Source organism: Ahaetulla prasina, chromosome 4 (genome assembly GCF_028640845.1).
Source record: "Ahaetulla prasina isolate Xishuangbanna chromosome 4, ASM2864084v1, whole genome shotgun sequence".
Lineage (NCBI taxonomy): Eukaryota > Metazoa > Chordata > Lepidosauria > Squamata > Colubridae > Ahaetulla > Ahaetulla prasina.
The window spans coordinates 8,591,966-8,733,974 of record NC_080542.1 but is presented as its reverse complement, the minus strand read 5'-3'; the positions used below and the strand labels follow the sequence as shown (position 1 = coordinate 8,733,974).

The 142,009-nt window shown below is 40.4% G+C and overlaps 6 protein-coding genes across 6 annotated transcripts; all 6 read left to right on the top strand.

The window, feature by feature from the left end:
• The first annotated feature begins 20,873 nt into the window (after positions 1–20,873).
• On the top strand, positions 20,874–28,019 carry LOC131197069 (vomeronasal type-2 receptor 26-like). Its single transcript, XM_058180692.1, has 4 exons — positions 20,874–21,674; positions 22,526–22,753; positions 23,342–23,468; positions 27,121–28,019. Exons 1-4 carry the CDS (start codon positions 20,874–20,876, stop codon positions 28,017–28,019), a joined length of 2,055 nt encoding a protein of 684 aa, XP_058036675.1.
• Positions 28,020–34,802: 6,783 nt separating this feature from the next.
• Positions 34,803–42,069, top strand: LOC131197067 (vomeronasal type-2 receptor 26-like). Its single transcript, XM_058180684.1, has 5 exons — positions 34,803–34,999; positions 35,320–35,611; positions 36,068–36,931; positions 40,910–41,036; positions 41,171–42,069. Exons 1-5 carry the CDS (start codon positions 34,803–34,805, stop codon positions 42,067–42,069), a joined length of 2,379 nt encoding a protein of 792 aa, XP_058036667.1.
• A 19,905-nt stretch (positions 42,070–61,974) lies between these two features.
• On the top strand, positions 61,975–69,089 carry LOC131197066 (vomeronasal type-2 receptor 26-like). Its single transcript, XM_058180683.1, has 4 exons — positions 61,975–62,775; positions 63,866–64,093; positions 64,687–64,813; positions 68,191–69,089. Exons 1-4 carry the CDS (start codon positions 61,975–61,977, stop codon positions 69,087–69,089), a joined length of 2,055 nt encoding a protein of 684 aa, XP_058036666.1.
• Positions 69,090–76,365: 7,276 nt separating this feature from the next.
• LOC131197065 (vomeronasal type-2 receptor 26-like) lies at positions 76,366–97,708 on the top strand. Its single transcript, XM_058180682.1, has 7 exons — positions 76,366–76,454; positions 76,914–77,205; positions 79,190–79,437; positions 88,783–89,074; positions 92,763–93,626; positions 95,415–95,541; positions 96,810–97,708. The coding sequence occupies exons 1-7, from the start codon at positions 76,366–76,368 to the stop codon at positions 97,706–97,708; spliced, it is 2,811 nt and encodes a 936-aa protein (XP_058036665.1).
• A 12,248-nt stretch (positions 97,709–109,956) lies between these two features.
• LOC131197064 (vomeronasal type-2 receptor 26-like) lies at positions 109,957–114,906 on the top strand. The gene is made up of 6 exons (XM_058180681.1): positions 109,957–110,153; positions 110,480–110,771; positions 111,216–112,079; positions 113,104–113,331; positions 113,772–113,898; positions 114,008–114,906. The coding sequence occupies exons 1-6, from the start codon at positions 109,957–109,959 to the stop codon at positions 114,904–114,906; spliced, it is 2,607 nt and encodes an 868-aa protein (XP_058036664.1).
• Positions 114,907–134,274: 19,368 nt separating this feature from the next.
• On the top strand, positions 134,275–137,983 carry LOC131198327 (vomeronasal type-2 receptor 26-like). Its single transcript, XM_058182829.1, has 4 exons — positions 134,275–135,075; positions 136,147–136,374; positions 136,824–136,950; positions 137,085–137,983. Exons 1-4 carry the CDS (start codon positions 134,275–134,277, stop codon positions 137,981–137,983), a joined length of 2,055 nt encoding a protein of 684 aa, XP_058038812.1.
• Positions 137,984–142,009: the final 4,026 nt, after the last annotated feature.

The following is a 142,009-nucleotide window of genomic DNA, read 5'->3' as shown; positions in this document are numbered from 1 at the left end:
AATTTAGGATGCATAATTAAGTGAGTTTCAATGGTATAGAATTACTACAATGATAAATTCCTTGATTTTTCTTCCAGATATGGATGACTGTTTTGAATGTTCAGAAGATCATTATCCAAATGAAGAAAAGAAGGATGTATCCTGAAACTGGTGATATTTCTAACCTTTGAAGAAACCTTAGGAATTGGTTTTATAAGCTCTTTCTTCTTCTTGACATCTTGGGTACTTGGAACTTTTATTAAGCACAGGATACTCCCATTGTCAAAGCCAACAACGGTCCCTCACCCTCCTTGTCTCTCTTCAGCTCTGTTTCTCTCCTCTTTGCTCTTCCTCAGCCAACCTGGCAAAGTGACCTGCCTTGCCCGACAATCAATGTTTGGCGTCACTTTCTCAGTGGCCATTTCTAGTGTACTGGCCAAAACCATCACTGTGGTTGTGGCTTTCATGGCCACGAAACCAGGATCTCAGATGAGGAGATGGGTGGGGAAAAGATTGGCTTTTTCTATTGTCCTTTCATGCTCCCTCTTTCAAGTATGTATTTGTATTCTTTGGTTGTCAAAATCACCTCCATTCCCTGAGTTGGACATGCAATCAGAGCTCCAAGAAGTTATTTTACAATGCAATGAGGGTTCAGCTTTCTTCTTCTACTGTGTCTTGGGCTACAAGGGTATCTTGGCCATTTTTATGTGGCTTTCTTGCCCGTAAATTACCTGACAGTTTTAATGAGGCCAAATTCATCACCTTCAGCATGTTGGCCTTTTGCAGTGTGTGGATCTCCTTCTTTCCAGCCTATCTGAGCACAAAAGGCAAAGCCATGGTAGCTGTGGAGATCTTCTCCATCTTGGCCTCCAGTGCTGCATTACTGGGATGCATATTTCTGCCCAAATGCTTCATCATTGTTTTCAGCCTGACCTAAACCACAGAGCAACTCAAAGAGAAATTAGTATATTGTGTTCTTTCTGACTCTAATTAAAGATCAAAAGGTGGTTTGTATAAAATTTCAGGAAAAGAACTGATATTTGGTGCTTTTACAATAATTTTTCTTCATTGTTTCTCTATAATTTGTTAAAGGATTTTAGTGGTCTTTGAACTGGTAGAAAGCAAATCATAGTTCAAGTCCTTCCTTGATTGCTTAATACCAACAGTGTTTCGCAGACCAGTCTACCTCACATAGTTGTTGCTGTGTGGAAAAAAAATAGGAGGATGGTATATTGGATATGTTTGCTCCCTTTGGTTGTTTCTAAAAATAATGAAGTGGTATATATTGTAAAAAAAAAAAAAAAGAAAGAAATGAAATGAAATGAAGCACTGAAATAAAATAAAATAAAATATTAAATAAAGTAATAAAATGAAATAAGCCTGCTGTGGCAAGTGAAAGGGATTGAAAGATGTAAAATGTACGATGATATCATTAACTAAATTCCATTTAATAATGAGCTAAGAAGGATTTACATGCCATAGTATCTTTACTTTTTTGTTTATTCTAATTTATTATAAATAGATAGTTTAAAGAAATCTGGGTTCACAACCAAGGTTGTGGACTGTTGAAAAAGTTATAAAATGACTGAGACATTGTATAAATAACAGTCACTTGGACAAACTGGGGTTGATTTCTTTGTTTTAAGGCAAGTCATGGTCAAAACAATTAGGACATCATATAAAAAGGCAGTCACTATGTCTTTTAAAACAAACAAGCAAGGTCTTCTTTCAGTTGCAAACACAGTTCAAAGACACAACAGTCAGATTAGGGGTCAGTAACTAGCCATGATCAAGCTGATCAAAGCTCCATCATTCAGCATGTCTTCACAGAATGCTGAGCTGAAACAAGCCATAATTTAGTATCTTTTATATGGCTCAGAGCTCAAAATCAGGATTGCATGATTAGCACAGTCTTGCAATATCATGCCTTATAAAACATACATGGTTTTTAGATTGGCTGCCAATATTAGCAAATAACATTTTGACAGATAGCTAATAGGTAGCTGTATCCATATATCCATTATACAAAGATAGAGGAAAAAAAAAAAAAAGAAATAAAATAAATGGATGGATAATAAATGTCAGAAGACAAACAGATTAGTGATTCATACACAATACCAAATTTTATAAAAAAGAATCAGATAGAAACTAGTTATTGGTAACATGATGTCCCACATGGTTAACCAGTTTATAAATTGAAAGTTGGAGAAAATCCTTGAATAAACCTAATATACATTGTAGAGTTTATTATTCATTGTTTATTTATCCATTTAAAGAAAATGGAATAAGATGAAGGATTAATGTAGAATGATTGAAGATATGTAATTAAAACATGGAATAATTTGATATGAAACAACTGCTGCTGCCATTTCAGAAGGAATGGAAAAAGATAGAACAAGGAAGAAAGTAGGTGAAAAGAAATAGAAAAAGGAGAGAGAAAGAAAAGAGAGGTTAGAAAAAGAAGAGAGATGGGAAGGAGGATAGAAAGTGAAGGAAAAGGATGGAGAAAGTAGAAGAAGGTAGAGAAGAGAGGAAAGGTTGTGTTAAGGAAGGAAGTAGTAGCTGAGCAGGCCCAAATAATTAACAAATGAAGTTAATGAATAATGTTGAATAAGTCTGTACATTGTTGGAAATAAAATAAAACTTTTAAGAAAAAAAAAAGAGAAAGTACTGTTTTTTGGAGTATAAGGCAACTCCCCACCCCAAAAAGTGGTAATTCAGCTGTCTTATACTCCAAATAGCATTTTCACCAGGTCAGACATTCTCAGTCCTCAGCACAACCCATTTTGCCATTTTTCCAAAAGGCCTTGCTAAGAAAGTGCTTCAGGGCCTGGACAAAGTTGACACTGAGGCTTACAGAAACAGGCCATTTTCAATCTATGCAACTCTGAAGAGTGCTTCTCAAAGGACGATAAATTGAGGCCCTGAGGCCAAAAACTATTTTTGTTTTCCTCCTATAAATTTAGGTGCATCTTATAGTCTGAAAATACTATACTACCCAATCACTTTCAGTGTCTCTGAGATGTTCAAAAGAAAAACATATGCAAGAGTTAAAAACATACCTCTATAACAATTAATCAGTTGAGCCACTAGCTTCAAATGTTTGTGTCAACAGGCCTGTTGACAGAACTGCTCACTTTCAAAAGAAGGTCAGATGGCTTTCAGCAGTTCTGACCAATTATGGAGAACCAGTAGTCAAAATTTTGAGTAGTTTGGAAAAATAGTAGTAAGAATTTGACTGGCCCAAGATTTGTTCTCTGCCTCCCAAATCCCAGCTGATCAGATTTTGTATCCTTCCCTGGAAGGGTGGGAATTGAGTTTTTACAGTATCCTTTGCCAACCCACCAAGCATGCCCACAGGGAGTAGTATAAAAAATTGCCTCATGGGACAATCTAAAACAATATTTCTTACTGGATCATGAATGTGATCAGGAAAACAGTTCTTCAAAACCTGGTCAAGCGATGTTGGGTTTAAAGTTGACAACCTGCAATTGTAAAAATGTCAATACACTCCTAGGAAAGGTGGAAACTGGGTCTGCAGAAAACCATACATGGCTGCATTTGAAACAATTAGCCTATGGATACTTTAAAACAGCTCCATGAGTCATGTAAATTGATGATCTCATAATTGGTGGCCTGGTGTACTTGTTCATCACTTTTATGAATTGAAATTTAAAGAACAGCTTTATGAAACTTTATGGCATCATTGTAAAGGTGTTTCCTCCTTTTTACAATCTTTCAGTTAAAATTCTTATATGAATAAAAAATGTTTCACAAAATATATTCATTTTAATTTATAACTTCTCTCTATTTTGAAATGTTTCTAATTCTAGAAAAATAATATTTTCAGAATATGTTAAAGCATGTCAAACTTAATTTCATTGAGGATCAGGGCTGTGAAGTTGACCTTTGGAGGACATAACAGAGTGGGTGTCAACTCCATAGCACTGTCTGTATTTGGTTAAAGTCCATATCAAATGTGAGCCTCTGGACTTGCCAAATTCCTTTGAGGTTTATCAGGGCAGGCATATTGTGACTTCAGCTAGAGTCATATCAGCATACTAGATGAGACTTTGCTTGACTCAAGGTTGGAATACAAGCATCCTTTATAGGCTGTATCTCCATGACACAGCATTTACAGAACTCCTTCTGCTGGTGTATCTCAGATCAAAGCAATGATCCTCCCACTTGAATTCTCTTCAGCTGGATCTGCTGTCAGTAATTCAAGTGGCTGGCTTCCTGCTCTGGCTCATGAAGTTTATTGGGCTTGTCTGTTCACTCTGACATCCTCTCCCATGGGGCCACTCTGGAGGCATGAAGTTCATCTTCATTATCAGACTTCTGATAACAGGCCCAGTGGACAAGCTAGAAGGACAGGAACAACAGCACCATTTAAACTGCTCATGTTTCCTCCTTCCATTGTTGTCTAGGAAAAGACATGGGCTGGCCCTTACATTTCAGGAGTCCTCACAGGCGGATTCAGCCACATCACTGGATCTGGCCTGTCCTGTCACCCCTGTGTTAAGTGTTTGTCAGAGAATATATAATCTCTATGTGATCACTGCAATTATTTTGTGGTATGACTAAATTTTGGGCATGAGCCATTGCTCTAAAAGAATGAGCTAAAGAATGTTTGAAGAGGTTTGCAACTGCTTCATCATTCATTCACCTTAGGTCCACATGATAGACCTTGAGTCTTAAGTTTTATAACTTACAAAATTATAGAAAATCTTGAATTTGCACATCTCTTCTTTTGGTGTAGTATTGGTGCTTTCAGTTTTATTTGGTGGCATACATTTTGTAGCAGCTTTAAAGTTAGACATAGCCAGTTTTGTTTTGCCAGAGGATTTTGATTGGAGCTTTTTTTGGTAGTTTGTTTCCTATTTTCTGATGATTGTAATACATATAGTTTAATACTCTATTTCAGCAAAAATGTTATAATGTCTTCAGCAGAGCCAGAGAATAGAATTTGCAATCAAAGATGAGAGGTTGGTGTCTGAGATCATAGTTGGCTTTTGAAATTGTAGTTGTATCCCATTATTTTATGATTTTGTATTTGCTTTGTTTTGTTTGATGTTAAAATAATTATTTATTTAAACATCAGACACTTATTCTTTCATAAGATAAAACAAATGTTATCCTAGGAATCACCTTATTTTTCTTCACTAGGCAAAAGATGCACAGAAGGCTATTTCAATTCAACACACAATTAATGTATCTTGAACCCAAATTGGCACAAGGATAATAATGCTGTTTCTCAGAGTCATTGCTACCACTTTCCTCCTCTATTCTCCTCTGAGTGTGTCAAACCTGATGCTAAACTACAATTTGCACTCTCAAGATATCATAATGGTAGGTTTTCTGATTAGGTGCACTCAGATATAAACCTGAATTATCTGTATCAGCTATTGGAATAATACACCTTTATTGGGATAGGATGAAAGACTGAAGAGTGAAGATGTTGCTCCTTCTGGTGTTTCTGGTAAGAAAATAGTGACTCTGAGCTGCCCTGCAAGTGATGCTTTCCTTCCACATGAGTGGTACCAACCTGGGGACTCATCATTGGTGGGATGTACACCTTACAACCTATGAATTTATTTTAAGGAACATCCTTATAAAACATATAATGACACACCAAAGTAAGAATTCTTTTTTCTCCCTTTTTTTAAAATGTTAATCAGTTTCCCAAAAATTGCTTATGAAAGTAAAAGGTTCTCAGGTTTTATCTTCTAAATCAGTCTTTAAATGTCTTTCTATTTGTTATTTTAGTCAATAAACATCTTTATTTACTTTATGGTGAATATCAATTTTAATGCAGTAATACTTTGTGTTCATCAGCTTTATCATTAAAATTTTATCTAATCTAAGATTTTAAATATTTGTTTTTAATAAACATTTACTTTATGGTGAAGTGTTTGACATAATGTGACTTTTTCTCATCTTTTGAAGAATTGTATCTTATAATAATTTTGAGTATAATCTATTTGTCATTACCATACATCATAAAGATGCTATTGTTCATATTCATTTTAAATTAGTAAATAGTATAGCATTATTTTTTAATTTATTGTAGAATATTTATTGCAAATTGTGCAAATAGTGTAGAAAGCAAGAACAATACAAATTATGTTTTAGAAAATCTATTACTTCCTTTCATCAGAAAAGAATTTTTGTTATTTCATATAGAAATGATGCCATCTTATTTGTAACTTCCTTTTCAACTGGGCATTTAAATCATTTGCAGTGTAATAATCAAATCTACCAGCATGCCTTGGCTTTTGCTGTGAAGGAGATCAATGAGGACTCCCAGATCTTTAAATGTCACTCTTGGTTCCACATCTATGACAGTTACTACAATTCAAGGATGACCTATCGCCACTCTGGACCTGCTTTTCAAATCCCAGGAATTTTTCCCTAACTACAAATGTGATAGCCAGAAGAATCTCATGGCTATCATTGGGATTATTTTGTCACATCATCTTATATAGCTGAAATTAGGATTCTTCAAGATTCCACAAGTAAGTTTGAAGAGGTTGAGCAGAAAATTCTTATCTTGTGTTGTTATGGAATAATTAATGGCATCAAACATTAGGCTTGGGTTTTTTAAGATGTTCTGCATGGCTGAAGCTCTACTTATTTTTTTTCTTAAACTACAATGCCAGTTACAGGAAGTTATTATATGAAGGATCAATACCTGAGGAAGATTTGAATCTATAAAACAATTTATCTGGTACATGGAACTAGAACATCTAGAATAACAGAGTTAGAAACATTTCTTCTAGTCCAGAAATTTGTTTATATTCAAGAATGCTAGGAAAATGTTCATTTATGAACAGAAAAGGAAAATTAAATTAATCTAGACTCACAGAATACTACTGGATTTTCTTTTAGCTGACATGGCTCATTAGCCCAAGAGAATTTCAGACCAGTAAGCTCTCTTCACTTTATTTCATGGTCCCCAAAGAGGACCATCAGTACATTGGGATTATCCAACTGCTTCATCATTTCAGGTGGACGTGGATTGGGATATTTTCAGTTGATAACAACAATGGAGAAAATTTCTTACAGAAAATGCAGCCCTTACTTTCAGAATGAATCTGTTCATTTATAGAAAGGCTTCCTCAACAACTCCACTTGAAAAATTCCCAAATTTATCAAAGTCTCCATTATTTCCATTATATGATGAATAGAAAGCCAATGTTTTCTTGTCTATGGAGAATCCTGGACAATATATGGCTAAGTTTATTTGTGGTAGATCTGAAAGAAACAGCATTAGAAAGGTGTGGATCATGACTGCACAGATTGATTTTGTATTATAGGCATTCAAATCCATGTTGGATCTCAGATGTTCCATGGGGCTATTTCCTTCACTGTTCATTCAACAGCAGTTGTAGGTTTCAAGGAATTTCTTCAGACCATAAATCCTTTCAGGCTACAGAGATGGGTTTGCAGAATGTTTGGGAACAAGCATTTGATTGTTCATTTCAAAACCAGATTACAAGCAATGGAAAATATTCAATGCACTGGAGAGATGAAGCTGGAGGATCTTCCTGCACCTCTGTTTGAAATGGAAATGACTGGCCAAAGCTACAGTATCTACAATTCTGTTTATGCTGTGGCTCATGCTTTGCAGGCTCTACACATGTTGGGTTTCAATAGGAAGAAAACTATGATGGGTAAAAAAACTGATCTTCCAAATCTCCAGGTTTGGCAGGTATTCTCTTTGAATTGGACTCTTTTTTTATTTTAGTGAGCAGTTTGATGTAGAATTAGGTTCTGAACCCATTCTGGAAAGCCTAAATATTTTCTGCATCTAGAATCATCTTAAGTATGAGAAAAAAATAGAAATAGGGAAGAATTTTTTCATAGAACAATGAATTAATGCAAAAACATTCCTTCAGAAATCCTATGTAACTGGAAATTTTTAAGTTATTGGAGAATCATTTGTCTAAATAGTATTAGGGTCTTCTCCTTGAGCACAGGGATTTATTAGAAGACATCCAAGGTCCCTTCAAATGTTGTGTTGTATACAGATACAGAAAAATTGATTTCTGTTCTTATTTTGTTATTTTGTGTTCTTATTTTGTTATTCAGGTATTCTATTCTGATCACACAGAAGCTGCTATAAAACTCATGATTTAGGTATCAATAGTAGTTATTTATTAAATCATCATTGCACAATAAGAGTTAGTTAAAATGATAATTTACATTACCTTTCATTGTCTCTTCCCAAAAAAAAAAATCAATTCTCCAAGAACTTTTGTGTAGCTCATGAACTTTTCATGAGTGACAAGCTGAGCTTTCTGTCTGTATCAGAGATTTAGGAAATGGTGGTCTTTCTTAGATGTGGCATCATAGTTTGAAAAACTCTATGTCTGCAGTATTTGCTTCTATTTATTTATTTATTTATTTTGTCTGACATCATACAAAAGATTATATAGTATATACACATATAAACATATATAGGAAGAAAAGAAAACAATAGGACAGGAACAGTAGGCACGTTTGTGCGCTTATCTTATGGTCCTCTTAGGAATGGGGTGAGGTCAATAGTAGAAAGTTTTGGTTAAAGCTTTAAGGATTATGGGAAGAGACCACAGAGTCAGGTAAAGTATACCAAGCACTGATGATTCTGTTGCAGAAGTCATATTTTCTGCAATCTAGATTAAAGCGGTTTACATTAAGTTTAAATCTATTGGTTGCCCTTGTATTATTGCAATTAAAGCTGAAGTAGTCTTTGACAGGAAGGACATTACAATAGATGATTCTGTGAGTTAAACTTAGGTCTTGTCAAGGCGACGGAGTTCCAAGTTTTCTAAGCCTAGGATTTCAAATCTGGTGGGATAAGGTATTTTGTTGTTTTCAGAGGAATGGAGAACTCTTCTTGTAAAATATTTCTGGACACGTTCAATTGTATTGATGTCAGAGATGTGGTGAGGGTTCCAAACAGGTGAGCTGTATTCTAGAATTGGTCTAGCAAATGTTTTATATGCTCTGGTTAGTAGTGTGGTGTTTTGGAAAAGAAGCTACAAAATTAGGTTTACAACTCTTAGAGCTTTTGCTATGTAGTTGCAGTGGGCTTTGGCACTTAGATCATTTGACATGAAAACTCCAAGGTCTTTAACGGGATGGGGTCGTCTGTAAGGTAATGTCCATCTAGTATGTACTTAGTTTTAGGGTTCTTTTTCCTATATGTAAGACTGAGCATTTGCTGGTTGAAATTTGGAGCTGCCAATTTTAGACCAAGCGGTTAGATGGTCAAGGTCGTTTTGAATGATAGAAGTGTTGTCTGTGGTGTTAAATAGTTTGACATCATCAGCAAAGAGAACACAATTACTTGAGATATGGTCACAAAGATCATTAATGTATAGAATAAGAGTGTTGGTCCAAGACGCTGCCTTGAGGAACACTCTTGACAGGAACAGGATTTGATAAAGCATTGCCAATTTTGACCACTTGTTGTCTGTTAGACAGAAAAGCAGATATCCATTTGTGGAGGGTCCTGAGATGCCATAGGATGTTAGTTTAAGGAGAAGTTTATCGTACTACTGAGTCAAAAGCTTTGCAGAAGTCTATGTAGATTGCATCTATTGATTTGCCTTGATCTAGATTTGAAGTCCATATGTTTTTGCAGTGGAGTTGTAAGTTACATGATAACTTTTCCTGAAACCAAATTGTTTGTTGGAGAGTAGGTTGTTAGTTTCTAAGTGTGAGGTAATGGATTGATTGATGATAGATTCCATGACTTTGCAGGTGGCCAGCAAAGGGAGATCGGTCTGTAGTTTTCGACTAAGCTGGGGTCTCCTTTTTGAAGATGGGGATGACTGTGGCTAGTGACCAAAGTTTGGGAAGAGAACTGGTAGTGAAAGCTTTATCAAAGATAATACTTAGGGGTTCAGCTATATTAATGGAAAGTTTTTAAGAAATATGCACATAGACCATCAGGTCCAATAAAGCGATGGTTTTAAGTTGTGAAGAGCTTTACCAACGTTGTCTTCTGTGAAATCTATATGAGTTAAATCATCATAGTCATTGCTGGTTCGTTTGTGGAATGTTGGATATGTGTTATCGGAGTTAACAAAAACTGAGCCAAAGAAAATGTTGAAGAGGTTTGCTTTGACTGTTTCGTCATTGCATTCTTTGTTGTTAGAATCTTTTAGTGGTGGGATGGATCTTGAATCTTTAAGTTTATTGTTGACAAAATTATAAAAGGCACGATTGGAATTTGTGCGCAGAAGGTTCTCTTCTTGCTTGGTGTGGAAATTTGTGCATTCAGTTTTTTTTGGTTGCATATGTTTCTGTAGCGGTTTCTGAAGTTTGTAACATAGCCTTTTTGTTTCTTTTCAGAGGATTTTTTTGATTGAAGCTTTTTTATTGATATGGGTAGTTTGTTTTTCTTGGACATGGTCATTCGTGGTACATATAATTTAATGACTCTATTGATTTCAAGTAGGAAGACTCTATAGAGGTCATCAGCGGTTATGCAGGTTGCAAACAGATTTTGCCAGTTCAGAAATGAAAGATCGTTGTTTATAAGGTCGTAATTGGCTTTCTTGAAGTTGTAGTTGGGAGTTCTGTTGTTATGACTATTTAAGTATGGACGTATATTGAGACGAAAATCAATCATGCAGTGGTCACTGTTTGAAAAAGGTTCTTTAATTTGTAGTCCGTAAACTGAGTTTGGATTGTTGCAGAAGATGAGGTCAAGGCAGTTGTTGAGTCTTGTATTGTTAGTTACAAGTTGTTCAAGACCTAGGTTTGTAACAGCGTTGTATAGTGTAGTATGGATTGGGTCAGTTGAACATTCATTAGTTGTCCAGTTAATGAGAGGTAGATTTAAGTCACCCAGGAAGATGAGAGGGTATGGGCAAGAGGTAGCCCATGTTAGCATTGAGGTTAGCATATTTGCGTGGGTAATGTCATAGTCGGGGGCTCTGTAGCATAGTAAGAATCGAAGAGTAGTGTCAAGGGATAGGTCGCATACTATAGTTTCAGGAAGAGAGAGTTTATGTGCTACTTGGATATTTTTTAGATTCAGTGTCTTTTTGTAAAAGATAGCCACTCCACCACCTCTTCGGTTTTCCCGATCTGATCGATAGACTTGATATTCTTTGTTTGAGATAATGGAGTCAGGAAGGGATGAATTCAGCCATGTTTCACAAACAAAAATGATATCAAATGTGCCACTGTTTAATAAGAGGATAAATTCAGGTAATTTGTTGACTATGCTTCTTGCATTTATCAATTTGCATTTGAGATCTGATATGATTGGTGTTGAAGAGGTAAGGGGCGTGCATACCTAGTTTTGGGTGTTAGTAGGTTGGGGGTTGTGTACAATAGATGGTTGTATAGATGGTTGGATGGTAGTTTGGATGTTTGGATGGATGGTTGTTTGGATGGCTGGTTGGGTGGATTGTTGGGTGGCTGTTTGGATGGCTGTTTGGATGGCTGATTGGATGGCTGCTTGGATGGCTGTTTGGATGGCTGTTTGGATGGTTGTTTGGATGGCTGGTTGGATTGTTGGTTGGATGGCTGTTGGTTGGATGGCTGGTAAGATGGTTGGTTGAATGGGAGGTAGGGGGATGGGTACTTGATTGAATGCTGGGATGGCTGGTTGATTGTTATGGGTGATGGGGGGTTTGGAGGTGATTTTTTGATTGCAGGTTTTATTTTTTGTGCAATCAGCACCGTAGTCGATGTATAGGTTGGATTCACCATTGTCTTGTCTTCTTTAACTTGGAGTTCACGAGAACGATCCGTTGTAGAAAGGATAGATCAGGACGTGATCTAAGTTTACTGTAGGTAGGGTTGGATTTAGCAATTGAGTTTATAGTATTTGAATATGCTTACTGTCCTCATTAGTTCATGTGACTTACAAAATCTTGGTGCTGTTGTCCCATCGCTGTTTTATATTCTGATCCATCTCTGAGACAGCAATTATTTCATTTGGGGAGATGGTTGATGAATTATAATTTCCAATGATGTTGTGAATCTTATTGATATCTGCTGGTTTTCAAGTCCAAATAATATTGCATTATTTATTTTTTGTCCTCTCTCCATTGCATCTCTGATTAGTTGATTAGTAGTTATTTGTTGTTTGGGTTGTGTTGTATTAATTTGTTGTCTAGGTTGTGTTGTAAGTTGTATATTTTGTGATGATAGATCTATCATTATTATCTATCAAAGAATGTTTAAGTCTCCAATTCTAAAATCTGGCTAAAAGAAATTAATCTAACTCTCAATAGCTTTGTACCAATGTGGAAAGATTAGATATGATTTATCTTGAAATAGTTGTTTAAGTAGTGGACATAAAACATAAAGGAAGGACGTGACGTAATTCCAAAAGCCTGTTTTCATTGTTCTTCAGTTTATTCCTACCTTTCCTTAAAATAATGTCAAATAAATAATGGATTGGACATTTAGATTCCCATGCAATATTGATGATCAAATTTCTAAGTATACATATTTAATAATAGTTATTGGAATATGAAAAATAAGTGAATGAAACTTGAATATGTTGTTCTCTTCTCTACTATATTGCTTTCAATTGCTCTTCTTCGTAGCTCCATCCATTTCTTCAAGGCATTTCTTTCAACAATTCAGCTGGGGAGAGAGTGTTCCTGAATGAGAAAGGGGAAGCAACAGGTGGATTCGACATTACCAACTTGATCACTTTTCCAAATAGATCCTTTCAGAGAGTTAGAGTTGGAAAGCTGGATCTAGAGGCTCCGAAAGGGAAGGAATTATTCATTGATGAAGCTGTGATTTTCTGGAACCCAAATTTTAACCAGGTTTCGATTATTTTAAAAATTATTTATTTAAGAATTATTGTTTCAAAAATGCTTTAATCTATTATGTTCTGATATTGAATATAATCCCTTTAGAAATCTGATTTCTGGCTTTTTAAAATAAAGAGTGGCACATTCTTTTCAAATATTGCTGATGATCCAGCGCTCATCAAATTGACAAAATGATATCACAATGCAAAAGCCATCTTTGCATATTTGCTTTCATTTCCATTTGAAATCACAGGAGTGCCCATGTTTCCATGAGATTGTCGCCCTGTGCAATTATTTGCTCTCCTTCTTCTTCAAACAAGACCTGTTCATTGTCTTTCAATGTCTTCAAACAATACGTTTTCATTGTGGTTTCTACATCTTTTTAAGTTGTGGATGAAATGAATAAATTCCGTATTCTTTTCCATGAGATTGTTACCAAGTCTTATTATTTTCTCAGCCTGTCCTTCAAAAAGGAAATTTTGTACATCACTGTAATTTCTACTTTTTTAAATTCCTACATCTTTTTTATCTATCCTTTGGCAAATAAAAAATAATTTCCCTCTGTAAAGGAGAAACATTACGAACTGTGTTAAATATCACCGATTTCAAAACCTTTTATTTTATCACCAGGTTCCTCCACTTTCTCGATGCAATGACCCTTGTTTCCCTGGGTCCTGGAAAAAAGGGATCAAGGGGGATCAGTTCTGCTGCTATGACTGTGTTCCATGCCCTGAAGGGAAGATTTCAGATAAAAATGGTAGGGTAGAAATTCTACCAAAATTCATTAGACTTAAGTAAACTTTAATAACTTACTTGGATGCATAAAATTAATAAGATGATTTTTCAATAATATGGAATACCAAGAAAGGAGAATATTGCAGCTCTTGAAATGAGTTCTGTATTAGCTGCCTGTTTTATTGCAGATGTTTCATTCCTAACAAACATCATCTCTGTAGAAAGAAATACTGTTTTTCAGTCTGTCCAGTATAAGGACTTTATTTAAACTAGCCCAAACATGCTTCCACAACCCAGAAAAAAAAGAAAAAGGAAATAGAGCATCTGTGCAACACATTCCAACAAAATGTATAAACACACAACTTTATCAAAAAGTCCCTGACCAGCCAACCCAATATAGCACATCCAACACAAACCCTAAAAAGAATTACACTGCATTACATCAAGAAGATCTCCAAAGCAACAAACAGCCTATACAACCACATGGAATCAGTGTAGCACACAAGGCAACTAAAGCCCTTGAAAACATTCTAAGCAAACCAAAAGACAGAGCAACCCCAGAAGACAAAAAACAGGAGTCATCTAAAAATACAATGTAAGAACTGCAACAACCGCTATGTAGGACAAACAGGCAGACGACTGGCAAAATGTATCCACGAACTGGTGGTCAGAAGACATGAAAAAAATTCTGTAATTTCACAACATATCGAAAAATTTAACTATAGTTTCAGTTGGGAAAATGGGACAATGTGACCAGGCCAAATCCCAAAATGCCAGGGAATTTCTAGACGCCTAGCTCTCTGACAAATCAGCCATCAATAGACACATAGACATTAACAACATCTACAGACTATGCAAAAGAGACAATCAATCAGACCAAAAGAGAACAAAAAGACTCCAGCACCTCTCCACCAGTAATCAGCATCCAGATCAGCATAGATTAACTCCAAGGTTACTTCACACCAACAATCAAGTAAAAAAATATCTGAATCAAGAAACTGCCAAAGAGCCATCAGTAAGAAGCCCAACCAAACACTCTCTAAGAAGGTCTCCATCCACATAGACAGCAAAACACCAGAATATAAACTGAAAGCAAGCAGCATTTCTTATTAACACTGTGATGGTATCTAGTTTGGGGTAATGAAATATCTGCAAGAGAACAAGGAAGTTTAAAGACCATCTAATACCCCCTCAATAATATGGAATGCCTAGATGAAAAAAATATCCTTGATTTTCCTTCCAGATCTGGAAGATTGCTTTGAATGTCCAGAAGATCATTATCCAAATAAAGAAAAGAAAGGATGTATCCTGAAACTGCTGGTTTTTCTAACTTTTGAAGAAACCTTAGGAATCAGTTCAGCCTCAGCAGCTCTTTGTTTTTTCTTCTTAACATCTTGGGTACTTCAAACTTTTATTAAGTACAAGGATACTCCCATTGTCAAAGCCAACAACTGGTCCCTCACCTACACCCTGCTTGTCTCTCTTCTGCTCTGTTTTCTCTCCTCTTTGCTCTTCCTCAGCCAGCCTGGCAAAGTGACCTGCCTTCTCCGACAACCAATGTTTGGTATCACTTTCTCAGTGGCCATTTCTAGTGTTTTGGCCAAAACGATCACTGTTGTTGTGGCTTTCATGGCCACTAAACCTGGTTCACAGATGAGGAGATGGGTGGGGAAAAGATTGGCTTTTTCTATTGTCCTTTCATGCTCCATCATCCAAGTATTTATTTGTATTATTTGGTTGTTGACATCTCCCCCATTTCCTGAGTTGGACATACACTCAATGCCTCAAGAAATGATTTTACAATGCAACGAGGGTTCAACTTTCTTCTTCTACTGTGTCTTGGGCTACATGGGTATCTTGGCCATTGCCAGCTTTATGGTGGCTTTCTTTGTCCGTAAATTACCCGACAGCTTTAATGAAGCCAAGTTCATCACCTTCAGCATGTTGGCCTTTTGCAGTGTGTGGATCTCTTTCTTTCCAGCCTATCTGAGCACAAAAGGCAAAGCCATGGTAGCTGTGGAGGTCTTCTCCATCTTGGCCTCCAGTGCTGCATTACTGGGATGCATATTCCTCCCAAAATGCTACATCATTGTTTTCCAGCCTGACCTCAACCACAGGGACCAACTCACAAAGAGAAATTAGTACATCCTGCGATTTTTCTTTCCCAGAGAAATTGTTGAAAAATGACTAGAAAGACTATTATCTATACAAAACATAGAAGAGATAGGAACATAGAAGTTTTTATTTCTGTGAAAGAAAGATTTGTTTAGGATGTTTATGCTTATTAAGGTTTATTATGATTGCCCATTCCAAAATCTGTGCTCATGTTGCTTTATGTTCTCCGTTTTCCAAGATTCTTTAACCTAATCCCTTCTCCTTTCAACATATCCATTGAACTTGATTTTAGTCATCTAATTTTCTTATTCTCTGTTAAAATATTTCAGATATTCGCTCAACTGAAATCTAATATTTGCAGAGAGATTTTATGGTTATTATAAGCATTACATACGTACAGTAAAAAGCTGGTTTCCATTTTTAAAACATATAATTAACACAGTATCATAGTATATGAACTTTGGATATGTTAGTGTTCTTTTAAATTTAAAATGTATTGCGTTTGTGATTCTTGTAAGCTTAACTGTGTTTTAGAAAAGGATGAGCATTATTTCTGTATATCCCTATGCAGAGACTTTAAACAATAAATTCGATTATTTGAACCTTCATGTGTGGAGCTGTTTTTTTTCCTGTCTGATTTTAATTTCCACTCCTACTATTGTTTACTGGGGGAGCAACAGGAAATACTAGAGTGCCAGCTGATCTAGAAGCAGAAGCGGAACCTGAACATGCCACAGTAGATGCTGTACTGCATAATTTATGCAGTCTGTTCCCTTTGGTAATGCTCCAAATAATACAAAAGGTGCAAAATTTAGTGCATCCAATATCTGTCAACTTCAAACCAAACATGGCAGGAGTCATTTCTCATTTCTCAGTTTCCACAGACTATGGAGATGGAGGGGGGAGAGACAGAGATTGGAATGCATTGCCAGACAAAGCACCGACTTTCTCTTGGGAACCAAGGTCAGATCCACAGGTGTCAGATGCAGATGGATGGTAATGCCTAAGGAGCCTCCACCATTTCATTTAATTGGACAATGTAACCAGTATCACTTGAGGAGGGAATTATTTGCTATTTTAATTATACTGAAACACTGGAAAATATTTAGAGTTGTTTTTTCATTTAAGTGTGCCGATATGATGTACCCAATAAAGAATCTCTTTGAGGAAGATTGCAGCCTTGGAGTTCTGATTTGTTTGGGCTCATTAGTCAGAACATGGACAGTATTCCTGGCACAGCCGGAAGCTCGGGTACTACAGTTTCTGTGGCAGAGGAATCACGGTAGTCTTAAAGATGCTTTTTCAAAGGGAAATAGGACTGGTTTTTTTTCTTGAGGAAGAAAGAATTTCACTTCTTATCCAAGAAGCTTCATTGGTTCTGGCAGGATGGTTGAAGAAATCAGTTCTAAGGATTAATTGCAGGACCAATTTTTCTTTGCAGTCATCTGGTCTTAGCCCTCTCCCTGAGATCTCTTGAGGCCACCTATATCAGAGTGCAAATATTAGAATCTCTTATAATGAAGATCCTTTCAAATTCCAATTTTTCACCATGTGTTGCTGCTCAAAGAAGAGCCTCTAAGGACTGTGTGTTCTCACCACCTCTCACAATGATTTTGGAGGGGAATTAGTGTATGAATAGAAATAAATTTTGGATTCTAGGTTCAAGAGGCTTGTTATGCAACTTCAGAGAAAGAATCTGATATTTTCTGCCTTTGGAATCCTGACTGCTTCTTTCATTGAGATTTCTCTGTAATATCTATCTTTAAATGAATTTTAATTTGGTCTAGTGGTTATGGCACTTGACTAGGATGCAAGAGACTATGAGTTCAAGTCCTGCCATGAAAGTCAATTGGGTGACATGGGGTTAGTCACTCTGTATCTCTGCCCAACCAATCTCACAGGGTTGTTTCTGTCAGGAAAATAGGAGAATGATGGTGTGTTCTGGATACATTTGCCACATTGTTTTATTTATAGAAATTGTAAAGGTTCAGTATACAGTAAAAAAAAATAATAATACAATAAAAATAAAATAAAATGAAAATAAAGTAAAATGAAATGAAATGAAATAAACCTGATGTGGCAAATGAAAAAGGATTAGAAGATGAAATGTGTACCATTAAATTTTGATCCAAATTCCACCCAATTTATCCCTGTATTGTCAGGTACACAGAAAGATGTCATTTATATGCCATCAAGCATTTTTGTACTGTTATATTTATTAAAATTACAGTGAATCCTAAAACCTTTGGAGAGGATTCAGCCAAGTGGATCAATCGGGCAGGAGGATTTTGTGTTTCAACCTTCCTTTGAACTTCATTTCCACTACTTGGCTGGGTCCAGTCTTCGTGAATTTCTTCTGGGAGATACATTCTACCATTCACAGGATTACATTGTCCAAAATGTTGATCTGCTGGATGGAACAGAAATTCCCTGTCAGAATCAGCTTCCGGTTTTTGCTCAGAAGAGCAGGCAAAATTAGGTAGTTTGGTTGTCCAACACAATAATACACGGCAGTGTCAGCAGCTGACAAGGAGTTCAACTAAAGACAAAAGTCATTCTTAGAGTGGTCTGAAGCAATGGTGGTGCAGCTTTGAAGAGAAGATGAAAACCATTGGCATCCATCTTAGAGGTAGGTTCTGGCTATCTATTCTTTCCCTGGAGGCTGATGGACCAAATCCCAAGCAAAGTTACTATCAATGAAGGAGAAACGAGTAACTTTATACAGGAAATTGAGATTTTTCCCTGGTCTTACAATTCCTGCCCCTGATGAAAAAAGTTGTACATCAGAAAGAAGTAAGAGAAATAAAAATTAGAAATCACATACAGCAGAGGAAAAAAAATCACATTGTTGCTTTCTCTACAATTATGTACTCATGTTTTGACATGGATATCAGGGAAAAGAACAACAGCAAGAATTTCATTGTTTATTATTAAATGAATTTCGGTATTGCAAATTCCCCTCTATACATTGTATTAGCAATTGTGCATTTTAAAAAACATTTAAACTTCAGCCACTTACTATTCCATCAGAAACAAATTAATTGTCTCCTTTGGGAATCACCGTATTTTCTTCACTAGGCAAAAGCATCAAAGACTGCACAGAAGGCTATTTCAATTCAAGAGTAATCAACATATCTTGAATCCCAGGGATTTTCACAAGGATAAAAATGGCTGTTTGTCAGACTTCTTGCTACAGGTATCCTCCCTCTGTTCTCCTCTGCCAGAATATCTCTTTGAACACTGATACTATTCAAACACCTATTTCTACTCTCATAGATCTTCAAATAGAGAATGGTGGATTTTCTGATTAGGTGCACCCTCAGATATAAATCTTGAATTAATCCCTGGGTTAACCATTGAAATCATACAAACGTCTGTCCGAGGCAGGAGAGGAGAGGATGCAAGAGAGACATTTCTAAGAATGAAGATGTTAGATGTAAACCTTGAATGAATTGTGATGAAAGAAACAGACATTATTAAGAGGGAAGATGTTGCTCCTTCTAGTGTTTCTGGTGAATAAAGTGGTAACTCTGAGCTGCCCTGCAAGTGATGCTTTCCTTGTTCCACATGAGTGGTACCAACCTGGGGACCTCATCATTGGTGGGATGGTGTCTTACATCACTTACAACCTTTTTGAAAGTAGTTTTAAGGAACCTCCTTGTATAACAACTTATGACATACCAGAGTAAGGATTCTTTTCTTCTTTTTCTGATGTTACTCAGTTTCCCAAAAATTCCTTATTTATTTATTTATTTATTTATTTAATCATATTTATATCTAAGGATTTTAACAGGCATTAAAAAAACATATAAATACATAAATACAACATAAAAGCAATTAAAAACTTATTCTAAGATAGTTAAAATTATGATTAAAATAAAATAAAAACCCAATTTAAATCATAAATTTAAATCTAACTCAGTTTAAATAAATAAGTGTGTTTTTAAGTCACGGAATCTATAAGCTGAGAAGTCCATTCAATAGCTCAAATCTTTTTATCGCCAGAACATTGTCGCTACGGCATGAGGAGTCCTCTTATGCATTCAGTGAGATATTCTAGTCTAATAACACATGAGCGCTTTTAAATGGTCACAAAATGAAGCGCAAAGTTCAGGTAATATCAATATGTGACACATTTATCAGAGATTCTGACTAACTGATCGGATGTTCAAGAGATGTAGAAATTCAGTAATCCAAGACAGAAAATGTGAGTGATGCATAATTATAAATTCTCTTAGTTTATCTAATCAAAGTCTTTCAAATGCTATTACATATGGAATTACCATTTTCTTTATTTTATGGTGAAGTGTTTGTCATATAATGTATGAAAGTTTGGGGGAAAACTATTTTGAATAACATTTAGTAAGCTTAAGATAATGTTTGCTATTTCATATAGAAATGATGCCACCTTATGAGAATTTGCTAACTTCCGTTTTCAACTGGGGTATTTAAATCATTTGCAGTGTAATAATCAAATTCTACCAGCACATCCTTTCCTTGGCTTTTGCTGTGAAGGAGATCAATGAGGACTCCCAGATCTTACCTAATGTTACTCTTGGGTTCCACATCTATGACAGTTACTACAATTCAAGGATGACTTATCGCACCACCCTGGACCTGCTTTTCAAATCGCAGGAATTTATCCCTAACTACAAATGTGATAGCCAGAAGAATCTCATGGCTATCATTGGGGGACTGGATTTTGTCACATCATCTTATATAGCTGAAATTGTAGGATTCTTCAAGATTCCACAAGTAAGTTCTGAAGGGGTTGAGCAGAAAATTCTTAGTCTTATGATAGTTGTGGAATAATTAATGGACATCAAACATTAGGCTTGGGTTTCTGTTAAGATGTTCCGCATAGCTTAAGGTCTACTACCTGGCATTCTTTTCTGAAACTACAATGCCAGTTACAGGAAGTGAGTAAAAAGGATCAGTACCTGAGGGGAGATTTGAATGGCTTCTATTAAAACAATAGTCCTAGTACGTGTGCTTTAAATATTTTCACACAATGAAAACATCCTAAGAATAAAAGAGTTGGAAGGGACATTGGAGGTCTTCTAGTCCAAGAAATTTGTTACTATATTCTAAAAAGAATGCTAGCGGAAAAAATATTCTTTGGATATATTTTATATGAACAGAAGATAGGAAAGTTAAATGTAATCTAAAGACTCTAAAGAATACTACTCAATTTTCTTTTAGCTGACATATGGCTCATTAGCCCAAGAGGAATTTCAGACCAGTAAGCTCTCTTCACTTTATTTCATGGTCCCCAAAGAGGACCATCAGTACATTGGGATCATCCAATTGCTTCATCATTTCAAGTGGACGTGGATTGGGATATTTTCTTTTGATAATAACAATGGAGAAAATTTCTTACGGAAAATACAGCCCTTACTTTCAGAGAATGAAATCTGTTCAGCCTTTATAGAAAGGCTTCCTCAACAATTCCACTATGAAAGATTCTCAGAACTTTCTCAAATGATCTCCATTATTTCTCTTAATATGATGAATAGCAAAGCCAATGTGTTTCTTGTCTATGGAGAAGCCTGGATAATTACATGGCTAAGGTCTTTCACATTTATGGTCGACCCTGAAAGCAAGGAAACTGCATTATTAAGAAAGGTGTGGATCATGACTGCACAAATTGATTTTGTATTATCCGGCGTACAAATCAAATGGGATCTGGAGATATTCCATGGGGCTATTTCCTTCACTGTTCATTCAACAGCAGTTGTAGCTTTCAAGGAGTTTCTTCAGACCATAAATCCTCTTTCAGTCTGCAGAGATGGGTTTCGACAGGATTTTTGGGAACAAGCATTTGATTGTTCATTTCCAAAAACAGAGTTACAAGAAATGCAGAATAGAAAATGCACTAAGGAGATGAAGCTGGAGGATCTTCCTGCACCTATATTTGAAATGGAAATGAGTGGCCAAAGCTACAGTATCTACAATGCTGTTTATGCTGTGGCTCATGCTTTGCAGGCTCTACACATGTTGGGTTTCAATAGGGAGAAAACTATGATGGGTAAAAAGACTGATCTTCCAAATCTGCAGGCTTGGCAGGTATTCTCTTTGAATTGGACTCTTCTTTTATTTCAGTGAGCAGTTTGATGTAGAATTAGGTTTTGAACTCATTCTGGAAAGCCTTAATATTTTCTGCAAGTAGAATCAACTTAAGTATGAGAAAAACATAGAAATAGGGAAGAATGAATTGATGGAAGAATGAATTAATGCAAAAACGTGCCTTCAGAAATCCTGGGGGATACATAACTTGACATTTTAATAAAGTTATTGGAGAATCATTTGTCTAAATTGTTGTAGGATCTTCTCTTTGAGCAGGGTGGTGTACTAGAAAACCTCCAAAGTCCCTTCCAACTCTCTTGTGTTGTATAAAACAGATACAGAAAAACTGGTTTGTGTTCTTACGTTGTTATTCAGGTATTCTTCTATTCTGATCACCCAGAAGTGGCTATAAAAATCATGATTTAGGTATCAGTAGGAATTATTTAATAAATCACCAAGATTGCACAATAAGAGTTAGTTAAAATCATAATTTACATTATGTTTCATTGTCTCTTCCAAAAAGTAATCAATTCTCCAAGAACTTTGGTGTTGAACTCTCAGATTCCAAAATTTGGCTAAAAGAAATTAATCTGACTCTCTGATAAACTTGTAATTCCCAAAGCCTATTTTCATGGTTCTTCAGTTTATTGCTATACCTTTCCTCAAAATAATATCAAATAAATAATGGAGTGGACATGTACATTTCCATGCAATATTGATTATCAAATTTCTAAGCATACATATTTAATAATAATTATTGGAACATGAAGAATGAGTGAATGAAACTTGAAGATGTTGTTCTCTTCTTTACTATATTGCTTTCAACTGTCTATCTCATCTCTTTCAAGTAGCTCCATCCATTTTTTCAAGGCATTTCTTTCAACAATTCAGCTGGGGAGAGAGTGTTCCTGAATGAGAAAGGAGAAGCAACAGGGGGATTTGACATCACCAACTTGATCACATTTCCAAACAGATCCTTTCAGAGAGTTAGAGTTGGAAAGCTGGATCTAGAGGCTCCGACAAGGAAGGAATTATTCATTGATGAAGATGTAATTTATTGGAACCCAAATTTTAACCAGGTTTCGATTATTTTAAAAATTATTTATTTAAGAATTATTGTATCAAAAATGCTTAATCCATTATGTTCTGATATTGAACATAATCCCTTTAGAAATCTGATTTCTGGCTTTTTAAAATAAAGAGTGGCACATTCTTTTCAAATATTGCTGATGATCCAGCGCTCATCAAGTTGACAAAATGATATCACAATGCAAAAGCCATCTTTGCATATTTGCTTTGCATTTCCATTTGAAATCACAGGAGTGCCCATGTTTCCATGAGATTGTCGCCCTGTGCAATTATTTGCTCTCCTTCTTCTTCAAACAAGACCTTTTCTATATCATTGCGGTTTGTACATCTTTTTAAGTTTTATGAAATGAATAAATTCTGTATTTTTTTCTATGAGATTGTCACCAAGTGTTATTATTTGCTCAACCTGTCCTTCCAAAAGGAAATTTTGTACATCATTGTAATTTCTACTTTTTAAAATTCCTACATCTTTTTTATCTATCCTTTGGTAAATAAAAAATAATTTCCCTCCATAAAAGAGAAAAATTATGAACTCTGTTAAATATCACTGATTTCAGAATCTTTTATCTTATCACCAGGTTCCTCCACTTTCTCGATGCAATGACCCTTGTTTCCCTGGATCCTGGAAGAAAGGGATCGAGGGGGATCAGTTCTGCTGCTATGACTGTGTTCCATGCCCTGAAGGGAAGATTTCAAATCAAAATGGTAGGGTAGGAATTCTACCAAAATTCATTAGATTTAAGCAAACTTTAATCACTTACTTGGATGCATAAAATTAATAAGATGATTTTTCAATAATATGGAATACCAAGAAAGGAGAATATTTGCAGCTCAGGGTTGAAATGGGGAGTCCTTGGTACTCTCTGAGCTTGCCTGTTTTCTTGCAGATGTTTCATTAGCCTAACTAGGTAACATCATCTGTGTTAGAAAGGAGTGCTGTTTGCTGTCATTTGTCTGGTTATCTAGTATAAGGACTTTATTTAACCTAGTCCAAACATGCTTCCACAACCCAGAAAAAAAGAAAAAGGAAATGGGGCAACATATTCCAACAAAATGTATAAACACACAACTTTATCAAAAAGTCGCTGACCACTCAACCCAATATAGCACATCCAACACAAACTCTAAAAAGAATTACACTGCATTACATCAAGAAGATCTCCAAAGCAACAAACAGACTATACAACCACATGGAATCAGTGTAGTACACAAACCAATTAAAGCCCTTGAAAACAATCTAAGCAAACCAAAAGACAGAGCAACTCCAGAAGACAAAAACAGGAGTCGTGTAAAAATACAATGTAAGAACTGCAACAACTGCTAGGTAAGACAAACAGGCAGAAGACTGGCAGAATGCACCCATGAACACCAACTGGCAGTCAGAAGACATGAAGGGAAAATGGGACAATCCTAGACCAGGCCAAGTCCCAAAATGCCAGGGAATTTCTAGACACCTGGCACTCTGACAAATCAGCCATCAACAGACACATAGACATTAGCAACATCTACAGACTATGCAAAAGAGGCAGTCAATCAGACCAAAAGAGAACAAAAAGACTCCAGCACCTCTCCACCAGTAATCAGCACCCAGATCAGCACAGATTAACTCCAAGGTTAACTTCAGACCAACAATCAAGTAAAAAAATACCTCAATTAAGAAACTGCCAAAGAGCCATCAGTAAACAGCCCAACCAAAGACCCTTCTTAGATTGTCTCCATCCATATAGACAGACAAAGTCAAACTAGAGTCTTGGACTTTAAGAGAGCTAATTTCAATAAACTTAGAGAGAGCTTGAGAAGGATTCAATGGATGAGAATCCTCAGGGGGAAAACGACTCAAGAAGCTTCGGAAATTTTGAAAAGTGAGATTATAAAAGCACAGTCTAACACAATACCAATGAAGAAGAAAAATAATAGATCTCAAAAGAAACCAGCATGGATGCATAAAGAACTAACTGACAAATTGAAAGACAAAAAGGACAAATATAAAAAGTGGAAAGAGGGCAAATAACTAAGGCAGAATATCAGCAACAGCTGAGCCTGTAAAGATGAAGTGAGGAAAGCTAAGGCTCACAATGAACAAAGAATTAGCTGCTAACAAAAATTTCTTAACATGTTAAAAACAAGAAAAAGTCAAAACAATTGGCCCATTGCTGGGAGAAAGTGGCAAGAAGATGACAAGCAACAGGGAGAAAGCAGATCTACTTAACTCATATTTTGCATCTGTCTTTACACAAAAGGAAAACAATCAACCCATCAAAAACAGCACTACAAAAACAGATTAGAAACACAAGTTAAAATAGGAAGAAAATGGTAAGTGAACACCTGTCTACCCTAGACGAGTTCAAATCACCAGGACCGGATGGATTACACAAGGTTCTGAAGGAACTGAGATTTCAGAACCACTGAACTATATCTTTCAAAGATCCTGGAGCACAGGGAGCTGCCAGAGGACTGGAAAAGAGCTGATGTAGTTCCCATCTTCAAAAAGGAAAAAACAGATCCAGGAAACTACAGACCTATCAGCCTGACCTCAATACCGGGAAGATTCTGGAAAAGATAATCAAACGAATCAGAACACCTAGAAGCAAACAAAGTAATAACCAAAAGCCAACATGGGTTTGTCAAAAACAGATTAGAAACACAAGTTAAAATAGGAAGAAAATGGTAAGTGAACACCTGTCTACCCTAGACGAGTTCAAATCACCAGGACCGGATGGATTACACCCCAAGGTTCTGAAGGAACAGACGGATTTCAGAACCACTGAACTATATCTTTCAAAGATCCTGGAGCACAGGGGAGCTGCCAGAGGACTGGAAAAGAGCTGATGTAGTTCCCATCTTCAAAAAGGAAAAAACAGATCCAGGAAACTACAGACCTATCAGCCTGACCTCAATACCGGGGAAGATTCTGGAAAAGATAATCAAGCAACGAATCACCGAACACCTAGAAGCAAACAAAGTAATAACCAAAAGCCAACATGGGTTTGTCAAAAACAGATCATGCCAGACTAATCTTATCGCATTCTTTGACAAAATGACAAAATTAGTAGACCAGAGGAATGCTGTCGATATAATTTACTTGGACTTCAGTAAAGCATTTGATAAAGTAGACCATAACCTACTACTAGATAAAGTAGAAAATGTGGGTTAGACAGCACCACCACCAGATGGATTTGTAACTGGCTGACCAAGCACTCAACGTGTAGTCCTCAACGGAACTACATCCACATGGAGGAAGTATGCAGTGAGTACCCCAAGGCTCTGTTTTAGGCCCAGTACTCTTTAACATCTTCATCAATGACTTGGACGAGGGATAGATGGGAACTCATCAAATTTGCAGATGACACCAAGCTGGCAGGAATAGCCAACACTCCAGAAGATAGGCTCAAGTTACAGAAAGATCTTGACAGACTTGAACATTGGGTGCTATCTAACAAAATGAAATTCAACAGTGAAAAAGTAAGGTTCTACATTTAGGCCAAAAACAAAATGCAAGTATATGTGATACCTTGCTCAATAGTAGTACCTGTGAGAGGGATCTTGAGTCCTAGTGGATAACCATTTAGATATGAGCCAGCAGTGTGCAGCAGCTGCTAAAAGCCAACACAGTTCTGGGCTGCATAAACAGAGGATAGAATCAAGATCACGTGAAGTGTTAGTATCACTTTATAATGCCTTGGTAAGGCCACACTTGGAATATTGCATCCAGTTTTGGTCACGATGTAAAAAGATGTTGAGACTCTAGAAAGAGTGTAGAGAAGAGCAACAAAGATGATTAGGGACTGGAGGCTAAAACATATGAAGAATGGTTGCAGGAACTGGGTATGTCTAGTTTAATAAAAGAAGGACTAGGGAGAAATGATAGCTGTGTTCCAATATCTCAGGGGTTGCCACAAAGAAGAGGGAGTCGGCTGTTCTCCAAAGCACCTGAGGGTAGAACAAGAAGCAATGGGTGAAACTGATCAAAGAAAGAAGCAACTTAGAACTAAGGAGAAATTTCCTGACAGTTAGAACAATTAATAAGTGGAACGACTTGCCTGCAGAAGTTGTGAATGCTCCAACACTGGAAATTTTTAAGAAATGTTGGATAACCATCTGACTGAGATGGTGTAGGGTTTCCTGCCTGGGCAGGGGGTTGGACTAGAAGGCCTCCAAGGTCCCTTCCAACTCTGTTGTTATGTTATGTTATGTTAAAACACCAGGATATAAACTGACAGCAAGCAGATTTATTAATACTGTGATGGTATCTAGTTTTAATGGAACATCTGCAAGAGAACAAGGAAGTTTAGAGACCATTGGTACTCAATAATATGGAATGCCTAGATGAAAAAAATATCCGTGATTTTCCTTCCAGATATGGAAGATTGCTTTGAATGTCCAGAAGATCATTATCCAAATAAAGAAAAGAAAGGATGTATCCTGAAACTGCTGGTTTTTCTAACTTTTGAAGAAACCTTAGGAATTGGTTCAGCCTCAGCAGCTCTTTGTTTTTTCTTCTTAACATCTTGGGTACTTCAAACTTTTATTAAGTACAAGGATACTCCCATCGTCAAAGCCAACAACCGGTCCCTCACCTACACCCTGCTTGTCTCTCTTCTGCTCTGTTTCCTCTCCTCTTTGCTCTTCCTCAGCCAACCTGGAGAAGTCACCTGCCTTCTCCGACAATCAATGTTTGGCGTCACTTTCTCAGTGGCCATTTCTAGTGTACTGGCCAAAACCATCACTGTGGTTGTAGCTTTCATGGCCACTAAACCTGGTTCGCAGATGAGGAGATGGGTGGGGAAGAGATTGGCTTTTTCTATTGTCCTTTCATGCTCCATCATCCAAGTATTTATTTGTATTATTTGGTTGTCGACATCTCCCCCATACCCTGAATTGGACATGCACTCAATGTCTCAACAAATGGTTTTACAGTGCAATGAGGGTTCAACTTTCTTCTTCTACTGTGTCTTGGGCTACATGGGTATCTTGGCCATTGCCAGCTTTATGGTGGCTTTTCTTGCCCGTAAATTACCCGACAGCTTTAATGAAGCCAAGTTCATCACCTTCAGCATGTTGGCCTTTTGCAGTGTGTGGATCTCCTTCTTTCCAGCCTATCTGAGCACAAAAGGCAAAGCCACGGTAGCTGTGGAGGTCTTCTCCATCTTGGCCTCCAGCTCTGCATTACTGGGATGCATATTCCTCCCAAAATGCTACATCATTGTTTTGCGGCCTGACCTCAACCACAGGGACCAACTCACAAAGAGAAATTAGTACATCCTGCGATTTTTCTTTCTCATAGAAATTGTTGAAAAAAATGACTACAAAGACTATTATCTATACGAAACATAGAAGTGATAGGAACATAGAAATTTTTATTTCTGTGAAAGAAAGATTTGTGTATGATGTTTATGGTTATTAAGGTTTATTATGATTGCCCATTCTAAAACCTGTGCTCATGTTGCTTTATGTGCAACGTTTTCCAAGATTCTTTAACCTAATGCTTTCTCCTTTTCAAGATATCCATTGAATTTGATTTTTGTCACCTAGTTTTCTTATTCTCTGTTAGGATATTTTGGATATTTGCTCAAATGAAATCTAATATTTGTAGTGAGATTTCATGTTTTATATACTATGAATTCATAAAGCATTACATAAGTACAGTGAAAAATTGGTTTCCATTTGAAAAACATATAATTAATACAATATCATAGTATATGAACTTTGGATTTGTTAGTTTTCTTTTAAATTTAAAATGTATTGAGTTTGGGATTCTTGTAAGCTTAATTGCATTTTAGAAGAGGATGACCATTGTTTGAGTATAGTCCTACGAAGAGTCTTTAAGCAATAAATAAGATTATTTGAACCTTCTTGTGTGGAACTGTTTTTTTTCCCTGTCTGATATTAATTTCCACTCCTACGATTGTTTACTGGGGAGCAATGAGAAATACCAGAATGCCATCTGATCTAGAAGCAAGCAACACCATACCACAGTGGATGCTATACTGCACAATTTATGCAATCTGTTGCCTTTGACAATGCTCCAAATAATACAAAAGATGCAGAATTTAGTGTATCCAATATCTGTCCACTTCAAATCAAACCTGGCAGGAGCCATTTCTCATTTCTCAGTTGCCACACACTTGGAGGTGGGACGGAGGAAGGGGAGAGAGAGAGACTGGAATGCATTGCCAGACAAAGCACCGATCTTTCTCTTGGGAACCAAGGTCATCTCCACAGGTGTCAGATGAAGAAGGATGGTAGTGCCATAGGAGCCCGTCAATTCATTTAATTGGACAATGTGACCAGTATCACTTGGGGAGGGAATCATTTGCTATTTTAATTATACTGAAACACTGGAAAAATTTAGAGTTGGTCTTCCATTTAAGTGTGCCGATATGATGTACCCAATAAAGAATCTCTTTGAGGAAGATTGCAGCCTTGGAGTTCTGATTTGTTTAATTATTAACATGGATAGTATTCCTACAGCCAATCTACTACATTTCTGTTGAGGAATGGTATTTTAAAGATGCTTTTTCAAAGGGAAATAGGACTGGTTTTTTTTCTTGAGGAAGAAAGAATTTCACTTCTTATCCAAGAAGCTTCATTGGTTCTGGCAGGATGGTTGAGTTATGAAGGGGTCAGTTCTGACAGGGTGGCGGAAGGGTTGGCGGGATCAATTTTTCTTTGCAGTCATCTGGTCATAGCACTCTCCCTGAGAGCTCTTGAGGCCACCTGTATCAGAGTGCAAATGGCGGTTAGAATCTTCTTGGAACTGCTGAAGGGAAGTTCCATTCAAATTCCAATTTTTCACCATGTGTTGCTGCTCAAAGAAAAGCCTCTAAGCACTGTGTGTTCTCACCACCTCTCACAATGATTTTGGAGGGGAACCAGTGTATGAATAGAAATAAATTTTGGACTCTAGGTGAAGAAGCTTGTCATGCAACTTCAGAGAAAGAATCTGATATTATTTATTTATTTATTTATTTATTTATTTAAAGTATAAATAAGCATAAGCATAAAATAACTATACAATATATAAGCATATATATATATATCAATTGTAAGGGATTGTAAGGGATGTAAATTTAGGAAAGGATATGGAGGTTTTGAAAGACGTCAGGTGTCTACCTGGTGCTACTGCCAGCAGAGACAAGAGACGTATTCTTAAGATAGTCAAGAATGCCAGTAAGGATTCTGATGTTGATATTATACATTTGGCACAAATGATCTGTCCCAAAAGGATGCTTTCTGCAGAATGATTTCCAGAGCAGTATGAACTTAATAGCATAGGTTGTAGGCTTAACTTTTCAGAGGTTTTAAGTACATAAGGAACAGAAAAGCGTGGAGTTTAATGCTAAAGGAGTGTAAAAGGGAAGGCTTTGGTTTTATTAGTCATGATGTCTGCAACTGGTCCAATGAAAATAAAAGAGATGGATTGCATCCATCAAAGAAAGGGACTGAGTTATTAGCAATACATTCACAGATTTTCTGGATAAACATTTACTGACAGTGGGGACAGAGAATTAACTGATAAGAAAATTTCTGTCCCCAGCAATCAAAAAGGATCAGAATGTAACATAGATGTCTGTATGGGTAAGACTATCAACCATGCAAAAAACCAAGCATTTAAGTGAGTGCCATACCATGTGCACTAAACCAACAGGTGGCATGAAAGTAGGGCAGTCAACACAGGTTATGTAGACAGTAAACAGATCAATCCAAATGGACTCAAATGTCTATACACCAATGCACAGAGTATGAGGAATAAACAGGGTGAATTAGAACCAAGTAAATGAGGGTAGATATGATATTGTGCCATACGGAAACTTGTGGATGAAACTGACAAATGGAACATAACTAGAGGGATATAAATTATTTAAAGAAATAGACCAAATAAAAGAGGAGGAGTACCATATATAAGAAATAACTACATCTCTACAGAAATAGAGCACAACAATGATGAAAATCATCTTGAATGTATTTGGTCAATATAAAGGGTGAAAACGATATTGCCATAGGTCTATACTATAGGCCACCCAAACAGAGGAAGTAGATGAACTTTTGCTAGTCAGCTAACCAAGGTATGTAGGAAGCACATCACAGTAGTAATGGGGATTTTAACTTGACATCAACTGGGAAACAAACTCTGCACCAAGTGGAAGATCCAACAGGTTCCTAACAAACCTAGCAGACAACTTTGTTTCAAAAATAGAGAAGGCGATCATCAGCATTGGACTTAATTTTCCAACAGAGATGAAATGATAGAAGGTGTTGAAGCTACAGGAACCTTCAAGTGACCACGCAATATTGGAATTAAACAACAAATACAAGTAGTAGAACAAAGTCAAACTAGAGTCTTGGACTTTAAGAGCTAATTTCAATAAACTTAGAGAGATTGAGAAGGATTCAATGGATGAGAATCTCAGGGGAAAACAACTCAAGAAGCTTAAATTTTGAAAGTGAGATTATAAAAGCAGTCTAACACAATACCAATGAAGAAGAAAATAGTAGATCTAAAAGAAACCAGCATGGATGCATAAAGAACTATCTGACAAATTGAAAGACAAAAGGACAAATATAAAAATGGAAAGAGGGGCAAAACTAAGGCAGAATAGCAACAGCTGAGCCTGTAAAGATGAAGTGAGGAAAGCTATCACAATGAACAAAGGTTAAAAGTAAAAATAATAAAAAGCTTCTTCCAACATGTTAAAACAAGAAAAAAGTCAAACAATTGGCCCATTGCTGGGAGAAAGTGGCAAGAAGATGACAAGCAACAGGAGAAAGCAGATCTATTTAACTCATATTTTGCATCTGTCTTTACACAAAAGGAAAAACAATCCAACCTATCAAAACAGCACTACAAAAACAGATTAGAAACACAAGTTAAAATAGGGAAGAAAATGGTAAGTGAACACCTGTCTACCCTAGACTGTTCAAATCACCAGGACCGGATGGATTACACCCAAGGTTCTGAAGGAACAGACGTGATCTCAGAACCACTGAACTATATCTTCAAAGATCCTGAGCACAGGGAGCTGCCAGAGGACTGGAAAAGAGCTGATGTAGTTCCCATCTTCAAAAAGGAAAAAAACAGATCCAGGAAACTACAGACCTATCAGTCTGACCTCAATACTGAAGATTCTGGAAAAGATAATCAAGCAACGAATCACCGAACACCTAGAAGCAAACAAAGTAATAACGCCAACATGGGTTTGTCAAAACAGATCATGCCAGACTAATCTTATATTCTTTGAAAATGACAAAGTAGACCAGAGGAATGCTGTTGATATAATTTACTTGGACTTCAGTAAAGCATTTGATAAAGTAGACCATAACCTACTACTAGATAAAGTAGAAAAGTTAGACAGCACCACCACCAGATGGATTCGAACTTGACCAATGACTCAACGTGTAGTCCTCAATGGAACTACATCCACATGGAGGGAAGTATGCAGTGGAGTACCCCAAGGCTCTGTTTTAGGCCCAGTACTCTTCAACATCTTCATCAATGACTTGGACGAGGGGATAGATGCGGAACTCATCAAATTTGCAGATGACACCAAGCTGGCAGGAATAGCCAATACTCCAGAAGATAGGCTGGATCTTGACAGACTTGAACATTGGGTGCTATCTAACAAAATGAATTTCAACAGTGAAAAAAGTAAGGTTCTACATTTAGGCAAAAAAACCAAAATGCACAGGTACCATATATGTGGTACCTTGCTCAATAGTAGTAACTGTGAGAGGGAACTTGGAGTCCTAGTGGACAACCATTTAGATATGAGCCAGCAGTGCAGCAGCTGTTAAAAAGCCAACACAATTCTGGGCTGTAAACAGAGGATAGAATCAAGATCACAAGTGCTAGTACCACTTTATAATGCCTTGGTAAGGCCACACTTGGAATATTGCATCCAGTTTTGGTCAATGTAAAAAGATGTTGAGACTCTAGAAAGAGTGCAGAGAAGAGCAACAAAGATGATTAGGGACTGAGGATAAAACATATGAAGAACGTTGCAGGAACTGGGTATGTCTAGTTTAATAAAAGAAGGACTAGGGAGACATGATAGCAGTGTTCCAATATCTCAGGCCACAGAATGGGAGTCTCTGTTCTCCAAAGCACCTGAGGGTAGAACAAGAAGCAATGGGGAAACTGATCAAGGAGAAGCAACTTAGAACTAAGGAGAAATTTCCTGACAGTTAGAACAATTAATAAGTGGAAAACTTGCCTCAGAAGTTGTGAATGCTCCAACACTGGAAATTTTAAGAAAATGTTGATAACCATCTGACTGAGATGTAGTTTCCTGCCTGCAGGTTGGACCAGAAGGCCTAAGGTCCCTTCCAACTCTGATGTTGTTATATGTTATATTGAGTATGTAACAACTATCACAATATTCTGGAACAATTTGGATTGACATCCTGACTTTGACCTGCCATGTTGAAACGCTATTTTTCTCAGGACTGCATAGAATTTTAGATTTAATTATTATATTTTTGGGTTTTAATTTTAACAATATGGTTTTAATGTATCATTTGGCCAATAAGTTTTAATTTATTGTTTTATTGTATTTGTTTATTATTGTTTTATTTACAATTAACCCTGAGTCCTTGGGAGAAGAAGGTATAAATAAATTTTATTAATTATAAAAATAAAATAAATAAATAAATAAATAAATTTTATTAATTATTATTATTATTATTATTATTACAAAAGAAACAATAGAACAGGAACTTAGGCAACTCTTACATGCTTACAGACCTCTTAGAAATAGGTCAGTAGACAATTTTGGTTAATTTTGGGGATTTTGAGAAGAGACCACAGAGTCAGAAGTATTCCTTTTCATTGAGATTTCTCTGTAATTTCTATCTTTAAACAAACTAATTTGGTCTAGTGGTATGGCACTTGACTAGGATGCAAGAGACTATGAGTTCAAGTCCTATGAAAGTCAACTTCACATGATAGTCCTGTTCTACCCAAACAATCACATTGTTTCACAAGAAAATAGGAGGAGGATGGTGTGCACACTTGATGGCATAGTTTGGTTCTCCAACACAATAATACACGGCAGTGTCAGCAGCTGACAAGGAGCTCAACTAACGGGTAAACTCATTCTTAGAGTGGTCTGAAGCAATGGTGGTGTGGCTTTGAAGAGAAAATGAAAACCATTGGCGTCCATCTTACAGGTAGGTTTTGGCTATCTATTCTTTCCCTGGAGGCTGATGGACCAAATCTAACCATAGTTACTATCAGTGAGGGAGACACAGGTAACTTCTTAGAGCAAATATAGAGCAAATTGAGATTTTGCCCTGGTCTTACAATTCCCGCCCCTGATGAAACAAGTTGTACGTCAGAAAGAAGTAAGAGAAATAAAAATTAGAATTCACGTACGCCAGGGGGAAAAAAAATCATATTGTTGCTTCCTCTACAATTATGTACTCACGTTTTGACACGGCTATCAGAGAAAAGAACAACAGCAAGAATTTCATCGTTTATTATTAAATGAATTTCGGTACTGCAAATTCCCCTCTGTACATTGTATTAGCAACTGTGCATTTAAAAAAAGACATTTAAACTTTCGGCACTTACTATTCCATCAGAAACAAAGTATTTATATCCTATGGGAATCACCGTATTTTCTTCACTAGGCAAAAACTTCAAAGACTGCAGAGAAGGCTATTTCGATTCAACAACAATCAACATATCTTGAATCCCAGGGGATTTTCACAAGGATAAAAATGGCTGTTTGTCAGACTTCTTGCTACAGGTATCCTCCCTCTGTTCTCCTCTGCCAGAATATCTCTTCAAACACTGATACTATTCAAGCACTAATTTCTACTCTCAAAGATCTTCAAATAGGGAATGGTGGATTTTGTGATTAGGTCCACTCTCAGATATAAACCTTGAATTAATCCCTGGGTTAACCATTGAAATCATACAAACTTCCCTCCAGGGTAGGAGAGGAGAGGATGCAAGAGAGACATTTCCAAAAATGAAGATGTTAGATATAAACCTGGAATGAATTGCAATGAAAGACACAGACATTTTCAAGAGTGAAGATGTTGTTCCTTGTAGTGTTTCTGGTGAAGAAAGTAGTGACTCTGAGCTGCCCTGCAAGTGATGCTTTCCTTGTCCCACATGAGTGGTACCAACCTGGGGACTTCGTCATTGGTGGGATGATGTCCCATATCGTTTACAACCTTTTTCAAATTAGTTTTAAGGAACCTCCTTGTATAACAACTTATGACATACCGGAGTAAGGATTCTTTCTTTCCTTTTCTAATGTTACTCAATTTCCCCAAAATTCCTTAGTAGAGTGAAAGGATCTCAGTATAAATTGAGGTTTTATATCTAATCCAAGTCTATCTTTCAAATGCTTTTAATTATGGAATAAATCTTTTTCTTTATTTTATGGCGAAGTATTTGTTATATAATGTATGAAGGTTTGGTGAAAATCTATTCTGAAGAACATTTAGTAAGCTTAAGATAATGTTTGCTATTTCATATAGAAATGTTGCCACTTTATGAGAATTTGCCAATTTCCTTTTTCAACTGCGGTATTTAAATCATTTGCAGTGTAATAATCAAATTCTACCAGCACATCCTTGCCTTGGCTTTTGCTGTGAAGGAGATCAATGAGGACTCCCAGATCTTACCTAATGTTACTCTTGGGTTCCACATCTATGACAGTTACTACAATTCAAGGATGACTTATCGCACCACCCTGGACCTGCTTTTCAAATCGCAGGAATTTATCCCTAACTACAAATGTGATAGCCAGAAGAATCTCATGGCTATCATTGGGGGACTGGATTTTGTCACATCATCTTATATAGCTGAAATTACAGGATTCTTCAAGATTCCACAGGTAAGTTCTGAAGAGGTTGAGCAGAAAATTCTTAGTCTTATGGCTGTTATGGAATAATTAATGGACATCAAACATTAGGCTTAGGTTTCTGTTAGGATGTTCTGCATAGTTTATGGTCTACTATTTGGCATTCTTTTCTTAAATGACTATGCCTGTTACAGGAAGTGAGTGACAAGGATCAATACCCGAGGGAAGATTTGAATGGCTTCTATTAAAGCAATAGTCCTGGCGTGTGCTTTAAATATTTTCACACAAGGAGAACATCATAAGAATAAAAGAATTGGAAGGGACATTGGAAGTCTTCTAGTCCAAGAAATTTTTTAAATTTATGTAATGTAAAATCTTAAAAGAATGCTAGTGGAAAAATGTTCCTTGGATATATTTTATATGAACAGAAGATAGGAAAATTAAATGTAATCTAAAGACTCTAAAGAATACTACTCAATTTTCTTTTAGCTGATGTATGGCTCATTAGCCCAAGAGGAATTTCAGACCAGTAAACTCTCTTCACTTTATTTCATGGTCCCCAAAGAGGACCATCAGTACATTGGAATCATCCAACTGCTTCATCATTTCAAGTGGACGTGGATTGGGATATTTTCTTTTGATAATAACAATGGAGAAAATTTCTTACAGAAAATGCAGCCCTTATTTTCAGAGAATGGAATCTGTTCAGCGTTTATAGAAAGGATTCCTCAACAACTCCACTTGGAAAGATTACCGGAATTTTATCAAACAATCTCCATTATTTCCATTAATATGATAAATAGCAAAGCCAATGTGTTTCTTGTCTATGGAGAAGCCTGGATAATTATATGGCTAAGATTAGCAACATTTCTAGTAGATCCTGGAAGCAAGGAAATTGCATTATTAAGAAAGGTGTGGATCATGACTGCACAGATTGATTTTGTATTATTAGGCACTCTAATCATGTTGGATGTGAAGATGTACAATGGGGCCATTTCCTTCACTGTTCACTCAACAGCAGTTGTAGGTTTCAAGGAGTTTCTTCAGACCATAAATCCTCTTTCAGACTACAGAGATGGGTTTCGGCAGAATGTTTGGGAGCAATCATTTGATTGTTCCTTTCCAAAAGCAGAGTTACCAGATATACACAGTAGGAAATGCACTGGGGAGATGAAGCTGGAGGATCTTCCTGCTCCTATATTTGAAATGGAAATGACTGGCCAAAGCTACAATGTCTACAATGCTGTTTATGCTGTGGCTCATGCTTTGCAGGCTCTACACATGTTGGGTTTCAATAGGAAGAAAACTATGATGGGTAAAAAGACTGATCTTCCACATCTGCAGGTTTCGCAGGTATTCTCTCTCTCTCTCTTTTTTTGGAATTTTTTTTTTAAACATACAAACATAAAAGCATCTTCCATTCAGATACAACCTGTCAGTGGGTGAGTTACCCACAGTTACATATCATTAATTTATTGAATCTTACATTTTATCATCCATTCAGATATTTTAATCTATTCATCCTTAGATTATTTTATTCTCTGATTTAATATAAGTTATTCTGGGTCAATATTGTATCTTATTACCCCATTTATTCCATCATCTTAAAACCATTATATCGGTCAATAATTCTTGCCTTGTTAAAAGCTCCAATCTTCTTTATCATATTTTCCCTTCTAACCATTGATAAAATAAATCCCATATCTTATAATATTGCTTATCTTCCTGTTCTCTAATTTCAAACATCAATTTACTCATTTCTGCACATTCCATTATTTTCTTAATAATTTCATCTTGCAAGATATTCTCTTTGAATTGGACTCTTCTTTTATCTCAGTGAGCACTTTGATATAAAATTATTTTTTGAACCCAATGTGGAAAGTCTTAATATTTTCTGCATGTAGAATCAAAAGTATGAGAGAAACATAGAAATAGGGAAGAATTGATAGAACAATGAATTAATGCAAAAACTTGCCTTTGCTACATAACTGGAGATTTTAATGAAGTTATTGGAGAGTCATTTGTCTAAATAGTATTAGAGTCTTCTCCTTGAGCAGGGTGGTGTATTAGAAGACCTCCAAGGTCCCGTTGAATATTGAGTTGTATAAAACAGATACAGAAGAACCGGTTCATGTTCTTATTTTGTTATTCACATATTCTTCTATTCTGATCACTCAGAAGCTGCTATAAAAATCATGATTTAGGTATCAGTAGGAGTTATTTAATAAATCATCATAGATTGTACAATAAGAGTTACTCAAAATGATAATTTACATTATGTTTCATTGTGTCTTCCAAAAAATAATCAATTCTCCAAGAACTTTTGTCTAGCTCATGAACTTTTCATGAGTGACAGGCTGAGCTTTCTGTCTCTATCAGAGATTTAGGGGTTTGAAGTATTCGTCCTTCTTAAATGTGGCATGCATAGTTCGAAACAACTCTTTGTTTGCTATAGTCTCTGCTTCTGATTTATCTATCAAAGAATGCTTAAGTCTCAGCTTCTTAAATCTGGCTAAAAGAAATTAATCGAACTCTCAAATAGCTTTGTACCAGTGAGGAAAGATTCGATATGATTTATCTTGAATTAGTTGTTTAAGTAGTGGACGTAAAACATAATTGAAAGACCTGACGTAATTCAAAAGCCTATTTTCATTGTGCTTCAGTTTATTCCTACCTTACCTTAAAATAATATCAAATAAATAATGGAGTGGACATGTACATTTCCATGCAATATTGATGATCAAATTTCTAAGTATACATATTTAATAATAGTTATTGGAATATGAAGAATGAGAGAAACTTGAATAAATTGTTCTCTTCTTTACTATATTGCTTTCAATTGCCTCTCTCTTCTCTTTCAAGTAGCTCCATTCATTTCTTCAAGGAATTTCTTTCAACAATTCAGCTGGGGAAAAAGTATTCCTGAATGAGAAAGGAGAAGCAACAGGTGGATTTGACATCACCAACTTGATCACTTTTCCAAACAGATCCTTTCAAAGAGTTAAAGTTGGAAAGCTGGATTTAGAGGCTCCGAAAGGGAAGGAATTATTCATTGATGAAGATGTGATTGTATGGAACCCATTTTTTAACCAGGTTTCAAATTATTGCATCAAACACTCTTTAATCCATTATGTTCCACATTTAATATAATCCCACTAGAAAGCTGATGTTTTTTAAAAAAATAAACAGTGGCACATTATTTTCAAATATTAATTTTATTGAAAAATAAATAATAAAAATCTTTTTTTTTAAAGATTACCATCCTTTGCTCCTCCCCTACTATTTTCTGTATGTCTTCTCCCAAAGTTACAGCCCCAATTTCAAATTGTGTTTGTTTTACTTCCTTCTCCCTTTTTTTAACCATTTCCACTTCTCCTCCCACCTTAACTTCTAAATCTGGTAAACTTCCAGCCTTCAATACCTCAACATAAAAAGCTCTTGCTTTGGTAACTACATTAAGACAATACTTCCCTCCCATATAGTTTACTGTTAGTCCGGCTGGTACATTCCATCTATAGCATACCTGGAGGTTTTTAAGCTCCTTTACCAAAAAAGCAGATTCTTTTCTGTCCCTCAATATTTTGGAAGGAATTTCTTTCAACACCAAAACCTCTTGACCTAATATTTGAATTTTACCTTTATAGGAGGCTTGCGAGATTTCACTCCTAATCTTCCTAGATGTAAAATAAATCACTATATCCCTTGGCAGCTGTCTCTGCCTTGCCACCCATGAGTTGACACGGTAAATTTTCTCAGTTTGATTTCAAGATCCACTGATATCAATGCAATCACCTGTGAAAAGGCTTCTGCAAATATCTTTTTTAGATTCTCTTGTTTATTTTCTTTTAGACCTCTCACCCTCAATGAAGATTCCATTGTTTTATATTGTAATAAAATCAGTTCTTCATCTGCTTTCACCACCTTAATCCGAAGCTCCGCTATTTGACTTTTTAAATTCAAATTAATTTGATCAATGTCATGCACTTTTCCATCCAGCTTTTGTATAAAATCAATCATAGTCATAAAGGCTGACTTCACTTCTTCTTGTAAATCTTCATTCTCAGCTGTAGCAGAATTTTTAATTTCCAATAATTTCTCCTCAATTTCCTTAAGTTTTTTGTCTCAAGCAGAAATTTGAGCCTTCAGAAATTCTTTCAACTCCTCTTGTAGTTTGTGTATTTGAACTAGCGAGGCAGTCCCTTAGAATCAGCAGGCTGTATTTGTTTAAAACCCATCTTACTGTAACTTTATAAATTGCAACAAAGTCAAATCTTTTCAAGCCATTTATTTGAAATGGGTAAATCAGTTCTATAGACCTTCGGCTTTTCTTTTTAAGATTTTTTCACTTAGATATAAAATCCATCAAATTTAAGCAAAGTTAATAAGGTGCTAATGATGTTAACAAAGACTTCCTTAAGTTTCGTTTTCATGCCTCATTAACCAAATCTGCCATTTTCCTTCTTCTCAAATACCTTTCAAAGATCGAGATGAGGTCTAAAACAAACATCCACCCTGCCTCTTGCCTCCACTCCATCTGCTTAAAGTAATTAGAATATCTTCATCTGGATAGCAGAGATGGTCGCGAGTGCTTTGTTCTGTCAAAAATGCAGAAGCTTCCCAAATCTGGAGCATTTGTCAGATTTAAACAGGGAGCTCTCACCTTTCGAGCCCCAGGAGTTATTCCTGGAGCTCTTAGGGAGCTCTACCCCCACCCGGTTGCTCACCTTTCCCTCTTCTCCCAAGGGAAGGGTTTTCAAGCTGTCAAATAGCTGATTTACGCTGTCTGAGAGGCTTTAACAGAATCACAGGGGCAGCGGACCAAAAGGGCCATCTCCAACACATGCGGAGCCACCGGAAATCTATTATTTTCAAATGTTGTTGATGATCCAGCACTCATCAATTTGACAAAATGATACCGCAATACAAAAGCCATGTTTACATATTTGGTTTGAATTCCATTTGAAGTCACAGGACTGGCCATGTTTCCATGAGATTATTGCCCTGTGCAATTATTTGCTGTCCTTCTTCTTCAAACAGGACCATCATTGCGGTTTCTACATCTTTTTAAGTTGTTAATGAAATTGATAAATTCAATAATCTTTTGGGAAGTAAAAAATAATTTCCCTATATAAAGGATAATTTTTAATTAGATTTTTAACTTTGTTATGATATTTTAAATGGTTTTGGATTATGGTCGTTTTACTTGCTCTACACCGCCCTGAGTCTTCAGAGAATAGCGGTATAAAAATGCAAATAAATAAATAAATAAATAAATAAATACAAACAGTTTTAAATATCTCCCCTTTCAAAACCTTTTATGATTATCACCAGGTTCCTCCACTTTCTCGATGCAATGACCCTTGTTTACCTGGATCCTGGAAGAAGGGGATTGAGGGGGATCAGTTCTGCTGCTATGACTGTGTTCCATGCCCAGAAGGGAAGATTTCAAATCAAAATGGTAGGCTAGGAATTCTACCATTTTTCCTTAGACTTAAGCAAACTTTAATAAATTACTTAATGCATAAAATTAATAAACTGATTTTCAGTATTATGGAATGCATAGGTGAAAAGACTCCTTGACTTTTCTTATAGATATGGAAGATTGCTTTGAATGTTCAGAAGATCATTATCCAAATCAAGAAAAGAAAGGATGTATCCTGAAACTGCTGATCTTTCTAACTTTTGAAGAAACTTTAGGAATGAGTTTATCCTCAGCAGCTCTTTGTTTCTTCTTCTTGACATCTTGGATACTTGGAACATTTATCAAGTACAGGGACACGCCTATTGTCAAAGCCAACAACCGGTCCCTCACCTATACCCTCCTTGTCTCTCTTCTGCTTTGTTTTCTCTCCTCTTTCTTCTTCCTCAGCCAACCTGGAAAAGTGACCTGCCTTCTCCGACAATCAATATATGGTATCACTTTCTCAGTGGCCATTTCTAGCTTGCTGGCCAAAACCATCACTGTGGTTGTGGCTTTCATGGCCATTAAACCAGGATCACAGATAAGGAAATGGGTGGGGAAAAGATTGGCCTTTTCTATTGTCTTTTCATGCTGCATCATTGAAGTATGGATTTGTATTCTTTGGTTGTCAACATCTCCCCCATTCCCTGAGTTGGACATGCACTCAGAACTCCAAGAAATGATTTTACAATGCAATGAGGGGTCAGCTTTCTTCTTCTACTGTGTCTTGGGCTATATGGGTATCTTGGCCACTGCCAGCTTTATTGTGGCTTTCTTTGCCCGTAAATTACCTGACAGCTTTAATGAAGCCAAGTTCATCACCTTCAGCATGTTGGCCTTTTGCAGTGTGTGGCTCTCCTTCTTTCCAGCCTATCTGAGCACAAAAGGCAAAGCCATGGTAGCTGTGGAGGTCTTCTCCATCTTGGCCTCCGGTGCTGCATTACTGGGATGCATATTCCTCCCAAAATGCTACATCATTGTTTTGAGGCCTGACCTCAACCACAGGGAGCAACTCAGAAAGAGAAATTAGTACATCATGTGATCTTTCTGGTTCAGAGAAATTGTTGAAAACAAAAATAGAAGGAATGCTGTCTATAAGAAAAATATACAAAATTATAGGAACAGCTTTTATTTATTTATTAATTTAGTTTTCAAAGAATGGATTGAGTATGATATTTATGATTATTAAGATTTATTATGATTGTCCATTCCAAAAGACATGTTGATGTTGCTTTCTTATCACCATTTTCCAAGATTCTTTAATCCTTTCTCTTTTCAACACATCCATTGAACTTGATTTTGTTAATGTAGCTTTCTTGTTCCCTATAAGGATATTTCAGATATTGGCTCAAATAATGTTCAGTGTTCGCAGACTGATGTTCAAAAGTTTTATAATATCAATCCCTAAAGTGTTGGATAAGGTAAAGGTTCCCCTCGCACATATGTGCTAGTCGTTCCCGACTCTAGGGGGCGGTGCTTATATCTGTTTCAAAGCCGAAGAGCCAGTGCTGTCTGAAGACGTCTCCATGATCATGTGGCTGGCATGACTAAATGCCAAAAGCACACAGAACGCTGTTACCTTCCCACCAAAGGTGGTCCCTATTTTTCTACTTGCATTTTTACGTGCTTTCGAACTGCAAGGTTGGCAGAAGCTGGGACAAGTAACAGGAGCTAACGTGGCACTAGGGATTCAAACCACTGAACTGCCAACCTTTCAATCGTCAAGCTCAGCATCTTAGCCACTGAGCCACCGTGTCCCTTAAAGTGTTGGATAAATACAGTAAAAAGCTGATTACCCTTTTATGAACATATATTTAACACAGTGTCATAGGATATCAATTTTGCATTACTCAGGTTTTCTCAACATGTAAAATGTATTGAGCTTGTAAATCCCATACATTTTACTGTATTTTTTTAAGGCTTTCTTGCTGGGTCATAACTATTCACTCCCTACCCATAAATCTATTTCCATTGCAACCTGTTATCAGATATTCATAATATGAGAAAGTTAGTGAAATGAAATAAAATGGATTCCTCCTTCTCATTCATTCTTTTCTCACATGCAGAAATTAGTACCCCATGTAATTTTACTTTGTAGGAGAGGTTGCTGACAAAAATGAATAGAAAGATTGCTTGTTGTCTATAATGAATGAAAATATATTTATTGACTTTAAAAAGACCAGAACTATCGCCCAAACTGAACACTTTAACAACAGAATAATCAGAGAAGCCATCGAGATAGAAAAATGCCCACACAGCATGAACAAACGAGAGGATACCTCCTGCCTACCAGCCATTTGGAAACCCACCCTTATTGACAAACGAGTCCCTAACACGAGGAATGACACCAGACCCACACTCACAAGGTCTACACAGTATGTCACCACCACACATCTACCCAGAAAGCAGACCCAAACCCACACTGATCATGAAGCATGACCAAGGACCAGAAGCCAGACCGCAGCTGCAACATTAGCCATTTCAAACCCCTCCAATCCATACATGCAGCAGACTGACACCCACTATGAAGATGTAGCACCACCACAAAGCCAAACAACAGCTATGCAGCTCACCAGCTCAAATCCCCCTGCAACACAGACTAAATTGAGCACAACCAAGCCCCACCAAACAGGATACCCCAGCCAATCAGAGCACAAAAACCTCCATCCAATCAGAGCACAAAAACCCCCCAATCAGAGCACAGCCAAGCTCCCACCCAATCAGTTCAAACCCCACTAGCAGTTAAAAGGAAGAAACAGCTGCGATCACATTGCTCCTGAGCTGAAGCCTGAAGATGACGAATGAGACTTGTCGAGCGTTGCCAAGACATTTCAATTTTACGGAGAAAACCCGAACAACCAAAGACCTACATATATATATATATATATATATATATATATATATATATATATATATATATATATATATATATATATATATATATATATATATATATATATATATATATATATCTTTTGTCTCGGTTAAATTGGAAGTGTCTGAGCTTCGACAAGTCTCATTCGTCATCTTCAGGCTTCAGCTTCATGCTTCTGGGAGCAATGTGTGACTGCAGATGTTTCTTCCTTTTAACTGCTAGTGAGGTTTGAACTGATTGGGTGGGAGCTTGACTGTGCTCTGATTGGATGGGGTTTCTGTGCTCTGATTGGCTGGTGTGTCCTGTGTTGGTGGGGGCTTGGTTGTGCTCAGATTAGTCTGAGCTGCAGGGGGATTTGAGCTGGTGAGCTGCATAGCTGTTGTTTGGCTTCGTGTTCGTGGTGGTGCTACATCTTCATAGTGGGTGTCAGTCTGCTGCATGTATGGATTGGAGGGGTTTGAAATGGCTAATGTTGCAGCTGCGGTCTGGCTTCTGGTCCTTGGTCATGCTTCATGATCAGTGTGGGTTTGGGTCTGCTTTCTGGGTGGATGTGTGGTGATGACATCTTGTGTGGACCTCGTGAGTGTGGGTCTGGTGTCATTCCTCGTGTTAGGGACACGTTTGTCCATAAGGGCGGGTTTCCAAATGGCTGGTAGGCGGGAGGTATCATCTCGTTTGTTCAAGATGTGTGGGCGTTTTTCTATCTCAATGGCTTCTCTGATTATTCTGTTGTTAAAGTGTTCAATTTGGACGATAGTTCTGGTCTTTTTAAAGTCAATATCGTGTCCTGTGGCTTTAAGGTGTTGGACCAGGGAAGAAGTTGGTTCCTCTTTTTTGACTGAGTTCTTGTGTTCTTCAATGCATGCACTTATTCTTCTGTTGGTTTGTCCAATGTATGTGGTGGGGCAGGCGGTGCATGGGATTTCATATACTCCTTGATTTTCTAACTCAATTTTGTCTTTGGGGTTTCTTAGGTTGGTGGATATTTTTCGGTTTGTGCAGAATGTTGTCTTGATGTTGTGTTTGTGGAGGATCTTGCTGATTCTGTCTGTGGTGCCTTTTATATATGGGAGGAGGGCTGTGCCGTTTTCTTGTTCTCTGTCTTGGATTTTAGTGGGGGGTTCTTTTTGGATTAGTTTGGTAATTTTATTTCTCTGGAATCCATTGAATGTTAGTACGTTAGTGAGAGTGTGTAGTTCGGTTTTTAGGTGTTGTTCATCAGCTAAGCGTTTTGTTCTGGAGATGAGTGTTTTGGCTACGGAGTTGATCTGTGCTGGGTGGTGGTGTGAGAGTGCGTGCAGATAGCGGTTTGTGTGTGTTTTCTTCTGGTAGATGGTGTGTCCTAGGGAGCCATTGCGTTTCCTGTAGACTAAGACATCTAGGAAGGGAAGTTGGTTGTTAACTTCTGTTTCCATGGTGAACTGTATTTTGGGGTGTAGGCTATTGAGGTGTGTGTGGAAGTTGTCAAGTTTTTCTTTCCCGTGTGGCCAGATTATGAAGGTGTCGTCTACGTATCTGAGCCAGAGTTTGGGTTTGTGATCAGATTTTTCTAGAGCTTGGGTTTCAAAGTGTTCCATGTAGAGGTTGGCAATGACAGGTGAGAGGGGTGATCCCATGGGTGCTCCTTCTATTTGTTTGTATTTTTGTCCGTTATAGATGAAGTATGTGTTGGATAGGCAGTGGTTGGTCAGATCTAGGATGTGCTTGGGGGGGTTATATTTGTTTTGGATAGCTGTCAAGGCTTCTTTGATTGGCACTTGGGTGAAGAGGGATATGACATCAAAGCTCACGAGTAGGTCGCTGGGCTGTAAGTTTTGTTTCTTTATGATCTCTATGAACTGGAATGAGTTTTGGATGTGTGAGGCGATGGATTCTGCATAGGGCTGTAGTTGTTTGGCGAGAAATTTGGCTAGGTTTTGTAGAGGTGAGCCTATGGAGCTGACTATGGGTCTGAGTGGGGTTCCTTCTTTGTGTATCTTGGGGAGACCATAGAGTTTAGGGCATCTGGATGATTTCTCTCTGGGAATGATTCTTTGTTGGATTTCTTCGCTAATGGGGGAGGCTTTTATTTTGGATCTAGTGGTTTTTTCTAGGTAGGTGGTGGGGTCTGTTTTTAGGGGCTTGTATGCAGGGTCTTGGAGTAGGTTGGTTAATTTGGTTTGGTAGTCAGATGTGTTCATAACCACCGTGGCGTTGCCCTTGTCTGCTGGTAGGATTATTATGCTGGTGTCTTTTTTCAGGTTAAGTAGTGCTGTCTGTTCCTCTTTGGGTAAGTTGCTTTTGGGTGGCTTGCTGGTGCAGAGGATGTTGGTGATTTCGAGTCTGATTTTGTTAGCGTCATCGGGGTTGATTTTGGTCAGGCTGGTTTCTACTCCGCATATAATGGTTTCAGTGGGGATGTATTTGGGAGTGACTGCAAAGTTGAATCCTTTGGAAAGGACATCGGTTTCAGCTTTGGTGAGGATCCTATCTGAGATGTTATGCACTGTTTGTTTCATGTGTGGCGGTGAGGGGAGAAGGGTTTGTTTCTGGCGTTCTTGTAGTCTTCGGAGTTTGTTGGTGTGTGTGTCTGTCTTGAGGGTGGTCTGTGTTTCGGCTCTCCAGATGGAGAGTTGTTTGGATTTGTCCCAAAGTGCAGTGTGGATCTTGTTGCTGAAGTTATATATTATATAATATATTATATAATATATATTCTGAAGTTTTTGCGGGTGTTTGTATGTAGGTCTTTGGTTATTCGGGTTTTCTCCCGCGTAAAATTGGAAGTGTCTTGGCAATGTTTCGACAAAGTCTCATTCGTCATCTTTAGGCTTCAGCTTCGTGCTTCTAGGAGCAATGTGTGAAACAGCTGTGATCACACATTGCTCCTAGAAGCACGAAGCTGAAGCCTGAAGATGATGAATGAGAATTCGTCGAAATGTCACCAAGACGCTTCCAATTTTATGTGGGAGAAAACCCAAACAACCAAAGACCTACACACAAACACACACACACACACACACACACACACACACACACACATATATATGTTGTATTTCTCCAATCATGGCAGTCAATCGCCACAATCCCAAATCCCTAATTTCTACCCACACTGATATCGAGGAGAATGAGAATCACCAATCTATAAAGTGACTCACAATCACTCATGCCCTAGTAACTTTCTGCCTTGACACTTGCAGCATGTTCTACATGGGGCTGCCCTTGAAGAGCATCCGGAATCTCCAATTGGTGCAAAATGCAGCAGCCCGCATAGTTTTGTGCAGACCCAGGTTTGCACATGTATGACCATTCCTGCGGGAGCTGCATTGGCTGCCGATTTGCTTCTGGGTGCAATTCAAGATGCTGGTTGTCACCTTTAAAGCCCTTCATGGCTTGCGACCAGGTTATCTGAGGGACTATCTCTTGCCCGTCACATCTACCCAACCTATCAGAGTGGGGAGGATGGGAATGTTGCGGGTCCCATCCCCTAGGAAGCTACACCTGATGGGACCCAGAAGAAGGGCCTTTTCCATGGTGGCTCCTTCTCTCTGGAACACCATTCCCCCAGAGATTAAAATGGCATCCACTCTATTACTCTTCCGGAAGGCACTGAAGACCTGGTTGTGCCAGTGGGCCTGGGGAACCCAGAGTAGGATGGGGGCCATTAAATGGCTTCTGTGATATGCTGTTACCAGGGAGGGGGGTGGGGGACATATACGTTATGTGTTATGTTATGTTATGTTATGTTATGTTATGTTATGTTGTGTTGTGTTGTGTTGTGTTGTGTTGTGTTGTGTTGTGTTGTGTTGTGCTGTGCTGTGCTGTGCTGTGCTGTGCTATCTTATCTTATCTTATCTTATCTTATTTTATCTTATCTTATCTTATCTTACCTTATCCTTTTTTATTAGTTTTATTGTTTAAATGAGGTTTTTATATTCTGTAAGCCATCTTGAGTTGCCATGTGTGAATAGGTGGCAATATAAATTCAATAAATAAATAAATAAATAAATAAATAAATAAATAAATAAATAAATAAATAAATAAATAAATAAATAAAATTAAATTAAAGTAATGTAATGTAATGCAATGCAATGCAATGCAATACAATACAATACAATACAATACAATAGAATACAATAGAATACAATAGAATACAATAAACTGCGCTGCATGTGAGTTTACTGAAGCCTGGAATTACACAAGCAATTCCATCAACCAACACATTGACCTACAACCAGCCTATGAACCCCTAAGAATTCAAATCCACCGCACAGCCAACCAGCAATGGCGATGACCCTCAACCAACCCATACAACTCCCAGCCCAAACTCTGCACTCTTTCTATAAAAAGTGCAGAGAAGAGCCACAAAGATGATTAGGGGACTGGAGGCTAAAACATATGAAGAACAGTTGCAGGAACTGAGTATGTCTAGTTTAATGAAAAGAAGGACTAGGGGAGACATGATAGCAGTGTTCCAATATCTCAGGGGCTGCCACGAAGAAGAGGGAGTCAAGCTATTCTCCAAAGCACCTGAGGGCAGGACAAGAAGCAACAGATGGAAACTAATCAAGGGGAGAAGCAACTTGGAACTAAGGAGAAATTTCCTGACAGTTAGAACAATTAATCAGTGGAACAACTTGCCTGCAGAAGTTGTGAATGCTCCAACACTGGAAGTTTTAAAAAAGAGATTGGATAACCATCTGTCTGAAGTGATGTAGGGTTTCCTGCCTGAGCAGGGGGTTGGAGTAGAAGACCTCCAAGGTCCCTTCTCTTCCAGTGCCTCTGGCTGCCAAAATAGGGTGCCCAGGGGATAGGGGTGGGTTCATGTGCGGCTATGCCACTCTTTGTTTTTGGCCTGGATGGCCTCCTGCAGCACTTTGCCAACCAAAATAGCATGTGGACTGGCTCTATGTGCCTCTCTGCCCCATGACCCATTTTGGGTGGCAGAGTGCTTCAGGAGGCATCCATCCTGTCTCCCTCCCCCTCATGGCCAGCCCACGGAGCAGATCTACAATGCTGATCTGATCCTTGAACAAATCCAGTTTGACACCCCGATCTAGTGTCTGTATAAAGTGCTTAGAAGATGGCCTCCACAAACATTCCTTGTGAGAAGAGTTAGGGTCTGAGAAGAAAGTTTCTTTCCCCTATTGCAATTGCTCTCTAAATTATATGGGTTCATCAGCACTTATTTTTTTCAGAAAATGTAATTAGTTTGGGAAGGAAGTAGGAAGTTGCTACTACTAACATTTTGCTCTATTGCATATTCCTCAAACATCTCAGAATTCACTCCCTGTCTAAGTAACTGTGGCTTGACTGTAACAATAACAATAATAACAACAGAGTTGGAAGGGACCTTGGAGGCCTTCTAGTCCAACCCCCTGCCCAGGCAGGAAACCCTACACCAGTGGTTCTCAACCTTTATAGTGCTGCGACCCCTTTAATACAATTCCCCACGATGTGGTGACCCCTTTAATACAATTCCCCACGATGTGGCGATCCCCAAGCGTAAAATTATTTTCGTTTTGAATTTATCGTGCCTGAAGCCATATTGGCTAGCGATCTGAACTGCTTGCGATTGCCTTGAGGACGGAGGCATTAAAGCAGAGACTCCTCCCCTATTAAGTTTATCACGCCTGAGCCGGATTAGACTAGCGATTGGGAGTGATTGCAGCTGGCTTGAGAGGGAGACATCAGAGCAAAGATTTCTCTTTTTTTTAATTGATCACGCCTGAAGCTGAATTCGGCTAGCGATTTGAAGAGCCTGCAGCTGGCTTGTGAAGTCAACCATTGGAGCACGATTCTTCGACTCGCAAGTATACTTCCCATATTTCTGATGGTCTTAGGCGACCCCTGGCAAATCGTCATTCGACCCCCAACGGGGTCCCGACCCACAGGTTGAGAACCGCTGCCCTACACCATCTCAGACAGATGGTTATCCAACATTTTCTTAAAACTTTCCAGTGTTGGAGTACTTCTGGTATCCTTCAGGAATTTACAGCAGCACAGCCATTGCCTCCGTTCATCTGCAAAACTAAATTGAGGGACAAAGCTTTCAAAGAAAGGATCTTAAAAGGCCTTAGGAAGAACTATGGATGGTTTCTACCAGGGGTGAAATCCAGCAGATTTTGACAGGTTCTGGCAAACAGGTAGAGGAAATTTTGAGCAGTTCAGAGAACAGGTAGCAGAAAATTTGAGTAGTTCAGAGAACTGGCAAATACCACCTCTGGCTGGCCCAGGAGTGGGGTGGGAATGGAGATTTTGCAGTATCCTTATTTATTTATTTATTTATTTATTTATTTATTATTTAAATTTTTATACCGCCCTTCTCCCGAAGGACTCAGGGCAGTTCACAGCCAGATAAAAATACACAATAATATTACAATATAAATACAATTAAAATACAATTAAAAAACTTATTCAATTGGCCGAGATTAAAAAATTTAGGATAAATAATAAAAAACCCATTAAAAAACCCATAAATTTAAAAACTAATCCAGTCCTGCGCAGATGAATAAGTGAGTTTTAAGCTCGCGACGAAAGGTTCGGAGGTCCGGAAGTTGACGAAGTCCTGGGGGGAGTTCGTTCCAGAGGGCGGGAGCCCCCACAGAGAAGGCCCTTCCCCTGGGCGTCGCCAGACGACACTGTCACGCCGACGGCACCCTGAGGAGTCCCTCTCTGTGAGAGCGCACGGGTCGGTGAGAGATATTCGGTAGCAGTAGGCGGTCCTGTAAATAGCCCGGCCCTATGCCATGGAGCGCTTTAAAGACGTTCACCAAAACCTTGAAGCACACCCGGAAGGCCACAGGTAGCCAGTGCAGTCTGCGCAGGATAGGTGTCACGCGGGAGCCACGAGGGGCTCCCTCTATCACCTGCGCAGCCACATTCTGGACTAACTGAAGCCTCCGGATACCCCTCAAGGGGAGCCCCATGTAGAGAGCATTGCAGTAATCCAGATGAGACGTCACGAGGGCATGAGTGACTGTGCACAAGGCATCCCGGTCTAGAAAGGGGCGCAACTGGCGCACCAGGCGAACCTGGTGGAAAGCTATGCTGGTGGCGGCCGCCAGGTGGTCTTCAAAAGACAGCCGTTCATCCAGGAGAACGCCCAAGTTGCGCACCCTCTCCATCGGGGCCAATGACTCGCTCCCAACAGTCAGCCACGGACTCAGCTGACTGTACCTGTTTCTCCCCATCCAGACCCGTACGGCTTCCAAACACCGGGACAGCACTTCGATAGCTTCATTGGGGTGGCCCGGTGTGGAGAAGTACAGCTGGGTGTCATCAGCGTACAGCTGGTACCTCACACCGAAGCCACTGATGATCTCACCCAGCGGCTTCATATAGATGTTGAACAGAAGGGGCGAGAGAATCGACCCCTGCGGCACCCCACAAGTGAGGCGCCGCGGGGGCGACCTCTGCCCCCCCGTCAACACCGTCTGCGACCAGTCGGAGAGATAGGAGGAGAACCACCGATAAACGGTGCCTCTCACTCCCAATCCCTCCAACCGGCGCAGCAAGATACCATGGTCGATGGTATCAAAAGCCGCTGAGAGGTCTAATAGGACCAGGGCAGAGGAACAACCCCTATCCCTGGCCCTCCAGAGATCATCCACCAACGCGACCAAAGCCGTCTCAGTGCTGTAACCGGGCCGGAAGCCGGACTGGAACGGGTCTAGATAGACAGTTTCCTCCAGGTGCAGGGGAAACTGATATGCCACCATACTCTCTACAACCTTCGCCGCGAAGCGAAGGTTGGAGACCGGACGATAATTACCTAAAACAGCCCGGTCCAGGGAAGGCTTCTTGAGGAGGGGCCTCACCACCGCCTCTTTCAAGGCGGCTGGAAAGACTCCCTCCAGCAAGGAAGCGCTCGTAATCGCCTGGAGCCAGCCTCGTGTCACCTCCTGAGTGGCCAGCACCAGCCAGGAGGGGCACAGGTCCAGTAAACACATGGTGGCATTCAATCTACCCAGCAACCTGTCCATGTCCTCGGGAGCCACAGGGTCAAACTCATCCCAGACAATATCACCAAGACCGCCCTCAGACGCCCTGTCCAAATCGCCACAATTTTGGTCCAGACCATCCCAAAGCTGAACGATTTTATCGTATAGATAACCATTAAACTCCTCAGCACGTCCCTGCAACGGGTCATCCCGCTCCCCCTGGTGAAGGAGGGAGCGGGTCACCCGAAACAGGGCAGCTGGGCGGTTATCTGCCGACGCAATGAGGGAGGAGGCGTAGCAACGCCTCGCTTCCCTCAGTGCCACTAGGTAGGTCCTAGTATAGGATCTAACTAGTGTCCGATCAGCCTCTGAACGGCTGGACCTCCAAGAACTCTCTAGGCATCTTCTCCGGCGTTTCATCCCCCTCAGCTCCTCGGAGAACCAAGGAGCCGGTTGGGATCTGCGCCGGGTCAGAGGCCGCAGAGGCACGACACGCCCAGCCCAGCCGCAGCCCGTTCCCAGCCGGGGGCTAGTTCCTCTGCTGTGCCGTGAGCCAGACCCTCAGGAAATGGCCCAAGCTCCGTCCGGAACCTCTCCGGGTCCATCAGGCGCCTGGGACGGTACCAACGTATGGTTCCGTCTCCCTGCGGTGTTGGGTAGCGGTCAGAAAGTCTAGGCGAAGGAGAGAGTGATCTGACCATGACAAAGGTTCTGTGACTATATCTCTCAAGTCCAGATCCTTCAACCACTGACCAGAGATGAAAATCAGGTCCAGTGTGCCTCCCCCGATGTGAGTGGGGCCATCCACTACTTGAGTCAAGTCCAAGGCCATCATGGAAGCCATGAACTCCCGAGCTACTGTTGATGACGAGCCGGCAGATGGCAAGTTAAAGTCCCCCATGACTAAAAGTCTGGGGGTCTCCACTGCCACCCCAGCAAGCACCTCCAAGAGCTCGGGCAGGGCAGCTGTCATGCAGCAAGGAGCCAGGTACGCGACCAGCAAGCCCATCTGACACCTATGACCCCATCTCACAAAGAGGGATTCACACCCAGCAATCTGAGGTACAGTGGTCTCCCTCGGCTCTAAACTCTCTTTAATAACAACTGCCACCCCACCACCCCTACCCTGGGCCCTCGGCTGATGAAATGCACGGAAGCCCGGCGGGCACATCTCAACCAGGGGCACGCCCCCTTCAGTGCCCAACCAGGTCTCTGTAATGCCTATAAGATCCGCGGCGCCCCCCTGAATAAGATCATGTATTAGGGGGGCATTATTTGCCACGGACTGTGCGTTGCATAACATAAGCCGAAGGCCCAGGCTCTGAGGGTCCTGACCATCCGGGTAACGGGAAAAGTCAGAGGGATCGGGGCACACGATCGCCTGCAAACATCGGGCGCGTGCCCTTCTAAACCGATACGATCCCCCCCCTTCCGCCATACCTGCCCCTCCCACTTACCGTGCAAATGGAACCACCCTCACAGAGAGGAACGCGTTCTCCCCCCTTAACCTCCAAACCCATTAAATAATTGCCGCGAGCACGCGCAGGAACTGGTCTCCCTCCCGACGGGCTACCACCAACCCTCCCCCCCACCCCCAACCCAAACCCGTCGGTTTCCCTCCCCCCCCTTAAAATCCCCTTTAAAACTCCCCTTAAAAAATCTATTAAAACAACTGACTTAAAACCCCCTAAGCCTCCTATTTTTCCCCTGCCATGCCTTCCAAGCCACACCCACCAAGCCATGGCCACAGAAACGGTAGTAAAACAATTTGGATTTCACCACTAGTTTCTACCACTGTTCTTAATTGCTGTAACATCTTCAGCCTTTTAACCGCTAAAGCCCATCAAGTTATTCCACCCGCTGTTAAATGAAGAATGAGAATATACCTCTAGAAAGGAAGATAATAAAGAAAATATTGTGCGGAATGTGATAGATTGATGCTAGAAGTAAAAAAACAAAAGAGAGACAGAATACATAGAGAGATTGGTCTGTAATTTTCAACTAGGCCGGGGTCTCCCATTTTGAAGATAGGGATGACCATGGCTAGTGACCACAGTTTGGGTAAGGAGCTGGTCTTGAAGGAGTTTTCAAAGATTATGCTTAGGGGTTCTGCTATATCAGGGGAAAGCTTTTTTAAGAAGTATGCACATAGTACATTGGGTCCGCGAGATAGAGATGTTTTTAGTCTGCCTAGTGCCTTTTCAATGTTATTGTCTGTGAAAACTATTTGTGTAAGATCGTTGTAGTTATTTGTGGTATGACTAGGGAATTTTGGGCATGAGCCACTGCTGTTTACAAAGAATGAGCCGAAGGATGTGTTGAAGAGGTTTGCTTTAACTGCTTCATCATTGCATTCTTTACTGTTAGGTCCTTTTAGGAGTGGGATAGACCTTGAGTCTTTAGGTTTGTTATTTACAAAATTATAGAAAGCACGGTTGAATTTCGTGCACAGGAGGTTCTCTTCGTCTTTGGTATGGTAGTTGGTGCTTTTAGTTTTTATTTGGTGGCATATATTTTTGAAGCAGCTTTTAAAGTTAGCCACATCTATTACAATGTCCTTCCTGCCAAAGAGTACTTCAGCTTCAATGGCAACAATACACAAGCACACAATAGATTTAAGCTTAACGTTAACCACTCCAATCTCGATTGCAGAAAATATGACCTCAGTAACAGAGTTGTTAATGCTTGGAATACACTACCTGACTCTGTGGTCTCTTCCCAAAATCCCAAAAGCTTCAGCCAAAAACTGTCTACTATTGACTTCACCCCATTCCTAAGAGGTCTGTAAGGGGCATGCATAAGAACACAAGCGTGCCTCCCGTTCCTGTCCTATTGTTTCCTTTCGTTATATCCAACTAAAATGGTTATTACATACTCATACTTATATATATGCTTATATATTGTATAGTTATTTCATGCTTATGCTTATATATATTGTTGTGACAAAATAAATAAATAAAATAAAAATAAATAAATAACATAGCCAGTTTTGGTTTTTTGCCAGAGGGATTTTTTGGGGGATTGGAGCTTTCTTATTGATATGGGTAGTTCGTTTTTCCTGATTTTCCTGGTGATTAGTAGTACATATAGTTTAGTAACTCTATGGATTTTCAGCAAAAAAATATTATAATGGTCTTCGGCAGTTTTAGAGCCAGAGAATAGAATTTGCCAATCAAGGGATGAGAGATCGGTGTCTGAGATCATAGTTGGCTTTTTTGAAGTTGTAGTTTGGTATCCCATTATTTTGGTGATTTTTGTAAGGTAGCAATTGTGCATTTAAAAAAGCATTTAAATATCAGACACTTACTTTTTCATCAAAAACAAAGTAATCATCTTCTACAGGAATCACCTTATTTTCTTCACTAGACAAAAACATGCACAGAAGGCTATTTCAATTCAACAACAATTAATGTATCTTGAACCCAAAGGGATTGGCACAAGGATAATAACGGCTGTGTGTCAGAGTCACTGCTACAACTTTCCTCCCTCTATTCTCTTCTGCCAGTGTATCTCTTCAAACCCTGATGCTATTCAAAACATGAATTTTCATTCTCATGGATATCACAATGGTAGGTTTTCTGATTAGGTGCACTCTCTGATATAAACCTTGAATTAATTATTGTATTAGCTGTTGGAATAATAGAACCTTTATTGTAGGATAGGATGAAACATTGAAGAGTGAAGATGTTGCTCCTTCTTCTCTTCCTGGTGAAGAAAATAGTGACTCTGAGCTGCCCTGCAAGTGATGCTTTCCTTGTTCCACATGAATGGTACCAACCTGGGGACCTCATCATTGGTGGGATGATGTCCCACATTGTTTACAATCTTTTTCAAATTAGTTTTAAGGAACCTCCTTGCATAACAACTTACGACATACCAGAGTAAGGATTCTTTTTTTCTTTTTCTAATGTTACTCAATTTCCCCAAAATTCCTTATGAGAGTAAACGGTTCTCAGTATAAATCTCCGCTTTATATCTAATCCAAGTCTATCTTTCTAATGTTTTTAATTATGGAATAAACCTTTTTCTTTATTTTATGCCAAAGTGTTTGTCGTATAATGTATGAAAGTTTGGTGAAAAAATATTTTGAAGAACATTTAGTAAACTTAAGATAATGTTTGCTATTTCATATAGAAATGATGCCATCTTTTGAAAATTTGCCAACTTCCTTTTTCAACTGCGGTATTTAAATCATTTGCAGTGTAATAATCAAATTCTACCAGCACATCCTTGCCTTGGCCTTTGCTGTGAAGGAGATCAATGAGGACTCCCAGATCTTACCTAACGTCACTCTTGGGTTCCACATCTGTGACAGTTACTGCAATTCAAGGATGACCTATCGCACCACTCTGGATCTGCTTTTCAAATCCCAGGAATTTGTCCCAAGCTACAGATGTGATAGCCAGAAGAATCTTAGGGCTATCATTGGGGGACTGGATTTTGTCACATCATCTTATATAGCTGAAATTATAGGGTTCTTCAAGATTCCACAAGTAAGTTCTGAAAAGGTTGAGCAGAAAATTCTTATTCTTATGGTTGTTAAGGAATAATTAACGGGAATCAAACATTAGGCTTAGGTTTCTGTTAAGATGTTCTGCATAGTTTAAGGTCCACTACTTGGCATTCTTTTCTGAAAGTATAATGCCAGTTACAGGAAGTGAGTAACAAGGATCAATACCTGAGGGGAGATTTGAATGGCTTCTATTAAAATTATTGATCTAGTACAGGGATCCCCAATCTTTTGGACCTCAGGGACCACCAAGTCCATAATTTTAAGTTCTGGGGATCACTATTATGAATCCAGCACGCCACTTGCTGAAGCACCTGGACTCCCAGTGATGGGATGGGGTCCTTCAGGCACTGCTCCTCCTCTCTCTTTCCCTCTTTCTCCACCCCTCCCCATCTCTCTCCCATTCTTTCTCTCTTATGCTCTTGTTCTCTCTCCCCCCTCTTTCTCTCTCTCCCCCCTCTCTTTCTCTTTCATTCTCTTTCTCTCTCTCCCCACTCTTTCTCTCTCATTCTCTCTTTCTCACTCCCTCCTTTCTTTCTGTCTCTCCCTCACTCTTTATCATGGGCCAGTCAGTTTCTTGGGGTTGAGAGGAAGCCATCCTGAGAGACTGAGGTGCAGGAGCACCAAGAAGGGATGGAAGAAACTTGCAGCTTTGCTGCACAGCCCTCGCCAGCTGGGATGAGGTAATGTTGCAAGGGGGGGCAGTGCAGGTGGTCCAAAGCAATGGGTGGCGGGAAACCCAGGCTGTTTCTTCCTCCTGCTGTAGCTTCCTGTCAACTGAATCCACCAGTGGCTGTCCCTGCCCCTCACCCTCCCTTCCTGGTCACTCCTGGCCTGGCAAGGGAAGGGGAGGGGGAAATCGAGATTTGCTTTATATTCCAGAATGGGAGTAAAGCTTCATCTCTTGCTGGATCTTTCTCTCTCTCTCCCACTCTTTCTCATGGGCCAGCCAGTGTCTTGGGGCTGAGAGGATGTCAAGCATCTCCCCGTGAGACCAAGGTGCAGGAATATCAACCAGGGCCAAAAGCCACGAGATCCAGCTCCCACTCTGGAATATGGAGCGAATCTCCAATGGGTTCCCACCACCCATTGCTTCAGCCTGCCTGTACCACCATCCCCCCTCCTTGTGCCATTACCTCATTCCAGCCGACAAGGGCTTTGCTGCAAAATTACAAATTTCCCGAACCTTCCTCAAAGGCAGAGATTTACAGCCCCACCATGAGCTGCCTGGCCAGTCCCATATTCCAGAGCTCTAGTCACAGGACTGGCCATTGCTTATCCCAGAGCAGGTCCTCCACTCGAGTGCGCCGTGGACCACCAACATTTTCTTGCAGACCACCAGTTGGTGACCGATGATCTAGTCTGGGTTCTTTAAATATTTTCTCACAATTCCATGGCAGATATTGATTTATGATGGATTGTAACATGGACGGAGCAGAAACTGGAGTTCTAGCATTTGTTTGTAAGAAGACTGCAAGCCCCTGAGGATATATTTGTTGTGAAGATAGGAGAGAAGAAAGCAAATGGCGTTTTGTGGAATGTGTACTGGAAGAAAAGTTAAAGAAATTCTTATTAACAGCTAGTGTACTAGAAGATATATAGGAAGATACTGACTAAATGGAAGAAATGAGAATTTTATGATTTATATTTTTTCTTCTTCTTTGGGATTATAGTGATTTAGAAGAAAAGTTTTTTGAATTTTTTTTTTTAACTTTTTTTGTCCGTTATTAGGTTACATTTAAAAAAAGAATGGCTTTTAAGCAAATAATACCAAAAGTCACTAAAAATTTTGAAATTTCTTCAGTTCAGATTCAAAAATTAAAAGAAGAAATCAAAAAGGAATTAAAAATTCTTTACAGGAGTTTTTGGAGAGTCGTTTTTCAGAAATAGATCAAAAATTTGATGAAATAGAGAAAGAGATGTTGGATTTTAAGGAAGTGGTGGAAGAGCAGAAGAGGGAAATGAAAATGGTAAAGGATGCAATTGCACAAATATTTTTTTTTTTATTCAAAAAGTTTTTATTAGTCAAAAAAGGTTTATACAAATACATATCAGGTATGGTAAATTTTCAGTTTTCTTATCTAAAATAAGAATTTTACTCAAATTTTTTAACACATACAACAGCCATATGGCAAGCAGGTGACACGAAGTAGCTAAATTTACAAATTTTAAAAACGTAATAAAGAAGAGTCAAGAATAAACAGAATATCGTACAAAAGAGAATAAGGAAAACCAACACAATCCCAAATATCTTTATCACTTCCTAGTTTTGGATCTCAGAACTCTGGGTTCAGCCTGACCCAACTCCAGGGGCAACAGCGGCAGCCCTCGCCCATGATCTATAACCTCCTTCTTCAATTCCTGGATCATCTGATTCCAGGAGGCTTTGTGTTCCTCCACATAGGCCGTAGCCTCCATAATTGTACTGATTTTTTCGTAATGCCCTCCGGAAAATCATCAATCCCTCTGGCATCAGACATCTGAAGCCCACTCCTTCTGGTACAATTTGCTTGACAAAAATAATATTTCTTTCTTTTTCACGTACCTGTCTGGGAATCTGCCTCAGAATGGCTATCTCCCTGCCCTGTAAATCAGTGCCCCACTCCTATGTTTTCTAAGAATTTCATCTCGTCTCTCTTCTCACAAATTTGACATGAACCTCTCTGGGAACTGCATAAATGCGTGCATATTGCGAATTAACTCTATAAACTCGATCCACATCCCAATTCATGAAATCAACACCTCTCCCAAGAAATTCTCCCAACAATTTAGTCACAACATCTCTCAAGTCTTCTTGGTCCACTTCTTCCAAATTTTGAAACCTAAGGAAATAAGACATTTTATCCATCTGTGGTCAAGCACAGCATTGCCTGTCGTCTCCTCTCTTTTCTGCACTGCCCGCATCTCACCCTGCAAACCATCCACTTTCTGCTTGTTTTCTGCTGAAGCTTGTTGAGTATCCTTTAAATCCTTTTGGATAGTCACAATTTCTGCTCTTATTTCATCCAATTTCTTGTCCATATTAGATAACTTTTCCAAAATTCTCTCCATCTCTCCAGCAGTTGGTCTCTGACCTTTTGCCATTAAGGGGAAAAAAAAAATACAAAATCCTCAGGCAGGCACAGTATCCTTGTAATTTCCTCCGGATCCACCAGGGGGCACTCACAGGAACAGCAGGTCCAGAGTACAGTTAGTCAACCAGGAAGCCGAAGGGAAGTGATGTCATCAAAATTCTCATAGTGAAGGCGGAAGCTGGACGCCACCACTGTTCCCCAGAAGGAGGGGGGGCCTCAAACCTTCCCTCCTAAATTTCTCCATCACCTCTTCTCTCCAGAGCTCAATTGCACAAATATTAAGCTCTTGTATTCAGATGGAAGATAATCTTGAAGAAATCAATAAAGCTAATTTAGAGTTGCAAAGGAAAATAGAGGAAATTCAAAAGAATCAAAACAACTGGAACTTAGATAATAAGATGGAAGATATACAGGCAAAGGTAGATAGGGCAGATGAAGAAAGTGTAATATTACAATATAGATTGATGGAATATGCTATAAGGGTGAGGGGGTTGAAGCAAAGTAGGAAGGAAAATTTAAAAGAGATTTTTACGCAAGCCTGTGCTCAGATAAAGGGTGTGGAGCCAGAAGACTTTGAGATTAATATTGAAAGAATTTATCATGTTAATTCTTGGTGGGCAAGACAAAATAGAGTACCGAGGGATGTGGTTATTTATTTTACAACTAAAAAGATTAGGTGTGAAATTTTGCAAGCTTTTTATAAAAATAAATTTTAAATATTGGAACAAGATATAAAAATGATGAAGGAAATTCCTCCTAAAATGTTAAGAAAGAGAAGAGAATTTGCTTTTTTAGTGGATGAGTTTAAGAAACATCAGATATATTTTAGATGGGAAGTTCCAATGGATTTGTCAGTGAATTTTAGAGGTAGAAAGTATTTTCTTAATTCAGTTATGAAAGCAAGACATTTCTATATTAATGTTTTAAAGAGTGGGAATCCTTCGTTGTTAGATGCTAAGTTAACTGGTTTGGAAACGATGGAAAATAGAATAGGAGAGGGGAGGAATGTTTAAGATGTGAATATGATGATTATGGTTAATTTTTGGAATTGATTTGTTTAGGATATAAACTATAGGATTTTTGTTATTTGTTATTTGTATGGTATAAACCTATGGGATGATATTATTTAATTATGAAGGATGGAAAGTAAAATTTATGAATTTAGATAATGTTGTGGGTGTAATGATTTTAACTGTTTACTGTTATATTGTGGATGTAGTTTAAATGATTATTTGTTTTAATTGATATGTTTATAGACAGTAAAAGTTATGAAGTTAAGCTGGAAATATTGTATTTGAGAGACTTTATTCGAAATGATATTTGATTGATGGAGTAGTATTGGAAGATCGGACATTAAATGTTATGACAATTGAAGAAATATATAAGTGATGAGAATTTGAGTTTGAGAAGCTGGATTGTAATTTAAGAATTGGACTGAAATTTGAAGGAATATACAAGTGGGGGAAAAGAATTTGAATTTTAGGAGATGGACTAATTTTTAAAATGGACTGTAAGAAGAATGGACATTAAATGTTATGGCAATTGAAGAAATATATGTGATGAAAATTTGAGTTCGAGAAGATGGACTGCAATTTAAGAAATGGACTTATGAAATTTGAAGGAATATTCAAGTGGAAAAAATTTGAATTTGAGAAGATGGATTAATTTTAAAAATGGATTTTAAGAAGAAGTAATATGTGAAGTTGGTACTGCTTCTTTTCTTTTTTATTATTCTTTCCTATCTCTTTATTTTTATTGTGAGAGGATTTACAGTTTTAAATTTTTGAGGGTGGGAGGTTATGTATATTTTGTATACTTTAGCTTGTGATTGTTGGTCATAATACCTGGTATTTGCTCTGGGAAGTCCGGGGAGGGGAGGGGGGAAGGGAAATGATACATGGATTGATTATTAATGTACAGTAATGTTTGAAGATATGAAATTAAAATTTAAAATGATATTGGGGCTGCCCGACTGCCATTTCAGAAAGAAAAGGAGAGAGGGATAGAAGGAGGGAAGAAAGTAGGTAGGAAAGAGTTGAGAAGGAGGAGGGGAATAAGAAGGTTAGATAGGGTGGAAGAAGGGAGGAGTGGAGAAGGAGGAGAAGAAGTAGTAAAGTGAAGGAGATGAAGAATCGGAAAGTAGTAGAGGGTAGAGAGGGAGGTTGTGAAGAAAGGAAGTGGCAGTCGGGCAGGCCTGAATCAGTAATAAATAAAATTAATGATTAATGATGGATAATCGTTTGTACATAAATATGATGTTGGAAAAGGGAAATAAAAATTATTTAAAAAAATAAAATAAAATAAATATTTTCACACAAGGAGAACATCCTAAGAAGAACAGAATTAGAAGGAACATTGGAGGTCCTCTACTCCAAGAAATTTCTTCCTATGTTCCTAAAAGAATGCTAGGGAAGATATATTATTTTTGAAAACAAGATAGGAAAATTAAATTTAATCTAAAGACTCTAAAGAATACTACTGGATTTTCTTTCAGCTGACATATGGCTCATTAGCCCAAGAGTTATTTCAGACCAGTAAGCTCTCTTCACTTTATTTCATGGTCCCCAAAGAGGATCATCAGTACATCGGGATCATCCAACTTCTTCATCATTTCAAGTGGACGTGGATTGGGATATTTTGTTTTGATAACAACAATGGAGAAAATTTCTTACAGAAAATGCAGCCCTTACTTTCACAGAATGGAATCTGCTCGGCCTTTATAGTAAGGCTTCCTCAACAACTCCACTTGGAAAGATTCTCAGACCTTTCTCAAACGATCTCCATCACTTCTCTTAATATGAGGAATAGTAAAGCCAATGTGTTTCTTGTCTATGGAGAAGCCTGGATAATTACACGGCTAAGATTTATAACATTTGTGGTAGATCCTGAAAGTAAGGAAAGTGCATTATTAAGAAAGGTGTGGATCATGACTGCACAGATTGATTTTGTATTAGCAGGCACTCAAATCATGTTGGATCTGAAGATATTCCATGGGGCTATTTCCTTCACTGTTCATTCAACAGCAGTTGTAGGTTTCAAGGAGTTTCTTCAGACAATAAATCCTTTTTCAGGCTACAGTGATGGGTTTCGACAGGATTTTTGGGAACAAGCATTTGATTGTTCATTTCCAAAAGCAGAGTTACCAGATATACACAGTAGGAAATGCACTGGGGAGATGAAGCTGGAGGATCTTCCTGCTCCTATATTTGAAATGGAAATGACTGGCCAAAGTTACAGTGTCTACAATGCTGTTTATGCTGTGGCTCATGCTTTGCAGGCTCTACACATATTGGGGTTCAATAGGAAGAAAACTATGATGGGTAAAAAGACTGATCTTCCAAATCTGCAGGCTTGGCAGGTATTCTCTTTGAATTGGACTCTTCTTTTATTTCAGTGAGCAGTTTGATGTAGAATTAGGTTCTGAACCCATTCCAGAAAGCCTTAATATTTTCTTCATGTAGAATCAACTTAAGAATGAGAAAAACATAGAAATAGCTAAGAATTAATTGATAGAACAATGAATTAATGCAAAAATGTGCCTTCAAAAATCTTGGGGGATATATAACTTGACATTTTAATGAAGTTATTGGAGAATCATTTGTCTAAATTGTTGTAGGATCTTCTCCTTGAGCAGGGTGATGTACTAGAAGACCTTCAAAGTCCCTTCCAACTCTGTTGTGTTGTATAAAACAGATACAGAAGAACCGGTTCCTGTTCTTATGTTGTTATTCAGGTATTCTTCTATTCTGATCACCCAGAAGCTGCTATACAAATCATGATTTGGGTACCAATAGGAGTTATTTAATAAATCACCATAGATTGCACAATAAGAGTTAGTTAAAATGATAATTTACTTTATGTTTCATTGTCTCTTCCAAAAAATAATCAATTATACAAGGTGTTTTGTGTGGTTCATGACTTTTTCATGAGTGACAAGCTGAGCTTTCTGTCTGTATCAGAATTTAGGGGAATGAAGTGGGGTCCTTCTTAGATGTGGCTTACATAGTTTGAAACAATTCTATGTCTGCAATAGTCTCTGCTTCTGATTTATCTATCAAAGAATGCTTAAGTCTCAGATTCTAAAATTTGGCTAAAAGAAATTAATCTGACTGTCAAATAGCCTTGTACCAGTGAAGAAAGATTAGATATGATTTATTTTGAAATAGTTGTTTAAGTAGTGGACATAAAACATAATGGAAGGACATGATGTAATTCCAAAAGCCTGTTTTCATTGTTCTTCAGTTTATTCCTACCTTTCCTTAAAATAATATCAAATAAATAATGGAGTGGACATTTAGATTCCTATGCAATACTGATGATCAAATTTCTAAGCATACATATTTAATAATAGTTATTGGAATATGAAGAATGAGTGAATGAAACTTGAATATGTTGTTCTCTTCTCTACTATATTGCTTTCAACTGTATATCTCTTCTCTTTCAAGTAGCTCCATCCATTTCTTCAAGGCATTTCTTTCAACAACTCAGCTGGGGAGAGAGTGTTCCTGAATGAGAAAGGGGAAGCAACAGGTGGATTTGACATCACCAACTTGATCACTTTTCCAAACAGATCTTTTCAGAGAGTTAGAGTTGGAAAGCTGGATTTAGAGGCTCCAATAGGGAAGGAATTATTCATTGATGAAGCTGTGATTTTCTGGAACCCAAATTTTAACCAGGTTTCGGTTATTTTAAAAATTATTTATTTAAGAATTATTGTATCAAAAATGCTTAATCCATTATGTTCTGATATTGAACATAATCCCTTTAGAAATCTGATTTCTGGCTTTTTAGAATAAAGAGTGGCACATTCTTTTCAAATATTGCTGATGATCCAGCGCTCATCAAATTGACAAAATGATATCACAGTGCAAAAGCCATCTTTGTATATTTGCTTTCCATTTCCATTTGAAATCACAGGAGAGGCCATGTTTCCATGAGATTGTCACCCTGTGCAATTATTTGCTCTCCTTCTTCTTCAAACAAGACCTTTTCTACATCATTGCGGTTTATACATCTTTTTAAGTTGTGGATGAAATGAATAAATTCCGTATTCTTTTCCATGAGATTGTCACCAAATGTTATTATTAGCTCAATCTGTCCTTTAAAAAGTAAATTTTGTATATCATTGTATATCATTCTACTTTTTAAAATGCCTACATCTTTTTTATCTATCCTTTGATAAATAGAAAATAATTTCCTTCCATAAAGGAGAAAAATTATGAACTCTGTTAAATATCACCGATTTCAGAACCTTTTATCTTATCACCAGGTTCCTCCACTTTCTCGATGCAATGACCCCTGTTTCCCTGGATCCTGGAAGAAAAGGATTGAGGGGGATCAGTTCTGCTGCTATGACTGTGTTCCATGCCCTGAAGGGAAGATTTCAAATCAAAACGGTAGGGTAGGAATTCTACCAAAATTCATTAGATTTAAGCAAACTTTAATCACTTACTTGGATGCATAAAATTAATAAGATGATTTTTCAATAATATGGAATACCAAGAAAGGAGAATATTTGCAGCTCAGGGTTGAAATGGGGAGTTCTTGGTACTCTCTAAGCTTGCCTGTTTTCTTGCAGATGTTTCATTAGCCTAACTAGGTAGCATCATCTGTGTTAGAAAGGAGTGCTGTTTGCTGTCATTTGTCTGATTATCTAGTATAAGGACTTTATTTAAATTAGTCCAAACATGCTTCCACAATCCAGAAAAAAAGAAAAAGGAAATGGGGCAACACATTCCAACAAAATGTATAAACACACACCTTTATCAAAAAGTCGCTGACCACTCAACCCAATATAGCACATCCAACACAAACTATAAAAAGAATTACACTGCATTACATCAAGAAGATCTCCAAAGCAACAAACAGACTATACAACCACATAGAATCAGTGTAGTACACAAACCAATTAAAGCCCTTGAAAACAATCTAAGCAAACCAAAAGACAGAGCAACCCCAGAAGACAAAAACAGGAGTCGTGTAAAAATACAATATAAGAACTAAAACAACCGCTAGGTAGGACAAACAGGCAGAAGACTGGCTGAATGCATCCATAAACACCAACTGGCAGTCAGAAGACATGAAGGGAAAATGGGACAATCCTAGACCAGGCCAAGTCCCAAAATGCCAGGGAATTTCTAGACACCTTCCACTCTGAAAAATCAGCCATCAACAGACACATAGACATTAACAACATCTACAGAATTTGCAAAAGAGGCAGTCAATCAGACCAAAAGAGAACAAAAAGACTCCAGCACCTCTCCACCAGTAATCAGCACCCCGATCAGCACAGATTAACTCCAAGGTTAACTTCAGACCAACAATCAAGTAAAAAAATACCTCAATTAAGAAACTGCCAAAGAGCCATCAGTAAACAGCTCAACCAAAGACCCTTCTTAGATTGTCTCCATCCACATAGACAGACAAAGTCAAACTAGAGTCTTGGACTTTAAGAGAGCTAATTTCAATAAACTTAGAGAGAGCTTGAGAATGATTCAATGGATGAGAATCCTCAGGGGGAAAACGACTCAAGAAGCTTGGGAAATTTTGAAAAGTGAGATTATAAAAGCGCAGTCTAGCACAATACCAATGAAGAAGACAAATAATAGATCTCAAAAGAAACCAGCATGGATGCCTAAAGAACTATCTGACAATTTGAAAGACAAAAAGGACAAATATAAAAAGTGGAAAGAGGGGCAAATAACTAAGGCAGAATATCAGCAAATAGCCCGAGCCTGTAAAGATGAAGTGAGGAAAGCTAAGGCTCACAATGAACAAAGGCTAGCGACAAAAGTAAAAAATAACCAAAAAAAGCTTCTTCCAACATGTTAAAAACAAGAAAAAAGTCAAGGAAACAATTGGCCATTGCTGGGAGAAAGTGGCAAGAAGATGACAAGCAACAGGGAGAAAGCAGATCTACTTAACTCATATTTTGCATCTGTCTTTACACAAAAGGAAAAAACAATCCAACCTATCAAAAACAGCACTACAAAAAACAGATTAGAAACACAAGTTAAAATAGGGAAGAAAATGGTAAGTGAACACCTGTCTACCCTAGACGAGTTCAAATCACCAGGACCGGATGGATTACACCCCAAGGTTCTGAAGGAACGGCAGACGTGATTTCAGAACCACTGAATTATATCTTTCAAAGATCCTGGAGCACAGGGGAGCTGCCAGAGGACTGGAAAAGAGCTGATGTAGTTCCCATCTTCAAAAAAGGAAAAAAAACAGATCCAGGAAACTACAGACCTATCAGCCTGACCTCAATACCGGGGAAGATTCTGGAAAAGATAATCAAGCAAACGAATCAACGAACACCTAGAAGCAAACAAAGTAATAACCAAAAGCCAACATGGGTTTGTCAAAAACAGATCATGCCAGACTAATCTTATCGCATTCTTTGACAAAATGACAAAATTAGTAGACCAAAGGAATGCTGTCGATATAATTTACTTGGACTTCAGTAAAGCATTTGATAAAGTAGACCATAACCTACTATTAGATAAAGTAGAAAAATGTGGGTTAGAAAGCACCACCACCAGATGGATTCGTAACTGGCTGACCAACCGCACTCAACGTGTAGTCCTCAACGGAACTACATCCACATGGAGGGAAGTATGCAGTGGAGTACCCCAAGGCTCTGTTTTAGGCCCAGTACTCTTTAACATCTTCATCAATGACTTGGACGAGGGGATAGATGGGGAATTCATCAAATTTGCAGATGACACCAAGCTGGCAGGAATAGCCAACACTCCAGAAGATAGGCTCAAGTTACAGAAAGATCTTGACAGACTTGAACATTGGGCGCTTTCTAACAAAATGAAATTCAACAGTGAAAAAAGTAAGGTTCTACATTTAGGCCAAAAAAACAAAATGCACCCATACCGTATATGTGGTACCTTGCTCAATAGTAGTACCTGTGAGAGGGATCTTGGAGTCCTAGTTGATAACCATTTAGATATGAGCCAGCAGTGTGCAGCAGCTGCTAAAAAAGCCAACACAGTTCTGGGCTGCATAAACAGAGGAATAGAATCAAGATCACGTGAAGTGTTAGTACCACTTTATAATGACTTGGTAAGGCCACACTTGGAATATGGAATCCAGTTTTGGTCGCCACGATGTAAAAAAGATGTTGAGACTCTAGAAAGAGTGCAGAGAAGAGCAACAAAGATGATTAGGGGACTGGAGGCTAAAAGATATGAAGAACGGTTGCAGGAACTGGGTATGTCTAGTTTAATAAAAAGAAGGACTAGGGGAAACATGATAGCTGTGTTCCAATATCTCAGGGGTTGCCACAAAGAAGAGGGAGTCGGGCTGTTCTCCAAACCACCTGAGGGTAGAACAAGAAGCAATGGGTGGAAACTGATCAAAGAAAGAAGCAACTTAGAACTAAGGAGAAATTTCCTGACAGTTAGAACAATTAATAAGTGGAACGACTTGCCTGCAGAAGTTGTGAATGCTCCAACACTGGAAATTTTTAAGAAAATGTTGGATAACCATCTGACTGAGATGGTGTAGGGTTTCCTGCCTGGGCAGGGGTTTGGACTAGAAGGCCTCCAAGGTCCCTTCCAACTCTGTTGTTATGTTATGTTATGTTAAAACACCAGGATATAAACTGACAGCAAGCAGCACTCTTTATTAACACTGTGATGGTATCTAGTTTGGGGTAATGGAACATCTGCAAGAGAACAAGGAAGTTTAGAGACCATTAAGTACCCCTCAATAATATGGAATGCCTAGATGAAAAAAATATCCGTGATTTTCCTTCCAGATATGGAAGATTGCTTTGAATGTCCAGAAGATCATTATCCAAATAAAGAAAAGAAAGGATGTATCCTGAAACTGCTGGTTTTTCTAACTTTTGAAGAAACCTTAGGAATTGGTTCAGCCTCAGCAGCTCTTTATTTCTTCTTCTTGACATCTTGGATACTTGGAACTTTTATTAAGCACAGGGATACTCCCATCGTCAAAGCTAACAACCGGTCCCTCACCTACACCCTGCTTGTCTCTCTTCTGCTCTGTTTCCTCTCCTCTTTACTCTTCCTCAGCCAACCTGGCAAAGTGACCTGCCTTCTCCAACAATCAATGTTTGGCGTCACTTTCTCAGTGGCCATTTCTAGTGTACTGGCCAAAACCATCACTGTGGTTGTGGCTTTCATGGCCACTAAACCTGGATCGCAGATGAGGAAATGGGTGGGGAAGAGATTGGCTTTTTCTATTGTCCTTTCATGCTCCATCATCCAAGTATTTATTTGTATTATTTGGTTGTCGACATCTCCCCCATTCCCTGAATTGGACATGCACTCAATGTCTCAACAAATGGTTTTACAGTGCAATGAGGGTTCAACTTTCTTCTTCTACTGTGTCTTGGGCTACATGGGTATCTTGGCCATTGCCAGCTTTATGGTGGCTTTTCTTGCCCGTAAATTACCCGACAGCTTTAATGAAGCCAAGTTCATCAACTTCAGCATGTTGGCCTTTTGCAGTGTGTGGATCTCCTTCTTTCCAGCCTATCTGAGTACAAAAGGCAAAGCCATGGTAGCTGTGGAGGTCTTCTCCATCTTGGCCTCCAGCTCTGCATTACTGGGATGCATATTCCTCCCAAAATGCTACATCATTTTTTTGCGGCCTGACCTCAACCACAGGGACCAACTCACAAAGAGAAATTAATACATCCTGCGATTTTTCTTTCTCAGAGAAATTGTTGAAAAAAATGACTATAAAGACTATTATCTATACGAAACATAAAAGTGATAGGAACATAGAAATTTTTATTTCTGTGAAAGAAAGATTTGTGTAGGATGTTTATGGTTATTAAGGTTTATTATGATTGCCCATTCTAAAATCTTTGCTCATGTTGCTTTATGTTCAACGTTTTCCAAGACTGTTTAACCTAAAGCTTTCTCCTTTTCAACATATCCATTGAATTTGATTTTTGTCATCTAGTTTTCTTATTCTCTGTTAGGATATTTTGGATATTCGCTCAAATGAAATCTAATATTTGCAGTGAGATTTCATGGTTTATATACTATGAATTCATAAAGCATTACATAAGTACAGTGAAAAATTGGTTTCCATTTGAAAAACATATAATTAATACAATATCATAGTATATGAACTTTGGATTTGTTAGTTTTCTTTTAAATTTAAAATGTATTGAGTTTGGGATTCTTGTAAGCTTAACTGCATTTTAGAAGAGGATGACCATTGTTTGAGTATATTCCTACGAAGAGTCTTTAAGCAATAAATTAGATTATTTGAACCTTCATGTGTGGAACTATTTTTTTTCCCTGTCTGATATTAATTTCCACTCCTACGATTGTTTACTGGGGAGTAATGAGAAATACCAGAATGCCATCTGATCTAGAAGCGGAAGCGGAAGCTGACCATACCACAGTGGATGCTATACTGCACAATTTATGCAATCTGTTGCCTTTGACAATGTTCCAAATAATACAAAAGATGCAGAATTTAGTGTATCCAATATCTGTCCAATTCAAATCAAACCTGGCAGGAGCCATTTCTCATTTCTCAGTTGCCACACACTTGGAGGTGGGACGGAGGAAGGGGAGAGAGAGAGATTGTAATGCATTGCCAGACAAAGCACCGATCTTTCTCTTGGGAACCAAGGTCATCTCCACAGGTGTCAGATGAAGAAGGATGGTAGTGCCATAGGAGCCCACCAATTCATTTAATTGGACAATGTGACCAGTATCACTTGGGGAGGGAATCATTTGCTATTTTAATTATACTGAAACACCGGAAATATTTAGAGTAGGTTTTCCATTTAAGTGTGCCAATACGATGTACCCAATAAAGAAATCTTTATCTTTGAGGAAGATTGGGCTGATTAGTTGGAACATGGACAGTATCCTTGGCACACATGGAAGTTCTGGTGCTACATTTTCTGTTGCAGAGCAGTCACGGTAGCCTTAAAGGTGTTTTTTCAAAGGGAAACACGACTGGTTTTTTTTCCTTGAGGAAGAAAAAATTTCACTTCATATCCAAGAAACTTCATTGGTTCTAGCAGGATGTTTGAGTTATGAAGGGATCAGTTCTGACTGGATGGCGGAAGGGTTGGCAGGATCAATTTTCTTTGCAGTCATCTGGTCTTAGCACTCTCCCTGAGAGCTCTTGAGGCCACATGTATCAGAGTGCAAATGGAGGTTAGAATCTTCTTGGACTGCTGAAGGGAAGTTCCTTTCAAATTCCAATTTTTCACCATGTGTTGCTGCTCAAAGAAGAGCCTCTAAGGACTGTTTGTTCTCACCACCTCTCACAATGATTTTGGAGGGGGAACCAGTATATGAATAGGAATAAATTTGGGATTTGATGTGCCTCGTCCTCCCTCCTCTCCTCCGCCGGGCCCCTCCCGTCTCATCCCAGGTCTGCTATCAGACTCTGAGTCTGATAATGAAGATGAACGGCCTGTCATGCCTCTAGCCCCCGGCCCTGGCCCCATGCCCGGACAGGATGTCAGGAATGAACAAACAAACCTCACTGATGCGGCGTGTGTTCCTTTGGCTCAGCCGTGGGAGGTTGGCCACGGATTGGAATTGCTCAGGCCTACTGCTTCTGACCCCTCCCTTTCTCAAACAGCAGAAAACAATTCAAAGTGGGAAGATGCTCGCTTCCGGAGATCTGAGAGGCGACGTCAGCAGAAGGAAGGGAGGGGCAGGCCTGGATAAATGCTGAGTCATGGAGCCACACCCCACAGCCTATATAAAGGACCTGCTTTTGGCATTCCTTGAGTCAAGCAAAGTCTCAACTAGTTTGCTGAAGTCACAACTTGATTTGGTATCCTGAGAAATCTGAAAGGAATTTCAAAGTGCAGAGGCTTCTGGCCACGCTGATACAGATTTAGACCTGGTAGTCAGAATAATATAGATTCTAGGTGAAGAGTCTTGTCATGCAACTTCAGAGAAAGAATCTGATATTATTTATTTATTTATTTATAAGTATAAATAAGCATATAACTTCAATATATACATTTTCTGGATAAACATCATTGGTTGGCTAGACTGGCTGACAGAGAGATTAACTGATTGGAAGGTCATTTCTGTCAGCAATCGCTGGTTATTCATGCTTAACATAGATGTCTTATGGAGCTATAACCATGTCTATCAAGCCCAAGCCTGAGAGTGCTACCTGTGTTGACATCTTGACCGCTTTGGCATGAAACCAGTTCCAGTCAACATTCTGTAGACTTCCACGATTCTCTGGTTTGGACTCACACTATACACCCACCTTGAGGATGGGTTTTGGAACCCAGAGAGTTGGCATGCTAAATCCAGGAGACTTAGGGATTTTTAACTAATTGTTTTGTAGATTTTTAAGGGAGTTTTAATGGGGATTTTAAGGGTGAGGATTTTAAGGGGTGGGAGGGGTAGGGCGGGTGCTGGGGAAACTAGTTTTAATGGAAATTTTAAGGGGAGGGAAACCGTGGGTGGGAGGTTAGGGTGGGTGATGGGGTAGCCAGTTCCAGCGCATGCTCGTGGCGTATCAAATGGGTTCGGAGGTTATGGGGGAGTGTGTTCCTTTGTGTGAGGTGAGTCCATCTGCAGTAAGTGGGAGGGCAGATATGGCGGAAGGGGATCGTATCGGTTTAGGGGTCACGCGTTCGATGTATACAGCGATCGCGTGCCCGATCCCCTGACTTCTCCCGTTCCCGGATGGTCAAGACCCTCAGAGCCTGGGCCTTCGCCTGATGTTATGCAACGCGGTCCGTACAATAAGGCCCCCTAATACATGATCTGATTCAGGGGTGCAGATATTATAGGCGTTACGGAGACCTGGTTGGGCACTGAAGGCGTGCCCTGGTTGAGATGTGCCCACTGGGTTTCCGTGCATTCCATCAGCCGAGGCCCAGGGTAGGGGGGGTTGTTATTAAAGAGTCTAGAGCCGAGGGGTACCTCAGATTGCGGGTGTGAATCCCTCTTTGTGAGGTGGGGTCATAGATGTCAGATGGGCTTGCTGGTGGCGTACCTGGCTCCTTGCTGCGTGACAGCCAGCCTGCCCGAGCTCCTGGAGGTGCTTGCCGGGGTGGCAGTGGAGACCCCAGACTTTTAGTCATGGGGACTTTAACACCATCTGCTGGCTCGTCATCGACAGTAGCTCGGGAGTTCATGGCCTCCATGACGGCCTGGACCTGACTCAAGTAGTGGATGGCCCTACTCACATCGGGGGAGGCACACTGGACCTGATTTTTATCTCTGGTCAGTGGTTGAAGGATCTGGACTTGGGAGATATAGTCACAGAGCCTTTGTCATGGTCAGATCACTCTCTCCTTCGCCTGGACTTTCTGACCACTGCAACACCGCAGGGAGACGGAACCATTACGTTGGTACCGTCCCAGGCGCCTGATGGACCCAGAGAGGTTCCGGACGGAGCTTGGGCCATTCCCTGAGGGTCTGGCTCACGGCACGGCAGAGGAACTAGCCGCAGCCTGGGAACGGGCTGCGGCTGGGGCTTTAGACCGTGTCGTGCCTCTGCAGCTCTGACCCGGCGCAGATCCCAACCGGCTCCTTGGTTCTCCGAGGAGCTGAGGGGATGAAAGCGGGAGAAGATGCCTGAGAGCTCTTGGAGGTCCAGCCGTTCAGAGGCTGATCGGACACTAGTTAGATCCTATACTAGGACCTACCTAGTGGCACTGAGGTACGCCTCCTCCCTCATTGCGCCGGCAGATAACCGCCCAGCTGCCCTGTTTGGTGACCGCTCCTCCTTCACCAGGGGGCGGGATGACCCGATGCAGGGGACGTGCTGAGGAGTTTAACGTTATCTACGATAAAATCGTTCAGCTCGGGATGGTCTGGACCAAAATTGTGGTGATTCGGACGGGCGTCTGAGGGTCTTGGTGATATTGTTTGGGATGAGTTTGACCCTGTGGCTCCGAGGACATGGACAGGTTGCTGGGTAGATTGAATGCCACCACGTGTTTACTGGACCCGTGCCCCTCCTGGCTGGTGCTGGCCACTCAGGAGGTGACACGAGGCTGGCTCAGGGATTACGAGCTTCCTTGCTGGAGGAGTCTTTCCGGCCGCCTTGAAAGAGGCGGTGGTGAGGCCCTCCTCAAGAAGCCTTCCTGGACCCGGCTGTTTTAGGTAATTATCGTTCTCCAACCTTGGCCCGCGCGAAGGTTGTAGAAAGTATGGTGGCATATCAGTTTCCCCTGCACCTGGAGGAAACTGTCTATCTAGACCGTTCCAGTCCGGCTTCCGCCCGGTTACAGCACTGAGACGGCTTTGGTCGTTGGTGGATGATCTCTGGAGGGCCAGGGATGGGGTTGTTCCTCTGCCCTGGTCCTATTAGACCTCTCAGCGGCTTTCGATACCATCGACCATGGTATCCTGCTGCGGTTGGAGGATTGGGAGTGAGAGGCACCGCCATCGCGGTTCTCTCCTATCTCCGACCGTCGCAGACGGGGATGGGCAGAGGTCACCTGCGGCGTCACTTGTGGGTGCCGCAGGGCGATTCGCCTCTTCTGTTCAACATCTACATGAAGCCGCTGGGTGAGATCATCAGTGGCTTCGGTGTGAGATACCAGCTTTACGCTGATGACACCCAGCTGTACTTTTCCACACCGGCCACCCCAATGAAGCTATCAGTGCTGTCCCAGTGTCTGGAAGCCGTCTGGGTCTGGATGGGGAGAAACAGGCTCAAGCTCAATCCTCCAAGACGGAGTGGCTGTGGATGCCGGCATCCCGGTACAGTCAGCTGAGTCCACGGCTGACTGTTGGCGAGTCATTGGCCCCGATGGAGAGGGTGCGCAACTTGGGCGTTCTCCTGATGAACGGCTGTCTTTGAAGACCACTGACGGCCGTCTCCAGGAGAGCTTTCCACCAGGTTCGCCTGGTGCGCCAGCTCGCCCTTTCTAGACCGGGATGCCTTATGCACAGTCACTCACGCCCTTGTGACGCCTGATTACTGCAATGCTCTCTACATGGGGCTCCCTTGAGGGGCATCCGGAGGCTTCAGTTAGTCAGAATGCAGCTGCGCGGGTGATAGAGGGAGCCCTCGTGGCTCCCGTGACACCTATCCTGCGAGGCTGCACTGGCTGTGGCCTTCGGGTGCGCTTCTGTGGTGTCTTCAAAGCTCCATGGCATAGGGCCGGGCTATCTACAGGACCGCCTGCTGCTACCCTCTCACCGACCCGTGCGCTCTCACAGAGAGGGACTCCTCAGGGTGCCGTCGGCGCGACAGTGTCGTCTGGCGACGCCCAGGGGAAGGGCCTTCTCTGTGGGGGCTCCCGCCCTCTGGAACGAACTCCCCCCAGGACTTCGTCAACTTCCGGACCTCCGAACCTTTCGTCGCGAGCTTAAAACTCACCTATTCATCTGCGCTGGACTGGGTTAGTTTTTAAACTTATGGGTTTTTAATGGGTTTTATTCTAAATTTTAACCGTGGCCAATTTAATAAGTTTTTTAATTATATTTTAATCGTATTTATATTGTATTATTTTGTATTTTTTATCAGGCTGTGAACCGCCCTGAGTCCTTCGGGAGAAGGGCGGTATAAAAATTTAAATAATAAATAAATAAATAAATATATATATATAAGTATGAGTATGTAATAACGATATTAATTGGATATAACAAAAGAAAACAATAGAACAGGAACTTTAGGCACTCTTGTGCTCTTATGCACGCCCCTTACAGACCTCTTAGAAATGGGGTGAGGTCAATAGTAGACAGTTTTTGGTTAAAGCTTTGGGCATTTTGGGAAGAGACCACAGAGTCAAGAAGTGTATTCCACTGCTTCTTTCATTGAGATTTCTCTGTAATTTCTATCTTTAAACAAACTTTAATTTGGTCTAGTGGTTTGGCACTTGACTAGGATGCAAGAGACTATGAGTTCAAGTCCTGCCATGAAAGTCAACTGGGTCACATGGGGATAGTCACTCTGTGTCTCTGCCCAAACAACCTCACAGGGTTGTTTCTGTCAAGAAAATAGGAGGAGGATGGTGTACACACTTGATGGCATAGTTTGGTTCTCCAACACAATAATACACGGCAGTGTCAGCAGCTGACAAGGAGCTCAACTAACAGGTAAACTCAGTCTTAGAGTGGTCTGAAGCAATGGTGATGTGGCTTTGAAGAGAAGATGAAAACCATTGGCATCCATCTTAGAGGTAGGTTTTGGCTATCTATCCTTTCCCTGGAGGCTGATAGACCAAATCTAAGCATAGTTACTATCAGTTAGGGAGACACAGGTAGCTTTTTAGAGCAAATATAGAGCAAATTGAGATTTTGCCCTGGTCTTACAATTCCCGCCCCGATGAAACAAGTTGTACGTCAGAAAGAAGTAAGAGAAATAAATTAGAATTCACGACGCTAGAAAAATCATATTGTTGCTTCCTCTACAATTATGTACTCACGCTTTGACACGGCTATCAGAGAAAAGAACAACAGCAAGAATTTCATCGTTTATTATTAAATGAATTTCGTACTGCAAATTCCTTCCGTACAGTGTATTAACAATTGTGCATTTAAAAGGCACTTAAACTTCAGCCACATACTATTCCATCAGAAACAAAGTAATTATATCCTACGGGAATCACCGTATTTTCTTCAAAAACATCAAAGACTGCAGAGAAGGATATTTTGATTCAACAACAATCAACATATCTTGAATCCCAGGGGATTTTCACAAGGATAAAAATGGCTGTTTGTCAGAGTCTTTGCTACAGGTATCCTCCTTCTGTTCTCCCCTGCCAGAATATCTCTTCAAACACTGATACTATTCAAGCACCAATTTCTACTCTCAAAGATCTTCAAATAGAGAATGGTGGATTTTGTGATTGGGTGCACCCTCAGACATAAACTTTGAATTAATCCCTGGGTTAACCATTGAAATCATACAAACTTCCCTCCAGGGTAGGAGAGGTGAGGATGCAAGAGAGACATTTCCAAAAATGAAGATGTTAGATGTAAACCTGGAATGAATTGCGATGAAAGACACAGACATTTTCAAGAGGGAAGATGTTGTTCCTTCTAGTGTTCCTGGTGAAGAAAATAGTGACTCTGAGCTGCCCTGCAAGTGATGCTTTCCTTGTTCCACATGAGTGGTACCAACCTGGGGACCTCATCATTGGTGGGATGATGTCTCATATTGTTTACAACCTTTTTCAAATTAGTTTTAAGGAACCTCCTTGTATAACAACTTATGACATACCGGAGTAAGGATTCTTTTTTCCTTTTTCGAATGTTACTCAGTTTCCCAAAAATTCCTTAAGAAAGTGAAAGGATCTCAGTATAAATCGAGGCTTTATATCTAATCCAAGTCTATCTTTCAAATGCTTTTAATTATGGAATAAATCTTTTTCTTTATTTTATGGCGAAGTGTTTGTTATATAATGTATGAAAGTTTGGTGAAAAACTATTTTGAAGAACATTTAGTAAATTTAAGATAATGTTTGCTATTTCATATAGAAATGATGCCACCTTTTGAGAATTTGCCAACTTCCTTTTTCAACTGGGGTATTTAAATCATTTGCAGTGTAATAATCAAATTCTACCAGCACATCCTTGCCTTGGTCTTTGCTGTGAAGGAGATCAATGAGGACTCCCAGATCTTACCTAACGTCACTCTTGGGTTCCACATCTATGACAGTTACTTCAATTCAAGGATGACCTATCGCACCACCTTGGACCTGCTTTTCAAATCGCAGGAATTTATCCCTAACTACAATTGTGATCACCAGAAGAATCTCATGGCTATCATTGGGGGACTGGATTTTGTCACATCATCTTATATAGCTGAAATTACAGGATTCTTCAAGATTCCACAGGTAAGTTCTGAAGAGGTTGAGCAGAAAATTCTTATTCTTATGGTTGTTATGAAATAATTAATGGGAATCAAACATTAGGCTTAGGTTTCTGTGAAGATGTTCTGGATGGTTTAAGGTCTACCACCTGGCCTTCTTTTCTGAAACTACAATGCCAGTTACAGGAAGTGAGTAACAAGGATCAATACCTGAGGGACATTTGAATGGCTTCTATTAAAACAATTGATCTAGTATAGGATCCCCAACCTTTGGACCTCAGGGACCACCAAGTCCATAATTTTTAAATCCTGGGACCACTAATACGAATCCAGCGCACCGCTTATTGAAGCACCTGGACTCCCAGTGATGGGATGGGGTCCTTCAGGCACTGTCCCAACTCTCTCTCTTCTCTCTTCTCCACCTCTCCCCCTCTCTCCCACTCTCTCTCTTATTCTCTCATTCTCTCCCCTCTTTCTCTTTGTCTCCACACTCTTTCTCTCCCATTCTCTTCTCTCTCCCTCTCCTTTTGTACCCAGGCCCAAGTAGGTAGCAACAAATTCAGTCCGTAGAAAAATAAACTTTATTCAAACAGCTGGAAATTACTTCATTCCCAGCATCGTTCAACTCAAAGTAAAACAAATTCCTCCAAAAAACAGATTATTCAGTTATCTCACAAACCTTAGTCCAATTAGGCAAACTGCCAAAGGCCCTTCCTGGTAAATGTCCAGAAGTCACAAAAACAAAGATTGATTGATTGATTGATTGATTGATTGATTTTATTTATTTTTTATTTATTTATTCGTCGTAACAATATATACAAGTATAACATAGAGGATTATATAATATATAAACATATATATGAGGAGAAACAAGGTACTATAAACACACATATATATAGGGGAAGAAACAATAGTACAGGAACGGTAGATTTTGTCACAACAATATATGTAAGCATCATACAAAAAGATTATATAGTATATAAATATATATATGAGTAAATATTAGAAGGTATAAGCATATATATATATATATATATATATGTTTTCTGTGGTTTCAGGTGTTTGATAGGTCTTATTGTTATTTTCTCCCTGTAAAAGGAAGTGTCATAGTTTAAGTCTCATTTCATCTTCAGGCTTCAAGTGCTTCTGAGCAATGTGTGATCAGCTGTTTCTTCCTTTTAACTGCTAGTGGGGTTTGAACTGATTGGGTGGGAGCTTGGCTGTGCTCTGATTGGATTTTTCTGTGCTCTGATTGGCTGGGGTTCCTGTGTTTGGTCTTGGTTGTGCTCAGTCTAATCTGTGCTGCAGATTTGAGCTGGTGAGCTGCTGCTGCTGTTTCTTTGTGGTGTGCTACATCTTCTTGGGTGTCAGTCTGCTGCATGTATGGATTGGAGGTTTGAATGGCTAATGTTGCAGCTGCGGTCTGGCTTCTGGTCCTTGTGTGCTTCCTGATCAGTGTGGGTTTGGGTGTGCTTTCTGGGTGGATGTGTGGTGGTGACATCCTGTGTGGACCTCGTGGTGTGGGTCTGTGTCATTCCTCGTGTTAGGGACATTGTCAATAACAGGTTTCCAAATGGCTGGTATGAGGTATCATCTCGTTTGTTCATGCTGTGTGGGCGTTTTTCTATCTCGATGGCTTCTCTGATTATTCTGTTGTTAAAGTGTTCAGTTTTGGCGATAGTTCTGGTCTTTTTAAAGTCAATATATGTCCTGGGGCTTTAAGGTGTTGGACCAGGAAGAAGTTGTTCCTCTTGAATGAGTTCTTGTTCTTCAATCGTGATTCTTCTGTTGGTTTGTCCAATGTATGTTCAGGCGGTGCATATTTCATATACTCTGATTTTCTAACTCAATTTTGTCTTTGGGTTTCTTAGGATGGTGGATATTTTTGGTTTGTGCAGAATGCTGTCTTGATGTTATGTTTGTGGAGGATCTTCTGATTCTGTCTGTGGTGCCTTTTATATATGGGGACTGTGTTTCTTGCTCTCTGTCTTGGGTTTTGTTTCTCCAAGACAGAAACCAGGAATCCTCATATCATTTCAGATCCTCCAGTGTTTCAAGACTTCTTTTCTGAAACATTCTCTCTGATCCTCGTCCAGCCTTCAAACTCTCACAGCTCTTCAGAAAACTTTCCTGGTTCTGTCATCACTGAAACTATGCCTCAGAAGTGGAAGTGTGGACAGCTGAACACAGATCTCCGCCTGGGTCTTGCATCTGTTGGAGAATCAAGAGTCAGATGTCAGATCACCCAGGAAAAGCTGTGAGGTCAAGCCAGGGACTGGGTTATATAGAAGACCTTTCTGAAAACATCAGCTAGCTCAATCTGGTTTGAATACAAACATTTTCATACCATCCACTCAATGACAATGTTAGCCTCTAACTGATATGTAAACAAAACAAGATGAATTTTCTCTTTCTTTAAGATTCAACAATAATTCTTATATATATATGTATATATTATATATTATATTATATATTATATGTTATATATATATATATATATATATATGAAGAAGAAAACAATAGACAGGAACGGTAGGCAATGTAGCGCTTTAAACTTTATAGACCTCTTAGGAATGGGGTGATAATTAGAAAGTTTTTGGTTAAAGCTTTTAGGATTATGGAAGAGACCACAGAGTCAGGTAAAGTATTCCAAGCACTGATGATTCTGTTACAGAAGACATATTTTCTGCAATCTAGATTAAAGCACGTTAACATTAAGTTTAAATCTATTGGTTGCTCTTGTATTATTGCAATTAAAGCTGAAGTAGTCTTTAACAGGAAGGACATTACAATAGATGATTCTATGAGTTAAACTTAGGTCTTCAAGGCATGGAGTTCCAAGTTTTCTAAGCCTAGGAGTTCAAGTCTGTGGATAAGGTATTTTGTTGTTTTCAGAGGAATGAAGAACTCTTTTTGTAAAATATTTCTGGACATGCTCAATTGTATTGATGTCAGAAATGTGGTGAGGGTTCCAGACAGGCAAGCTGTATTCTAGAATTGGTCTAGCAAATGTTTTATATGCTCTGGTTAGTAGTGTAGTGTTTTTGGAAAGTTAGCGCAAGATTAGGTTTACAACCAAGAGCCTTTTTGCTATGTAGTTGCAGTGGGCTTTGCACTTAGATCATTTGACATGAAAAACCCAAGGTCTAACGGATGGGATCATCTGTTAATGATATTCACAAAGCAGAGGATGCAGCCCGTTATTTTCCAGCAAACTGAAACACTGGTGCTGGTCTCTTTAGTTTATGGAGGGGCTAATCATCTCTTGGCCCTACTCCCGAGTTATCCTCTGCTTGAGCTGTTCTGCCTTCTGGCAACTCTCTCTCATGCATTAAAAATAGGCTCTCCTTTCCTCTGCCTCACTACTATCAGACTCTGAGGCTCTGGAGACCTGACCTCACTTCCCAATGGCCCTGATCTCACTCAGCCTCATTGCTGTCCGACTCTGTTGCCAGCTTCAGGCTGCTGACGGATAGCAACATCTTTTTCATCTCTCTCCCACTCTTTCTCTCTCATTCTTTCTCTCTCCCTCTCATTCTTTCTCTCTCATTCTCTCTCTCTTTCTCTCTCTCCCACTCTTTCGTTCTTTCTGTCTCCTCTTCTCTCTCTCTCCCACTCTTTCTCTCATTCTTTCTCTCTCCCCTTTCTCTCATTCTCTCTCTCCCTTCTCTCTCATTCTCTCTCTCCCACTCTTTTCTCTTCTTCCCACTCTTTCTCTCTCTCCCCCACTTTGTATGGTCCAGCCAGTGTCTTGGGGCTGAGAGGAAGTCACCCAGAAACTGAGGTGCAGGAGCATCAACAAGGGATGGAAGAAACTTGCAGTTGTGTAGTGCAGCCTCACCGCTGGAATGAAATATTGCAAGAAGTTAGTTAGGGGTTCGTGTTCGTGTTCTGTTCGGGTCTGGGTTCGGGTTCTGGTTCGGTCTGGTCGCCCCAAGTGCACCTGCGACCACCAACATTTTTTCATGACCACCAGTGATCTGTGGACTACTGGTTGGTGAACGCTGATTTAGTCCGTGTGCAAATATTTTCACACAAGGAGAACATCCTAAGAATAACAGAATTGAAGGAACATTGGTCTTCTACCCAAGAAATTTGTCACTATATCTAAAGAACGCTTAGGAAAAATGTTCCTAGATATATTATTATTTATTTATTTTATTTATTTATTTTATTAGATTTTATACCGCCTTTCTCCGAAGGACTAGGCGGTGTACAGCCAGAATAAAATACAGAATATATACAATTAAAAGAATTTAAAATAAACTATTACTAAACGTATAATTTAAATATTTAAATTTAAAATATTACTAAAACCCCAATTTAAAATCAACTATTTATGCCAGTCCTGCTTGAATAAATAAATATGTTTTTAGCTCACGAGGTCCAAGATCAGGCACTTGACGTGAAGCCAGGGGAGTTCGTTCCAGAGCTGGTGTTCCCGCAGAGAAGGCCCCACTCCTGGGGCCGCCAATCATTGTTTATGGACAGCACCCTGAGAAGGCCCTCTGTGAGAGCGACATGAGGCATAAGGTAACAGCAGGCGGTCTCAGTACCCAGGTCCAAGCCATGGAGCGCTTTAAAGGTGGTAAACAGGATCTTGAAGCGCATCAAGACTACAGGAAGCCAGTGCAGACTATGGAGCAGTGAGCCACGAGCTGCTCCCATTACCACTGTAGTATATATGAAAACAAGATAGGAAAATTAAATTTAATCTAAAGACTTAAAGAATACTACTTTTCTTTAGCTGACATACGGCTGATTAGTTGGAACATGGACAGTATCCTTGGCACACATGGAAGTTCTGGTGCTACATTTTCTGTTGCAGAGCAGTCACGGTAGCCTTAAAGGTGTTTTTTCAAAGGGAAACACGACTGATTTTTTTTCCTTGAGGAAGAAAAAATTTCACTTCATATCCAAGAAACTTCATTGGTTCTAGCAGGATGTTTGAGTTATGAAGGGATCAGTTCTGACTGGATGGCGGAACGGTTGGCAGGATCAATTTTCTTTGCAGTCATCTGGTCTTAGGATTCTCCCTGAGAGCTCTTGAGGCCACCTGTATCAGAGTGCAAATGGAGGTTAGAATCTTCTTGGAACTGCTGAGGGGAAGTTCCTTTCAAATTCCAGTTTTTCACCATGTGTTGCTGCTCAAAGAAGAGCCTCTAAGCACTACATGTTCTCACCACCTCTCACAATGATTTTGGAGGGGGAACCAGTATATGAATAGGAATAAATTTGGGATTTGATGTGCCTCGTCCTCCCTCCTCTCCTCCGCCGGGCCCCTCCCGTCTCATCCCAGGTCTGCTATCAGACTCTGAGTCTGATAATGAAGATGAACGGCCTGTCATGCCTCCAGCCCCCGGCCCTGGCCCCATGCCCGGACAGGATGTCAGGAATGAACAAACAAACCTCACTGATGCGGCGTGTGTTCCTTTGGCTCAGCCGTGGGAGGTTGGCCACGGATTGGAATTGCTCAGGCCTACTCCTTCTGACCCCTCCCTTTCTTAAACAGCAGAAAACAATTCAAAGTGGGAAGATCCTCGCTTCCGGAGACCTGAGAGGCGACGTCAGCAGAAGGAAGGGAGGGGCAGGCCTGGATAAATGCTGAGTCATGGAGCCACACCCCACAGCCTATATAAAGGACCTGCTTTTGGCATTCCTTGAGTCAAGCAAAGTCTCAACTAGTTTGCTGAAGTCACAACTTGGATTCCTGCCTGTCCTGAGAAATCTGAAAGGAATTTGGCAAAGCTGCAGAGGCTTCTGGCCACGCTTGATACAGACTTCCTAGACCGAGTAGTCAGAGGGGGAGTGGGACACGACAGGATTCTAGGTGAAGAGTCTTGTCATGCAACTTCAGAGAAAGAATCTGATATTATTTATTTATTTATTTATAAGTATAAATAAGCAGAAGCATAAAATAACTATACAATATATAAGCATATATATTGTATAGTCTTTTAAACATCATTGGTTGGCTAGACTGGCTCAGAGGAGAGTGACTGATTCGATTGGGTGTCATCTGGACCTAGGACGAGTGGTGGCCGCTGGGTTTGGAGATGGAGTAGTGGCCCCATGGAGCCCTAGATGTCCGCGATCCATCCTGCCAGCCTGAGAGCCTGTTCTGCTGTGGTTGACATCTTGACCGGCTTTGATGGGCTGCTTACCGTACTTTTTGATATGCGAAGATTTTCAACTGCGGACCTTCTTGCCCTGCGAGATTCCCTCTCTCAGGTTTGGCCTCCACACTACGAGGCCCACCTTGAGGGGTTTTGGAACCCGAGAGTTGGCATACTAAATCCAGGAGACTTAGGGATTTTAACTAATTGTTTTAATAGATTTTTAAGGGAGTTTTAATGGGGATTTTAAGGGTGAGGATTTTAAGGGTGGGAGGGTAGGGGCGGGTGTTGGGAAACCCGCGGGTGGGAGTTTTAATGGAAATTTTAAGGGGGAGAAACCGACGGGTTTGGGTTGGGGTGGGTGGGAGGGTTAGGGTGGGTGATGGGGTAGCCCGTCGAGGGAAACCAGTTCCAGCGCATGCTCGTGGCGACTATCAAATGGGTTCGGAGGTTATGGGGAGTGTGTTCCTTTGTGTGAGGTGAGTCCATCTGCACGGTAAGTGGGAGGGCAGATATGGCGGAAGGGGATCGACGATCGGTTTAGGGGTCACGCGTTCGATGTATACAGGCGATCGCGTGCCCCGATCCTGACTTCTCCGTTCCCCGGATGGTCAAGACCCTCAGAGCCTGGGCCTTCGCCTGATGTTATGCAACGCACGGTCCGTCAAAGGCCCCTAATACATGATCTGATTCAGGGGTGCCGCGGATATTATAAATTACGGAGACCTGGTTGGGCACTGAAGGGGCGTGCCCTGGTTGAGATGTGCCCACCGGGTTTCCGTGCATTCCATCAGCCGAGGCCCAGGGTAGGGGTGGGGTGGCGGTTGTTATTAAAGAGAGTCTAGAGCCGAGGGAGACCACTGTACCTCAGATTGCCGGGTGTGAATCCTCTTGTGAGGTGGGGTCATAGATGTCAGATGGGCTTGCTGGTCGCACCTGGCTCCTTGCTGCGTGACAGCCGCCTGCCCGAGCTCCTGGAGGTGCTTGCCGGGTGGCAGTGGAGACCCCAGACTTTTAGTCATGGGGACTTTAACTTGCCATCTGCTGGCTGCCATCGACAGTAGCTCGGGAGTTCATGGCCTCCATGACGGCCCTGGACCTGACTCAAGTAGTGGATGGCCCTACTCACATCGGGGGAGGCACACTGGACCTGATTTTTATCTCTGGTCAGTGGTTGAAGGATCTGGACTTGGGAGATATAGTCACAGAGCCTTTGTCATGGTCAGATCACTCTCCTTCGCCTGGCCTTTCTGACCGCTACCCAACACCGCAGGGAGACGGAACCATTACGTTGGTACCGTCCCAGGCGCCTGATGGACCCAGAGAGGTTCCGGACGGAGCTTGGGCCATTCCCTGAGGGTCTGGCTCACGGCACGGCAGAGGAACTAGCCGCAGCCTGGGAACGGGCTGCGGCTGGGGCTTTAGACTGTGTCGTGCCTCGGCCTCTGACCCGCGCGAGATCCCAACCGCCCTTGGTTCTCCGAGGAGCTGAGGGGATGAAACGCCGGAGAAGACGCCCAGAGAGTTCCTGGAGGTCCAGCCGCTCAGAGGTTGATCGGACACTAGTTAGATCCTATACTAGGACCTACCTAGTGGCACTGAGGAAGCGGCGTTGCTACGCCCTCCCTCATTGCGCCGGCAGATAACCGCCCAGCTGCCCTGTTTGGTGACCCGCTCCCTCCTTCACCAGGGGAGCGGGATGACCCGTTGCAGGACGTGCTGAGGAGTTTAACGGTTATCTATACGATAAAATCGCTCAGCTGGGACGGTCTGGACCAAAATTGCGGCGATCGGGCGCCTGAGGTGGTCTTGGTGATATTGTTTGGGATGAGTTTGACCCTGTGGCCCGAGGACATGGACAGGTTGCTGGGTAGATTGAATGCCACCACGTGTTTATTGGACCCGTGCCCCTCCTGGCTGGTGCTGGCCACTCAGGAGGTGACACGAGGCTGGCTCCAGGGATTACGAGTGCTTTTGTTGGAGGAGTCTTCCGCCGCCTTGAAAGAGGCGGTGGTGAGGCCCTCCTCAAGAAGCCTTCCTGGACCCGGCTGTTTTAGGTAATTATCGTCGTCTCCAACCCGCCGCGCAAGGTTGTAGAGAGTATGGTGGCATATCAGTTTCCCTGCACCTGGAGGAAACTGTCTATCTAGACCTGTTCCAGTCCGGCCCGGCCCGGTTACAGCACTGAGACGGCTTTGGTGCAGGATGATCTCTGAGGGCCAGGATAGGGTTGTTCCTCTGCCCTGGTCCTATTAGACCTCTCAGCGGCTTTCGATACCATCGACCATGGTATCCTGCTGCGCCCGGTTGGGGATTGGGAGTGAGGCACCGCTTATCGGTGGTTCTCCTCCCATCTCTCCGACCGGTCGCAGACGGTGTTGACGGGGGCAGAGGTCACCCCGCGCCTCACTTGTGGGGTGCCGCAGGGCGATTCTCTCGCCTTCTGTTCAACATCTATATGAAGCCGCTGGGTGAGATCATCAGTGGCTTCGTGTGAGGTACCAGCTGTACGCTGATGACACCCAGCTGTTTTTTCCACACCGGCCACCCCAATGAAGCTATCAAGTGCTGTCCCGGTGTCTGGAAGCCGACGGGTCTGGATGGGGAGAAACAGGCTCAAGCTCAATCCTCCAAGACGGAGTGGCTGTGGATGCCGGCATCCCGGTACAGTCAGCTGAGTCCACGGCTGACTGTTGGGAGCGAGTCATTGGCCCCGATGGAGAGGGTGCGCAACTTGGGCGCTCCTGATGAACGGGCTGTCTTTGAAGACCACCTGACGGCCGCCTCCAGGAGAGCTTTCCACCAGGTTCGCCTGGTGCGCCAGCTGCGCCTTTCTAGACCGGGATGCCTTATGCACAGTCACTCACGCCTGTGACGCCCTCGTCTGGATTACTGCAATGCTCTCTACATGGGGCTCCCTTGAGGGGCATCCGGAGGCTTCAGTTAGTCAGAATGCAGCTGCGCGGGTGATAGAGGAGCCCTCGTGGCTCCCACGTGACACCTATCCTGCGAGGCTGCACTGGCTACCTGTGGCCTTCGGGTGCGCTTCAAGGTGTTGGTGAACATCTTCAAAGCGCTCCATGGCATAGGGCCGGGCTATCACGGGACCGCCTGCTGCTACCGAATACCTCTCACCGACCGTGCGCTCTCACAGAGAGGGACTCCTCAGTGCCGTCGGGCGACAGTGTCGTCTGGCGGCGCCCAGGAAGGGCCTTCTCTGTGGGGGCTCCGCCTCTGGAGCGAACTCCCCAGGACTCCGTCAACTTCCGGACCTCCGAACCTTTCGTCATGAGCTTAAAACTCACCTATTCATCTGCGCTGGACTGGGTTAGTTTTTAAACTTATGGGTTTTTAATGGGTTTTATTCTAAATTTTAACCGTGGCCAATTTAATAAGTTTTTTAATTATATTTTAATCGTATTTATATTGTATTATTTTGTATTTTTTATCAGGCTGTGAACCGCCCTGAGTCCTTTGGGAGAAGGGCGGTATAAAAATTTAAATAATAAATAAATAAATAAATAAATATATATAAGTATGAGTATGTAATAACGATATTAATTGGATATAACAAAAGGAAACAATAGAACAGGAACTGTAGGCACTCTTGTGCTCTTATGCATGCCCCTTACAGACCTCTTAGAAATGGGGTGAGGTCAATAGTAGACAGTTTTTGGTTGAAGCTTTGGGGATTTTGAGAAGAGACCACAGAGTCAGGAAGTGTATTCCACTGCTTCTTTCATTGAGATTTCTCTGTAATTTCTATCTTTAAACAAACTTTAATTTGGTCTAGTGGTTTATGGCACTTGACTAGGATGCAAGAGACTATGAGTTCAAGTCCTGCCATGAAAGTCAACTGGGTCACATGGGGATAGTCACTCTGTGTCTCTACCCAAACAATCTCACAGGGTTGTTTCTGTCAAGAAAATAGGAGGAGGATGGTGTGCACACTTGATGGCATAGTTTGGTTCTCCAACACAATAATACACGGCAGTGTCAGCAGCTGACAAGGAGCTCAACTAACAGGTAAACTCATTCTTAGAGTGGTCTGAAGCAATGGTGGTGTGGCTTTGAAGAGAAGATGAAAACCATTGGCATCCATCTTAGAGGTAGGTTTTGGCTATCTATCCTTTCCCTGGAGGCTGATAGACCAAATCTAAGCATAGTTACTATCAGTTAGGGAGACACAGGTAGCTTTTTAGAGCAAATATAGAGCAAATTGAGATTTTGCCCTGGTCTTACAATTCCCGCCCCGATGAAACAAGTTGTACGTCAGAAAGAAGTAAGAGAAATAAAAATTAGAATTCACGTACGCCAGGGGAAAAAATCATATTGTTGCTTCCTCTACAATTATGTACTCACGTTTTGACACGGCTATCAGAGAAAAGAACAACAGCAAGAATTTCATCGTTTATTATTAAATGAATTTCGGTACTGCAAATTCCCTTCCGTACAGTGTATTAACAATTGTGCATTTAAAAAGGCACTTAAACTTCAGCCACATACTATTCCATCAGAAACAAAGTAATTATATCCTGCGGGAATCACCGTATTTTCTTCAAAAACATCAAAGACTGCAGAGAAGGATATTTTGATTCAACAACAATCAACATATCTTGAATCCCAGGGGATTTTCAGAAGGATAAAAATGGCTGTTTGTCAGAGTCCTTGCTACAGGTATCCTCCCTCTGTTCTCCCCTGCCAGAATATCTCTTCAAACACTGATACTATTCAAGCACCAATTTCTACTCTCAAAGATCTTCAAATAGAGAATGGTGGATTTTGTGATTGGGTGCACCCTCAGACATCAACTTTGAATTAATCCCTGGGTTAACCATTGAAATCATACAAACTTCCCTCCGGGGTAGGAGAGGTGAGGATGCAAGAGAGACATTTCCAAAAAAGAAGATGTTAGATGTAAACCTGGAATGAATTGCGATGAAAGACACAGACATTTTCAAGAGGGAAGATGTTGTTCCTTCTAGTGTTCCTGGTGAAGAAAATAGTGACTCTGAGCTGCCCTGCAAGTGATGCTTTCCTTGTTCCACATGAGTGGTACCAACCTGGGGACCTCATCATTGGTGGGATGATGTCTCATATTGTTTACAACCTTTTTCAAATTAGTTTTAAGGAGCCTCCTTGTATAACAACTTATGACATACCGGAGTAAGGATTCTTTTTTCCTTTTTCGAATGTTACTCAGTTTCCCAAAAATTCCTTAAGAAAGTGAAAGGATCTCAGTATAAATCGAGGCTTTATATCTAATCCAAGTCTATCTTTCAAATGCTTTTAATTATGGAATAAATCTTTTTCTTTATTTTATGGCGAAGTGTTTGTTATATAATGTATGAAAGTTTGGTGAAAAACTATTTTGAAGAACATTTAGTAAGCTTAAGATAATGTTTGCTATTTCATATAGAAATGATGCCACCTTTTGAGAATTTGCCAACTTCCTTTTTCAACTGGGGTATTTAAATCATTTGCAGTGTAATAATCAAATTCTACCAGCACATCCTTGCCTTGGCCTTTGCTGTGAAGGAGATCAATGAGGACTCCCAGATCTTACCTAACGTCACTCTTGGGTTCCACATCTATGACAGTTACTACAATTCAAGGATGACCTATCGCACCACTCTGGACCTCCTTTTCAAATCCCAGGAATTTATTCCTAACTACAAATGTGATAACCAGAAGAATCTCATGGCTGTCATTGGGGGACTGGATTTTGTCACATCATCTTATATAGCTGAAATTGTAGGATTCTTCAAGATTCCACAAGTAAGTTCTGAAGAGGTTGAGCAGAAATTCTTATTCTTATGGTTGTTATGAAATAATTAATGGGAATCAAACATTAGGCTTAGGTTTCTGTGAAGATGTTCTGGATGGTTTAAGGTCTACCACCTGGCCTTCTTTTCTGAAACTACAATGCCAGTTACAGGAAGTGAGTAACAAGGATCAATACCTGAGGGGACATTTGAATGGCTTCTATTAAAACAATTGATCTAGTATAGGGATCCCCAACCTTTTGGACCTCAGGGACCACCAAGTCCATAATTTTAAATCCCGGGGACCACTAATACGAATCCAGCGCACCGCTTATTGAAGCACCTGGACTCCCAGTGATGGGATGGGGTCCTTCAGGCACTGTCCCAACTCTCTCTTTCTCTCTTTCTCCACCCCTCCACCTCTCCCCCCTCTCTCCCACTCTTTCTCTCTTATTCTCTCATTCTCTCCCCCTCTTTCTCTCTTTGTCTCCCACACTCTTTCTCTCCCATTCTCTTTCTCTCTCCCCCCTCTCCTTTTGTACCCAGGCCCAAGTAGGTAGCAACAAATTCAGTCCGTAGAAAAATAAACTTTATTCAAACAGCTGGAAATTACTTCATTCCCAGCATCGTTCAACTCAAAGTAAAACAAATTCCTCCAAAAAACAGATTATTCAGTTATCTCACAAACCTTAGTCCAATTAGGCAAACTGCCAAAGGCCCTTCCTGGTAAATGTCCAGAAGTCACAAAAACAAAGATTGATTGATTGATTGATTGATTGATTGATTGATTGATTTTATTTATTTATTTTTTATTTATTTATTCGTCGTAACAATATATACAAGTATAACATAGAGGATTATATAATATATAAACATATATATGAGGAGAAACAAGGTACTATAAACACACATATATATAGGGGAAGAAACAATAGTACAGGAACGGTAGATTTTGTCACAACAATATATGTAAGCATCATACAAAAAGATTATATAGTATATAAATATATATATGAGTAAATATTAGAAGGTATAAGCATATATATATATATATATATATATATATATATATATATAGGAAGAAGAAAAGAAAAACAATAGGACAGGAACGGTAGGCACGTTTGTGCGCTTTTGCACGCCCCTTATAGACCTCTTAGGAATGGGGTGAGGTCAATAGTAGAAAGTTTTTGGTTAAAGCTTTTAGGATTATGGGAAGAGACCACAGAGTCAGGTAAAGTATTCCAAGCACTGATGATTCTGTTACAGAAGACATATTTTCTGCAATCTAGATTAAAGCGGTTAACATTAAGTTTAAATCTATTGGTTGCTCTTGTATTATTGCAATTAAAGCTGAAGTAGTCTTTAACAGGAAGGACATTACAATAGATGATTCTATGAGTTAAACTTAGGTCTTGTCGAAGGCGACGGAGTTCCAAGTTTTCTAAGCCTAGGAGTTCAAGTCTGGTGGGATAAAGTATTTTGTTGTTTTCAGAGGAATGAAGAACTCTTCTTGTAAAATATTTCTGGACATGCTCAATTGTATTGATGTCAGAAATGTGGTGAGGGTTCCAGACAGGCGAGCTGTATTCTAGAATTGGTCTAGCAAATGTTTTATATGCTCTGGTTAGTAGTGTAGTGTTTTTGGAAAAGAAGCTACGCAAGATTAGGTTTACAACTCTTAGAGCCTTTTTTGCTATGTAGTTGCAGTGGGCTTTGGCACTTAGATCATTTGACATGAAAACTCCAAGGTCTTTAACGGGATGGGGATCATCTGTAGGTAATGATATTCACAAAGCAGAGGATGCAGCTACAAAGTTATTTTCCAGCAAACTGAAACATTGGTGCTGGTCTCTTTTAAGCCTTTATGGGAGGGGCTAATCATCTCTTGGCCCTACTCCCGAGTTATCCTCTCTGCTTGAGCTGTTCTTGCCTTCTGGCAACTCTTCTCATGCGTGCATTAAAAATAGGCTCCTCCCTTTCCTCTGCCTCACTACTATCAGACTCTGGAGGCTCTGGAGACCGCACCTCACTTCCCAATGGCCCTGATCTCACCTCAGCCTCATCGCTGTCCGACTCTGTTGCCAGCTTCGTAGGCTGCTGACGGATAGCAACATCTTTTTTCTATCTCTCTCCCCCACTCTTTCTCTCTCATTCTTTTTCTCTCTCCCCTCTCATTCTCTCTCATTCTCTCTTTCTCTCTCCCTCTCTTTCTCTCTCCTCTTTCTGTCTCCCCTCTTTCTCTCTCTCTCTCCCCCACTCTTTCTCTCTCATTCTCTTTCTCTCTCCCCTCTTTCTCTCTCATTCTCTTTCTCTCTCCCCTCTTTCTCTCTCATTCTCTTTCTCTCTCCTCTTTCTCTCTCATTCTTTTCTCTCTTTTCTCTCTTTCTCTTTCTCTCTTTCTCTCTTTTCTCTCTCTCTCTCATTCTCTTTCTCTCATTCTCTCATTCTCTTTCTCTCTCCCCTCTTTCTCTCTCATTCTCTTTCTCTCTCCCCTCTTTCTCTCTCATTCTCTTTCTCTCTCCCCCCACTCTTTTTCTCTCTTTCTCTTTCCCACTCTTTCTCTCTCTCCCCCCCCCCACTCTTTTGCATGGTCCAGCCAGTGTCTTGGGGTTGAGAGGAAGTCACCCCGAGAAACTGAGGTGCAGGAGCATCAACAAGGGATGGAAGAAACTTGCAGCTGTGTAGTGCAGCCCTCACCGGCTGGAATGAAATATTGGTGCAAGGGGTTAGGGTTAGGGTTAGGGTTAGGGTTAGGGTTAGGGTTCGTGTTCGTGTTCGTGTTCGTGTTCGGGTTCGTGTTCGGGTTCGGGTCATCCCAAGTGCACTGCGGACCACCAACATTTTTTCGCGGACCACCAGTGATCTGTGGACTACTGGTTGGTGAACGCTGATTTAGTCCGTGTGCTTTAAATATTTTCACACAAGGAGAACATCCTAAGAATAACAGAATTGGAAGGAACATTGGAGGTCTTCTACTCCAAGAAATTTGTCACTATATTCCTAAAAGAACGCTAGGGAAAAATGTTCCCTAGATATATTATTATTTATTTATTTTATTTATTTATTTTATTAGATTTTTATACCGCCCTTCTCCCGAAGGACTCAGGGCAGTGTACAGCCAGAATAAAATACAGAATATATACAATTAAAAGAATTTAAAATAAACTATTACTAAACGGCCGATAATTTAAAATATTTAAAAATTTAAAATATTACTAAAACCCCAATTTAAAATCAACTATTTATGCCAGTCCTGCTTGAATAAATAAATATGTTTTTAGCTCACGACGAAAGGTCCGAAGATCAGGCACTTGACGTAAGCCAGGGGGGAGTTCGTTCCAGAGCGTCGGTGCTCCCGCAGAGAAGGCCCTACTCCTGGGGGCCGCCAGCCGACATTGTTTGGCGGACGGCACCCTGAGAAGGCCCTCTCTGTGAGAGCGTACGGGTCGATGGGAGGCATAAGGTAACAGCAGGCGGTCTCGTAAGTACCCAGGTCCTAAGCCATGGAGCGCTTTAAAGGTGGTAAACAGGATCTTGAAGCGCACCCGAAAGACTACAGGAAGCCAGTGCAGACTATGGAGCAGTGGTGTTACGTGGGAGCCACGAGCGGCTCCCATTACCACTCGCGCAGTATATATGAAAACAAGATAGGAAAATTAAATTTAATCTAAAGACTCTAAAGAATACTACTTTTCTTTTAGCTGACATACGGCTCATTAGCCCAAGAGTTATTTCAGACCAATAAGCTCTCTTCACTTTATTTCATGGTCCCCAAAGAGGATCATCAGTACATCGGGATCATCCAACTGCTTCATCATTTCAAGTGGACGTGGATTGGGATATTTTCTGTTGATAACAACAATGGAGAAAATTTCTTACAGAAAATGCAGCCCTTATTTTCACAGAATGGAATCTGTTCGGCGTTTATAGAAAGGCTTCCTCAACAACTCCACTTTGAAAGATTCTCAGAACTTTCTCAAATGATCTCCATTATTTTTCTTAATATGATGAATAGTAAAGCAAATGTGTTTCTTGTCTATGGTGAAGCTTGTATAATTACATGGCTAAGATTTATAACATTTGTGGTAGATCCTGAAAACAAGGAAGCTACATTATTAAGAAAGGTGTGGATCATGACTGCACAGATTGATTTTGTACTGTCAGGCATTCAAATCATGTTGGATCTGAAGATGTTCCATGGGGCTATTTCCTTCACTGTTCATTCAACAGCAGTTGTAGGTTTCAAGGAGTTTCTTCGGACCATAAATCCTCTTTCAGGCTACAGAGATGGGTTTCGGCAGAACGTTTGGGAACAATCATTTGATTGTTCATTTCTAAAACCAGAGTTACAAGAAATGCAGAGTAGAAAATGCACTCGGGAGATGAAGCTGGAGGATCTTCCTGCACCTATATTTGAAATGGAAATGACTGGCCAAAGCTACAGTGTCTACAATGCTGTTTATGCTGTGGCTCATGCTTTGCAGGCTCTACACATGTTGGGGTTCAATAGGAAGAAAACTATGATGAGTAAAAAGACTGATCTTCTACATCTGCAGTCTTGGCAGGTATTCTCTTTGAATTGGACTCTTCTTTTATTTCAGTGAGCAGTTTGATGTAGAATTAGGTTTTTAACCCATTCTGGAAAGCCTTAATATTTTCTGCAAGTAGAATCATCTTAAATATGAGAAAAATATAGAAATAGGGAAGAATTAATTGATAGAACAATGAATTAATGCAAAAACTTGCCTTCAGAAATCCTGGGCTAAATAACTGGAGATTTTAATGAAGTTACTGGAGAATCATTTGTCTAAATTGTTGTAGGGTCTTCTCCTTGAGCAGGGTGGTGTACTAGAAGACCTCCAAGATCCCTTCCAACTCTCTTGTGTTTTATAAAAAAGATACAGAAAAATTGGTTTGTGTTCTTATTTTGTCATTCAGGTATTCTTCTATTCTGATCACTCAGAAGCTGGTATAAAAATCATGATTTAGGTATCAATAGGAGTTATTTAATAAATCACCATACATTGCACAATAAAAGTTAGTTAACATGATAATTTACTTTATGTTTCATTGTCTCTTCCAAAATATAATCAATTATCCAAGAACTTTTGTGCGGCTCATGAACTTGTCCTGAATGACAAGCTGAGCTTTCTGTCTCTACCAGAGATTTAGAGGAATGAAGTGGTGGTCCTTCTTAGATGTGCCATGCATAGTTCGAAACAACTCTTTGTTTGCTATAGTCTCTGCTTCTCATTTATCTATCAAAGAATGCTTAAGTCTCAGATTCTAAAATTTGGCTAAAAAAAATTAATCAGACTCTCAAATAGCCTTGTACCAGTGAGGAAAGATTAGATATAATTTATCTTGATTATTTGTTTAAGTATTGTACATATACATAATTGAAGGACTTGATGTAGTTCCACAAGCATATTTTCATTGTTCTTCAGTTTATTCCTATACCTTTCCTTAAAATAATATCAAATAAATAATGGAGTGGATATGTACATTTCTGTGCAATATTGATTATCAAATTTCTAAGCATACTGTACATATATATAATATATTGGAATAATATATTAAGAATTAAGAATGAGTGAATGAAACTTGAATACGTTGTTCTCTTCTCTACTAAATTGCTTTCAATTGCCTCTCTCTTCTCTTTCAAGTAGCTCCATCCATTTCTTCAAGGCATTTCTTTCAACAATTCAGCTAGGGAGAGAGTGATTCTGAATGAGAAAGGGGAAGCAAGAGGTGGATTCGACCTCACCAACTTGATCACATTTCCAAACAGATCCTTTCAGAGAGTTAGAGTTGGAAAGCTGGATCCACAGGCTCCAAATGGGAAGGAATTATCCATTGATGATGATATGATTGTATGGAATACAGCTTTTAACCAGGTATCAAATTAGTGAATTGACCATGCCTTTATCCATTATGATCCCATATTGAACCTAGTGTCTTTCAAAATCTGATTTCTGGATCTTAAAGAAACAATGGAACATTCTTTTCAAATGTTGTTGATGATCAAGAACTCATTAAACTGACCCTGCAATGTAATGTAAAAAAATTACATTACAATACCATGTTTACCTATTAGGTTTGTATTTCCACAAGACTCACCATGTTTCCATGAGATTGTCACTATTTGCAATGATGTGTTTCCCCTGCCCTTCAAACAGGAACTTTTGTACATCATTTTAATTTCTACTTTTAAAATTTCGACATCTTTTTAGGTTGTGGATAAAGTTGTTAAATTCAGGGCCTTTTGGGAAGTCAAAAATAATTCCCTGCAGGAGAAAAAATTCAAATTATTTTAAATATCTCCCTTTCAAACTCTTTTATTTTATCACCAGGTTCCTCCACTTTCTCGATGCAATGACCCCTGTTTCCCTGGATCCTGGAAGAAAGGGATCGAGGGGGATCAGTTCTGCTGCTATGACTGTTTTCCATGCCCAGAAAGGAAAATTTCAAATCAAAATGGTAGGGTAGGAATTCTACCAAAACTTGTTAGACTTAATCAAACGTTAATAACCTACTAGGATGCATAAAATTATTAAGATGATTTTTCAATCATAAAGCAGAATATTTGTAGCTCAGGGTTGGAATGATGGGTCCTTCATGCTCTCTGAGCTTGCTGGTTTTGTTGCCAAAGTTTCATCATTCAAAGTTTTAGGTAACATCATTAGTGCTAGGAAGGACTGATGTTTGCTGTCAGTTGTGGTGGTATCCAGTGTAAGGGACTTTATTTAAACTAGCCCAAACATACTTCCACAATGCAGAAAAACAGAAAAAGGAAATGGAGCATCTATACATTCCGACAAAATGGATACCCACAAAATTTTATTTAAAAGAACTCTGACCACTCAAACCAATATAGCACAACCAACACAAACCCTAAAAAGAATTATACTGCCATACATCAAGAATATCTCAAAAACCACGAACTGAATATACAACCACATGGAATCAGGGTAGTAGCACACAAGCCAACTGAAGCCCTTCAAAACATCCTAAGCAAACCAAAAGACGGAGCAATCCCAGAAGAAAAACAGGAGTTATGTAAACATGCAATGTAAGAACTGAAACAACTGCTATTTAGGACAAACAGGCAGAAGACTGAAAGAACGCATACACGAGTACCAATTGGCAGTCAGAAGACATGAAGAAAATTCTTTAATTTCACAACACATAGACAGATTTAACTATAATTTCAATTGGGAAAATGGGACAATCCTAGACCAAGCCAAGTCCCAAAATGCCAGGGAATTTCTAGACGCCTGGCACTCTGACAAATCAGCCATCAATAGACACATAGATATTAACAACATCTACAGCCTATGCAAAAGAGGCAATCAATCAGACCAAAAGAGAACAAAAAGATTACAGCACCTCTCCACCAGTAATCAGCACCCAGAACAGCATAGATTAACTCCAACGTTAACTTCAGACCAACAATCAAGTAAAAAAAATACCTTAATCAAGAAACTGCCAAAGAGCCATCAGTAAACAGTCCAACCAAAGATTCTCTAAGAAGGTCCCTATGTGGATCTATGTGGTCTATGTGGATAGACAGGCAAACACCAGAATATAAACTGACAGCAAGCAGCACTCATTGCTAACACTGTGATGGTGTCTAGTTTGGGGTAATGAAACATCTGCAAGAGAACAAGGAAGCTTAGAGACCATCAACAACCCCTCAATAATATGAAAAGCCTAGATGAAAAAAATATCCTTGATTTTCCTTCCAGATATGGAAGATTGCTTTGAATGTCCAGAAGATCATTATCCAAATAAAGAAAAGAATGGATGTATCCTGAAACTGCTGGTTTTTCTAACTTTTGAAGAAACCTTAGGAATTGGTTCAGCCTCAGCAGCCCTTTTTTTCTTCTTCTTGACATCATGGGTCCTTGGAACTTTTATTAAGTACAGGGATACTCCCATTGTCAAAGCCAACAACCGGTCCCTCACCTACACTCTGCTTGTCTGTCTTCTGCTCTGTTTTCTCTCCTCTTTGCTCTTCCTCAGCCAACCTGGAGAAGTCACCTGCCTTCTCCGACAATCAATGTTTGGCATCACTTTCTCAGTGGCCATTTCGAGTATACTGGCCAAAACCATCACTGTGGTTGTGGCTTTCATGGCCACTAAACCAGGATCTCAGGTGAGGAGATGGGTGGGGAAAAGATTGGCCTTTTCTATTGTTTTTTTATGCTCCATCATCCAAGTATTTATTTGTATTCTTTGGTTGTCGACATTTCCCCCATTCCCTGAGTTGGATATGCACTCAGAGCTCCAAGAAATGATTTTACAATGCAATGAGGGGTCAGCTTTCTTCTTCTACTGTGTCTTGGGCTACATGGGTATCTTGGCCATTGCCAGCTTTATTGTGGCTTTCTTTGCCCGTAAATTACCTGACAGATTTAATGAAGCCAAGTTCATCACCTTCAGCATGTTGGCCTTTTGCAGTGTTTGGATCTCCTTCTTTCCAGCCTATCTGAGCACAAAAGGCAAAGCCATGGTAGCTGTGGAGGTCTTCTCCATCTTGTCCTCCAGCGCTGCATTAATGGGATGCATATTCCTTCCAAAATGCTACATCATTGTTTTGCGTCCTGACCTCAACCACCGGGAGCAACTCACAAAGAGAAATTAGTTCATCATATGATATTACTGGCTCAGAGAAATTGCTTAAAAAAGAAATAGAAAGAATGCTGTCTGTAGGAAAAATACTGCATATAAAGTTTTAGGAATAGGGACTAGTTATTTTTTATTTTTGTCAAGAAAGTATTTGTGTACCATATTTATCATTTTTAAGATTTATTACTAACCCATTCCAAAAGAAATGCTTATGTTGCTGTGTTATGATCATTTTTCTTGATTCTTTCTTTCTAACCAAGTCCTTTCTTCTTTTCAATATATCCATTGAATTTGATTTTGATCATGTAGCTTTCTGGTTCCCTATTATGATCTTTTGGATATTGGCTCAAATGCAGTGGTGAAATTTGTTGCTACTGGTTCTGTGGGTGTGGCTTGGTGGTGGTGGTCATGTGACTGGATGGGTGTGGCCAACTTTCCCAAACCGGTAGTAAAAAAAAATGCTTTTAAAATTTTTTTTAAAAAGAGCTAGAACTTTCTGACAGTTAGAACAATTAATCAGTGGAATGATCTGCCTCCAGAAATATTGTATGATCCAACAGTGGAAGCTTTGAGGAAGGACAACCATTTGTCTGAAATGGTATAGGGCTTCCTGCCTGACCAGGGGATTGGACTAGAAGACCTCAAAGGTCCCTTCCAACTGTTAGTCTGTAGAAATAATATCCTGGACATAAATTGTTTCAACTCCTACCCTCAAAACGACGCTATAGAGCACTGCACACCAGAACAACTAGACACAAGGACATTTTTCCCCGAATGCCATCACTCTGCTAAACAAATAATTCCCTCAACACTGACAATGTCAAACTATTTACTAAATCTGCACTACTATTAATCTTCTCATCGTTCCTATCACCCATCTCCTCCCACTTATGACTGTATGACTGTAACTTGGTTGATTGTATCCTTATGGTTTATACTGATATTGATTGTTTCCTGATTGCTTATTTGTACCCTGTGACTATCCTTAAGTGTTGTACCTTATGATTCTTTTTTTAAAAAAAATATTATTAAACTTTTTTTAAAACAAAAAGAAATTTTAGCATTTTTTTTCTTTTCAACAGTTTTACGTCGGTAACCAATACTTATACATTTTTTCTCCCCAATCCTTATGGTTCTCGATGAACGTATCATTTCTGTTATGTATGCTGAGAGCATATGCCCTAAAGACAAATTCCTTGTGTGTCCAATCACACTTGGCCAATTCAAAAGAATTCTATCTATCTTTTATCTATCTAATAAAATTAAAATAAAATAAAAAAATAAAGTGAAATAAAAATAAAGTGAAATAAACTAAATCTGATATGGCAAGTGAAAAAGGACTAGAAGTTGAAACATGTGTGATGACATGTTGATATAAATTCAATCCAATTCGTAACTGCCTAGTGAGCTACACAAAAGGATGTTATTTCAATTTTATTTATTTATTTATTTATTTATTAGATTTTTATACCGCCCTTCTCCCGAAGGACTCAGCCAACATAAAACCATAACAATGTACAATTAAAACAGAGACTTAAAAAACTTATTCAATAATTGGCCAAAAAATTTAAAATGATTAGACTAAAACCCTTAAATTCATAAAATACAACCCCAATTAAAATTAATATTTAAAAATTAAAAAATTAAGAATTTAAAAAGTTTAAAAAGTTTAAAAAGTTTAAGCCAGTCCCGCTCGAATAAATAAATGCATTTTCAGTTTGCGGCGGAAGGTCCGAAGGTCAGGCAATTGACGCAAACTAGGGGGGAGTTCGTTCCAAAGGTAGGACCCCCCCACAGAGAAGGATCTTCCCCTGGGGGCCGCCAGCCGACATTGCTTGGCGGACGGCACCCTGAGAAGTCCCTCTCTGTGCGAGCGTACGGGTCAGTGGGAGGCATGAGGTAACAGCAGGCGGTCCCGTAAGTACCCAGGCCCTAAGCCATGGAGCGCTTTAAAGGTAGTAACCAGGACCTTAAAGCGCACCCGAAAGACCACAGGCAGCCAGTGCAGTCTGAGCAGGAGCGGTGTTACATGGGAGCCACGTGTGGCTCCCTCTATCACCCGCGCAGCTGCATTCTGAACTAACTGGAGCCTCCGAGTGCACTTCAAGGGGAGCCCCATGTAAAGAGCATTGCAATAATCCAAGCGAGAGGTGACAAGAGCATGAGTGACCGTGCATAAGACATCCCGGTCAAGGAAGGGGTGCAACTGGCGAACCAAGCAAACCTGGTGGAAAGCTCTCCTGGAGACGGCCGTCAAATGGTCTTCAAATGACAGCCATCCATCCAGGAGAACGCCCAAGTTGCGCACCCTTTCCATTGGGGCCAATGACTCGCCCCCAACAGTCAGCTGTGGTTGCAGCTGACTGTACCGGGGTGCCGGCATCCACAGCCACTCCATCTTGGAGGGATTGAGCTTGAGCCTGTTTGTCCCCATCCAGACCCGTACGGCTTCCAAGCACCGGGACAGCACTTCGACAGCTTCGTTGGGGTGGCCCGGGGTGGACAAGTACAGCTGTGTGTCGTCAGTGTACAGTTGGTATCTCACCCCAAAGCCACTGATGACCTCGCCCAGCGGCTTCATATAGATGTTGAACAGGAGAGGCGAGAGAATTGACCCCTGTGGCACCCCACAAGTAAGGCACCTCGCGGTCGATCTCTGCCCCCCTGTCAACACCGTCTGCGACCGGTCAGAGAGATAGGAGGAGAACCACCAATAAACGGTGCCTCCCACTCCCAAACTCTCCAACCGGTGCAGCAAGATACCATGGTCGATGGTATCAAAAGCCACTGAGAGATCTAATAGGACCAGGGCAGAGGAACAACCCCTGTCCCTGGCCCTCCAGAGGTCATCCACCAATGCGACCAAAGCTGTCTCTGTACTATATCCGGACCGGAAGCCGGACTGGAACGGGTCTAGATAGACAGCTTCATCCAGGTACTGGGGTAGCTGCCATGCCACCACACTCTCTACAACCTTCGCAACACAGCGAAGGTTGGAGACTGGATGATAATTTCCCAAAATAGCTGGGTCCAGGGAAGGCTTCTTGAGGAGGGGTCTCACCGTCGCCTCTTTCAAGGCGGCGGGGAAAACCCCTTCCAACAAGGAAGCGTTAATGATTCCCCGGAGCCAGCCTCGTGTCACCTCCTGTGTGGCCAGCACCAACCAGGAGGGACACTGGTCCAGTAAACATGTGGTGGCATGTAACTTCCTCAGTAACCTGTCCACGTCCTCGAGAGCCACAGGGTCAAACTCATCCCAAACAACCTCAACAAGACGCATCTCCGTCCTCTCACTTGGATCATCACAATTTTGGTCCAAACTATCCCGAAGCTGAACGATTTTATCATATAGATAACCACTAAACTCCTCGGCACGTCCCTGCAAGGGGTCATCCCGCCCCTCCTGATGAAGGAGAAAGCGGGTCACCCGAAACAGGGCGGCCAGGCGGTTATCTGCCGACGCAATGAGGGTGGAAACATAAGAACGTTTCACCTCCCTCAGTGCCACTAGGTAGGTCTTAGAATAAGACCTAACTAGTGTCCGGTCAGCTTCGGAACGGCTGGACCTCCAGGTACTCTCTAGGCATCTTCTCCGGCGTTTCATCACAGCCCCTCAGAGAACCAAGGGGCCAGTTGAGATCTACACCGGGTCAGAGGCCGCAAAGGCACGACAAGGTCCAAAGCCCCAGCCACGGCCTATTCCCAGGCCACAACTAGTTCTTCAGCCGTGCCGTGGGCCAAATCCTCAGGGAACGGCCCAAGCTCCGTCAGGAACCTCTCAGGGTCCATCAGGCGCCTGGGATGGAACCAACGCATTGGTTCCATCTCCCTGCGGTGGTGGGTAGCGGTCCGAAAGTCCCGGCGAAGGAGAAAATGATCTGACCATGACACAGGTTGTATTACTAAATCTCCTAATTCCAGATCATTTAACCACTGTCCAGAGATATAAATCAGGTCCAGTGTGCCTCCCCCACTGTGCGTAGGGCCATCAGTTACTTGAATCAGGTCCAAGGCTGTCATGGAAGCCTGGAACTCCTGAGCCGCCGTCGAAGACAAGCCGGTCGATGGCAAGTTGAAATCCCCCATGACCATAAGTCTGGGGGTCTCAACCGCCACTCCGGCGAGCACCTCCAACAACTCGGGAAGGGCTGTAGTCATGCAGCAAGGAGCCAGGTACGTGATCAACAAGCCCGTCTGATTCCTATGGCCCCACCTCACAAAGAGGGATTCCCAACCGGCTATCTGAGGGACAGTGGACTCCCTCAGCTCTAGACCTTCCCTAATAACAACCGCCACCCCCCCACCTCTACCTTGGACTCACGGGACCCCGGAGGGCACAGTTGATGGAATGCACGGGACCCCGGAGGGCACAGTTCAACTAGGGGAACACCCTCTTCCATGCCCAACCAGATCTCCATAATGCCCATAAAGTCCACGGACTCCCCCTGAATAAGATCACAAATCAGGGGGGCCTTATTGATCACGGACCGCGCATTGCATAACATCAACCGGAGGCCCAAGCTCTGAGGATCTTGGTCGTCCAGGGAACGGGTAAAGACTGAGGGGCCGGAGCATGTGATCGCTTTTAAACAGCGAACACATGCTCCCAGAGATCGATACGGCCCCTTGTTTCCGCCATATCTGCCTCTCCCACTTACCGTACAGATGGAACGACCCTCTAAACCAGGAACACACCCCTCCCCCCCCGCCTTCGGACCAGATGGAGTGATGCTGCGAACAGGCGCAGGGACTGGACATTCCCTCCCCGATGGGTTTCTCCCCCCACCCGTCTGTTCCCTCCCCCCCCTTAAAAAAACCCTTATTTAAAAACCTATTTAAAAACCCCCAAAGGTTCTTCTTAGATGCATGCCACCTCTCTGGATCCCAAGACCCTTCATTAAGGCAAGCCCTCGATAGAACAGAGGGCCATTCCTGCGAGGCGGGGGAACCTCGCAGCCGTAAGAGCTCAATAGGCGAATATCTCATGGAATTATAAATAACAGCAGAGAAAGGGTCATCCCTGGCCGGTATAGATATTACAATTGATACAAAAAATCCAATTCAGGACCCGATATAAGATGGTAAAAATTTGGACAGATCACACTCCGTAGGACACTAGATGTCATAAAAAGTCACCGGATAAATGCCACATAAAATCGAGTCTTGGATCATAGTCCATCCCCACTGTCTGCTTCATCCCTGTCGTATCGTTGCTGACGTTGTTGTTATTATAGTCATTGTTATTGATATTAAGGACCAATAACGTCTTCCCTCCACTAATGTCATGCCATCAACACTGATTTATTTATTTATTTATTTATTTATTTATTTATTTATTTATTTATTTATTTATTATGATTGCCCAGTCCAAAAGAAGTGCTCCTGTTGCTGTATCATCACCATTTTCCAAGATTATTTTACCAAGTCGTTTCTTCTTTTCTTTCAATTTGATTTTGGCCATCTAGCTTTCTTGTTCCCTCTTAGGATCTTTCAGATATTGGCTCAATATTATGTCCAATGTTTGCAGAGACACGTTCATCCTTTTTATACTATCAATTCCTAAAGCGTTACTTAAAAACAGTAAAAAGCCGATTACCATTTTGTGAACGTATAGTTAACACAGTATCCTAGGATATCAGTTTTGGATTTTTTAGGGTTCTTTCAAATGTAAAATGTGTTGAGTTTGTGAATCTTGTACATTTATCTCAATTTTAAAGAAGGCTGACCATTATTTGAGTAGATCCTTCTGCACGGACTGTAAGCAATAAATCAGATTATTTGAACTTTCCTGTGTGGACCTGGTTCTTTTTTTTCTTTTTTTTGCCTGACATTGTATCCCACTCCAAACTTTTTTTCTGGGTAGCAACAGATACAGCCAGCATGGCATCTGACCCACAAGCAGAAGCAGCAGCTGATCATGCAGCAGTGGATATTATACTAAACAATATGTGCAATTTGTGCATTTTGACAGCATTCTAACAAGACAACAAATGCAGAATTTGGGACAACTGACCCCATTGGTGCTTCTGACACAGTCAGCAGCCTTGGTACTACCTGTTGCAAAGGAGTCACGGTAGCTTAAAGATCATTGGTTGCTGAGGAAAGACAGAGGTGCAGAGACATGGCACTTTTACGATTGAGATTCTGGGCCCCTATTGAGAATATGCCAGAGGTGGGTTCTACTTACCTTTTCTATCGGTTTGCAGTGGAATCACGCACGCATGCGCAGAAGTTTCCTGATGACTTTGGGGTCGATTGGCGAGGCCTCCCTTGGTTTTACTACCAGTTCGCAAGAACCAATCCAAACTGGGGGTAATCCACCACTGGAATGTGCCTTTCTCCAGAAAAGGAGAAAGACCTCTCAGTGAGACCATGAGAGAGCACTGTACTGAATACAGAACCGAGGTCACAAAAGGGTCTATTCAAACATTAAAGAGAGAGCAACACCATCTAAATGAATACACGTTGCTGGAAATTTATATTGCTGTGACCCTCTCAGACAATTAGAAATAAGGGACTGCAGTGTTAGTGGATTCTTGGGTAAGAATTGACTTTATAGACTTCACAATGGTTAAAATTTTATAAATCCCTGTAGTCCTTCTAGACACTCCAATACAAGTAGAAACAATACTTCACAAAATTTAAAACGTGGTCCAATTATGTGGTCCCCGCTGCAAATAGCAGTAGCCCATCATACTCAACTGTTAACCCTATATATCAACAGCCACCTTTCCTTTTGGATCATCTTGGGATCAAAGAACCTGAAACTTCAAATTCCATTATAAATAGGAGGCTGGAACTCTGTCTTTTACAGCTCTAACTTACCAACTTGTCCAAGTACAAGCAGCAGAAGATTCATTGCACTAATTGGCAGAAGATCCCAAAGTGGGAATTACCAAGTTACCCATTAAATACACAGATTTTCCAGATTTTTTGGGGGGTGGGGGGTGGGAAGAAGCATTCCTTCTCCCACATAGCGACCACAACTTTGCTATTGACCCAGTTCTGTGGCATGGAGCAGGGGTGAAATCCAGCAGATTCTGACAGGTTCTGGAGAACTAGTAGCAGAAATTTTGAACAGTTTGGAGAACAGGCAAATGCCACCTCTGGCTGGGCCCAGAGTGGGGTAGGAATGGAGATTTTACAGTATCCTTCCTCTATTATTATTATTATTATTATTTATTGGATTTCTAGACTGCCCTTCTCCCGAAGGACTCAGGGCGGTGTACAGCCAAGATAAAACATAAACCATGTACAATTAAAAACTGAATTAAGAAACTTATTATACAATTGGCCGAAAAATTAAAATATTTAAAATCTAAAAACCCCAATTTAAAACATAAATAGAATTTAAAATTTAAAATCTAGACAATTTAAGAAAAAACTTAAGCCAGCCCCGTGCGAATGAACAAATGTGTTTTCAATTCGTGGCAAAAGGTCCGAAGGTCAGGTATTTGGCGTAAACCAGGGGGAAGTTTGTTCCAGAGAGTAGGAGCCCCCACAGAGAAGGATCTTCCCCTGGGGGCCACCAGCCGACATTGTTTGGCGGACGGCACCCTGAGAAGTCCCTCTCTGTGTGAGTCTACGGGTCGGTAGGAGGCATGGGGTAACAGCAGACGGTCCCGTAAGTACCCAGGCCCCAAGCCATGGAGCGCTTTGAAGGTGGTAACCAAAACCTTGAAATGCACCCGAAAGGCAACAGGTAGCCAGTGCAGTCTGCGCAGGAGAGGTGTTACATGGGAGCTACGTGGAACTCCCTCTATCACCCGCACAGCTGCGTTCTGGACCAACTGAAGCCTCCGAGTGCATCTCAAGGGGAGCCCCATGTAGAGAGCATTGCAATAATCCAGGCGAGAGGTAACGAGAGCATGAGTGACTGTGCATAAGGCATCCCGATCGAGGAAGGGGCGCAACTGGCGAACCAGGCGAACCTGGTGGAAGGCCCTCCTGGAGACGGCCGTCAAATGATCTTCAAACGACAGCCGTGCATCCAGGAGAACACCCAAGTTGCGCACCCTTTCCCTTGGGGCCAATAACTCGCCCCCGACAGTCAGCTGTGGCTGCAGCTGACTGTATCGGGGTGCCGGCATCCACAGCCACTCCGTCTTGGAGGGATTGAGCTTGAGCCTGTTCCTCCCCATCCAGACCCGTACGGCTTCCAAACACCGGGACAGCACTTCGACAGCTTCGTTGGGGTGGCCCGGGGTGGAAAAGTACAGCTGAGTGTACAGCTCAGCGTACAGCTGATATCTCACCCCGAAGCCACTGATGATCTCACCCAACGGTTTCATATAGATGTTGAACAGGAAGGGCGAGAGAATCGACCCCTGCGGCACCCCACAAGTAAGGTGCCTCGCGGTCGACCTCTGTCCCCCTGTCAACACCGTCTGCGACCGGTCAGAGAGATAGGAGGAGAACCACCGATAAACGGTGCCTCCCACTCCCAACCCCCCCAACCGGTGCAGCAGGATACCATGGTCGATGGTATCAAAAGCCACTGAGAGATCTAACAGGACCAGAGCAGAGGAGTAACCCCTGTCCCTGTCCCTCCAGAGATCATTCACCAACGCGACCAAAGCTGTCTCCGTGCTATATCCGGGTCGGAAGCTGGACTGGAATGGGTCTAGATAGCCACACCCACAGAACTGGTACTAAAAAATTTGAATTTCACCAAAATTCAAAGGACTAGAAGACCTCCAAGGTATATTCGGTAAAAAATTAAAATAAAATAATAAAATAAAGTAAAATAAAAATAAAGTAAAATAAAAATAAAGTAAAATAAAAATAAAGTAAAATAAATCTGATGTGGCAAGTGAGAAAGATTAGAAGATGAAATGAGCAATGATATGATATAAATTCAATCCAATTTGTAACTGCATAGTGAGATGCACAAAAGGATATCATTTCCATGCCATCAGTAATAGGTTTACTGTTATGCTTTATTTCCCATGAATAATCAGCCTAAATTTTTTTGGGCTGGCCTTAGCCAGCTGGATCAATTCGGCAGAAGTTGTTTATTTTTCAACCTCTCTTTGACTTCACTTGTACTTCTGGCTAGGTCCCACTCTTTCAGATGTTCTTCTGGGAGAGATATTCCTCTAGGAGTTTATTGATTTCATTATTTGAATTTTGGTCTGCTGGATGGAACAAAAATGCCCTGTCGGAATCAGCTTCCTGGCTTTGCTCAGAAGATCAGGCAAAGTTAATCAGTCTGGTTCTCTGACACAATAATACAGGGCAGTGTCATCAGCTGACACATTCAACTGAAGGGAAAACCCATTCTTGGCGTTGTCTGAAGCAATGGTGATGCAGATTTGAAGAGAAGGTGAGTACCATTTTCTGCCATCATAGGGGTAGATTCTACCAATCCATTTTAAGCCTTTCCCTGGAGGTTGACGGACCCAGTTCCAAGCACAGCTACGATCAGTGATGGAGACACCAGTAACTTTACAGAGCAAATTGAGATGTTTCCCTAGTCTTAGAATTCACTGCCTTAATTAAAGAAGTTGTACATCAAAAAGGGATCCTAATGAAGGAGAAGAAATGAAATTAGAATTTGCATACATTGTGGGGGGGGGACTCATATTCTTGCTTTCTCTAAAATTATGTATTCATGTTTTGGCATGGCTATCAGAGAAAAGGAAAACAGCAAGAATTTGAGTGTATCTTTAAATGAATTTCCTGCAACTTGACATATACAATCTGAAGAAAATGTAAAGATCCAAAATCGGGACCCTTCTTTTAAAGGGGAGTACTTCATTATGATATTTGCATAAGCCCAATGATATCCAAAGAAACTCTAGGAATGCAAGATTCAAAGGAGAACCTGAATTAATTTAGAGCTTCCTTCCTTCCTTCCTTCCTTCCTTCCTTCCTTCCTTCCTTCCTTCCTTCCTTCCTTCCTTCCTTCTTTCCTTCCTTCCTTCCTTCCTTCCTTCCTTTCTTCCTTTCTTCCTCCCTCCCTCCCTCCCAGATGGCTAACAACCCACTACCCAGCCCTAATGCATGTAGTAAAAAACTATATGGTTCCATAGTCTTCTTAACAGCCCCATCTGGATCTCTGAGAAAATTTTCAATGCTCACTATCTATCAGTATAATTTGCTTGGAAGTTGACCTTTTGAGTCCACAATTAAACTCTGGGAAAAGAGTAGATATCACAGAAGATGGCTTCCTCCCCTTATAGAAATTCCTCTCTGGATTTTGCTGTTTGATTGGGACTTAGCTACTCAGAAAATTAGTCTAGTTTAGGGAAACAGAGAAAAACTTTCTCTTCCTGACATTTTGCTCCCTTGTAAATGACATGACAAATGATTGGCTTCGTCATATGCTCCAGAATTAGCTATCTGTCTATGTAGCTATGCCCTGAAGGTACTACTGACCTCCTTATATTTTTTCATAGCAGCCCAGAAATTGTCTCTGCTCTAATACATAAAATTAAATGGGCAAAGATTTCAAATATAAGATCTTACAAAGATCTCAGGAAGTACTGTAGGAAGAAATATCCATCTGGGGAGAAATATCTCCCCATGTGGGGAGAAAGACACTGGAAACATGGAGGCTGATTGGAAAGATGGTTTATTTGTGGACAGGACCACATGGGTTTGAAGTCCTGATGCAGCTAAACACGTGGAGTTGAGGGAGAGAGGTATTTATACCTTCTCTTGGGCCTTGCCCTTGTGCTTCCTGTTCCTGTGGAAGAAATTCCACAGTAATTTCTATTTTATTGGTTTTTGTCAGATTCCCAGGGGACTATGCAGGGGTCATAGCTAAGTTTGTAGGCAGTCAGAATCAAGTTTGGTTGAACCTTGGGCTGATGTAATGTCCCCAGGTGCCACGTGGTTAGCTCTGCTGGTAGAGCAGGTAGAGGGATAATCCTATTGTGTCCTGGGGTTGAAGGTCTTTTGTCTTGTAGATAGGCTGGCCCAGTGTTTTGTCTTGTAGATAGGCTGTCACCAAAATATCTGCTGGGGGCAGGGAGTTGAGGCTGAGTTTCTGTTTCCTTTAAGATTTTTATTACAGTTTTAGGGGAAACATTCTGCCTTTTTAATATTTCCTAAAATATTTCATTCTTCTAGGAGAGGGGAGGGTGCTAACTTTCTACAATACCTTTTGAAACACCTTCTAGGGCAGCGGTTCTCAACCTGTGGGTCAGGACCCCATTGGGGGTCGAATGATAATTTGCCAGGGGTCATCTAAGACCATCGGAAATATGGGAAGTATACTTGCGAGTTGAAGAATCACGCTCCAATGGTTGACTTCAAAAGCCAGCTGCAGGCTCTTCAAATCACTAACCGAATTCGGCTTCAGGCGTGATCAATTAAAAAAGAGAGAAATCTTTGCTCTGATGTCTCCCTCTCAAGCCAGCTGCAATCACTCCCAATCACTAGCCTAATCTGGCTTCAGGTGCGATAAACTTAATAGGGGAGGAGTCTCCGCTTTAATGCCTCCGTCCTCAAGGCAATCGCAAGCAGTTCAGATCACTAGCCAATATGGCTTCAGGCGCGATAAATTCAAAACAAAAATAATTTTACGATTGGGGGTCGTCACATCGTGGGGAATTGTATTAAAGGGGTCGCCACATCATGGGGAATTGTATTAAAGGGGTCACAGCACTATAAAGGTTGAGAACCACTGTTCTAGGGAGATCTGGAAATAATGGAAAAATTCTTAAAATAAGGAAATGCCAAAACGTCTATGCATGTTAATACTATAGAAAAGAAAGTGAACTGCATTTATCATTCATAGTAAAAACAATATAAATTTCAAAAAAAAGGAAGTGTATTTTGTGTTGCAAATTCCCCCTTGTATTAGTAATTGTGCATTTCAAAAAGCATTTAAACATCAGAAACTTATTCTCCCCCTCCCCCCAAAAAATGTAATTATCTCCTACAGGAATCACCATATTTTCTTCACTAAGCAAAAACATCAAAGACAGCACAGATGGTTATTTCAATTCAACAACAATCAATTTATCTTGAACCCAAAGGGATTGGCACAAGGATAATAACTCTGACTCTGTGTGTCAGAGTCATGGCTACAGGTTTCCTCGCTCTATTCTACTCTGCTGGAGTATCTGTTAAATGCTGATTCTAATGAGGACAGGAATTTTCACTCTCATGGATATCCAAATACCCAAAGGTGGGTTCTCTGATTAGATGCACTCTCAGATATAAAGCTTGAATTAATCACTGGATAAACTATTGGAATAATACAACCTTTATTGTAGGATGGGATGAAGGATTGAGACATATTCAAGAGTGAAGATGTTGCTTCTTCTAGTGTTCCTGGTGAAGAAAATAGTGACTCTGAGCTGCCCTGCAAGTGATGCTTTCCTTGTTCCACATGAGTGGTACCAACCTGGGGACCTCATCGTTGGTGGGATAGTGTCCCTCACCTATTATAATCTTTATGAAATTAACTTTAAGGAACATCCTTATATAACATCTTATGACGCACAAAAGTAAGGATTCATTTTTTTCTTTTTCTTTTTTAATGTTAATCAGTTTTCCAAAAATTCCTTATGAGAGTGAAAGGATCTCAGTATAAATCTAGGCTTTATATCTAATTCAAGTCTATCTTTCAAATGCTTTTAATTATGGAATAAACCTTTTTCTTTACTTTATGGTGAAGTGTTTGTCACATAATATCTGAAAGTTTGATGAAAAACTATTTTGAAGAACATTTAGTAAGCTTAAGATAAAGTTTCCTAGTTCATATAGAAATGATGCTACCTTATGAGAATTTGCCAACTTCCTTTTTCAACTGCGGTATTTAAATCATTTGCAGTGTAATAATCAAATTCTACCAGCACATCCTTGCCTTGGCTTTTGCTGTGAAGGAGATCAATGAGGACTCCCAGATCTTACCTAATGTCACTCTTGGGTTCCACATCTATGACAGTTACTATGATTCAAGGATGACCTATCGCACCACTCTGGACCTCCTTTTCAAATCCCAGGAATTTGTCCCTAATTACAAATGTGATCACCAGAAGAATCTCATGGCTGTCATTGGGGGACTGGATTTTGTCACATCATCTTATATAGCTGAAATTACAGGAATCTTCAAGATTCCACAAGTAAGTTCTGAAGAGGTTGAGCAGAAAATTCTTAGTCTTATGGTTGTTATGGTATAATTAATGGACATTAAATGGCTTGGGTTTCTGTTTAGATGTTCTCCATGGCTTAAGGTCTACTACTTGGCATTCTTTTCTGAAACGAAAATGCCTGTTACAGGAAGTGAATATCAAGGATCAATACCAGAGGGAAGATTTGAATGGCTTCTATAAAAACAATTGATCTAGTATGGGTGCTTTAAATATTTTCACACAATGAGAACATCCTAAGAATAACAGAGTTGGAAGGGACATTGGAGGTCTTCTACTCCAAGAAATTTGTTACTATATTCTTAAAAGAGTGCTAGGAGAAAAAAACATTCCTTTGATATATTTTAGGTGAAAACATGATAGGAAAATTAAATTTAATCTAAAGACTCTAAAGAATACTGCTGGATTTTATTTTAGCTGACATACGGCTCATTAGCCCAAGAGGAATTTCAGACCAGTAAGCTATCTTCTCTATATTTCATTGTCCCAAAACAGGACCATCAGTACATTGGGATCATCCAACTGCTTTGTCATTTTAGGTGGACGTGGATTGGGATATTTTCTGTTGATAACAACAATGGAGAAAATTTCTTACAGAAAATGCAGCCCTTACTTTCAGAGAATGGAATCTGCTCAGCTTTTATAGAAAGGCTTCCTCAACAATTCCACTTGGAAAGATTACCAGAATTGTATCAAACAATCTCCATTATTTCCTTTAATATGATGAATAGCAAAGCCAATGTGTTTCTTGTCTATGGAGAAGCCTGGACCATTATATGGCTAAGATTAGTAACATTTCTGGTAGATCCTGAAAGCAAGGAAACAGCATTATTAAGAAAGGTGTGGATCATGACTGCACAGATTGATTTTGTATTATCAGGTGTTCAAATCAAATGGGATCTGGAGATGTATAATGGGGCTATTTCCTTCACTGTTCACTCAACAGAAGTTGTAGGTTTCAAGGAATTTCTTCAGACCACAAATCTTCTTTCAGACTACAGAGATGGGTTTCGGCAGAATGTTTGGGAACAATCATTTGATTGTTCCTTTCCAAAACCAGAATTAAAAAAAATTCAGAGTAGAAAATACACTGGGGAGATGAAGCTGGAGGATCTTCCTGCATCTATATTTGAAATGGAAATGACTGGGCACAGCTACAGTGTCTACAATGCTGTTTATGCTATGGCTCATGCTTTGCAGGCTCTACACCTGTTGGGTTTCAATAGGAAGAAAACTATGATGGGTAAAAAGACTGATCTTCCAAATCTGCAGGCTTGGCAGGTATTCTCTTTGAATTGGACTCTTCTTTTATTTTAGTGAGCAGTTTGATGTAGAATTATGTTTTGAACCCATTGTGGAAAGTCTTAATATTTTCTGCATGTAGAATCATCTTAACTATGAGAAAATCAGAAATAAGGAATAATTCCTTGATAGAACAATGAATTAATGCAAAAACTTGCCTTCAGAAATCCTGGACGCTACATAACTGGAGATGATTGGAGAATCATTTGTCTAAACCATTATAGGGTCTTCTCCTTGAGCAGGGTGGTGTACTAGATGACCTCCAAAGTCCCTTCTAACTCTGTTATGTTGTATACGGAAATAATGGTTCACGTTCTTATTTTGTTATTCAGGTATTCTTCTATTCTGATCACCCAGAAGCTGCTATAAAAATCATGATTTAGGTATCAGTAGGAGTTATTTAACAAATCATGAGTCCTTCGGGAGAAGGGCGGAATAAAAGTTTAAATAAATAAATAAATAAATAAATAAATCATAGATGCAATAAGAGTTTCTTAAAATTTCTTAAAATGATAATTTACTTTGTGTTTCATTGTCTCTTCCCAAAAATAATCAATTCTCCAAAAACTTTTGTGTGGCTCATGAACTCTTCATGAGTGACAAGCTGAGCTTTCTATCCCTATCAGAGATTTAGGGCTATGAAGTGGTGGTCCTCCTTAGATGTGACATGCATAGTTCAAAAAAACTCCATGTTTGCTATAGTCTCTGCTTTTCATTTGTCTATCAAAGAATGCTTAAGTCTCAGATTCTAAAATCTGGCTAAAAGAAATTAATCTGACTCTCAAATAGCTTTGTACCAGTTAGGAAAGATTAGATGTGATTTAAATAATATCAAACAAATAATGGAGTGGACATGTACATTTCCATGCAATATTGATTATGAAATTCCTAAGAATACATATTTTATAATAGTTATTGGAATATGAAGAATGAGTGAATCAAAGTTCAATATGTTATTCTCTTCTCTGTTATATATCTATCTCTTCTATTCCCTTTCAAGTAGCTCCATTCATTTCTTCAATGCATTTCTTTCAACAATTCAGCTGGGGAGAGATTGTTTCTGAATGAGAAAGGAGAAGCAAAAGGTGGATTCGACATCACCAACTTGATCACTTTTTCGAACAGATCTTTTCAGAGAGTTAAAGTTGGAAAGCTGGATCTAGAGACTTTGAAAGGGAAGGAATTATTCATTCATGAAGATGTGATTTTCTGGAACCCAAATTTTAACCAGGTTTACGAATTATTGTATCGAATATATTTAATCCATTATGATCCGATATTGAACACAATCCATTTTGAAATATCATTTCTGGTTTTTTAAAATAAATACTGGTACATTCTTTTCAAATGCTGTTGATGATCCAGCACTCATCCATGTGACAAAATGATATTACAATACAAAAGACACATTTGGACATTTGGTTTCCATTTCTATTTGAAATCACAGGAGTGGCCATTTTTCCATGAAATTGCCACCCTGTGTAATTATTTACTCTTCAAGCAGGACCTTTTCTACATCAGTGAAGTTTCTACATCTTTTTAAGTTGTGGATGAAATTGATAAATTCAGTATTCTTTTAGGAAGTCAAAAATAATTTCCCTATATAAAGGATGAAAAATACGATCACTTCTAAATATCTCCAATTTTTAATTCTTTTACGATTATCACTAGGTTCCTCCACTTTCTCAGTGCAATGACCCCTGTTTCCCTGGATCCTGGAAGAAATGGATTGAAGGGGATCAGTTCTGCTGCTATGACTGTGTTCCCTGCCCAGAAGGGAAGATTTCAAATCAAAATGGTAGGGTACGAATTCTACAATTTTTCCTTAGACTTAAGCAAATATTAATAAACTGATTTTCAGTATTATGGAATGCATAGGTGAAAAAACTCCTTGACTTTTCTTATAGATATGGAAGATTGCTTTGAATGTTCAGAAGATCATTATCCAAATCAAGAAAAGAAAGGATGTATCTTGAAACTGCTGCTCTTTCTAACTTTTGAAGAAACCTTAGGAATTGGTTTATCCTCAGCAGCTCTTGGTTTCTTCTTCTTGACATCTTGGGTTCTTGGAACTTTTATTAAGCACAGGGATACTCCCATTGTCAAAGCCAACAACCGGTCGTTAACTTATACCCTCCTTGCCTGTCTTCTCCTCTGTTTTCTCTCCTCTTTGCTCTTCCTCAGCCAACCTGGCAAAGTGACCTGCCTTCTCCGGCAACCAATGTTTGGCATCACCTTCTCAGTGGCAATTTCTAGTGTACTGGCCAAAACCATCACTGTGGTTGTGGCTTTCATGGCCACTAAACCAGGATCTCAGATGAGGAAATGGGTGGGGAAGAAATTGGCCTTTTCTATTGTCCTTTCTTGCTCTCTCATCCAAGTAGGTATTTGTATTCTTTGGTTGTCAACATCTCCCCCATTCCCTGAGTTGGACATGCACTCAGAGCTCCAAGAAATGATTTTACAATGCAACGAGGGTTCAACTTTCTTCTTTTATTGTGTCTTGGGCTACATGGGTATCTTGGCCATTGCCAGCTTTATTGTGGCTTTTCTTGCCCGTAAATTACCTGACAGCTTTAATGAAGCCAAGTTCATCACCTTCAGCATGTTGGCCTTTTGCAGTGTGTGGATCTCCTTCTTTCCAGCCTATCTGAGCACAAAAGGCAAAGCCATGGTAGCTGTGGAGGTCTTCTCCATCTTGTCCTCCAGTGCTGCACTACTGGGATGCATATTCCTGCCAAAATGCTATATCATTGTTTTCAGACCTGAATTGAACTACAGGGAGCAGCTCATAAAGAAAAATTAGTTCCTCCTGTGTTCTTTCTGGCTCAGCAGAAAGTTTGAAATGATGCTTTCTGCAAGAAACTTATAATAAACCTATAGAAACGTAAATTTTTATTTCTGTTAAAGAACAGTTTATGTAGGATATTTATAATTGTTAACTTTTAATATGATTGCCCATTCCAAAAGAAATGATCGTTTTTCTGCATTTTACTATTTTTCAATACTGACAGATAGAAATGCAGACAGACAGTCTATGTGTGTGTGAGAGAGAGAGAGAGAGGGAGGGAGAGGGAGAGAGAGAGATGATAGATAGACAGATAGATAGGTAGGTAGATAGATAGATAGATAGATAGATAGATAGATAGATAGATAGATAGATAGATAGATAGATAGATAGATAGATAGATGATAGATAGATAGAGTGATAGATGATAGATAGATAAAGATAGAGATATATAGATATATAGATGATAGATAGATAGATAGATAGATAGATAGATGATACATAAATGATAGACAGATAGAGGATGGATGAAGGGTGGATGGATGGATGGATGGATGGATGGATGGATGGATGGGTAGATAGATAGATGATAGAGATCAATATTTGTTAAGGGTGTGGAAGAAATATCAATACAAGCTAGATTATAAAATACCAATATGGGTAATTCCTAGACATACGATTGAGAATATAAATATAGAACAAAAACATAAAGAACTTCTTTTTCTAGAAAAGGGTAAACTACAACTAAAATCTTTAAATAAACTGAGAGATGAAGGCATGAATTATACTTGGCTTCAGTATGGACAGTTGCAAGCTAGATGGAGATTAGATGAGAAAATTGGTATTATGCAAAATGAGGAAAATTTGGTAAAACAAATTAGAGATCAAGGTCAAATGCATATTAAGAGGTTGTATAATGTATTGATAGAAACAGACTCTGAAATAGAATTGGTTAAGGATTGCATGATAAAATGGGCACAAAATATTCAACAACCCATAATGATGGAAACATGGGAAAAATATGGGTTAGAAATGTCAAATTTACACAAGCACAAAGTTTAAGAGAGAATTTTTTATAAAATGTTTTATAGATGGCATTTAGACCCTAAAAAATTGGCATGTATGTATCCAAATATGCAAGCTAAATGTTGGCGATGTGAATGGGAGGATGCTACTAATTTTCATATATGGTGGACTTGTAAAAAAATCAAAGCATTTTGGATTAAAATATGGTGGATTATGCAGAATATTTTGAAAAAGAAGATAAAATTTACTCCACAGTTGTTCTTATTGGGTATAATTACAGACTGTACAGTTAAAGAGACTAAGCTGATTCTAAATTTAATAACAGCAGTGAGACTTTGGGTGCACAATACTGGAAGAGAGAAGATTTACCTACGATTGAAGATACTTAAAGTATCAAACTTAGCAGAAATGGCAAACATTTCTGCGTATTTGAAAGAACATTCACAAGAAAAATATGTATTGGAGTGGAGAAGGTGGATTGATTATGTTCAAAATAAGTATCGGACTAAAAAGTATCAAATAGTTTATGAATAATGTTATGAATGGCATATATGTTTATATGGGAAAGGGGAGTTAAGGGTGTGTTGGAAGAGGGTGGATATGAGTTAAGATTTTTGTTGTATTTTAGCTTATGATTGTTAGATGTTATACCCTGCATTTTGTTCTGGGAAATCTCGGTGGGTGGGATTGGGGGGGAAAGGGAGGAGGGAGGGGGGAACAATGGTTTAAAAATTTGTTCTTTGTAAAACTTTTTCAATAAAAATATATAGAGAGAGATAAAGATAAATCTATCTATCTATCTATCTATCTATCTATCTATATAGGATAGTTAGAGAGATAGAGAGAGATAGAGAGATAGATGATAGACAGATGATAGATACTATGTATGAAGTGAATGGCCCAAATTATAATGAAAGTGCAACCTTAATTCAGGTAGAAACCTGTTACTCTGGACTTCTCTGCCTTTTTAGTTTACCATTTTATAAATTGAAATGTAAGAAACCTCCTTGAATAAAACCTTATTATCTACCAGTGTGAGGAGTTTTATTTATCTGTTTATTTAAGAGAATTTATACAGCCACCCACTCACTGTCGATGTCCCTGAGCTGCTTAAAAAATTATAAAATATACAAAGAATAAAAGCACACCCCTGGGGAACTTCAAGCCTTGGAGTTTGATTTTGTTGGGGGTGTTACTTGGAACCCTAACATTAACCCGAATCCCCTTTCAACCTAAGCTCCCCTGAGCTATGGAATGCTGTCCGGGGTCCTGAAGTCCAAACATCAGCCCGATACCAGGTGGTGCGAAGACTCACGGAGTATTACATTTAGAGCTCAAACCCCTTGTAGCTAGGCAACCGCATACCAGAGCCAATGGACCTGACCTTGAAGATAACAGCAGCTGCAAAGCTGCAATGTAAGCTTCCCCCTATTCCCTCCCCCTTATTCTATGGCATCAAGCAACAGGCTGGCTGACACTTATTGATAAAACCAGACGCTCAGGGCTTGCAAAAAGGATCAAAATGCAGACCAATCTAATCTTAGCATAGATGATGTTCCAGAGGGAGGGAGCCATCACAAAGAAGCTACTTCTTCTGGGTCCCACCGGATATCCTGACTTAAGAGAGAGGATCCACAATATTCTCTGCCTCCCTGCTCTAGTGGATCACATGGATGTCATCAGGAAGAGACAGTACTTCAAATAACCTGGTCCCAAGCCATGTAAGGTTTAAAGGTGCCAACCAGCACCTTGAATTGTATCCAGAAGCAAATTGTCAGCCAATGCAACTTCCACAGGAATGGTGACACCTGTGCACACCTGGGTCTGCACAAAACCATACAGCTGGCTGCATTTTGAACTAAATGGAGGTTCTGGGTATTTTTCAAGGGCAGCCCCATGTAGATTTCCATGCAGACTAGAGACTTATTAATTAGTGTCATGCATAATTTATCACTTTTATGAACTGAAATTTAAGGAACACCACTGTATAAAACCAATTGAAGTCCCATTGTAAAAGTGTTTTTTTTAATATAACCTCAGCCAGTTCCCCCAAACCCCATGGACAATGTTTCTCCAGTTCTTCCTCTCCTCTATCATCCCTCGGAGTCCATTCAAGCTCACACCGACTCCATCCAGCCACCTCATTCTCTGTCATCCCCTTCTTCTTTTGCCCTCAATCGTTCCCAGCATTAGGCTCTTCTCCAGTGAGTCCTTCCTTCTCATTAGGTGGCCAAAGTATTTGAGTTTCATCTTCAAGATCTGGCCTACTAGAGAGCAATCAGGGTTGATCTCCTCTAGGACTGACCAGTTTGATCACCTTGCAGTCCAAGGGACTCACAGGAGTCTTCAACAGCACCCTAGTTCAAGTAATTTCCAAATTAAAAAAAAAACATGATTAAGTATATTCTCGTCTTTGAATAAAGCAACCAATGTAACCATTTCTGCCTTTTCTTCCTTGCTTTGAAAATAATATATATATCTGTTTGCACTTCATTATCTTTATAAATTACCACTAATCATAGAAACAAAAATCACTGTATTCTTTCAAAATCTTTAATCTTGAAGGGAAAAATACTTTTTATCTATTTTAAAACACTAAACTTTTATTTAAAAAATCTAAAAGCAGAAAGTTCTAATCCATCTTTTTAAAAAACTTCCTCTTACCATACAAAATTTAAAACTCTCTTTCAGTCAAACCAGTAGCATTCCAAGTAATTCCAATTAACTCATTAAATTTAAATCATTCTCTCCAAGTTAGCCTATAAAACAATAGGTTTCTTCTTGTATGCTTCCTTTTTAAAACTGTAAACTTTTCTTTAAGCTAATACATCTTTTTCTTTAAGTTTTCTTAATGTAGATAATTCAGTTATCCTTTATGGATTTTCAAACCCACTTTACACTAAAGTGTCTTTATTTATTTATTTTATTTATTTATTTATTACATTTGTATACTGCCCTTCTCCCGAAGGACTCATATTACAAATATGAGACCAATGAAAATCCTTCCCAATTCCAAAAAGAAGAAAAAGTAGACATCCTACTCATAGCTAGTTTAAGAAAAAATGTCACCCAAACTAACTATTGGGGAAATAGCAGAAGTATCCCCTCCTTTCTAGGGGTATCTGGAAACCATGAAAACTTCTTAACATGAATGCCAAAATATCTATGAATCTTAATGCTATTCAAAGAAAGGAGAACTGTATTTATTAATCATTCATTCATTCAATTCATTTATTTTGTCACACAGTATATATAAGCCTAAGCATGAAATAATTATACAATATATAAACATATATATGAGTATGAGTATGTAATAACTATATTAATTGGATAACGAGAGGAAACAATAGGACAGGAACGGTAGGCACGCTTGTGCTCTTATGCATGCCCCTTACAGACCTCTTAGGAATGGGGTGAGGTCAATAGTAGATAGTCTTTGGTTAAAGCTTTGGGGATTTTGGGAATGACCACAGAGTCAGGTAGCATTAACAACTCTGTTACTGAAGTCATATTTTCTGCAATCAAGATTGGAGCGGTTTACATTAAGTTTAAATCTATTGTGTGCTTGTATATTGTTGCATTTGAAGCTGAAGTAGTCTTTGACAGGAAGGACATTGTAATAGATGATTCTATGAGTTAAACTCAGGTCATATCGAAGGCGGTGTAGTTCTAAATTTTCTAAACCCAGGATTTTAAGTCTGGTGGCATAAGGTATTTTATTGTATTTGGAGGAGTGGAGTACTCTTCTTGTAAAATATTTCTGGACATGTTCAATTGTATTGATGTCAGAAATGTGGTATGGGTTCCAAACAGGCAAGCTGTATTCAAGAATTGGTCTAGCAAATGTTTTATATGCTCTGGTTAGTAGTGTAGTGTTTTTGGAGAAGAAGCTACGCAAGATTACGTTTACAACTTTTAACATCTTTTTTGCTATGTAGTTATAGTGGGCTTAGGCACTTAGATCATTTGATATGAAAACTCCAAGATCTTTAATAGGGTGGGAGTCATCAGTAAGGTAATGTCCATCAAGCTTGTACTTAATGTTTAGGTTCTTTTTTCCAATATGTAAGACTGAGCATTTGCTGGTTGAGATTTTGAGTTGCCAAGTTTTAGACCATTCAGAATCATCAGTGCTTGGAATACTTTACCTGACTCTGTGGTCTCTTCCCATAATCCTAAAATCTTCAACCAAAAACTGTCTACTATTGACCTCACCCCATTCCTAAGGGGACCATAAGGGGCGCACAAAACGTGCCTACCATTCCTGTCCTATTGTTTTTCTTTTCTTCTTCCTACATACATATATGCTTATACCTCCTTATATTTACCCGTATATGTGTTTATATATTATATAATCTTTTTGTATGATACCTACATATATTGTTATGACAAAATAAATAAATAAATAAATAAATTCAGATAAAAAGTCAAGGTCTTTTTGGAGGATAGCTGTATTGTTGGTGGTGTTAAATAGTTTGACACAATTACTTGTAATATGGTCACAGAGATCATTAATGTATAATATGAAGAGTGTTGGTCCAAGAACAACCCCCTGGAACAAGTTACCACCAGGTATCCGTCAACTCCCTGATCTTCGGACCTTTCGACACAAGCTGAAAACATTTTTGTTTCACCGTGCAGGACTGGCCTAGTGGGGTTTTAATAAGGGGTTTTATTGGTTTTAAGTTCTTCAACCAACTCTAAATTTTCCTTTTAAACTGGTCGTAAAAATTGTACTAACTGTCTTTACTTTGGCTGTAAACCGCTCTGAGTCCTTTGGGAGAAGGGCTGTATAGAAATTGAAACAATAAATAAATAAATAAATAAATAAATAAATAAATAAATAAATAAATAAATAAATAAATAAATAAATAAATAAATAAATAAATAAATAAGAACGCTGCCTTGGGGAACACCACTTTTAACAGGAACAGGATTTGATACAGCATTGCCAATTTTGACCAGTTGTTGTCTGTTTGATAGAAAAGCCGTTATCCAATTGTGGAGGGGTCCTGAGATGCCGTAGGATTTTAGTTTTAGGAGAAGTTTATCATGTACTACTGAATCGAAAGATTTACAGAAGTCTATGTAGATTGCATCTATTGCTTTACCCTGATCAAGATTTGTAGTCCATATGTTTTTGCAGTGAAGAAGTTGTTTATTTATTTATTTAAATTTTTTATACCGCCCTTCTCCCGAAGGACTCAGGGCAGTTCACAGCCAGATAAAATAAACAATAATATTACAATATAAATACTATTAAAATACAATTAAAAAACTTATTCAATTGGCCAGGATTAAAAAATTTAACATGATAAAACCCATATAAACCCATATAAAATTAAAAACCATATAAATCTAAAATCCTATGCCAGTCCTGCGCAAGTGAACAAATAGGTCTTCAGCTCGCGGCAAAAGGTCCAAAGGTCAGGAAGTTGGTGGAGTCCTGTGGGGAGGTCATTCCAGAGGGTAGGAGCCCCCACAGAAAAGGCCCGTCCCCTGGGGGTCGCCAGCCGACATTGACTGGCCGACGGCACACTGAGGAGTCCCTCTCTGTGAGAGCGCACGGGTCGGTGGGAGGCATTCGGTAGCAGTAGGCAGTCCCATAGATAACCCGGCCCTCAGCCATGGAGCGCTTTAAAGACAGTAACCAAAACCTTGAAGCGCACCCGAAAGGCCACAGGCAGCCAGTGCAGCCTGCGCAGGAGTGGTGTCACATGGGAGCCATGAGGGGCTCCCTCTATCACCCACGCAGCTGCATTCTGAACTAACTGGAGCCTCCGGATGCTCTTCAAGGGGAGCCCCATGGAGAGAGCATTGCAGTAATCCAAGCGAGATGTCACGAGCGCATGAGTGACCGTGCATAAGGCATCCCGGTCTAGGAAAGGGTGCAACTGGCAGATCAGGTGGACCTGGTAAAAAGCTCTCCTGGAGACAGCCGTCAAATTGTCATCAAAAGACAGCCGTCCATCCAGGAGAACGCCCAAGTTGCGTACCCTTTCCTTTGGGGCCAATGACTCGCCCCCAACAGTCAGCCGCGGCTGCAACTGACTGTACTGGGGTGCCGCCATCCACAGCCACTCTGTCTGTGGGTTAGGTCGTTGCACTTATTGTTGGTACAACTGGGGAATGTCGGGTATAAGTCATTACTGTTAACAAAGACTGTGCCAAAGAATGTATAGAAGAGTTTTGCTTTAACTGTTTCATCATTATATTCTTTGTCATTAGAATCTTTTAGTGGTGGGATGGATCTCGAGTCTTTAAGTTTGTTGTTCACAAAATTATAAAAAGCACGATTGGAATTTGTGAGCAAGAGGTTTTCTGCTTGCTTGGTGTGGTAATTGGTGCATTCAGTTTTTATTTGATTGCATATAGTTTTGTAGCGTTTTTGGAAATTTGCTACATAGCCCTTTTTGTTTCTTCTCCAGAGGGATTTTTTTTTTTTTTTTGGATTGAAGCTTTTTTATTGATATGGGTAATTTTTTTTTCTGATTTTGGTGGTGGTTTGTGGTATGTAGAGATGAATGACTCTATTGACTTCAAGCAGAAAAATTTTATAGTGGTCTTCTGCAGTGATGTAGGTTGAAAACAGATTTTGCCAGTCAAGAAATGAGAGGTTGTAGTTTAAAAGGTCATAGTTGGCTTTTTTGAAATTGTAGTTTGGAATACCATTATTATGATGATTTATGTAAGGGCGTATATTGAGACAAAAGTTGTTGAGTCTTGTATTGTTATCTACTAGTTGTTCTAGACCAAGGTTTGTAACAGCGTTGTATAGGGTAGTATGGATGGGTTCAGTTGTACATTCATTTGTTATCCAGTTAATAGAAGGTAGATTAAGGTCACCCAGAAAGATGAGAGGATATGGGCAAGAGGTAGCCCATGTTACTAGTGTGATTAACTTGTTTGCATGAGCAATGTCGTGGTCAGGGGCTCTGTAGCATAGTAAAAATTGAAGTGTGATGTTAAGGGACAGGTCACATACAATAGTCTCAGGAAGAGAAAGTTTATGTGTAACTTGAATATTTTTTAGATTCAGTGACCTTTTGTAAAAGATAGTCACTCCACCTCCTCTGCGGGTTTTGCTATCTGACTGAAAAACATGATACTCTTTGTTTGAAATAATGGAGTCAGAGAGGGATGAGTTCAGCCATGTTTTTCAAACAAATATAATATCAAATGTACTAATGTTTAACAAGAGGATAAATTCAGGCAATTTATTTACAATGCTTCTTGCATTTATCAATTTGCATTTAAGATTTGCAGTGTTTGGTGTAGAAGAAGTAAGGGGTGTGCATACCTAGTTTTGAATGATAGTTGGTTGGGGGTTATGTACGATGGGTGGGGGTAGTTGGAGGTTGGATGGTTGTTCAACATTTGGTTGAACAATGGATGGTTGACAATTGGATGGTTGACAATTGGATGGTTGAAGATTTTGCACAGGTGGTTGAAGGTTGGTTTGGTTGAACATCGGTTGGTTCAAAAAAAATTGTTCAAATTGTAAAAAAATAAAATAAATTACAAAAATCAAGTGTATTCAGTATTGCAAATTCACCTCAGTACATTGTAGTAGCAATTGTGCATTTAAAAAAGCATTTAAACTTCAACCACTTACTCTCTCAACAGAAACAACATAATTATCTCCTACGGGAATCACCATATTTTCTTCACTCGCCATCAAAACATCAAAGATTGAACAGAAGGTTATTTCAATTCAACCACAATCAATGTATCTTGAACCCCAGAGAGATTGAAACAAGGATCATAATGGCTGTGTGTCAGAGTCATTGCTACCACTTTCCTCCCTCTATTCTCCTCTTCCAGAGTATCTGTTCAAACGCTGATTCTATTGAAGACATGAATTTTCACTCTCATGGATATCCATATGCCCAATGGTGGATTTTCTGATTAGATGCACTCTCAGATATAAACCTTGAATTAATCACTGGATTAGCTATTGGAATAATACAATATTTATTGTAGGACGGGATGAGAGGTGGAGACATTTCCAAGAGTGAAGATGTTGCTCCTTCTAATGTTTCTAGTGAAGAAAATAGTGACTCTCAGCTGCCCTGCAAGTGATGCTTTCCTTGTCCCACATGAGTGGTACCAACCTGGGGACCTCATCATTGGTGGGATAGTGTCCCACACTTATTACAACCTTCATGAAATTAATTTTAAGGAACATCCTTATAAAACATCTTACGACACACCAAAGTAAGAATTCTTTTTTTTTCTTTTTCTAATGTTAAATCAGTTTCCCAAAAATTGCTTATGAGAGTAAAAAGTTCTCAGTATAAATGTAGTCTTTATATCTAATCCAAGTCTATCTTTCAAATTATTTCAGTTATGGAATATACCTTTTAATTTACTTTAGGTGAAGTGTTTGTCATATAATGTATGAAACTTTGGTGCAAAACACATTTTGAAGAAGATTTAGTAAGCTTAAGAGAATATTTTTTTAAAAAATTCTGTATTGTCACTCTGAACAAAACGTACATACAATAAATGACAGATATATGCTGAAATTGTACATATTCCATTTTTGGGGGAAATTAGAAACTAAATGGAGTTCCATGAAAAAAGCATTATTTTTTATTTTATTGTAGAGGATATTTGTTGCAAATCATGCTATTACTGTAGAAAAGCAAATTTAAGCTATGTACAAATTATTCAGTATTTTAGAAAATCTATTACTTTCTTACCTTCATCAGAGAAAGAAATGTTTGCTATTTCATATAGAAATGATGCCACCTTATGAGAATTTGCCAACTTTCTTTTTCAACTGGGCTATTTAACTCATTTGCAGTGTATTAATCAAATTCTACCAGCACATCCTTGCCTTGGTCTTTGCTGTGAAGGAGATCAATGAGGACTCCAGGATCTTACCTAATGTCACTCTTGGGTTCCACATCTATGACAGTTACTATGATTCAAGGATGACCTATCGCATCACTCTGGACCTGCTTTTCAAATCCCAGGAGTTTGTCCCTAACTATAATTGTGATCGCCAGAAGAATCTCATGGCTATCATTGGAGGATTGTATTTTGCCACATCATTTTATATAGCTGATATTATAGGATTCTTCAAGATTCCACAAGTAAGTTCTGAAAGGGTTGAGCAGAAAATTCTTATTCTTATGGTTGTTATGGAATAATTAATCGGCATCAAAATTAAGCTTAATTTTCTGCTAAGATGTTCTGCATTGCTTATAGTCTACTTCACATTCTTTTCTTACACTACAATGCCAATTACAGGAAGTGAATATCAGGTGTCATGCCATATCTGGGAGATGCCTTACTGAAGTCCAAGTAAATTTTATCCACTGCATTCCTCTGCTCCACTAATTTTCTCACTTTGTCAAAGAATGCAATAAGATTTCCTTGGCATGATCTGTTTTGGACAAACTCATGTTGGCTTTTGGTTATTACTTTGTTTGCTTCTAGGTGTTCGCTGATTTGTTCCTTGATTTTCTTTTCCAGAATCTTCCCTGGTATTGAGGTCAGGCCGGTAGGTCTGTAGTTTCCCAGTTGTTTTTCCCCTTTTTTGAAAATGGGAACTACATCAGCTCTTTTCTAGTCCTCGGGAAGACTACTGTGCTCCAGGATCTTTGAATGATATTGTTCACTGGTTCGTCTGCCAGTTCCTTCAGAACCTTGGGGTGTAATCCATCTGGCTCTTGCTGGTTTGAACTCCTCTAGGGTAGACAGATGTTCACTTACCATTTTCTTCCCTATTTTAACTTGTGTTTCTAATCTGTTTTTTGTGGTGCAGTTTTTGATAGGTTGGACAGTTTTTTTCTTTTTATGTAGACAGATGCAAAAAATGAATTAAGTAGTTCTTCTTTCTTCCTGTTGCTTGTCACCTTATTGCCACTTTCTCCCAGCACTGGACCAATTGTTTACTTGACTTTTTTTCTTGTTTTTAACATGTTGGAAGAAGGTTTTTGTTGTTATTTTTTACGTTTGTCGCAAGCCTTTGTTCATTATGAGCCTTAGCTTTCCTCACTTCATCTTTACAGGCTTGGTCTATTTACTGTTGGGAATTATACCTGAGATATATACTAGAGATATAAAATATTTGTATTATGAATATCATTACAGCAGCCAGGATTCTATTTGCAAAAAATTGGAAAAATGAAAAGTTACCTTCACAAGATGAAATAATTAGAAAAATGTTGGAATGTGCAGAGATAAGTAAGTTAACATTTGAAATTGTACTAAGAATGCGCATGTCCAAGATGGCGTCGCGCCGCTAACTGAGAGATGCGGCGGCGAGCCTCCTGGACGTTTCTGGATGAGGGGGGACCCTTTTGAGACCTTGGGTCCCCCGCCCGGGTGGATGAGTGTCCCCTCAGCCCGGGGGTGTTGAGGTGGGTTTGGGGCGGCCCGGGGCGGTCTCCCATCGCGGCGGCGGCGGCGGCGTTCCATTTCCGGCGCCGGCGGCCTGATCCGGCCTTGTCCGGCCTGGTCCGGCCTCGCCCGGTCCCGGCCTGGTCCGGCGGCTTGGCAGCCGGAGGAGTGATGCCGGCGTTGACGGCGTTGTGGCCGGCGGCGGCGGCGGCGCGGCGGCGGCGCGGCGGCGGCAGCGGCAGGCAGCAGGTTTTAGGCCGGCTTGGGGACCTTGAGATCTTGGGTCCCCGCGGGCCTCGGGAGCGTGACCAGAGTGTTCTCTGGTGGCGTTTTCTCGGTGGCGCCTCTTTCCGGCGGCGGCCTGGCCTGGTGGCCTGGCCTGGTGGCCTGGCCTGGTTCGGTGGCGGCGGCGGCGTTGGCGGCTCGAGCCAGGGGTGGGGACCCTGTGGAGATCTTGGGTCCCCCACTTTGGGTGAGAACGCCCAGCCTGGAGAGTAAGGAGGATTCTGGACGGCCTCGCCGGGGCCAACTAGAGCGCTTGTTCGGCGGTGCCCTGGCTTGGTTAGGTGGCGCCGGCGTTGACGGCCTTGACATTGGCCTTGACGGTGTTGACGGCCCTGACATCGGTCGTGGATGAAGATGACGCTCGGACGTTGGCAGTGGAGTTTCCCCCAGGTGGAGCCGAGATGGAGCCCATGGAGTCCGTGAAATTGGAGGACTCGCCCTTTCCTCCCCCCCCCCCGACCACCCTTGGACTGTCCATAGAACATCATCGAGCCTCAGTTTGTTACCATCGGCAGCCAAATTGGGCTGCAATTTCCGAGATTCGATGGACGGGGGTGAGCCGTTGCGGTGCTGAGTGATTGTATAAGGCGGTGATTATTTCATCTACTGCCCGAGACTGAGACTGAGACTGAGATGGATTTCCATCGACTTTTCCCACCCGGAGATATCCTGACCGACCAGGATGGGTTCTTGTGTTTTTCATCATGCGGACATTTTCAGCGGCGGACCTTCTTGCCCTACGAGATTCCCTCTCAGGGTCTGGCCTCACGCTATCGAGGGCCTATCTTGAGGACGGGTTTTGGAACCCCAGAGATGGCATGCCAAGAATAGGAGACTTAGGGATTTTAATTAATTGTTTTTAACCGATTTTTAAGGGAGTTTTAATGGGACTTTACGGGAGGTGGAAATCGACGGGCTTGGGTTGGTGGGGGAGGTAGGGGTGGGGTGGGGTGGGAGGTTAGGCGGATGAGGGGTAGCCGTCGGGAGGAAACCAGTTCCAGCGCATGCTCGTGGCGACTATCAAATGGGTTCGGAGGTTATGGGGAGTGTGTTCTTTGTGTGAGGTGAGTCTATTTGCATGGTAAGTGGGAGGCAGATATGGCGGAAGGGGGATCGACGACATAGGGGTCACGCGTTCGATGTCTGCAGGCGATCGCGTGCCCCGATCCCCCTGACTTCTCCCGTTCCCCGGATGGTCAAGACCCTCAGAGCCTGGGCCTTCGTCTGATGTTATGCAACGCACGGTCCGTGTGCAATAAGGCCCCCCTAATACATGATCTGATACAGGGGTGCCACGGATATTATAGGCGCACGGAGACCTGGTTGGGCACTGAAGGTGTGCCCTGGTCGAGATGTGCCCACCGGGTTTCCGTGCATTCCATCAGCCGAGGCCCAGGGTAGGGGTGGAGGGTGGCGGTTGCTATTAAAGAGAGTCTAGAGCCGAGGGAGACCACTGTACCTCAGATTGCCGGGTGTGAATCCTCTTTGTGAGGTGGGGTCATAGATGTCAGATGGGCTTGCTGGTCGCGTGCACTGGCTCCTTGCTGCGTGACAGCTGCCCTGCCCGAGCTCCTGGAGGTGCTTGCCGGGGTGGCAGTGGAGACCCCAGACTTTTAGTCATGGGGACTTTAACTTGCCATCTGCCGCTCGTCGACGGTAGCTCGGGAGTTCCTGGCCTCCATGACGGCCTTGGACCTGACTCAAGTAGTGGATGGCCCCACTCACATCGGGGGAGGCACACTGGACCTGATTTTTGTCTCTGGTCAGTGGTTGAGAGATCTGGACTTAAAGGAAATAGTCACTGAACCTTTGTCATGGTCAGATCACTCTCTTCTTTGCCTGGACTTTCTGACCGCTACCCAACACCGCAGGGAGACGGAACCATTATGGTGGTACCGTCCCAGGCGCCTGATGGACCCAGAGAGGTTTCGGACGGAGCTTGGGCCACTTCCTGAGGGTCTGGCTCACGGCACGGCAGAGGAACTAGCTGCAGCCTGGGAACGGGCTGCGGCTGGGGCTTTAGACCGTGTCGTGCCTTTGCGGCCTCTGACCCGGCGCAGATCCCAACCGGCTCCTTGGTTCTCCGAGGAGCTGAGGGGGATGAAACGCCGGAGAAGACGCCTAGAGAGTTCCTGGAGGTCCAGCCGTTCAGAGGCTGATCGGACACTAGTTAGATCCTATACCAGGACCTACCTAGTGGCACTGAGGGAAGCGAGGCCCTCACGCCTCCCTCATTGCGCCGGCAGATAACCGCCCAGCTGCCCTGTTGGTGACCCGCTCCCTCCTTCACCAGGGGGAGCGGGATGACCCGTTGCGGGGACGTGCTGAGGAGTTTAACGGTTATCTATACGATAAAATCGTTCAGCTTAGGGACGGTCTGGACCAAAATTGTGGCGATTCAGACGGGGTATCTGAGGGCGGTCTTGGTGATGTTGTGTGGGATGAGTTTGACCCTGTGACTCCCGAGGACATGGACAGGTTGCTGGGTAGATTGAATGCCACCACGTGTTTACTGGACCCGTGCCTCCTGGCTGGTGCTGGCCACTCAGGAGGTGACACGAGGCTGGCTCCAGGGGATTACGAGTGCTTCCTTGTTGGAGGAGTCTTTCCGGCCGCCTTGAAAGAGGCGGTGGTGAGGCCCTCCTCAAGAAGCCTTCCTGGACCCGCTGTTTTAGGTAATTATCGGTCTCCAAACCCGGTGAAGGTTGTAGAGAGTATGGTGGCATATCAGTTTCCCTGCACCTGGAGGAAACTGTCTATCTGGACCATTCCAGTCCGGCTTCCGCCCGGTTACAGCACTGAGACGGCTTTGGTCGCGTTGGTGGATGATCTCTGGAGGGCCAGGGATAGGGGTTATTCCTCTGCCCTGGTCCTATTAGACCTCTCAGCGGCTTTTGATACCATCGACCATGGTATCCTGCTGCGCCGTTGGAGGGGTTGGGAGTGGGAGGCACCGTTTATCGGTGGTTCTCCTCCTATCTCTCCGACCGTCGCAGACGGTGTTGACGGGCAGAGGTCACCCCGGCGCCTCACTTGTGGGGTGCCGCGGTCATTCTCTCGCCTTCTGTTCAACATCTATATGAAGCCGCTGGGTGAGATCATCAGTGGCTTCGTGTGAGGTACCAGCTGTACGCTGATGACACCCAGCTGTACCCACACGGGCCACCCCAATGAAGCTATCAAGTGCTGTCCCGGTGTCTGGAAGCCGTGCGGGTCTGGATGGGGAGAAACAGGCTCAAGCCCAATCCCTCCAAGACGGAGTGGCTGTGGATGCCGGCATCCCGGTACAGTCAGCTGAGTCCGCAGCTGACTGTCGGGAGCGAGTCATTGGCCCCGATGGAAGGGGTGCGTAATTTGGGCGTTCTCCTGGATGCACGGCTGTCTTTTGAAGATCATTTGACGGCCTCCAGGAGAGCTTTCCACCAGGTCCGCCTGGTGCGCCAGTTGCGCCTTTCTAGACCGGGATGCCTTGTGCACAGTCACTCACGCCCTTGTGACGTCGCCTGGACTACTGCAATGCTCTCTACATGGGGCTCCCTTGAAGGGCATCCGGAGGCTGCAGTTGGTCCAGAATGCAGCTGCGCTGGTGATAGAGGGAGCCCTCGTGGCTCCCAGTGACACCTATCCTGCAGGCTGCACTGGCTACCTGTGGCCTTCGGGTGCGCTTCAAGGTGTTGGTGAACGCCTTTAAAGCGCTCCATGGCATAGGGCCGGGTTATTACGGGACCGCCTGCTGCTACCGAATACCTCTCACCGACCCGTGCGCTCACAGAGGGACTCCTCAGGGTGCCGTCGGCGCGACAGTGTCGTCTGGCGACACCAGGAAGGGCCTTCTCTGTGGGGGCTCCCACCTCTGGAACGAGCTCCCCAGGACTTCACAACTTCGGACCTCAACCTTTCATGAGCTCAAAACTTACTTATTTATCTGCGCTGGACTGCTAGTTTTTAATTTATTGGTTTTAATGGTGATTTTATAGTTTAGGGTTTTATATCGGTCGTTTGACCGTTTTTAGTTTTAAATTGGCCGGTTAAATATTTCATTTTAAATGTATTTTAAATTTATTGTGTACCTATGTGTTTTAATAAGGCTGTACACCGCCCTGAGTCCTTCGGGAGAAGGGCGGTCTAGAAATCTAATTAATAAATAAAATCAGAGAGCAAGAAGATAAGCCGTACTATAAAATATGGGACTTATTCTATAATTGGTTAGATGGAAAAATATGTTAGAGAAGATAAGTATAAGATATATGTATGAAAGCGATGTTTATTTTGTGAATGCACAGGAAGATATATTAGCACCCATGCATCACGTTGTAATGAAATTGATTTGATGTTTTCTTTTTTTATGGTTAAAAATAAATTCAAAAAATTCAAAAAAAATTTTCCCAAGCTTCTTGAGTTATTTTCCCCTTGAGGATTCTCATCCATGGAATCCTTCCCAAGCACTCTCTAAATTCATTGAAGTCCAAGACTTTAGTTTGACTGTGTTCTACTTCTTGTCCTTGCATAATGTTGAATTCCAATATTGCATGATGACTTGCCCCCAAGGTTCCTGTAGCTTCAACTCCTTCTATCATTTCATCTCTGTTAGTGAGAATTAAATCCATTTTGGCGGATCCCCTTATTCCCTTCTCTACCTTTTGGGAAACAAAGTTGTCTGCTAGGTTTATCCCATTTGTTGGTTTAATCCCACCAAGTTTCTGTAATGGCAACAATATCATATCTGCCCTCATTTACTTGAATTTCTAATTCACCCTGTTTATTCCTCATACTCTGGGCATTGGTGTATAGATTTTTGAGTTCATTTTGATTGACCTGTATTTACTGACTACATAACCTGTGTTGTGCCTGACTGCCCCTATTTTCTTGCCACCTGTTTGGTTTATGCACTTGATTTTGCTTGCTTGACCTTGTTCCTTGGATATATTTTATATGAAAACAAGATAGAAAAATTAAATTAAATTTAATCTAAAGATTCTAAAGGATATTACTGAATTTTCTTTTAGCTGACATATGGCTCATTAGCCCAAGAGGAATTTAAGACCAGTAAGCTCTCTTCACTATATTTCATGGTCCCCGAAGAGGACCATCAGTACATTGGGATTATCCAACTACTTCGTCATTTCAGGTGGACGTGGATTGGGATATTTTATTTTGATAACAACAATGGAGAAAATTTCTTACAGAAAATGCATCCCTTACTTTCAGAGAATGGAATCTGTTCAGCATTTAGAGAAAGCCTTCCTGAACAACTCCACATGGAAAAATTCTTAGCACTTTCTCGAATGATCTCCATTATTTCCTTTAATATGAGGAATAGCAAAGTCAATGTGTTTCTTGTCTATGGAGAAGTCTCGACAGTTATATGGCTAAGATTTATAACATTTCTGGAAGATCCTGAAAGCAAGGAAACTGCATTATTAAGAAAGGTGTGGATCATGACTGCACAGACTGATTTTGTATTACCAGGCACTCATATCAGATGGGATCTGAAGATGTACAATGGGGCTATTTCCTTCACTGTTCAATCAACAGAAGTTGTAGGTTTCAAGGAATTTCTTCAGACCACAAATCTTCTTTCAGACTACAGAGATGGGTTTCGGCAGAATGTTTGGGAACAATCTTTTGATTGTTCATTTCCAAAAGCAGAATTACAAAAAACAGACAGTAGGCAGTGCTCTGAGGAGATGAAGCTGGAGGATCTTCCTGCATCTATATTTGAAATGGAAATGACTGGGCACAGCTACAGTGTCTACAATGCTGTTTATGCTGTGGCTCATGCTTTGCAGGCTCTACACATGTTGGGTTTCAATAGGAAGAAAACTATGATGGGTAAAAAGACTGATCTTCCAAATCTGCAAGCTTGGCAGGTATTCTCTTTGAATTGGACTCTTCTTTTATTTCAGTGAGCAGTTTGATGTAGAATGATGTTTTGAACCTATTCTGCAAAGCCTTAATATTTTCTGCATGTAGAATCATCTTAAGTATGAGAAAAATATAGAAACAAGGAAGAATTTCTTGACAGAACAATGAATAAATGAAAAACTTGCCTTCAGAAATCCTGAGTGCTACATATCTGGAGATTTTAATAAAGCAATTGGAGAGGCATTTGTCTAAATCATTGTAGAGTCTTCTCCTTGAGCAGGGTGGTGTACTAGAAAACCTCCAAAGTCCCTTCCAACTCTGTTGTGTTGTATAAAACAGATAGAGAAAAACTGGTGCGTGTTCTTATTCTACCATGCAAGTATTCTTCTAGTCTGAGCACTCAGAAGCAGTTGTAAAAATCATGATTTAAGTAGCAGTAGGAGTTATTTAATAAATCTCCATAGATTGCACAATAAGAGTTAGTTAAAATAATAATTTACATTACCTTTCGTTGATTTTTCCAAAAAGTAATCAATTCTCCAAGAGCTTTTGTGTGGCTCATGAACTTTTCATGAGTGACAAGCTGAGCTTTCTGTCTCTATCAGAGATTTAGAGCAATAAAGTGGTGGTCCTCCTTAGATGTGACATCCATAGTTTGAAATAACTCTATAGTCTCTGTTTCTCTCTTTTCTCTCAAAGAATGCTGAAGTCTCAGATTCCAAAATCTGGCTAAAAGAAATTAATTGGACTCCCAAATAGCTTTGTACCAGTGAGGAAAGATTAGATATGATTTGTCTTAAATTACTTGTTTAAGAAGTGGACATAAAACACAATTGAAGGACTTGACAAAATTCCAAAAGCCTATTTTCATTGTGCTTCAGTTTATTCCTATATCTTTCCATAAAATAATATCAAACAAATAATGGAGTGGACATGTACATTTCCACGCAATATTGATGATCAAATTTCTAAGCATACATATTTAATAAAAGTTATTTGAATATGAAAAATGAGTGAATGAAACCTGAATATGTTGTTATATTGCTTTCAACTGTCTATCTCGTCTCTTTCAAGTAGCTCCATCCATTTCTTCAAGGTATTTCTTTTAACAATTCAGCTGGGGAGAGAGTGTTCCTGAATGAGAAAAGAGAAGCAACAGGTGGATTCAACATCACCAACTTGATCATTTTTCCAAACAGATCCCTTCAGAGACTTAGAGTTGGAAAGCTGGATCTAGAGACTCTGAAAGGGAAGGAATTATTCATTGATGAAGATGTGATTTTCTGGAACCCAAATTTTAACCAGGTTTATGAATTATTGTATCAAATATACTTTAATCCATTATGATCCGATATTGAACACAATCCATTTTGGCGGATCCCCTTATTCCCTTCTCTACCTTTTGGGAAACAAAGTTGTCTGCTAGGTTTATCCCATTTGTTGGTTTAATCCCACCAAGTTTCTGTAATGGCAACAATATCATATCTGCCTTCATTTACTTGAATTTCTAATGCATCCTGTTTATTCCTCATATTTTGGGCATTAGTATATAGATTTTTGTGTTCATTTTGATTGACCTGTGTTTACTGACTACATAACCTGTGTTGTGCCTGACTGCTCCTATTTTCTTGCCACCTGTTTGGTTAGTGCCCTTGGTATGGCACTCACTATTAAATGCTGGATTTTGCTTGCTTGACCTTGTTCCTTGGATATATTTTATATGAAGACAAGATAGAAAAATTAAATTAAATTTAATCTAAAGACTCTAAAGAATATTACTAAATTTTCTTTCAGCTGACATACGGCTCATTAGCCCAAGAGGAATTTCAGGCCAATAACCTCTCCTCACTATATTTCATGGTCCCCAAAGAGGACCATCAGTACATTGGGATTATCCAACTGCTTCGTCATTTCAGATGGACGTGGATTGGGATATTTTCTGTTGATAACAACAATGGAGAAAATTTCTTACAGAAAATGCAGCCCTTACTTTCAGAAAATGGAATCTGTTCAGCATTTAGAGAAAGCCTTCCTGAACAACTCCACATGGAAAAATTCTTAGTACTTTCTCGAATGATCTCCATTATTTCCTTTAATATGAGGAATAGCAAAGCCAATGTGTTTCTTGTCTATGGAGAAGCCTGGACAATTATATGGCTAAGATTTATAACATTTCTGGTAGATCCTGAAAGCAAGGAAACTGCATTATTAAGAAAGGTGTGGATCATGACTGCACAGATTGATTTTGTATTACCAGGCACTCATATCAGATGGGATCTGAAGATGTACAATGGGGCTATTTCCTTCACTGTTCACTCAACAGAAGTTGTAGGTTTCAAGGAATTTCTTCAGACCACAAATCTTCTTTCAGACTACAGAGATGGGTTTCAGCAGAATGTTTGGGAACAATCATTTGATTGTTCCTTTCCAAAACCAGAATTACAAGAAACAGACAGTAGGCAGTGCACTGAGGAGATGAAGCTGGAGGATCTTCCTGCATCTATATTTGAAGTGGAAATGACTGGGCACAGCTACAGTGTCTACAATGCTGTTTATGCTGTGGCTCATGCTTTGCAGGCTCTACACATGTTGGGGTTCAATAGGAAGAAAACTATGATGGGTAAAAAGAATGAGCTTCCAAATCTGCAGGCTTGGCAGGTATTCTCTTTGAATTGGACTCATCTTTTATTTCAGTGAGCAGTTTGATGTAGAATTATGTTTTGAACCCATTCTGCAAAGCCTTAATATTTTCTGCATGTAGAATCATCTTAAGTACGAGAAAAACAGAAACAAGGAAGAATTTCTTGATAGAATAATGAATAAGGCAAAAACTTGCCTCCAGAAATCCTGAGTGCTACATATCTGGAGATTTTAATAAAGCAATTGGAGAGGCATTTGTCTCAATCATTGTAGAGTCTTCTCCTTGAGCAGGGTGGTGTACTAGAAAACCTCCAAAGTCCCTTCCAACTCTGTTGTGTTGTATAAAACAGATAGAGAAAAACTGGTGCGTGTTCTTATTCTACCATGCAAGTATTCTTCTAGTCTGAGCACTCAGAAGCAGTTGTAAAAATCATGATTTAAGTAGCAGTAGGAGTTATTTAATAAATCTCCATAGATTGCACAATAAGAGTTAGTTAAAATTAATAATTTACATTACCTTTCGTTGATTTTTCCAAAAAGTAATCAATTCTCCAAGAGCTTTTGTGTGGCTCATGAACTTTTCATGAGTGACAAGCTGAGCTTTCTGTCTCTATCAGAGATTTAGAGCAATAAAGTGGTGGTCCTCCTTAGATGTGACATCCATAGTTTGAAATAACTCTATAGTCTCTGTTTCTCTCTTTTCTCTCAAAGAATGCTGAAGTCTCAGATTCCAAAATCTGGCTAAAAGAAATTAATTGGACTCCCAAATAGCTTTGTACCAGTGAGGAAAGATTAGATATGATTTGTCTTAAATTACTTGTTTAAGAAGTGGACATAAAACACAATTGAAGGACCTGACAAAATTCCAAAAGCCTATTTTCATTGTGCTTCAGTTTATTCCTATATCTTTCCATAAAATAATATCAAACAAATAATGGAGTGGACATGTACATTTCCACGCAATATTGATGATCAAATTTCTAAGCATACATATTTAATAAAAGTTATTTGAATATGAAAAATGAGTGAATGAAACCTGAATATGTTGTTATATTGCTTTCAACTGTCTATCTCGTCTCTTTCAAGTAGCTCCATCCATTTCTTCAAGGTATTTCTTTTAACAATTCAGCTGGGGAGAGAGTGTTCCTGAATGAGAAAAGAGAAGCAACAGGTGGATTCAACATCACCAACTTGATCATTTTTCCAAACAGATCCCTTCAGAGACTTAGAGTTGGAAAGCTGGATCTAGAGACTCTGAAAGGGAAGGAATTATTCATTGATGAAGATGTGATTTTCTGGAACCCAAATTTTAACCAGGTTTATGAATTATTGTATCAAATATACTTTAATCCATTATGATCCGATATTGAACACAATCCACTTTGAAATATCATTTCTGTTTTTTTAAAATAAAGAGTGGCACATTCTTTTAAAATGTTGATGATCCAGTACTCATCAATGTGACAAAATGATATTACAATACAAAAGACATATTTGGACATTTGGTTTGCATTTCCATTTGAAATCACAAGAGTGGCCATGTTTCCATGAAATTGTCACCCTGTGTAATTATTTACTCTCCCTGCCCTTCAAGCTGGACCTTTTCTACATCAATGAAGTTTCTACATTTTTTTAAGTTGCTGATGAAATTAATAAATTCAGTATTATTTTTGGGAAGTCAAAAATAATTTCCCTATATAAAGGATGAAAAATTACAACCAGTTTTAAATATCTCACTTTTCAAATCCTTTTATGATTATCACCAGGTTCCTCCAATTTCTCGATGCAATGACCCTTGTTCCCCTGGATCCTGGAAGAAAGGGATTGAAGGGGATCAGTTCTGCTGCTATGACTGTGTTCCCTGCCCAGAAGGAAAGATTTCAAATCAAAATGGTAGGGTAGGAGATCTAAAAATTTTCCTTAGACTTAAGCAAACATTAATAAACTACTTGATGCATAAAATTAATAAGGTGATTTTCAGTATTATGGAATGCATAGGTGAAAAAACTCCTTGACTTTTCTTATAGATATGGAAGATTGCTTTGAATGTTCGGAAGATCATTATCCAAATCAAGAAAAGAAAGGATGTATCCTGAAACTGCTGCTCTTTCTATCTTTTGAAGAAACCTTAGGAATTGGTTTATCCTCAGCAGCTCTTTGTTTCTTCTTCTTGACATCTTGGGTACTTGGAACTTTTATTAAGCACAGAGATACTCCCATTGTCAAAGCCAACAACCGGTCCTTAACTTATACCCTCCTTGCCTCTCTTCTCCTTTGTTTTCTCTCCTCTTTACTCTTCCTCAGCCAGCCTGGCAAAGTGACCTGCCTTCTCCGACAATCAATGTTTGGGGTCACTTTCTCTGTGGCCATTTCTAGTGTATTGGCCAAAACCATCACTGTGGTTGTGGCTTTCATGGCCACTAAACCAGGATCTCAGATGAGGAGATGGGTGGGGAAGAGACTGGCCTTTTCTATTGTCCTGTCTTGCTCTCTCATCCAAGTAGGTATTTGTATTCTTTGGTTGTCAACATCTCCCCCATTCCCTGAGTTGGACATGCACTCAGAACTGCAAGAAATGATTTTACAATGTAATGAGGGGTCAGTTTTCTTCTTTTATTGTGTCTTGGGCTACATGGGTATCTTGGCCATTGCCAGCTTTATTGTGGCTTTCCTTGCCCATAAATTACCTGACAGCTTTAATGAAGCCAAGTTCATCACCTTCAGCATGTTGGCCTTTTGCAGTGTGTGGCTCTCCTTCTTTCCAGCCTATCTGAGCAGCAAAGGCAAAGCCATGGTAGCTGTGGAGGTCTTCTCCATCTTGGCCTCCAGCGCTGCATTACTGGGATGCATATTCCTGCCAAAATGCCACATCATTGTTTTGCGGCCTGACCTCAACCACAAGGAGCAACTCATAAGGAAAAAATAGTTCCTCCTGTAATTCAGCAGAAAGTTTTAAAGAATGCTTTCTACAAAAACTTATAATAAACCTATAGAAACGTAAATTTTTATTTCTGTTAAAGAACAGTTTATGTAGAATATTTATGAACTTTTAATATGATTGCCCATTCCAAAAGAAGTAATTGTTTTGCTGCATTTTACCATTTTTCAATACTGAAAGATAGATACGCAGACAGGCAGTCTGTCAGAGAGAGAGAGAGAGATGATAGATAGACAGACAGATAGAAAGACAGACAGACAGATAGATAGATAGATAGATAGATAGATAGATAGATAGATAGATAGAGTGATAGATGATAGATAGATGATAGAGTGATAGATGATATATAGGTAGATAAAGATAGATCGATATATAGATACATAGATGATAGATAGATAGATAGATAGATAGATAGATAGATAGATAGATAGATAGATAGATAGATAGATAGATAGATAGATAGATAGATAGATAGATAATACATAAATGATAGACAGACGATGGATGGATGGTTGGATGAATGGATGGATGGATGGATGGATGGATGGATGGATGGATAAGTAGATAGATAGATGATAGAGATCAATATATAGATAAAGATAGATCGATATATATAGATGATAGATAGGTAGATGACAGAGAGATAGATAATAGACAGATGATAGATACTATGTATGAGGTAAATGGCCCAAATTATAATGAAAGTGCAACCTTAATTCAGGTAGAAACCTGTTACTCTGGACTTCTCTGCCTTTTTAGTTTACCATTTTAGAAATTGAAATGTAAGAAACCTCCTTGAATAAAACCTTATGACCTACCAGTGTGAGGAGTTTTATTTATCTATTTATTTAAGAGAATTTATACAGCCACCAATTCCCTGTTGGTGTCCCTGAGCTGCTTAAAAAATTATAAAATATACAAAGAATAAAAACACACCCCTGGAGATAACAGTCAATCAGTTGAGCAACTTCTTGGGTTCCTACCCGCTCTGGGTTTCACGGGCATAATGTCAGGGCTGCTTCTGTTCATTGCCTAAGAAAGAAAAATCCTTGGCTCCATAGATTTGGAGAAAAGTAATTTTACTAGGAAGAAACTGAAAGCAGACAATTTCAACCAAGCTATGAGGCAAAACAGCGCCAGCGCAGCAACTTCAAACACAGCAGAACGTCAGACCTGGAAGCCATCTTTCTACCTTTGTGACTTCAGGCTTCAAACCTGCCACAAATTCTACTGTGGGAAAATGGGATGGGGGATTGAATAGAGTGAAGAAGACATGTAGTCAAAATAAAATTATTTCTAGAAAGTCAAGGCTGTGATGCCCTACAGCTTTGCTGAGCAGAATGAGGAGGTATCTTCTGTTCTGGAGGTTCCCTGATTGGCCGTGTGGTGGACATGTGGGTGAGGGGCAAGGTCTTGAACTTTCTTTTGGGTGTGGAAAACCTGGAAGCTTTCGGATTTGGGTTTTCCCAGATTTGCCAATATGACATCTCTAACAAAAGTTAACCTTGAGGAACATCAAGTCTTGGAGTTTGATTTTGTTGGGGGCATTACTTGGAACCTTAACATTAACCCGAATCCCCTTCCAACCTAAGCTCCTCTGAGCTATGGAGTGCTTTCCGGGGTCCTGAAGTCCAAGCATCAGCCTGATACCAGGCAGTGTGAAGATTCAGGGAGGATTACGTTTAGAGCTGAACCCCCTTGTAGCTAGACAACCACATACCAGAGCCAATAGACTTGCCCTTGGAGATAACAGCAGTTGCACAGCTGCAATGTAAGCTTCCTCTATTCCCTCCCCTGTATTTTATGGCAGCAAGCAACAGGCTGGCTGACACCTATTGATAAAGCCAGGTGCAAAAGAGGGTCAAAATGGGAACCAATCTAATCTTAGCATAGATGATGTTCCAGTGGAAGGGAGGGAGCAATCATGAAGAAGCTACTTCTTCTGGGTCCCACTGGATGTCCTGACTTAGGAGAGAGGATCCACAACAGTCCCTGCCTCTCTGCTTTAGTGGATCACATGGATGTGATCAGAAGAGACAGTTCTTCAAATAATCTGGTCCCAAGCCCTGTAAGGTTTAAAGGTACCAACTGGCACCGTGAATTGTATCCAGTAGCAAATTGTCAGCCAATGCAGCTTCCACAGGTAAGGTGACACCTGTGCACACCTGGGTCTACACAAAACCATACAGCTGGCTGCATTTGAACTAAATGGAGCTTCTGAGTTCAAGGGCAGCCCCATGTAGAGTTTCATGTAGTAATTTATTGATTACTGTTACTCATAATTTATCACTTTTATGAACATGTCCTTATGAACATGTCCAGAAATATTTTACAAGAAGAGTTCTCCGCTCCTCTGAAAACAACTAAATACCTTATACCACCAGACTTGAAATCCTGGGATTAGAAAATTTAGAACTCCGCCGATTCTGACAAGACCTGTGTTTAACACACAGAATCATCTATTGCAATGTCCTTCCTGTTAAAGACTACTTCAGCTTCAATTGCAACAATACACAAGCACACAATAGATTTAAACTTAATGTAAAGCGCTCCAATCTTGATTGCAGAAAATATGACTTCAGTAACAGAGTTGTTCATGCTTGGAATACACTACCTGACTCTGTGGTCATTCCCAAAATCCCCAAAGCTTTAACCAAAGACTATCTACTATTGACTTCACCGCATTCCTAAGAGGTCTGTAAGTGGCATGCATAAGAGCAAAATGGTGCCTATCGTTCCTGTCCTATTGTTTCCTCTCGTTATCCAATTATGGATATGCTTATATATTGTGTAATTATTTCATGCTTATGCTTATATATACTGTGTGACAAAATAATAAATGAATGAATGAATGAATGAATGAATGAATGAATGGATGGATGGATGGATGAATGTGTCAAGGTTCCAGAAAAACCTCTTCTGCATAAAAAAAAACTCAGAAGCCATTGTTTTCCAGAGTTCTTTACTAGCAAGAGGAAACTGGCACACGATGAGTGAAATTCCAAAACTGAATTTCTGGATTCTTTTCCCAGTTATACAAACCCCAAGAGTCCCACCCCCCTGACCCCTTTGATGGTCACATGGTCCCACGTTCTCCCAGTTCATTCAAATATCTTCTTGCCACTCTTCCTGCAGATGTGAACACCATCCGACCTTGACTGCTTGAAGAATGTTACCATACCCCTCAGCCCCCCTTCCTCCCCTCAGGGGACAAATGTGGCAGCATCTGGAACCCTAAAGTCTAGTATGGTTTCCAGGCCTGACAGGCGTCCCCCCTTGGAAAAGAAGCTATATCCTAGGAAAGAAAACAAAGAGTCGATAAAGAAGAGTGTCAGTGGTCCACACTTCCCTTCTACCCCCCCTCCCCTCTCCAAGAGGTTTTTTAGGTTTGTCAGGGAAAGTGTCATGAAATTGTTTAATCAAATTGTCCGCATTTACTTTCCAACTTTTGACCCAAGTAGATTCAGATAATGGATATCCCTTCCAGTGGACTAAATATTGTAATTGACCTCTATATAGTCTAAAGTCAAGGATTTTCTTGAATTCATAGTGGGTTTCACCTTGGATTATCAAGGGTGGTGGGGGAGCGGCAGGTTGAGGTCTCAGACCAGACTGTCTAGCAGGTTTTAATAAGCTGGTATGGAATACCGGGTGTATTTTCCCCAACATTCGAGGGAGCTTGAGTTGAACGGTAACGGGATTAATAATCTTTACAATGGGGAAAGGACCCAAAAATTTTGGACCGAATTTTCTGCTGGGTATTCTCAACCTCAGATACTTAGTAGATAAAAAGACTTTATCTCCAATGTGAAAAGGGGGTTGAAGGGAACAGCGTTTGTCAGCTTGGGCTTTGTAATTCCGAGCTGTCACAGCTAAGGCCTTTTTTGTATTCTCCCAACCTTTTTTCAACGAATTCATCCAGTCCGTTAGGGAAACGGAAGTGGGGGGTGGCACGGGGAGTTCAGGCATTGGAACGAAGTCCATGCCGGTGGTTACTTGAAAAGGGGTTAACCC

Excerpts from the sequence above, each read along its gene's own strand:
- LOC131197069 (XM_058180692.1), top strand. The coding sequence starts at position 20,874 with ATGGTCCCCAAAGAGGACCATCAGTACATTGGGATCATCCAATTGCTT. Across the intron at positions 22,754-23,341 it reads GGAACCCAAATTTTAACCAG|GTTCCTCCACTTTCTCGATG; the intron begins GTTTCGATTATT and ends TCTTATCACCAG. Across the intron at positions 23,469-27,120 it reads GAAGATTTCAAATCAAAATG|ATATGGAAGATTGCTTTGAA; the intron begins GTAGGGTAGGAA and ends TTTTCCTTCCAG.
- LOC131197067 (XM_058180684.1), top strand. The coding sequence starts at position 34,803 with ATGTTGTTCCTTGTAGTGTTTCTGGTGAAGAAAGTAGTGACTCTGAGC. Across the intron at positions 35,612-36,067 it reads GATTCTTCAAGATTCCACAG|CTGATGTATGGCTCATTAGC; the intron begins GTAAGTTCTGAA and ends ATTTTCTTTTAG. Across the intron at positions 41,037-41,170 it reads GAAGATTTCAAATCAAAATG|ATATGGAAGATTGCTTTGAA; the intron begins GTAGGCTAGGAA and ends CTTTTCTTATAG.
- LOC131197066 (XM_058180683.1), top strand. The coding sequence starts at position 61,975 with ATGGTCCCCAAAGAGGATCATCAGTACATCGGGATCATCCAACTTCTT. Across the intron at positions 64,094-64,686 it reads GGAACCCAAATTTTAACCAG|GTTCCTCCACTTTCTCGATG; the intron begins GTTTCGGTTATT and ends TCTTATCACCAG. Across the intron at positions 64,814-68,190 it reads GAAGATTTCAAATCAAAACG|ATATGGAAGATTGCTTTGAA; the intron begins GTAGGGTAGGAA and ends TTTTCCTTCCAG.
- LOC131197065 (XM_058180682.1), top strand. The coding sequence starts at position 76,366 with ATGAAAGACACAGACATTTTCAAGAGGGAAGATGTTGTTCCTTCTAGT. Across the intron at positions 79,438-88,782 it reads CAGATCACCCAGGAAAAGCT|TGTAATAATCAAATTCTACC; the intron begins GTGAGGTCAAGC and ends AATCATTTGCAG. Across the intron at positions 93,627-95,414 it reads TACATCTGCAGTCTTGGCAG|GTTCCTCCACTTTCTCGATG; the intron begins GTATTCTCTTTG and ends TTTTATCACCAG.
- LOC131197064 (XM_058180681.1), top strand. The coding sequence starts at position 109,957 with ATGTTGCTTCTTCTAGTGTTCCTGGTGAAGAAAATAGTGACTCTGAGC. Across the intron at positions 110,154-110,479 it reads ACATCTTATGACGCACAAAA|TGTAATAATCAAATTCTACC; the intron begins GTAAGGATTCAT and ends AATCATTTGCAG. Across the intron at positions 113,332-113,771 it reads GGAACCCAAATTTTAACCAG|GTTCCTCCACTTTCTCAGTG; the intron begins GTTTACGAATTA and ends GATTATCACTAG.
- LOC131198327 (XM_058182829.1), top strand. The coding sequence starts at position 134,275 with ATGGTCCCCAAAGAGGACCATCAGTACATTGGGATTATCCAACTGCTT. Across the intron at positions 135,076-136,146 it reads CAAATCTGCAGGCTTGGCAG|CTCCATCCATTTCTTCAAGG; the intron begins GTATTCTCTTTG and ends TCTTTCAAGTAG. Across the intron at positions 136,375-136,823 it reads GGAACCCAAATTTTAACCAG|GTTCCTCCAATTTCTCGATG; the intron begins GTTTATGAATTA and ends GATTATCACCAG.